Raw genomic sequence first — 144179 nt, forward strand, 5'->3', positions numbered from 1 at the left:
TGCATCACCTCTGCACTTGGCAGTGTTCCCTTTAAGCACTTTATCACTGCCTCCAGCCCCACAGCACTTACATATGTATCTTTACACTTTGCCATTTCCCCTATTTGTAGTTTATTTTGTAGTTTATTTTAATATTTGTCACCCCTACACACCCTTCCCTACCCTGGACTGTAAACTCCTTGTGGGTGGGGATCATTGTACTGAATTTTTTATGGTATTTGGTACGCATTTACTATGTGTCAAACACCGTTCTAAACACTGAGGTACCTAAAAGTGAATTAGGTTGGACACCGTCCCTGTCCCACAGGGCTCCCAGTCTAAGTAGGAATAATAATTTTACAAAGGTTTCATACAGTGCTCTGCACATAGTAAGCATTTAAAATACCATTGACTGGGAGAGAAGCACAGAAACTCATGAGGAGGGGTCTCTTGGAAGGCTCATTTTTCAAATACATTGTTCTGCGCACACTTCTGCACAACTCAGAAACTGTCCATGGTTACTCATTCCCCTCCACAACAAATCAATACTCCTGACCATTGCCTTCGAAACACTCCATCAGTTCTCTCCCTCTTATGCACTCCCTTCTCCCACCCCACCCCAACTCTCACTCTTCATTCCTCTCAAGCTAGCCTGAAGCCAGTGTCTTGCTCTCATCTCTTCCCTATCCTGGCTCCTGGCACACACCTTTCTTCTATCTCTCTCCCTCTTCAATAAAAATTGTGGCATTTGTTAGGTGCTTGCTGTGTGTCAAGCACTGTACTAAGCACTGGGGTGAATGCTCCTCTGGGTCATAAGCTCCTTGTGGTCAGGGAACATGTCTACCAACTCTATTCTAACTGTACTCTCCTAAGTGCTTAGTATATTGCTCCGCATACATTAAACTCTCGAAAAATAAATTATTTGACTGGAAAGATACAAGTTAAACAGATTAGATGCAGTCCTCCTGTTCCACATGAGACTCACAGTCTAGGGAAAAAAGAGAAGAGGTATTGACTGCTGTTTTTACAGGTAAGGAAACTGAGGCCCAGAGAAATTAAGTGATTTGCCCAAGATCACACGGCAGGCAAGTGACAGAGCCAGGATTGATTGATTAACATTTCACCCAAACAGGTCCTTTAAATGCAAGTGCTCAGGAAAGTTTTCCCTTTTGCCAAAGGAGCCTGCTTCATTTTGAGGTTCTACAACAGTCTGGGGAGAATTCCCAAGATTAACCAAAATCTCATAAATTGTTTTTTATGTTCACTTAGGACTGGTGGAGCTCATTTCCTCACTCTATTCATCCTTCCTTCTGTGTTAATTCTGCACTTAAGTCTGTATTCCATAAACTCTTCGATAGCCCACCTCCACTCCCACTCCAGCCCCAACCCCTAAAGCACTTACATACATGTCTTTATACTCTGCTCATTCCCCTATCTGTATTTTATTTTAATGTTTGTCTCCTCCACTACGTTGCAAGCTCCCTGAGGCCAGTGGCATTCTACTCTCCCAAGCTCTTTGTACAGTGCTCGGCAAACAGTAAGCGCTCAATAAATATCATTGATCGATTGATCGATCAACTGATCGATTACTCCTCACTACGAAAAACAGATTTTATTTTTCTTCCCCCTACAGGACAACACCTTTTTCAAGTGGATTGATTTGAGAAGCTGTGGGTAGGACTTATTTTGTCTTTTGGCCCTGATTTTGCTATGGTTTGCTATAATATGACATTGTTTAAACAAAACCACAATTATTCTTTATAGTCTGCTCTTCTCAATTTGAGGCGTCTGCCTTATGAGCCGTATAAGTTTAATTAGAAAAATGCAACTGCTTATAATCCACCAAAACTGCATAATCAAGGCCATCCGGTCCTGGATGTCTGCATGTTCCCGAGAAGTGTCTCAGCTGAAAATGGACTTGGGATTTGTTATTTGATTTTTAAGAGAAATTCAACAATTAAACTTCGTTAGATGTAGTTCACCAAGTTTACTAATCTTTAGTCTGAGTCTTTTTGACTCAAAGAGAATGCTTCTCTGCCTGAGCCAGTGAAGGGTGGCTATATGTGCCTGTCTGTATATGGTCAGCCCTAGACATCTGGAAATAGAAACTCTGATTTTCATTTCCAGAAGGGATGATGATGAATCAACCAAGCGAGTAAATTGCTCTTCAAAGTTATGTCTGCTGTTGGGCGGGGCAGGGTGGTGAAAGTATTTTCCAATGAAATCATCTCTATAGAACAGTAATCTTGAAATAATAATAATAGTAATAATAATAATAATGTTTGTTAAGAACTTATTTTTAATGATATTTTGTTAAGACAACAACAACAACAACAACTTATTATGTGTCAGACACTGTACTAAGCACTGGGGCCAATACAAGCTAATTAGGTTGGACACAGTTTAAGTCCCATATGGGGCTCATAGTCTTAACCCCTATTTTACAGATGAGGGAACTCAGACACAAAAAAGTTAAGTGACTTTCCCAGGGTCACACAGCAGATAAGTGGTGGAGCTAGGATTAGAACCCAAGTCATTCTGACTCCCATATATATCAAATGTATATATTTGATATATTTTGGCCACTTTGGTTGCAAATTTTTTTTGCATTTGTATTCACTGTTAGAATACAAGCTCCCTGTTGCCAGGGAACATTCACTTTGTTGTTCTGTACTTCCTAAGTGCCTAGTACAGTGTAAGGCACCAAGTGAGAATTCAGTAAATGCTACTACCAGAAAGGGCTAGGGTGGCTTCTTCTGTTACCTTCATCTGCCTTCATCTGTGAAATGGGGATTAAGAGTGTGAGCCCCGTGTGAGACGTGGACTGTGTCCAACCTTATAGCCTTGTATCTACCCCAGCGTTTAGAATAGTGCCTGGCACGTAGTAAATGCTTTAACAAATACCACTAAAGGGGGCTTGATTAGGTCAGGGAGAATTGCCCAGCTGTGTTAGTAATGATTACTATTAAGAGTGATTTTTTTATTCAACCTTTTGCAAAAGTTTTGCAAACTGGTCTTTGAGGCTGGTGCCTGGTCAGAGTTGCTGGCAATGGTCAACAGAGGCAAGTGCCAGAAACCCTGCTCGCTCTGGTTTGGGCTCAGCATCAACATGCCGAAGAAGCCAGGACTCTAACCAGCAAGGATTTCACTCGGATTATCCGACCAAGCATTCATGTCCCCAGAGAGCCATGTTTACAGGCCCAGCCGCAGAAACTATAAACGAATCATTAAAACATTAGAGAGGGGGCCTTATTTTGATTCCAGCAGTCTGAAGAAACATGAAAGAAAATGGTAGAAGAATGTATACTTTTGGAACATTTTAAGCGACGTTTTGGAGGAAGAAAAGGAAAGGATTACTGAGGAATGCCTGTTAAACCAGCACTAGATAAATCTAGCAGGCAGCGTGATTTATGTTGATTTGGGTCATGTTAATAACTCTGAAAACAACCTGACGAGCATATAAAATATTCCCTTTTCTTGCCATCTTAGAACCCCAGAATAAGGGGCTCCAAGACAAAGATGAGCCGTGTTCTCCATGAGAGATTCCGGGAAACTGAAAAATAACGTCTTTTAATATTTTGTGATATAACTGTTTTTCTTGGCTTCAGCGTAGGTTTTAAAAAATGGTGCTCATTGTTTTGCTTGTAGTTCTTTTATGCATGGACAATCGTGCTGATGATGCATTCACTTTAGGAGAATTTTCCAATTGAAAAAGTGTTCCAGAGAAGTTTAGAGGCCATGAATCACCCGAACCTCATCTAAGTCTCGTGAAAGCCTGGGCCGGGAAAGGCAGCCGCAGAGAGAAGACATATTGTGGACTGTAGCTGCACTGTCCGATTCCACCAAGGAGAAAAGGTTTTGTAAAGACACGAGCAATTTTTGTCAGTGACCCAAGTTAGAAGGATAAATGCCAGTCTGTCATGGGGGGACTGAATGCAGCTCAACGCTCCTCTTTGTTTCCTTCAGTGGGATGGCTCAGGAGACTTGAGAAGCAGTATGCCCTAATAAATAGAACATGGTCCTGGAAGCCAGAAGGAGCTGGGTTCGAATTCCGCTTCTGCCATCTAATCCTGGCTCCACCACATGTCTGCTGTGTGACCTTGGGCAAGTCATTTCACTTCTTTGGGCCTCAGTTTACCTCATCTGTAAAATGGGGATTAAGACTGTGAGCCCCACGTGGAACATGGACTGTGTCCAACCTGATTAGCTTGTATGGATCCAAGGGCTTAGTACAGTGGGGACACATAGTAAGCACTTAACAAATACCATTTAAAAAACACACAAAAAACCATGGTCTTCCACAAGGAGAATAGGCCCTAAACCTTTCTGGTCCTAGTCTGGAAAGTGGTGGCGATAATAATAATAACAATAATAACAATAATAATAATGTTGGTATTTGTTAAGCACTTACTATGTGCCAAGCACTGTTCTAAGCACTGGGGAGGTTACAAGGAGCTTCTCTATGTTGGAGTCTTTTCCCATCAGCCTCTCTAAGTGCTTCTTATTAATCTGGGAAATTTGTGACCCTCCTGTGGCCAGGGCCGGGGGAGCAGTGGTGGCGGTTAGCAAGAAGACTCTAGACTAAATTCTCTGTGGGCAGGGAACTTGTTTAATAATAATAATAATAATGACATTTATTAAATGCTTACTATGTGCAAAGCACTGTTCTAAGCACTGGGGAGGTTACAAGGTGACCAGGTTGTCCCACGTGGGGCTCACAGTCTTAATCCCCATTTTACAGATGAAGTAACCGAGGCCCAGAGAAGTTAAGTGACTTGCCCAAAGTCACACAGCTGACAATTGGCAGAGCCGGGATCTGAACCCATGACCTCTGACTCCAAAGCCTGTGCTCTTTCCACCGAGCCATGCTGCTTCTCATACCAACTCTGCTATATTATACTCTCCCAAGTGCTTAGTACAGCGCTCTGCACACAGTAAGTGCTCACTAAGTACCGTAAATAAGTAATAAATGACATGTTACCCAGCACCTACTTCTACAAGGAAGCCCATGAGATACTGTCACCCTCACGGTGCCAGGGTCCAGAGGTGGAGACGGAGAAGAGTCCAAATTGTGTGGTTGTCTGATTATCTCATCAGGTGAGCAGAACAATCACGTTAGAGTCACAGTGGCCAGCTTGCCCAGAAGATTTTGGACCAAATTTTCCCTAGTGGAAATTTCTCTTTTTTTTTTTTTATCAGAATCTGCCCAGGGCAAAGCAAGCAAACAACAATGGGATGCACCCCGAGAAGACCAACATAATATTTTCTGAGTCAGCCAACTCCCTTCATGACCCTACTTTAGGAACCCTAATCGACAGACTGGAATTGAGAAGTTTTCCACCCTCTCCCATCCCTTTAGGACACACTATTTTATTTTGTTAGTATGTTTGGCTTTGTTCTCTGTCTCCCCCTTTTAGACTGTGAGCCCACTGTTGGGTAGGGATTGTCTCTATATGTTGCCAACTTGTACTTCCCAAGCGCTTAGTACAGTGTTCTGCACACAGTAAGCACTCAATAAATACGACTGATGATGACACTGTTGTCCATGGTAATCCTGAGCAGTAAAGGGCTGGTGTTGTAAAGAGCCAGTGTGTGAGCAGTGTGAGGAACACAGAAAAAGTGGTGAGAAGCAGCGTGGCTCATTGGAAAGAGCACGGGCTTTGGAGTCAGAAGTCATGGGTTCGAATCCCGCCTCCACCACATGTCTGCTGTTTGACCTTGGGCAAGTCACTTAACTTCTCTGAGCCTCAGTTACCTCATCTGTAAAATGGGGATGAAGACTGTGAGCCCCCCGTAGGACAACCTGATCACCTTGTAGCTTCCCCAGCGCTTAGAATAGTGCTTTGCACATAGTAAGCGCTTAATAAATGCCATTATTATTATTATGAAGTGGAAACAAGTCAGTCTGGTGATATTTCACTGGGTGTCCGGTGGGGACATGGAATGAACCATTGGCCAAGTGCCTGGAGATCTGAAATATTGTTAGAACAAAGACCCGGGTGGGGCAGACCCCGGGGGGCGGAGGGAGGAAAGGGGGTGTTCAGGGTGTCAGGAAATGTTTCTGGGCATAAATTCCACCGAGGTGACATATGAGTCCCTTTTTTGAAAGTGGAATGGCTAGGGGGTCCAGAGCTTTGGCACGTTATGGGTAGAACTGTGAAGTGACCTGTTGAACTTTCCAAGCAGACGTGGGCTGGGGACCGGCAATGAAATCCTACCTTTTGTTCCCTCACAAGACTTGCCAGTTTAGGTAACCTTCAGATGCCAATAAGTGCTCCTAATCGAGTAGGCAATGATGGATTTCACAACTCCCTCTGAACAGATGCTCATAAAAGATGCAATATATTAGGTTCACATTTCAGTTTCACCAGGGCTTTTATGAGAACTTCTTTGGTTTCTCTGCTGAGATTTGGTTTCTAGTCTAGGTTTCTTAGGGTCCTAGACGCTGGCACTCCCCCCACCCCACCCCCCATTCTCCATCCTGCAGTTGGGGGATATTTTCCAAGATGATCCCCCTTGAAGCAGTGGCTCCTGTATAAATTATTGATACTAAGACTTGTTCCAGTGGGAAGGATCCTGCGCGTTTTGGTGGGTGTTTAAGGTAATCACAGAGGAAGGGCTGGAAAGTACTGTAGCCCAAAACGGGGTTAGGAAAGAGCCTGGAGGCCAGTTTCCTGGAACCTCCTCCAGAGAATCAGTTATTTGCCCTGTATTCGGAAGGTAACCCTTTGTGACCCATGGTCAGAACTCTAGAAGCCCCAGTCATTTTTGGAAAGGCACACCAATCAATCCATCAGTGGCATTTATTGATAGAGAAGCAGTGTGGCTCAGTGGAAAGAGCATGGGCTTTGGAGTCAGAGCTCATGGGTTCAAATCCTGACTCTGCCAATTGTCAGCTGTGTGACTTTGGGCAAGTCACTTAACTTCTCTGTGCCTCAGTTCCCTCATCTGTAAAATGGGGATTAAGACTGTGAGCTCCACGTGGGACAATCTGATCACCTTGTATCCCCCAGCGCTTAGAACAGTGCTTTGCACATAGTAAGCACTTAACAAATGCCATCATCATTATCATTATTATTATTGAGTGCTTACTGGGGGCAGATGTGCACCGCTAGGAAGAGTACAATATGACAAAGTTGGTAGACACATTCCTTGCCCACAAACAGCTTACAGTCTACAGACTTCACCCTTTTTATCCTAAGAATACCCTGTATATCCCCACATACAGGGTGGAAACTGAGGCACAGAGAAGTAAAGTGACCTGCCCATTTTTCTTTCTAGGGAGAAGTGGTCCTCCTTCACAGTTACAGTGCGTCTGCCATGGAGAGAGTCCACTAATCCATGCCCCTATCTTGCCATCTTAGAGCTGCCCCCCACCCCCCGACTCCCCTTTCCCCCCCACTGCACCCGAGACCTTGAAGGAGGCAAAGCTCAGAGGGTGCAGACTGTAGTGATCCAGGAACAGGATATAGAGCTAGCAAGTCCTTGTTTTGGGAGGGAGAAATAAGCATGTAAATGGGTTTCACTCATGAAAGCATTTTGGCATCCTAGAAAAAGGCTGCTTCTTGAATTGGCAGCTGGAAGACTATCTTAAAATCCCATCTCTAGGTGCTTGGGTGAACAGAAGTTAAATCAGGGTGAAGCAGCTTGGCCAAGTGGGTAGAACACGGGCCTGGGAATCCAAAGGACCTGTATTCTAATCCCAGCTCTGCCAGGTACCTGCTGTGTGACCTGGGGCAAGTCGCTTAACTTCTCCGTGCCTCAATTACCTCACCCGTAAAATGGGGATTAAGACTGTAAGCCCCATGTGGGACAGGAACTGGGTCCAACCTGATTAGCTTGTTCTACCCCAGTGCTTAGTACAGTGCCCGGTACATAGTAAGCACTTAACAAATACCACAAAAAAGCACTTAATACCATTTTAAAAAACTCAGCAGAATGTGCTTATGGCAAATCTAACTAAAGTTAGCTGAGGCTATTAAGATTTTCACTTATTCTTTCATTCATTCATTCAATTGCATTTATTGAGCACTTAATGTGTGGAGAACAGTGTATTAAGTGCTTGGGAGAATGAAATCAATTAATCAATCACATTTTTTGAATAATTACTGTATGCAGAACACTGCAAAGTACAGAGCACTGCAACAGAGTTGGTAGACATATACCCTGCCCACAAGGAGCTTACAGTCTAGAGGGGGGAGACAGAAATTACGGACATGTTCCTTAAGTGCTGTGGGGCTGAGGGTGGGGTGAATAAAGGGTACAAATCCAAGTGCAAGAGTGATGCAGAAGGGAGAGGGAGGGGGAAATAGGGAGTTGGTGAAGGCCTCATGAGAAGACTGATGTTTGAATTTCAAAAAATGTTTGAAATTGCTTTTAGATTTGCTCTGGGAAGACACGGTAAATATAAAGATAAATACAGTGCCCTGCACTTAGTAAGTGCTCAATAAATGTCATTGATTGATTGACTGATTGATAGTAGTAATAGTAGTAACAGTAGCAGTAGTAGTAATACAAAGCCTTAATGAAGTCACATCTCCTCCAAGAGGCCTTCCCTGAGTAAGCCCCCTCTTCATTTTTTCCAACTCCCTGCTGCATCACCCTGACTTGATCCCTTTTTTCTTCAAACCACCAAGTCCCTCAGCATTTGTGAACATATCTGTAATTTATTTATTTATATTAGTGCCTATTTCCCCCCGTCTAGACTGCAAGTTTGTTTTAGGGGAGGAATGTGTCCGTTTATTGTTGTATTGTACTCTCCAAGGCACTTAGTACAGTGCTCTACAGACAGTAAGCACTCAATAAATATGATCAAATGAACGATAGTCATAGTAGCATTTATAGAGCAGTCACTTGGTGCAGTGCACTATATTAGGCTCTTGGCATGTGCAAAATAAAGAAGTGACACATTCCCTGCCCACAGGGAGCTTGACCTTCTAACAGGAAAGATAGACACAAAATAAGCAATTCACATAACCTCTCTAGGACTCAGTAATCTAATCTGTAAAATGGAACCGACAATAGACGCTTCTCCCCACTTCACGAGGATGTTGTGAATATGAAATGATCACTGATGGGAATGTGTTGGAAAAAATAAAAGTGCTATATAGATTCAAGCTATAACTTTATTTATAATTGCCATTCTGATGATCATTAGGATGACTAGGAGAGAGAGAGAAAGAGGATTTAGGGTTTACTCTGAATTATTTGAAAATAAATTTGGATATACAAAAGAGAATGTATTGGCTAAATTGCAGTCTCTGAATTTCTCTTGTGTACTATGCCGGTATTTTGCAGTTTTCAAGGATGAGTCCTGAAAACCAGGCATATCAGGGCTTTTCCTTTAATGATTCCTGAGGGAAGTAGTAGAACCTTAGCATAGGTTTAAGGGAGTTTTCAGAAAAACACTTCTAACATCAGAAGCAAAGGCACCCAGCTAGAATTGGTTTATGAATCACAGGCATATTGTGAGATTGAAACCAGCCATGATAATTGGTTTTTAACTGTGTCCTTTTCTCTATTCCTATTTGATACTATTAACACAAAAATCTCTTTAAATGCCAATAATTTAATGTGATTTAATTACTCTACTGTAATTATTTAATAATTTGAAATTGTAAGAATAGCATCAGTCCACGAGGGTGAGGAAGCAGAGGCAATCAGCCTTGGAGGAGAGAGAGGTGCCTCCAGTCTCCAAGGTGACCCTCTCCCCTGGTTAGTGGATTTGGGGCTGAAAAGGAACAATTTCTCTGGAACCCGCCAAAACCAAATTCATTCAATTATTCAGTCGTATTTATTGAGCACTTACTGTCTGAAGAGCACTATACTAAGTGCTTGGGAAAGGACAATACAACAATAAACAGACACATCCCTGCCCACAACAAGATTACAGTGCAAGTACAGTGCTGCTGGGATAATGGGAGTGAAGTGATTTTTATAAAACCCTTACAAATAAGAGCAGTTGGAAAAGCCATGAGCTGTTACAATGAGCAGCATTTACTGATCACAGAATTACTGGTTAGAAACAACAATAATAATAATAATAATAACGGTATTTGTTAGTATGTTTGGTTTTGTTCTGTCTCCCCCTTTTAAACTGTGAGCCCAATGTTGGGTAGGGACTGTCTCTATATGTTGCCAATTTGTACTTCCCAAGTGCTTAGTACAGTGCTCTGCACATAGTAAGCGCTCAATAAATATGATTGATGATGATGATGATGTGCGATTGAATGAAATTTGACTGAATGAATGTGCCATATATTGTCAGATACAAACTAATCAGGTTGGACACACTCCTTGTGCCACACGGGGTTCACAGTCTTAATCCCCGTTTTACAGATGAGGTAACAGGCACAGAGAAGTGAAATGACTAGCCCAAGGTCACACAGCAGACATTTGGCAATGCCGGGATTAGAATTCACATCCTCCGACTCCCAGCCTGTGTTCTTTCCACTAGGTCACATTGCTTCCCTACAACGGGGTTACTGTTCTAATCCTGGCTCCACCACTTGTCAGCTGTGTGACCTTGGGCAAACCACTTCTCTAGGACTCAGTTTCTTCAATTACAAAATGGAGATTCAGTAACTGGTCTCCCTTTTATTTAGACTGTGAGCATCATTTGGGACGGGAACTGTGTCCGACTTAACATGTATCTACTAGTGCTTAGAAGAGTGCTTGACACACAGTAAGTGTTTAACAAATATCATAAAAACATTACTGCTAATAAAGAAAGGCTCTTCCATGTGCCCGCTGTGGAAAGTTGGATGGTCATACAGCATCGCTCTTTTTCGAGCATATCTACACACAAAGTTAAACACCACCAGACGCATCACCTTGCAGTATGAAGGAAATAGTGTGACCAAGCAGAAAGAGCATGGGTCTGGGCATCAGGAAATCAGGGTTCTAGTCCTGGCTTCACCACTTCTCTGTAGGGTGTATTGAGAGAGTACAATACAACAATATAGCAGACACATTCCCTGCCCATGGTGAGTTTATATTCTACAGATCAAGCTTACAAGGTGAAAATTGGTGACTTCAATAAATAATTGAATATACACACACATATTCATGAAAGGAGAAGTAGAATGGCAAATCACAACGACACCAGAAGGAAAAGGCAGCTCGCTGGGACTGAAATTTAATCGTGTGAAATGAGATGCAAGAAGGGTCAGTCAGTCATATTTATTGAGTCCTTACTGTGTGCAGAGCACTGTACTAAGCACTTGAGAGAGTACAATACAACAATAAACAGACTCATTCCCTGCCCACAACAAGCTTACAGTGTAGAGGTGGGTGTTTGAGATGGGTGTGTGAGTGTGAGGTGGGAGTGTGAGGTGGGTGGACTCTGGGCATCTGTCAGATGTTTGTGACAGGAGTGCCAAAGATGGAAAGCAGGAGAGCAGGCAATTTTAATGGGAATCCATCAGACAATCAATGGTATTGGTTGAGCGCTTACTGTGTGCAGAGCACTGTACTAAGCACTTGAGAGAATACAACAATATAGCTGACACATGCCCTGCCCACAGTGAGTTTACATTCTAGAGGATAAGCTTACGAGGTGAAAATTGGCGACTTGGCATTGTATGCCAGGGTAGTTGGAATGCTGCTTAGAAATGTGGTAGATGTAGAATCATTCAATCAGTCCTTCAATCAGTGATATTCATTCATTCATTCATTCAATCATATTTATTGAGCTCTTACTATGTGCAGAGCACTGTACTAAGTACTTGGGAGAGTATAACACAACAGAATTAGCAGACATGTTCCCTGCCCATTTTGTCTCCCCCTTTTAGATGGTTTTGTCTCCCCCTTTTAGACTGTGAGCCCACTGTTGGGTAGGGACTGTCTCTATACGTTGCCAATTTGTACTTCCCAAGCGCTTAGTACAGTGCTCTGCACATAGTAAGCGCTCAATAAATACGACTGATGATGATGATGATGATGCCCATAATGAGCTTAGAATTTAGAAGGAGCAGGGACATGTTGCCGACACATTGGAAGAAGGTCATAACGCCCAGCTTTTGAAATGTGACGATTCTATATATTGTAAAGATAGCCGCCAGAAAGGAATATTACGGAGGACACATCCTGACAGTAAGCTTCTGGCTAGGCTAAAGCCACCATTCCTATCATATTAGTATAATTTCTTGAAGGCTTCACTTTTCTAATCCCCAGGCCTCTATTTCACTGCCTGGTGCATTTTATTACTTAATATGGGATCTGAATCACCCAGTAAGTTCATCACTGCAACACCCAACTCAGCAGGAGAAGCGACGGCCAAAGGAGGCTTGGGGTGGCACCCACTTGTGCCACCTGTGCTGGTCACAGAGTGAGTAGTGATCCAGAGTGCTTGAGCGGATTCCGAACCCCACTAAGAGAAGCAGCATTGCTTAGTGGATAGAGCATGGGCCTAGAAATCAGAAGGACCTGAGTTCCAATCTCAGTTCCGCCACTTATCTGTTGTGTGACCTTTGGCAAGTCACTTCACTTCTCTGTGTTTCAGTTTCCTCATCTGTCAAATGGGGATTAAGACTGTGAACCTCCTGTGGGACATAGACTGCATCCAATATTACTAGCTTGTTTCTACCCCAGTGCTGAGTACAGTGCCTGGCAATGTAGTAAGTGCCTAAGAAATGCCACTAAAAAAAAAAAAAAGGAGAACATATACCAAGTATATACATATACTTCTTTGGGGTGGAGGGTTCGGCCAGAGAGAAGGATATTAGCTGGATGTTTCTGGTACAGTGATCAGCAATGAAATGATTAACAGTGTTGGCATTTAAGTGATCATAATTAGGTTTCCAAGTTAACAGCCCATTGAGATAAATAGGAGAAGTACACACCTCTCTCGGTGGTATTGTTTATCAGACTGTCAATTTGCAGACTCAGCAAGACAGACGCAGCGTGGCTCTGGAAGCCTTGAGTCTTCATTCTGGAGGGAGATGCTTCAAGGGGCTCAGCTGACCCTCTCACGAGGTACCAGGTTCATTTCTGTGGCTCAAATGAAACCCAGTCTCCTTAGCCTTTCTGGATTAAAGAGAGGAATGGTAAATGGAGAGACTTGGCTTAGAGTGCTTGAGGGAGATGGAGCCAGGGCATGTGATGAGGGAAATGATGGTGTCTGCAGGTGAAGAAGATGATTTTGAGCTGATTGGATGGAAACAAGTTGAAAGTAGCAAGACAGCTGAATAGGTGTCAAGCAGTGTGGCCTAGTGGAAAGAGCCTGGGCGTCAGAGGACTTCGGTTATAATCCCAGCTCTTCCCTTGGCCTCCTATATGATCATCTGGGTCTCAGTTTCCTCATCTATAAAATGTGGATTCAATGCCTGTCCTTTCTCCTACTTTGACTGTGATCCCCATGTGGGTGGAACAGACGCTGTGTCTGACCTGATTAACTTGCATCTACTCCAGTGCTTAGAACAGTGCTTGCCCCATAGCAAGTGCTTAAGAAGTATAATAAAAACAACAACAATAATAATAATTATACTTGTAGCTGTCCTTGTCTGCTGTGTGACCTTGGGCAAGTCACTTAACTTCTCTGTGCCTCAGTTACTTCATCTGTATAATGGGGATTACGACTGTGAGGCCCATGTGGGAAATGGGCTGTGTCTAACCTGATTAGCTAGTGCTTAGTACAGTGCCTGGCACATAGTAGTACTTAACAAATAGCTTAATAAAGAGGAATTCACCATAGAAATGAATGAGGAACTTTATCCTTACATGGAGGGTGGGCAGTATGCATGGATTTGTGCAGTTTTATTTTCCAACGAGCCTAAAGGAGATGCAAGTCTATCTGTATTCTGAGGTGCCCCCCGAGAAAAGGAACACATTTCGTCAATACCACAGAGTGAAGAATAAAATTAATTTTCACATACAGAACTGTGATTTCTTTCTTTTTTCTTTTTTTTGACAAAAGTAGGCCTGTACAACTGAATGCCCTTCATGCTCACTGGGGAATTGGGTAAATTTTAGTGTGCAAAACATCAATTACTCCTTCAAGAATTTCAATAACTAAACACAGAATGACAATTAAGAAACAAAAACCTTCCAAGGTGGAAACGGGGGCTGCCACTGAATGAAATCGAAATCCTCTGCAAGTAGGGAGTGGTTGGTTCCATTCCATCTTAGAAGAAACGGAAGGAAAACTGATGATTCAGAGACTTCTTATATACGGCTGTGCTCCCACTTTCTTCTCTCTCTTTTCTCTCTCTCAGCGCTTATCATGTAATAAGAATAATAATAATAATAATGTTGGTATTTGTTAAGCGCTTACTAGGTGCAAAGCACTCTTCTAAGCGCTGGAGTTGATACAAGGTAATCAGGTTGTCCCACGTGAGGAGGCAGGGTGGTCAGCAAGGAAGCAGATGCAGTAGTCAAGGTGGGATTAACATGGTAGTAGTTTGGATGGAGAGAACTCTAGATCGTAACCTAGACCCTCTAGACTGTAAGCTCCTGGTGAGCAGGGCATGTGTCTACAAACTCCGCTGTATTGCACTCTTCCAAGCACTTAGTACAGTGTCCTGCACACCATAAGGGATCAATAAATACCATTGATTGGTTCTAAGTCCCCAGACCTGAGCGCGAAAAAAAGCTCAGGCCTTGGCGCTCTCCGTGTCCCCAGTCCTCTCACCTGAGTCCACTGAGATGCATCACTGTTGTTTGGATGCAGCTAAGGTTTTCCTTCTAATGAAGAGTCCTGGTTAGGGACTGTGTTCTGAGAAGGTGGTGGAAAAATGACGGGTCCACCGATTTAACAGGACATTAGAACCGTATCACCCATCCCCGAGTTATCAGCCGCGCCAGTTCTGGCGTGATAAATGAGCTAAAAGTTCGCCCAAGACAAAGAGCAACAACCGTCCTTGCCCATCGGAGAGGTCTGTTTTGAAATCTGTGAAGTGCTTAGAGGCACAGTTGTTGTTATAATGCTGTTAATGGGCACCAGTATGCTAATTAGTCAGATTAACTAAGTGGCTGAGTCATGCAGTAACCCTTCTCGGAAAGGAAGTGCCCATTTTGAGATGCTAAATGAGAACATAAACGCAGCCAAGCAGAGCTCTCTTGAAAGATAAGAAGAGTGCAGACGTGGTTGTTAATGTAGCAAAGTGAATTAATTTTATTAATTTTTTTTCCTTCCAGTTGTTGGGGCGGGGAGGAGGGGGAGATTGTCACATCCGAGAACCAGACTGTTGGAAAAAGTTTTTTTTTTTTTCAAAACCTGGAGCCATTTAATCCCCTTGCATCTCTCATTTATAAGCAACAGTAATGGATTTCTGATGCAGAGGCTTCTGGTAAAGTGGCCACGCACTTAAAATGCTTTCCCCTTTATTCCAGGCAATCCAACTTAAAAAATGAAGATAAAACTTCAATGAAATAGAACGTCACAACCCTTCCCCCGATAAGCATTGACAATTTTAAGGGTTTTTCAGGAAAGTGCTCCAGGTTCTCGTGAATAACAAGCACGCAAGGATGGGTTCTAGACAGCTAAGGAAGGAGTTAAGCTCCCCCTCTAGACTGTAAGCTCACTGTGGGCAGGGAATGTGTCTATTTATTGTTATATTGTATTATTCCAAGCACTTAGTACAGTGCTCTGCACACAATAAGAGCTCAATAAAAATGACTGAATAATGACTCATAAACTTGTTATGGGCAGGGATTGTGTCTACCAACTCTGTTATTTTGTACTCTCCCAAGCACTTAGTACAGTGCTGTGCATGCAATACACTCTCAATAAATACGACTGATTGATTGATTTAATCAAGCCAATCAATTTATTCTGAAAGGGGCAAATATTGTGCTTATTTCCTCTGGGAATAGGAAGCAACACGAGGAAGTGAGAAGCGTGTATCTCATCAAAGAATTGTAGCCAGTGGTGGATGGATTCGAACCTGAGTTGGGGAGAGTGGGCCAGAGCTCGGGAGGGTGGGGCTGGGGCCTGCTGAGGGGGAGGAAAGACTCCAAGATCCCTGCTTTCTCCTGCTCAGGAAATAATAATAATAATAATAATAATAATAATAATAATAATAATAATAATATTGGTATTTGTTAAGCGCTTACTATGTGCAAAGCACTGTTCTAAGCACTGGGGTAGATACAAGGTAATCAGGTTGTCCCACGAGGGGCTCACAGTCTTCATCCCCATTTTACAGATGAGGGAACTGAGGTCCAGAGAAGTGAAGTGACTTACCCAATGTCACACAGCGGACAAGTGGCAGAGCCGGGATTTGAACCCACGACCTCTGACTCCAAAGCCCGTGCTCTTTCCACTGAGCCACGCTGCTTCTCTATGTTGATACGTTGATGCTGGAGTCTCTCAAGTGACCCGGTGTAGTAAGCACTTATGTATATATCTGTAATTTATTTACTTATATTAATGTTGGTCTCCCCCTCTATACTGTAAGCTCCCTGTAGGCAAGGAATGTGTCTGTTTACTGTTATATTGTACTTTCCCAAGAGCTAAGTACAGTGCTGTGCACACAGCAAGTGCTCAATAGGTATGATTGATTGACTGACTGACTGACTGGTGCCACCGCCGCAAGGATTTTGTCCATCTTGCCATTTCATCAGGGCTTTCTGAAACCAGGACCAGTGGTCCAACAGCAGCTATTTTGTCTGGACCCCAACTCATCCACCCAGTCCACCCTGAATCCTCTTCTCAATCAAGAGGTGATAATGTCTCCTTCTGTGTAGTTGAAGGGGTGAAGACAAGGAGGATCAAGGGATGGAAAGTCTAAGATCCACTGATTGAGTGAGAGTGGAATCAATAAACCGATCAATGGTATTTATTGAGCACTTACTGTGTGCAAAGACCTGTACTAAGCACTTAGGAGAGTGCAGTACAACGGAATAAGCAAACAAGTTCCCTGCCCATAATGTAGAGGCTGGACTTTGGCCCCCACAAATAGTAGGAGCCATTTTTGAACGGAGGACAGGTGACAGATTAAAGGGTTGGGAAAGTGTCCATCCATCCTGGAATCTTTAGGTTAGTTCTGCTGCAGAACTGAGGAGTTGTTTTCATTCTTTTCCAATTTCCCTTACTGGCTGCTTCTCCTGAGAGACAGGAACAGTTGGAAGGTGAACTTACAGAGGGAATTTCACTTCATCCTTCCACCGTCTTTCAAGTTAGAATCATCACAGGTCAGCGTCTCAGGGGAGGGATTTGGGAGCAGAACTGAAGTTAGGTGTTCTATTGCCAGGTCACTTCCATAATCCTCCTCTCAATCCTTTGTTATTTCCTCTAGGCCACACTCCCTCACTCCTCTAATAATGAAGGGCTACGTTCCTGACAGACCTCCCCATTTTAGACTGTGAGCCCACTGTTGGGTAGGGACTGTCTCTATATGTTGCCAATTTGTACTTCCCAAGCGCTTAGTACAGTGCTCTGCACACAGTAAGCGCTCAATAAATATGATTGATGATGATGATGATGATGATGATTAAGGAAACCTTGTGTTATACACCTGTATATATGTATATATGGTTGTACATATTTATTACTCTATTTATTTATTTTACTTGTACATTTCTATCCTACTTATTTTATTTTGTTGGTATGTTTGGTTCTGTTCTCTGTCTCCCCCTTTTAGACTGTGAGCCCACTGTTGGGTAGGGACTGTCTCTATGTGATGCCAATTTGTACTTCCCAAGCGCTTAGTACAGTGCTCTGCACATAGTAAGCGCTCAATAAATACGATTGATTGATTGATTGATTATACGTTTTGATCATTGCCACACAAACGCACATGACCGTTTCTTCCAACATCAGAGAGTTGCCTACTTCTGGGCATCATTCTCTCACTCCTCACGATAATTTGTTTTATCCAAAGCATATAGTAGTACCAGTATGCATTATAGGAGAACCGGCTGTATATCTATGAATTAGGCCTGGTTTGGGAAAATACTCTCTGGGAATCTCAGAATGAGTCCTGAGAAAGGAATGAACTCTTATTATTAGGTACTGGATAATGTCACTTGATATATAACTTTTTAAAAAATGGTATTTGTTAAGCGCTACCTATGTGCCAAGCACAGTACTAAGCGCTGAGGTAGATATAAGCTAATCAGGTTGGACACAGTCCCTGTCCCACATGGAGCTCACAGTCTCAATCCCCATTTTGTAGATGAGGTAACTGAGGCCCAGAGCAATGAAATGACTTGCCCAAGCAAAGTCACATAGCAGACAAGTGGTGGAGCTGGGATTAGAACCAAGGTCCTTCTGACGCCCAAGCCCATGCTTTATCCACTAGACCATGATGCTTCATTGTTTTGTACTCCCCCAAAAGCTCAGTACAATGCTCTGCAAACAGTAAGCTCTCAATAAACACAACTGATTGATGAGTTGATTGATTGGTGGATTCAGGTGAGTTGGGCAGAAACCTCCTGGTAAATGTAGCCCTGCCAGTTCTCCATCCGGTGGACGATCTGTCCTGGACTCTGACATCTCCCTCTGCCTTGAATCAGTCCAATTTTAAGGAGAATGTATGTTATTTATACAAAAACAAATACAAGCACTAGGAAGCATTTTCCCCTTGCATGCCATGACTACTAAGGAATTTACATTCTTCTAATTTGCCGGTTTACTGCATAACTTAGTGTCCCCCTGGGACAGGCCAAGAGGCCTCCTTGTAGGGATGGAGAGCGTTTACCCTCTTGGCGCTGGATCGCTTGTGCCTCCTTTCTAAGACACCCATGCTCCCTCCGTGTTTGAAAAATCCCTTTCCTTACTGCCTTGATTTTGCAGCACTCAGATGTTCCACCACGAAGGAGCACCCAATCCTGTGGTGAGAGGCTGGAGGGGTGGACAACTAGGGTGAGAAGCCCATGACAGCCCTTTCAATTTCCATTCCAAATGGCTTTTTTCCAAACAAGCATGGAGATGCGTGCTGTACCTGCAATGACAGGTGATAGCTGCGTGACCTTGGTCAAATCATTTCACTTCTCTGTGCCTCAGGTACCTCATCTGTAAAATGGAGATTCAGACTGTCAGCCCCGAGTGGGACATGGATGGTGTCCAATCCTATTAGCTTGTAGCTACTACAGTACTTAGTATAGTGCCTGGCACATAGTAAGTGCTTAACAAATACCATAGCAAAACAGAAGATGAATGGATAGGGACTCTGAAGGCAGTCAGAAAACGTGCCTATAGAAGTTGGCCCACTGAGTCAATGGGAGCAGTTGGAGACTGAGGCAGGAGACTACTCTTTCTAATAGGACATATTGTACTCTCCCAAGTGCTTAGTTCAGTGCTCTGCACACAGTAAGCATTCAATAAATACAATTGATTGATTGACATTTCAGAGTAATATCACAGGTTTCTGGCACCTGGAGTGAACCAGATAATCCTGGACTGTAACACAAAACACAACGGAAATGGCTAATTCAGAATCTTTGAAGAAAACTCAAAGATGGGGACTGGCCATTCGGGTTTAGAAAACGAGCATTCCCCCTGACCCCCACTGCACGTTACAATGCAAACACAGACTATGATGTCGTGTAAAAAGAAAGATAAAGCAACTTTGCCTCCGGTGTCACTGTGGAAATGGGATAAGAGAAGCAGTGGGGCTCAGTGGAAAAGAGCCCAGGCTTTGGAGTCAGAGGTCGTGGGTTCAAATCCTGGCTCTGCCACTTGTCAGCTGTGTGACTTTGGGCAAGTCACTTAACTTCTCTGGGCCTCAGTTACCTCATCTGTAAAATGGGGATGAAGACTATGAGCCCCCTGTGGGACAACCTGATCACCTTGTAACCTCCCCAGTGCTTAGAACAGTGCTTTGCACATAGTAGCAGTGTGAAGCAGTGAGAAGCAGTGTGGCTAGAGAAGCAGCATGGCTCAGTGGAAAGAGTGCAGGCTTGGGAGTCAGAGGTCATGGGTTCAAATCCTGCCTCCCCCACATGTCTGCTGTGTGACCTTGGGTAAGTCACTTAACTTCTCTGTGCCTCAGTTCCCTCATCTGTAAAATGGGGATTAAGACTGTGAGCCCCACATGGGACAACCTCATCTCCTTGTGTTCCTCCCAGCGCTTAGAACAGTGCTTTGCACATAGTAAGCGCTTAACAAATACCAACATTATTATTATTATTATTATTAGTAGTAAGCGCTTAATAAATGCCATTATTATTATTATTATTATTATTATAAGAGGGAGGACACCCTTTCATCTTACAAGGACAAGGAGGGTTCCTTGTGAAGGTGCTAATGGTTCTAGAAGTCCAAGTATTGTAATCATCATAGAGTAGGTTTTAGTACAGTGCCCAGCCCCACCCCCAGAATGCTATGTGCCTGGGGGTGGGCAGGCCCAGAATGTACAGCAAGGAGGTGGAAAGCTGAATAAAAAGGGAGAGCAGATCAAGAAGCCAAGAGGACAGTCAGGCCAAGGGGAGCCAGGCTCTATCTGGGCAATAGCAGGAGAGAAAAGAGCCGAGGGGCCTAAGGATAATAATAGTAAATAATAATAATAATAGTAATAATGGTACTTGTTAAGCACTTACTATGTGCCAAGCACTGTTCTAAGTACTGGGGTAGATACAAGTTAATCAGGTTGGACACAGTCCCTGTCCCAAGTAGGCACGCACTCTAAATCCCCATTTTACAGAGGTGGTAACTGAAGCACAGAGAAGTTAAGTGACTTGCCCAAGTTCACTCAGCAGACATGCGGTGGAGCCAGGATTAGGCCAGAGCACAAGAAGGAAGATGGAGAAAGATGGTCTAGAATCAGAGGGCATGAGTAGGAGCCGTGGGGATGGGAACGTTAATGAGGACCTGCCTGGAATTCCCCGCCTCTTCTCATCTGGCAAGACTTCACCTCCCTCCATCTTCAAGGCCCTTCTGAAATCACATCCCCTCCAGGAAGCCTTCTCTGATTAAGCATTCATCTCCTCACCCTTTTCCACTCCCTATTTCTCTTATTAAAGCAAGTGTTTCCATCGCACTGCTAAAGCTCATGATTTTCACTAATTAAAATGTGCATTAGCACACTTCATTGCAGCTAGAATACCAGGACCGATATTCTCGGCTCCTTACAGAAAGACAGCAGGTTGGGGGAGAATTTGGGGCCTCGTGGGAACTCGGAATTGGCTGTCATTTTGGTTCCAGTGAGCAATCCTCGGGCAAATGAGAAATTAAAAATACCTGAGGGAAGTCCAGGAGTGGCCGTCCGGGCCCAAAGGAGAACAAAGAAGACAAGATGCAGGACATAGAGAGTCTCTTTCTGTAGCAAAACAGAGGTTTGCAGGGGATTCCGGACTGGATTCCTTATGAGAGTGAAGACCACACCATTATCAGAAATCTAGAAACCAATCAATCCATCAATCAATCACATTTATGGAATGCTTATTGTGTGCAGGGCACTGTATCAAGAACTAGGGAGAGTACATTATAACAGAGTTGGTAGACACATTTTCTGCCCACAGTGAGTTTGTACTCTAGAAGGGGAAATAGATGTTAATATAACAAAATAAATTACAGATATGCACATAAGCATTTTTATCATTATTATTATTATTATTATCATTATTAAGCAAATGAGACTTTCCATTTGGAGAACAGGGTCCCAAACAGTACGGGGCATCTACTTACCCGCTGCACCATTGAGTCAGTTAGGTTAAATCTGGTTGCCGCAGATAGTGTTCGACTGGTTTCCGGGAAATCCGGACTCACCCAAACAAGGAAATGACAGTACATTCTAGAAGTGGGATTCTCACCTGGTTGTTCTAATGGCACAACTCTGCCTTAACTGGAGGCGGGGTTTCTCGGGCTGTGGCACAGATAATAATAATGATGGTATTTGTTAAGCGCTTACTATGTGCAAAGCACTGTTCTAAGCGCTGGGGGGGAATACAAGGTGATCAGGTTGTCCCACCTGGGGCTCACAGTCTTAATCTCCATTTTACAGATGAGGGAACTGAGGCACAGAGAAGTTAAGTGACTTGCCCAAAGTCACACAGCTGACAATTGGCGGAGCCGGGATTTGAACCCATGACCTCTGACTCCAAAGCCCGTGATCTTTCCATTGAGCCAAGCTGAGAGAGAACGCCGGGCAGCCGAGTTGGGGTGACTGGCTAGGTGACTGAATGATCACAGTGGACCGGCCTCCTGAGGCCTGCTCTGGACCAGGCCTGGATGGACCTTGGGCAAGCAAGGAGCCACTTGGAGTTTGAGCTACTCAGAAATCCTTTCCTGAAATTTCCAGCCTGAATGCTGAGTGTGGAGATTGGTAGAAGAGGGGCCTCCCCTTCTTCAACCCCACCCTCTCTTCTGCTTCTCCTTCAACTGTTCCTACTAGGAAATAAGAGGTAAAGATTCTGAGCAAAGAGACCAGCTCTGGGGCCAGGCCTATGAGCCTTGGTTTCAGGTGAGAGCAGAGCTCTGAGGCAGGGCTATGGAGAAGACCCTGCAAGGGGAAACATAGAGGCAGCGTTGCCTAGTGGAAAGAGTGTGGGCTTGGAGGACCTGAGGACCTGAGTTCTAATCCCTACTCTCCCACTTGCCTGCTGTGTGACCTTGGGCAAGCCACTTAACTTCCTTTTTGCCTCAGTCCCCCCCATTTGTAAAATGTGGATTCAATAGCTGTCCTCCCTCCTACTTACAATGTGAGACCCTTGTGGGACTTGATGATCACTTAGAAAGTGCCCTTCTCCCATTCCCTTCTGCGTCATCCTGACTTTCTCCCTTTATTCATCCTCCCTCCCAGCCCCATGGCACTTATTCACATATCTGTAACTTATTTCTATTCATGTCTGTCTCTCCCTCTAAACTCTAAGGTCATTATCAATCAATCAATCAATCGTATTTATTGAGCACTTACTGTGTGCAGAGCACTGTACTAAGCACTTGAGAGAGTACAAGTCGGCAACACATAGAGACAGTCCCTACCCAACAGCGGGCTCACAGTCTAGAAATGAGCAGGGAATGTGTCTGTTTGTTGTTATATTGTACTCTCTCAAGTGCTTAGTACAATTCTCGGCACACAGGAAGTGTTCAATAAATAAGATTGACCGGCTGACACAGTAAATGCTTAACAAATACCACAATTATTATTATGATTAGGCAAATGGTTAGGTAATCAGAATTCATGTTATGACAGTGTCTGACCAATATCCCAAAAGTGAGGCACTTCGTTGAATGCTAGTTATGTTAGTTTACAACATCACCCCTTTTTAGCAATTCCATTCTGCTCTTTGTGGAGGTTTCATTAAGCTCCCCAGGATGCTTTTGTTGAGCAGGGCTGCGGTGGATTAATCCCGAATAAGTAATTTGGAGATAGGTTTTTATTTTTCATTTCTCTGAACAAACCATCTATTTGGATTTTCATATATCAAGATCATAGAGATTTGCCCCAATCCAACTGTGATCTTAGTTACAGCTGTGCTGGCTTACATATTAGGGAGCATGGATTTGCTTGAAAGCCCCTTCTGAAATCCGTAATTGGTTTGGAACACTGACACTGACAGAAAATATTTTATGAGGTCGAGAGAGTTAGGTTCCTGCAGATTAGCTGAATCCGTCATGATGGGACAAACATTCTGAAATTCATTAATACTATTTGACCCTCCCATTATCTGCCCTCTCCACAGTTTTTTCCTCATCACCCTCCATTAGATTGTACTTGTTTTGAATTTGAAATGGCTAAAATCAGACAACAGCAGGCTGCCAGTTATGTTCACCCACTTGGGTTCGCTTTAAGGACCCTCTTTCACTTTTTTACCCGTAAACCTTATCTCCCATGGCCCGCTGACGGTGCTACTTTACTTTCATATCCTATCCCGATGGACACCAGCAAAGGGTGACCAGCTGTCCGATTTGATTCCTGGCTTCCACCTAGTCTGTCCCTTGCCAGGTAAGAATTCGGCACTAGTCACCTCTCTGTCTGCTGTTCATGTTTTTTAGTGCCAAGACATTCTCCACTGGCCTCATATCACCAAATTCCACAGCCTGGAAGTTGCAGTTGTGTTCATAGGGACCTGGAAGTGTGTGTGGGAGGTGGTGAAGAGAAGGGAGGGAGAGGCTACAGTACCCCAGAGAATAATAATTATGGTACTTGTTAACTGTTCTAAGTGCTGGAGTAGATACAATTAATCAGGTTGGACACAGTCCCTGTCTCACATAGGGCTCACACTCTTAAATTCCATTTTACAGATGAAGTAACTGAGGCACAGAGAAGTTAAGTGACTTGCCCAAGGTTGCACAGCAGACATGTGGCGGAGTCAGGTTTGAACCCAGGTCTTTCTTACTCCCAGGCCTGTGCTTCATCAGATAAGCAAGAGAAATGTTCTAGGTTTAAGAAGATTCGGGAGGAATTGGGCAGACTTTTGCAAAATGGTGGTATAACGCATATGACTTTAGGCGTGCTTGGGGAAGATGCTTTTGAGTGTTTCCGCGGGTCTCCCTATGCCGGCACCATCCCTTTCCCCCTCATATAACCAACCCCTTAGACTGTGAACCTCACGTGGGACAGGGACTGCGTCCAACATGATTATCTTGTATCCTCCCCAGCGCTTAGTACAATGCTTGGCGCACAGTGAGAATGTAACAAATACCACAATTATTATTATCATCTCAGTCCTACCCCATTTTACCTGAGTTCCTGGTTGTCCTGCCCCTTGGTGACCTCTTCTGCCCTGGGAATAGTTGAAGGATTTAGAGTCTTTGGTGGGGCTTGGCTCAGTAGACTGAATTTTGACCCGTTACTATCTTTCTTAGACTGTGAGTCTCCTGAGAACTAGATATCATGTCTCACTCCCACTTTTGTATACTTTCCCAGCACACCGTAAGCAGTTAATAAATACAATTACTACTACTATCTCACCATCAAAGGCATCATCTTAAAATACAATGGAAGCAACAAAAATATAGCTAGCAAGAATGCCGTCATTAATATAGAGAGTGATAGGTAAAATACCATTGAAACGTTGGGCCCTGTACAATTCAGAATCTCCTGTGGATGAATGATCCTCTTGACTGTAAGCTCTTTGTGGTCATTCATTCAATTGTATTTATTGAGCGCTTACTTTGTGCAGAGCACTGTACTAAGTGCTTGGAAAAAAAAAAGAACCACGTGGCTGATCAGGGAACATGTTTACCAACTCTTTTGTATTGTTCTCTCCCAAGCATTTAGTAGTAATAATAATAATAATAATAACAGTAATATTTGTTAAGCACTTACTATGTGACAGGCACTCTACTGAACACTGGGGTGGATACAAGCGTATGCAGTCCCTGTCCTGCATAGGGCTCACAGTCCTAATCCCTATTTTACAGATGAGGTAACTGAGGCCCAGAGAAGTTAAATGAAGTCAAGGCCACACAGCAGACAAGTCGTGGAGGCAGAATTAGAACCCATAACCTTCTGACTCTCAGGCCCGTGCTCTAACCGTGCTGCTGCTCTGTGACAGAAAGACAGGAGTACACATGCCCACAATGTTCATCAAGGTTTAAATATTAATAAGTGCATTTGTTAAGCACCTATTATGTGGCAAACATCATATTAAGCATTGAGACAGACACAAGATCCTCAGGCCAGACACAGTCCCTGTCCCACATGGGGCTTACAGTCTAAGTGGGAGGGAGAACAGGTATTTAATCCCCATTTTACAGATGAGGAAACTGAGGGACAGAAAAGTTGCGACTGTGCAAATCACAAAGCAGGCAGGTTCTCTGACTCCCAGGCTGATGCTCTTGGTCACACTTAAAGTCAAACTTAAAGACATGGGTTTTCCTTCGTGCAGAGTTCTGGAAGAACTCAACCCTCTCAGGCGTCTCTTCTAATCAGTAATCTTTACTGAACATCCGTGTGGAGAACACATATGCTTGGGAGAGCAAAATAGAATTTGTACCCTCAAGGAGTTTACAATCTAGTGGGGGAGACAGACACTAAAAGTAAACTGTAAATAGAAGGAGATAATAAGTGTACAGGATGTACACAATAAGCGCTATGGGGCAGGATGAGGATTGGGAGTCCAGGAGTGCTTAGGTAGTATGAATTTGCTGATGTGAGACTTGGGGGATAAAAAAGTGTGTGTGTGTGTGTGTGTGTGCGCGCGCGCGCGTGTGTGTAATTAGAAATTAATCAGGGAAGGCTTCCTGGAGAAGGTTTAATTTTTAGAAGATGGCTGAACCACCCATATCTCTTATTGAGGATTCATTTCCAGTCTGGATTCTCTACAACCTTTTGAAAAGGTGGTGATCCAAACGAGGCACGCTACTCTGCTAAGAGTCTGACAATACCACATAAGGGCAAAAGGCTTGAAATGGCAACATACTGTTTTCACTGGTCACATCTATACACACTGGCTAACAACGCCCATATGACCCCTCAAACAAACAATAGGAAACACTGAAGCACTGCACAGAATAAAAATGTTTATGCACTTACATGATAGAAAACTTTTAAAGAATTTAATGTAGATATTTTTACATAGGCTTCATATGTAGGAATATGGCAGACAGTTGAATTAGTACATAAAGTTTTATTTAAAGTTTTTTCCTTACAAGCAAGCTTCATTTACACATTCTAATACTGTACAATATTTACATTCTTTGTGACGTACTGAATTATATCACTTCCCCCTGGGTCACGCCTTTCTGAAATAACAGAAAGCTCTACATCCACTTCTCATAAATGCTTTGATTTATCTTGGTTTTTTTATTTAAAAAAAAACAGTTAAAGGACAACTAATGTCTCTTTAAAAGTAGACATGTGCATTTCAGAAAGAAACAGGTAAAGGTTGACTGTCGAGGTTTGAGGCTGATTACATACCCAGGGTAACATCAGTCAAGGTTTTCTCATTCAGCTTTGTGGCTGGTTTCTCTTTATATTTACTTCAAGAGAAAAGAAATGAAAGTTGATTGCACTGGATATATCTTTACAAGGTAACTTTCCGATTTGAACAATACAAATAAATACAAAACAACTAAGATTGCACTTTGACTACAGAGATGGCCGGGGCTCTCAGCACGCTCCATCTTTATGAGCCTGTCTGCCCTGCTTTCCGAGAGATTCTCGCCTAGGCTTTCTGTTTTGTGGCTTCAAAAGATTTCTGCTTCGAAACGACGTATTTATTGAGAGATTCACCCACCTCGCTGGCGATTCTTTTACTTCTATTTAACTTTCTGTCCTAAAAGTTTGACAATAACATCAATTTCCCCAGCCAGTTTGAACTCTTTTGATTGGAAAAACCCAGCTTCTCCCAGCCCTGGATTTCTGACGCAGCAGAAACTGACATAATTACTTCTTTCTCATCTGCATCACCAATGAGAACAACGGAAATGTGCTCTGCTTGGGAGATGATGGATGGGAAATCGGGGGCTGGCCCAGAGTTAGCAGAGGAAAAAGGACACAGATGCAGCTTCTGTGGGAAATGGATGGAAATTTCGGTGACTTTAGGTGAGTTGATTTTAGGCTTCTCAGTGCCAGAGAAATGACTAAATTTGTTACTTAACAGTGTCTCCCAGGCCTTGGGCTCCAGAGAAAAACCTGACATATTTTAAGATGGGTCTCAGTGCGGCAGCCCGTTCACTCCTGAATTTGCTTCTCCTGCCTTCTCAAGTCAGACAGGTGGGTTCGCTCCTTCACAGTCTTAAAACTGGGAAAACATTCTAACGAGCTGAGTGGAGTAACAGATTGGGCCTGGTTTTACCCTTTGAGAGAAAGAGCTCATGTCAGAGCCCCTAGAATGAGGACTTTTAGCTCCTGGCTCGGTTCCCCTTAGTCCTTCTCTGCTAGACTCCCTTGGGGCGCTTTGAAGGCAGAGAGGGTGGAGGAAGTGAGGGTGGGTAAAGATGGACTCACACTTCTTTGGCTCTTTTTGCTCTCTCCTAACACGACCATTGCCCGCAGAGTCTCTGTAGTAGCCGAGATTAGGATCGCAGACCCGGGGTCCGTTCTGCCATGTAGTGTGAGCGTGTCAGTGGGGGAAGGGGTGAACGTATGAAGCATTCATGAACACAACATCCCCAAAATTTCAACATAGATCACATGCAGGGAGGAAACGACGCACAATACTGCTCTTAGGTCTTTCTGGGAGGTCTTCAGAGGCTTAAGTTTCTCCTTCGGAATATTAAAATTGATGGGAGGAGCATCCCGGTAGCTGGAAAAAGTGAAAACCAGTCTGGAAGGGCCGAGTCGGTCAGCAGGTATGTTTGGTGAGATTTTTTTTTTTAATAGCTACTTGCTTCACAAGACACCAGAATCTGTCTAAGAACCGGAAACTCTTGGCTTGGATTTAAAGCATTGATAGGAAATAAAATGTGGGCTTTGGCAGTTGTGTCTTTTTCGGGGAATTGTTTTCCTATTAAAATATTTCTGTCTCCTGCCAATGCTTCTCAGAGCATCTGATGCAGCCCTTTGGGGGCCGTTATTTATTGTAGGGTACGCAGGCGGGTAGGATCACTGTGGCACAGGCTGGGCCTGCCAGGGGTTCCGCTACATCTCCTTCTAGTTCTGTCCAGGTCCCTTTCTCGGGGCAATAGCAAATGGTCGAAGATTTGTAAGCACCCTAAACACAACGAGAAGCCTTGAATGAGACACGCTTTGAACAAACACAAATGTATAGACTGCAAGCTCCTTGTGGGCAGGGTATTCATTCACTCATTCAATCGTATTTACTGAGCACTTACTGTGGGCAGAGCACTGTACTAAGCGCTTGGGAAGTACAAGTTGGCAACATATAGAGACGGTCCCTACCCAACAACGGGCTCACATTCTAGAAGACGGGCTCACACTGGCTCCATTATGGTGTACTCTCCCAAGTGCTTAGGACAGTGCCCTGCACATGGTAAGCACTCAATAAATACCAGCGACTGATTAGAGAGAACAACTTTTTCTCCACCCTTCTCTCCATCCTTCACCTGTCTATCTTTCCCCTCCAGTCTCTCCTTTCGCCCTCCATCCTATTCTTCTTGAAACATCTTGGTGAAAAGTAGACCCTATAGTTTTGGCTTCCGGGAAATGCCGCTGACCGAAGATGTCAAAAGCAAGGACTTGGGACTTATTCTAAAGGCCAGGTATCACTAGCAACAGAATACGGAGAATTTAGACAATTATCCAGATATTCACAGGCAAGAGGAAAACCATTTTGGTCTGAAACATCTGGATAATTGACTGTAGACTGTAAACTTGTTGTGTCTTCCAACTCTGTTCTACTGTACTCTCCCAAGTGCTTACAGTGCTCTTCCCCCATTAAGTGCTCAAAATATACGACTGAATGAGTGAAATGAATGAAATATGATTTACTGATTGAATAAGGTTCATTTGGGCTAATTTCCCCAGAACTCAGGGTTCTGACCACAAAAGAGCACAGGCCTGGAGTCAGAGGACCTGGGTTCTAATCCAGGTTCTGCCAAATACTTGCTGTGAGACCTTGGGCAGGTCGCTTAACTTCTCCATACCTCAGCTTAACAAATACCATTATTATTATTATTATTATCCTGTTCTTCTTCAGACTTAGCCTGTGAGCCCCATTCATTTGTATCTACCCCAGTGGTTATAACGGTGTTTGACACATCGTAAGCGCTTAACATATACCACAAAACATGGCAGCCAGTGGGTAGTATTGTTGACTGGCCCATAGAGAGACTCACTAAATACCATTTCCAAACCAGCATCTTCAGACCTTTAGACCATTTCCATCTCATATGGAACGTGAAAATGACCAAGAACCAGTAACTAGTGAGAACTGCCAGTGTGCGATGGTACAAGTGAATGGCAAATATCATCGAAGGTCTGGGGGGAAACGAGAGCCAAAGGACAAGCAAAATGAGGACTCTCACCATACTCCAGCTGTATCCTCCTACAAGGTAGATGCTGTCATCCAATACTGCACACCCAGGTCCACTTCGGCCTTCCAATATGGGAGTCTGCAGAATATTCCACTGGTCCCCTTTAGGGTCGTAGCATTCCACGAGCATGACGTCGAGGTGGGAGAATCCTGGGAGAACAAACAGAAAGGGAGTCCCAAGGGTCAGTTTTTAGCATACACAAAGACTTCAAAAAGCCAAGGGGGAGATATGAAAGAAATCATTTAAACAGTGTTTAGCCTTTCCTTCCGAATTTGCTTCAGACCCAACACACGCTCTTCATTAGATCAAGCTAGCAGGAGGCACATAAGCCTCGAGATGATTTCTTATCAGGAGATGACGTTCTTCATCAGAGTGAGGTCAAACAGCAGCTTACTTCCCAAGGCTGTTGGAATTAAGCCAAGGACTTTGTAAAGGTAAGGGTGGCAACTGCATTTCACATTCTTACAAAGAGGGGGGCTTTTCAGATTCCTCAAGGAAAGGTGACTTATCAGGGCCCAGAGAGAGCTAAGGAGCCACTCTACCTAAGGGATCGGAAGCCTCCAAATAAGGAACACCGACTAAGCTTGCAGGATTATCAGCCCAGATCAGAAATGAAGCGTGGCTAGGAAATCATTTCATAAAGTTGCAGAATTTTCAAAGGAAGAACAACATGGTAATCCTTGAATCTGTCAAACCACCTCCATAACCAACTCCAACACCACTTAATTCAAAATACGATTCAAGGGTTCCAGGTACATGGGAGAATGGCTTTAAACTTTACTGAGGAGGGCTCTGCACCGAGTCGCCTTGGAGCCACTCCTCTTCTGAGTCAGCTAGAGGGTGGAATATTCTATCCCCTGTTTCTTCCAATCCCCCAGTATTTCTCCATGTTCTCTCCCCTTGTTGGGCAAAGGGGAGACCTTTTGCAGGTCTGCTGCTCAGATTGGACAAGTTACTTGCAGACACAATTCTGCCAAATATTTCCCACTTTGGAGATCCACTGTTTGCTGCCTGAGATCTTCCAGACACACTACAGGGAGCTGCTTGGAGCACAGGGAGTGAAACAGAAATGGTCTCTGGGCACGCCATGGTCAATTAGCTTATATGCTTGATGGGGGGACAGGGTGGGGGCATTTAAAAAAAATTAATGGTGTTTGCTAAGCATTTACCATCTGCCAGGAACTGCACTAAGTGCTGGCAGGGGAATGTCCATGTCCCACATGGGACTCATACTATAAACCCCCATTTTACAGATGAGGTAACTGAAGCACAGAGAAGTGAAGTGCTTTGCCCAAGGTCACACAGCAGTCGAGTGGCCAAGTCAGGATTAGAATCCAGGTCCTTCTGAGTCCCAACCCGTGCTCCATCCACTAGGCCACACTGTAGTGGCGAGAACTACAGTGTAGTAGCGGCTAATATAGCTACAGTAGCAGGAGCCGGCTTCTGAGACCACTAGATTGTGTTGTTTTAGGACTAGTACAATGATACCTTCTGACTGACCCCATTCTGACTCCTTACCCCTCCTAATTCAATAATGCCCTCCCCTTCTTGTGCTCTTTCCCCCTCAACCAATGTCATATTTCTTGAGTGCGGACTGTATGCAGAGCACTGAACTAAGCACTTCGGAGAGTACAACTAAACAATCCAACAGGCACACTCCCTGCTTTCCTGTTCTTCTCCCCAACTTCCCTTCTGTCCCCTCTCCTTCACCACGGGAATCCATCTCTAATTATTGAATTCACTCCCGGAGAGAACTCCATGCCCTCTGAGGCATCCTTGTGGGAGGGCAGAAGAGTTTGTGTTAGCACGGGGGGGAAGGCAACCTAGGAGGGAAATGGAAGGCTGTCTCATTTCTACATCCACAACGCCTGCTTCCATTTGCCTGTTTCTGGACTTTTTTTTTTTTAAGTAGATGATCCATGAGCAAAGTCTGATTGATGAGGGAAAATCGTATATACTTGTGTAATCTATCTGCCTTCTGCTCTCCTCCAAGCATGTGTCTACCAGAAATGGGAGTTGCATGGGAGTATTGAACAGGGATATAAAAAATGAATTATGCCTCTAAATAGATGAAAGTAAAGCAATTTCTAAAAAGGAAGTTGTGAATCACAGATGGCATAATATAATCAGTAATAAAAAAAAGAGTTTTAAGTTTTGAGACCCAAAACTTGAACAGATTTATTCTTTTCAAGCACATCGAGTGTTCGGTTTGCTGTGGAACTAAGGCTTCTCTTGATTGCACCTTCCTGGAAAATGATTTCCAGAAGAAAATATTACTAGTACTTTGGGCTTCAAGAATAATCTATTTGTTTCACAGAATTCATGGTCATGACAAATTGTTCTTCCTTATGAGTTATGAACGCTCCCGTTTTTATTTTCCATAGACTTCATTATTCATTTCTTTAATGTGCACAGTATTATCGTAACTTTAAAATAATCCCATCCTGCAGAAGAGCCGAAATAAATGCTTGTTCAAGGGGACCGTTGATGTACTCAGAATGGATTTCCTTTGGTCAATGTGATTTTTAGTTAGTGATCACCACTGCCCCAGGTCCCTTTAGCCAGGGACCTGATACCGAGACAATACCGCCATTGAGAATATGACCTTTCAGATGGTTTCCTCCAATAGCATACAGCCGATCATTCATTACAGCCAAAGTGTGGATTGCTCTTTTTGTGTTCATATCTTGCTTCCTAGCCCAGACGTCCATGACGGGGTCGTAGCAGTAAAGCCAAGGGACGTATTCGCCGTTGTGGACGCCCCCTGTGGAATAAACACACACACATACAGATGTGAGCGCTTAGTACAGTGCTCTGCACATAGTAAGCGCTCAATAAATACGATTGATGATGTGAGGGGAGTCCTGGGTGAGTGATCCTGGTGGCAGAAGCAGGAGAAATGACTTGCCTGAGATGTATATTTTTCCACTGTGCACTGCTCCTGCGTGCGCTGCTAGAGGTTGCGGTAGAGAGGAGACATAGTGCCATTCGTTGCTTTCTAGGTTGTAGCGCTCCACACTGGACAGGTACCCTGTTTCGTTCCGTCCACCAATAACGTACAAGTGTTTCTCCAGGCGACAAGCATAGAAACTGGCTCTCCTACAGCAAGAGTAACAGCCCCAAAGTAAGTGTCTTAATACAACTGTTACAGCTCACTCTGCAGTTGGTATGCTAGCAGGTTTCAGCGGCAGGGGCACGTGTCACTCCAGAAATGTATCTGGGTGCTGCCAACTTTGGAAAAGCACAAACCAAGACCTTTCCTGCTCCCTCCCTCTCCCCACTGACACCCCCTTCTCCCCCCACATACACACACATTCTCTTCTGTATGGTTTCTGGTTTTATGGCTTGCTTAAATATTTTGTTTTTACGGCTAGCGCCAAGAAGAAATCCGCAACCTCTTTATTTAATTGGTTTTCGCCTTTTCTCATTTGGGAAGACATAAAGGTGTTCCTTAATATTCGGGGGATTCGATACCTTGTGAGGATATCATACCTTAGAAAAGACAAAGTAAAAAACGAGGTAGATAACGGAACAATTATAAATTATCTTGACATTCATTTTCTTTATGGTCCTTCAAGGGTCATTGTTTCCAATTTTCTAAGGGAACCACATCATCAAAATTTTTCTTCAATTATCATTTTTTCTGCTTTTTCTGTAGGTCTCCAAATAGAGCAACTTTTTATGGTATTTGTTATGCGCTTACTGTGAACTAAGCACTGAAGTAGATACAAGCTAATGAGATTGGACACAGTCCATGTCCCACATGGGGCTCACAGTCTTCATCCCTATTTTACAGATGAGAGAACTGAGTCACTGAGAACTGAGAAGTTGAGTGACTTGCCCAAGGCCACCCAGAAGAAAAGTGGTGGAACCCAGGGTTAGAACCCAGGTCCTTCTGATTCCCAGGCCTGTGCTCTTTCCAGTAGGCCAGCCTGTTTTTTCCTTAGTTGAACATAATTTTTGAGGTAATAATGGTCATTTTGGTATTTGTTAGGTGCCAGTATGCACCAAGCACTGTGTTCATTCATTCATTCAATCGTATTTATTGAGCGCTTACTGTGTGCAGAGCACTGTACTAAGTGCTTGGGAAGTACAATTTGGCAACATATGGAGACGGTCCCTGCCCAACAGTGGGCTCACAGTCTAGAGGGGGGAGACAGACAACAAAATAAAACATATTAACAAAATAAAATAAATAGAATAGTAAATATGTACAAGTAAAATAGAGTAATAAACCTGTACAAACATATATACAGGTGCTGTGGGGAGGGGAAGGAGGTAGGGTGGGGGGATGGGGAGGGGGAGAGGAAGGAGGGGGCTCAGTCTTGGAAGGCCTCCTGGAGGAGGTGAGCTCTAAGTAGGGCTTTGAAGGGAGGAAGAGAGCTAGCTTGGCAGATGTGCGGAGGGAGGGCATTCCAGGCCAGGGGGAGGACGTGGGCCAGGGGTCGATGGCGGGACAGGTGAGAACGAGGCACAGTGAGGAGGTTAGCGGCAGAGGAGCGGAGGGTGTGGGCTGGGCTGTAGAAGGAAAGAAGGGAGGTGAGGTAGGAGGGTGAGGTGATGGAGAACCTTGAAGCCAAGAGTGAGGAGCTTTTGCCTGATGCGTAAGTTGATTGGTAGCCACTGGAGATTTTTGAGGAGGGGAGTAACACGTCCAGAGCATTTCTGCAGAAAGATGATCCGGGCAGCAGCGTGAAGTATAGATTGAAGTACAGATGGTACTAAGGGCTGCAATATGCAAGGTAATCAGATACAGTCCCTTTCCCATCTGGGGCTTACTGTCTAAGCAGTAGGGAACAGGTCTACCAACTCTGTTGCATTTTCCCAAACACTTAGTTCAGTACTCTGAACACAGTATGTGCTCTGTAAATACCATTGATTAATTAAGGAGGAGGGAGAATAGGTACTGCATCCCCATTTTACAGATGGGGAAACTGAGGTGCAGAAAAGTTAAGTGAGTTGCCCAGGTTTACATAGGAGGCAAGTGATAGAGCAGGTTTTGGAACCTACATCATTTGTCTCCCAAACTCGTGCTCTTTCCACTAGATGATGCTACTATTACGCTCCCTCTAGACTGTAAGGTCACTGTGGGCAGGGAATGTGTCTGTTTATTGTTGTATTGTAATTTCCCAAGGGCTTAGTACAGTGCTCTGCACACAGAAAGTGCTCAATAAATATGACTGAATGAATGAAAGACTAATAACTGAAGATATTTGAAAAGCTACTCAAGCAGTCTTTTTTATTCATCTGGTCAGGACCTGAATGTACTGGAAAATTGAGGTGGAGAGAAGATCACCCAGGTAGCTTGAATTACGAAGGTCAAAACAATCCAAACACTGCATCAATTAATTGATGTTAATTATTGAGGATTGACTGTAAGCAGAGTGCTGTACCAAGGGCTCAAGAGAGTACAGCACAAGAGAGTAGGTAGACATGATCCCTGCCCACCAGGAGCTGTTTCAAACATGGATACATTAGACCCAGATTTTCTGGATACTTAACTCAATGCTTCACTTGAGTTTCCTAGTCTCAGGCTCTTGGAAGCACCCTATTACACTTACTAAGAAACTCCCAGATGGCTTGCAAGCAAGGAAGGAGGTCTTAAGTTAGTTAAGCTCGGCTGGCCTCAAATAAATCAGTAATTTCTTTGAATCGGGGAGCCTCATTGGCATCAAGATGGTAGAGTCTGGAAGGTCTGGGATCTACCGGGCTAATAACTCAGTTCTGTGGCCCTGAATTAACTTGCTGGCCTCGTTGTGAGTTTTTCATTAAACCAGGATGAACAGCACCATTGGACTATGTTAAATCAATTTGGGTTGCTGCTAGATGGGGAAGTAGGAGGTAGGTAAGGAAATGAAGAGGAAAACAGATTCTATTTCTGCTCCTGTACACCCAACTGGCTAGAATTCTTGGAAGGTTTGAAACCATAGCATTTTGAGCATTTTTTTGGTTGCAACTGTGAACATACTTCCCTTTGAAGGCATGAAAAAACAGTTGTGCTAAGTTTTGAGCTGGCAGTTGTCTAAAATTTCTTCCTTAGATCTCAGTCTGGGAAACTAAGTATGCTTTGTCAGACCTTGCGGTCTTTAGCCAGGGCTTTCTTAAATCAGAGGCTAGTGTATTCCTAGCTTCATCCACAGAGTGTCACTGTTAGGAGCTAAATGGAAAAAAAAAATTGGTATGTTTCCACTCTCTTGACTAAATGTGCATTTCTAGGCAGAAAGTCTTAACAGCAATGATTTCAGGTCTCTCTGACTGGAATATTATTCACTTGGGTTTCCAGAAGGGAAAATTTATCTGAGATGCAAGGTAGAAAGAAACAACACACACTTAATGGTCTGTCGGTGGCTGTAAAATTTGCTCCAGGCTAAAGATCTCACCTGGGAACATATTTTTCACAAAATTAGAAAGCTCTCCCTCGGTTTGGGTTATTAGGCTGCTGTAAAGTATCGTGGCTAAGAAATCCAGGAATTTCTCTACCGGATTAGAATGTTTATGCACCTTGTTTCATCTCTCCCACTGGCAGGGGATGAACTTTGGGCTTCATAGGAAAGTTTTAAAACAAATGCTGAAATGAACACACCATGAACCATGTCCATCAAACATGGCTATTCAAGGGGTAGAGGGTGGGAGTGAGAAGAAGGTGGGAATTCACTTAGGGCCCTGGCAGGTGATCAATATAAGTCCTGAAGCAGGAGATTGGATTTCTCATATCATTACCCCAGTTTGAAGAGTGACCTTTATTAGTGACCATAAACAATCTTTCCTTGCTTATTTGTTAGTCATAATACTGAAGGCAGCAGATTTTAATTAATAAAACAAAAAAATTCCCCCAGATTTCATTCACCCAGGCCAGGAAGAAAAGCTTGAGTGTTCTAGCTACTTTTCTCACCTTCCAAAGGGCCAAAATCTACCTAAGAAGATTTGTGTACACACTCGTTTTCACTGAAATCTGTCAGAATAATCTAAACCTCTCTCTGTTTTTGTTCTGAAGAAATCACTGGGAGCAAAGTGATTCCAAAGATTATTTTGCATTCAGACACTGTCTCTCTGTTGGGCTTCAAAGACAGTGAAAGTCAAAGGCATTGAGAAACAGCACATCCTAAGGGAAAGAGCAGCTCCTGGGAGTCAGAGGATCTGGATTCTAATCCCCGCCTCTGCCACTTATCTGCTGGGGGACCTTCATTCATTCTTTCAATTATATTTATTGAACACTTCCTGGGTACAGAGAACTATACTAAACACTTGGACAAGTTACTTAATTTCTCTGTGCCCCAGTTTCCTCATCTGCAAAATGGGAATTCAATACCTTTTCTCTCCTACTTGGACTGTGAATCTCGTGAGGGACAGGGATTGTAGCCAACCTGGTTATGGTGTATCTATCCCAGTGCTTAGTAAAGTACTCAACACACAATACACGTTTACCAAATACCACAAGTAAAGGCTGATAATTCGCATCCTTAAGCCTGTTTCCTTAAAGCAGGTCTGAGGCAAAGCTATACTGTGAGAATTCTGAACAGGCATTATTTTTCCTCCGAATGTGGATTCTTCAAATAGTGCAGAGAGCAATTCCAGTTCCCAAATGCCAACAAGCAACCCTGAGGAGGGGATTACTCTGTGCCTGAACTTAGAGTTTCTGGCTAGAAGGACTTGAGCTAAACATTTAGATGTCAGCACCTTGTGCTGACCTCCTTAAAGGCCATAGAGCTCAATCAATGATATTTATTAAGCACTTACTATGTGCAGGGTACTGTACTAAGCACTTGGGAGACGACAAAACAACCGATACAGCAGACACGTTCCCTGCCCACAAGAAGCTCCATCCTCAGGTGTAGTCTGTTACTGTCCTGCCACCAATTAGAAAACGGACAGGGCTGCTGGATAATGGATCTCCAGGGCTTATATGTTGCCAACTTGTACTTCCCAAGCGCTTAGTACAGTGCTCTGCACACATTAAGCGCTCAATAAATATGATTGATTGATTTCTCTCACCTTGTTATCATGGATCCCAGAACACGGGATTGTCTCAAGAAATCCACAAGGGAGTGGAGGGAGCTGGGGCAAGGGAGGAAAAAAAGGAGGAAAGGAGGAAGGACCTGCTCAACCAGGAGGAATTATGTTTGTGGGGGGTGTGGGTTAATGTAGTAGAAGAGACCGTACTTCTGGGGCAGGATTTGCCGCTGTTGCTCCTACAGTTTTGTCTCCTGTTGCAGAAAGGGGGCTGGGGGGTGGGCGGGGAAGTAGGGGGATGAGGATGGGGAAGGAACAGGAGGAAATGGCTGCTTCACCCCACCCCCCAACCCCTTCATCATCCTAAGTGACATGAAAAGGAAATTTAAGAAACTTTTCTGCCCTAAAAGATCATTTTTCACAGAAAAAAAACACCATCTTTGCAGGCAATTAATGTGCCGTGGGGAGTACTGTTGCTGGTTATTTTGAACAGAAATAATGACATGACAGCAAAATTTCAGTCAGAGCTCTGGATTGGTGCCTGGGCCAGTTTCCTCAAGGGAGAGGCAGGACTGAGAACTGACCAACCGCACACACACGTGCGCGCGTGTGTGTGTGTGTGTATGTGTGTGTGTGCGCGTTTGCACGTGACCTGCAGTTACCCAGTGCGTGTACAGAAAAGCTCTCTATTTGGTCTAATCGGGTTGGTTGTTTGGAATCCTAAAAAAAAACAAAAAAACTTCTCTTAGTAAGGGACCTGACATGATAGACCATAATGGCTTGGAAAGAAGCGTTAAACAGTCCATCCTGTCAACAGTGTCTGCCGGGTGCCGACAGACCATGGCAGCTCCTTTTATCAGGTCAATGAGCTGCTAAAAATTGTCTAAGTAGGACCCTGCCATGATAGGCCATAATGCCTCTGAGGAAGTCATTATGGACTATCAAGTAAACAATACACATTTTTTAAAAAATTACTAATTAGGTTTCACAATGATACTTCCCATCCTGAGGGGCTCCAGAGTGTGATAATTGACCGCGACGTGAGTTATGCGGCCCAAGCCTGAGGCGTGAAGGTTAATTATGTTGGTGTAGAGCCCCCAGTGAAGGGGCTCTATCGTGATGAGAGGATGACATTGTAAGACTGATGGAATGCTTGTTTTCCACCTTTTGTATTTGTGACAAAGAAACCTTATTCTAAACAGCTTGGGTTGTCAGGTGGAATGACGCCACGACAGTGGCAGAAGGGGCTGAGCCAAAGGCAGAGGCCGAATGGGAACTTTGGGAAAGATTTCTCGGGCTCTCTGTTTCACCTCAGAAGAGGCCAAGAAAATATAGTTGAGAGGCACGATTTCCCGGAGTGTCTGATTTAGTTGTCAGTGCAAAAACAACCCCAGGGTTTGTCCGTCACCTCTACAAGGTCCTTTTTGCTAGCTGGGGGTGACTTTGAACTTGTTTGAAAATTTGGATTTGAGATTTAGCATTTCTTCAGGGCTTGAATGACCCCAGTCATGCTACAATGATACACGCTACGGAACCAAGGGTCTCATCTAGGGGGACTTTCTCATTTTTTGAAAAGTCAGCTGTGAGGATCTCCCTGGCCCTTAAATGGAAATGGACTGCTGTGGATGTTCCTTTCTGACCAATGTGGAACAACATAGGAATCTCATGGGAAGCCAAAGGGGCCATAGAGGAAGGGGAAGAATGGGCAATTGTTCAACTTTTCCTGCTAAGGAGGAGAAAGACAGCGCAGTTTATCTTCCCCTTCATAGAGGCCAATTTGTCTTGAATTGCCCGGGGACACACCTCTCCTGTCATTTGGGGAAGAAACATGGGAAACGCTCTCCGCACTAAGTGGCAGACGAATATCAGCCTACTCCCCTGCCTCCTCTTTCTCACTGACTAATGGAGACTGTGGACTCATCCACTGCTACCATCCTGGGACCGAGATCAGGAAACCAACACCGAGACTGAACTTCCGTGGGCCTCTGACACCCCTGTTTAGGAACCAGATGGCCCACCTACAAGTCAGTGAGGACATTTGCAGGAAAATTGAATGGGGAATGAGGAACAAAAGGACATAAATGTTCAGTGGACCCTCAGGAAGTTGACTTGGTGGGGCAGGAGAGGAGTGAGAGAGAGCAGATTGGCAGGATTCAGGATTCAGTGTGGGCATCTGGGAGGTTGGTGGTTGAAAGCAGGGCAGAGGAATCTTTTCTTTAGAAAAACTGACAAAGGCCCAAAGTTCTTTAACAGCAACCACCAGGGAAGCGAACAAACATGAGACAGATATTTACCTTTCCTGCATGGGTGGAAGCTGTATCCAGCTGTTAAATCTGGGATCATATCGGCTGACAAAGTTTGTACTGTGTTTTCCTGCAAAAACATATTGGTGTGACACTTAACACAAACACAGTAAGGGAAAAATGATTGTATTATGCATTTGAATTACTTTTATAAAGGGGAAAGCACTACCTTAGTCAAGCACACATACCCATGTGCAAATCAATCAATCATATTTACTGAGTACTTCGTGCACAACACTGTACTAAGCGCTTGGGAGAGTACAATACAACAGAATTGGTAGATGCATTCCCTGCCCAAAATGAGCTCACAGTCTAGAGGGGGAAACAGGCATTAATATAAATAAAAACATTCTGGATTTGTACATAAGTGCTGTGAGGCTGAGGGAGGGGTGAAAAAAGGGAGCAAATTACAATGACACAGAAGAGAGTGATGATGATGATGATGATGGCATTTATTAAGCACTTACTATGTGCAAAGCACTGTTCTAAGCACTGGGGAGGTTACAAGGTGATCAGGTTGTCTCACGGGGGGCTCACAGTCTTCATCCCCATTTTACAGATGAGGGAACTGAGGCCCAGAGAAGTTAAGTGACTTGCCCAAAGTCACACAGCTGACAGTTGGCGGAGCTGGGATTTGAACCCATGACCTCTGATTCCAAAGCCTGGGCTCTTTCCACTGAGCCACGCTGCTTCTCATAGTGGGAAAAGAGGAAATGAGGGCTTAGTCAGGGAAGGCCTCTTGGAGAAGATGTGCCTTCAGTAAGGCTTTGAAGGTGGAGAGAATAATTGGCAGATATGAAGAGGGAGGGCATTCCAGGACAGAGGCAGAAAATGGGCGAGAGGTCAGCGGTGAGACAGATGAGATCAAGGTACAGTGAGTAGGTTGGCACGGACCAATCTAACCAGAACCCCTATGACCGTCAGCTTAAAAAAAGAAACAGTGCAAGTCCTCACCCCACACCGGCTCTGTAAACCCTGGCCCCATAATATTAAGAGCAGCTGGTTATGACTCTTAGGTTTCACGGACATCAAATTTTCATAATGACCATTATTTATTGTCAAAGGGATGGCTTTAAGGTCCTCGTCCAAAAATAGGTTTTGGTGAACAAATGGAAGGAGGCAGAGGGGAAACTGACTCGGCTTCCTTCCCTCTCAAAGATGGTTCGAAAACTTGTGTGGAAATGAGCAAGAGCCTCAGAAATTATTGGCATGAGTTTTGCAGTCAGTTTCACACTTCGAGATTCAATCTATTCTCTCCGTGCAGGTTGGTGGAAGTTATGTGGGTGCATCGAGGGGAGAATATACTCCGATGTGCTGGCTAGGATGGGAAACACGAGCAACATAAGCCGGTTAACTAGCTTATCCCTGCTGCCAAGCCCCAGAAGCATATTAATGCTTCCATGACATTAAAATGCACCTTATTTTACATACAGATTGACATCAAAGCAAGGAGTCTGGAGCAAAATGGTGTGTGACAATTTTCTGGGAGCACCTGAGACTTCAACCCCAAAAGGCTCTCTGAATTAAAGAAACCCCTGTAAACCAAAAACAGAAATAAGACTCCAGATGCCAAAATGTGCGTGTTTGTGCTAAACAGGAAGGCACATAGACACCTCACTCCCACACACACGTACACCAAATGTACAGCTAGAGAGAAACCTGGAATCCACAGGCCAGTTAAATAAACAGATTAGTGGTTATTATACTAAGTTTGTGTTTCTCATTATGAGAAGTACCGTCAGATCGCTCCCCTTGTCACGTCACATTATGGCATCATATGCAAACTCAAAATGAATTGATTAATACCAAGAGTGTAGGAAAAATAATGATCCAGCGATAATTTTTATCCATAATAATTAAAGTTCTCATTCTGCAAGAAGATGGAGGGGAGAGGAAGCAAGTTGGCTGCAGCTTCAGGAAGCAAAGGTCACCTTTCCTCCTGCACACAGCTTGTAGTGTGGAGAGTAGTGATGGCAGAAAAGTACAGTTTTGTTTTTTTCCCTCTCGGTTTCTGCCAAGCTTCTCAGAGTAGGGCATTATTGAGAATATATACTGTAATACGAAAAGAAAAAAATAAACCCAATTCCCTACATGATTTCATTCTGTGCAAACACATCCAGAGAGGGACACACAAACACACACACACCTTTTGTAAACAATTCCCAGGGCATTAAGGCCTGATTCTGCACTGTTCTTCATGAAACCCCTGGTTTTAGATCTAGGTCTTTCAAGCACACCAGAAGTACCTAGCTTAGACCCCCTTAGTCAAACTACTTCAGTGATTGCTTTGTTCGGGGAAAAAATGGGCAATTCACTTCCTTTAGCTCACTGTTGAGATTCTATCAAGTTACCAGGCTGTTTTCTGACAAAGCTTGCTAGGTTCTGGAAAACACTTTGTTTGTTCTCCATCTTCAGCCTATCAGCTGCTTTTCCCTCTACCCTGAAGGCTTCTGGTAGGGAAGGACAGGGGCTAAGAAGCCCTCAGAGTGGGTGGGAGAGGAAAGCCTTTATTAAGAGAGCAAGGAGAGGAAGATAGCTGCTTCTCTCTTGAACTGGTTTATCATTAAATACCAATTTAAAACACAGTGGGCACTGCAAAGGCAAGGACTATGGTTATGCAATATGGACAGATGACTTGAACAATATTTCTAGACTGTGAGCTCGTTGTGGATAGGGAATGTGTCTGCTGTTATGCTGTACTCTCCCAAGCACTTAGTATAGTGCTTAGCACATAGTTAGTGCTCAATAAATATGACTGACTGACTGAATGAATGAAAAAAATTACAGATATATACATAAATGCTGTCGGGCTGGGAGGAGGCATGAATAAAGGGAGCAAGTCAAGGTGACATAGAAGAAAGTGGGAGAAGAGGAAAGGAGGGCTTAGTTAGGGAAGGCCTCTTGGAGGAGTTGTGCCTTCAATAAGGGTTTGAAGGAGGGGAGAGTAATTGTCTGTCAGATATGAAGAAGGAGGGTGATCCAGGCTAGAGGCAGCAAGGGAAAAATAGAATGAGTTCACCAAATTGACTGCATAGGCAGACACAATCAAGGACTAGCCTGAGGTGGAGGCTAGGATCTCAGACTCAGTACCTTATTCTACCTTTAGATTCACACATCTTTTTTTCAGAGGAAAGACAGCAATAGATTCAAGAAGGGTTTGAATAAATTTATGGACGAGGGGTCCAGAGTGGGCTAGCTGAGGAAAAGCTGGAGATGGAGAAAGGCGAGATGGGATGTTAGATGGTTCAGACCTAACCATCAGAGTGAATTTCAAGGAAGACAGCCATGACTCGTTTTATTGTTGTTACTGTTGTTAATGGTATTTGTTAAGTATTTACTATGTGCACTGTTCTAATACACTGTTCTAATTGCTGGGACAGATGCACGCTAATGAGGTTGGACACAGTCCATGTCCCATGTGGGGCTAAAAGTCTTAATCCCCATTTTACAGATGAGGTAACTGAGGACTAGAGAAGTGAAGTGAATTGCCCAAGGTCATTCAGCAGAGAACTGGCAGACTGTGCCAGTCTTTTAGACTGTGAGCCCACTGTTGGGTAGGGACTGTCTCTATATGTTGCCAATTTGTACTTCCCAAGCGTTTAGTACAGTGCTCTGCACATAGTAAGCGCTCAATAAATACGATTGAAGATGATGATGATGATGGCAGAGAACTTTCCATTCATCTCATCCCTTCCCAAGTCCTTCCCTTCTGGTCTTGTCTTCTCTTTTGCTGTCAAGTCGTCTCCGCCCCATAGAGACACCATGGACACATCCATCCCAGAACGCCCCAACCTCTATCTGCAATTGTTCTGGTGGTGGTACATATCCCCAAAATGTGTCATTTACCAACATTTTCGGATCGATTTCTCTTCATTTGTGTTCTTGTTGTTTCTTTACATATCTTATTTTGAATCCAGACTACAAACGCCTACAGAGGCTTCAAGTCCAATCCACACAAGAAGCCACCTAAGAGTGTGCTCTAGTCAAGAAGTGCTCCATTCAGGCTAAATCAGTTCAAAGGAAGAACAGGATATGCAGTTAAGTGGAAAGCTTAATTATAGATCATATTAACGTTGGACTGTGCACATAATACTGCCAAAACATCATTATTAGGATAACTGAGTATAGAAACTATCCATATCAGCAGGGCATTAGTTTCAAATCTTTCCTGTTGAAAATGATATTTAACTGGTATTTTCAGAGCCAGGTCTCTTCCTTATGTTAGAAAAGATTTTGGCAATAAAGCCAAATGGAGTGTTTTTCCTCCAAAGATTTTTGGGTTTCACCCCCCCCGCGACTGACAGAAATGTTGGTAGGAAGCGGATTGGGTTGTTTCTCTTGAAGATACTTAGGAAGTGAACAGATGTAACCATTTTCTATAATTTGGTTTGGTGCAGATGCTGAAATTGAGCGTTCACAATAAAATATATGCAGGATATGTAATTTCAGCTGGATGTTCTGGTGTTCTAAAGTAAACCTGCAAGCTGTTTTATGGTTTCTCCGCCATAATTATCTCTATTTCACAGACTTCTACAACTGAAACAACTCCTTTCTCACAAGCAAGCCTTTTAACAATATCTTGATAGTTTTGTATATTTTGCAAGGCGGACTGTAGCCTGCTCAGGAGTGTGGTAATTGTTTAATTTATCTTTGTGGTAAACTGACAAAGTAATCAAATCAAAAAGGGCACCAGGAAATAATCCACAAGGGTGACACTACCACAAGACACAAAGCCTAGGAAAGGATGGTTTAGGAAAAGAAAGAATTTAGGTAATTAATGCCGCAGCGGCTTCGGCTGAACTATCTGGATCGGAACTGGAGAAAGCATTAATTTGCTGCAACCGCTTTGTTATACTAAGAGTGGAAGGAGAGGGATGGGGGGAGGGGGTTGTGGAAATGATGGTTAAAACTCGTAACAGCTGTTGCCTGATACCACAGACTCTCAGGAGTAAAGGTATTTCTTGTGGCATTCCTTGGGGGAGAGAGGAAAAAAAATTAGGGGCTGGTGCATCATGGGGAAGCAAAAATCCCTAGACAGTCAATATGTCATTGCCGTGATACATATGGCCTCAGCTAGTTTAGCGATTTGACCCTGGGCATCTTCAGTACAATTCACCGACTGCTGCATTCACCGAAGTGTCATCGAAAGCTACTTTAAGAGAGAAAGCAGGAAGGAAACACGGCTGGCGTTAAGATTGGAATCTGGGGATCATTACCATTAGGGTTCCACTGGTCTTCTCCTCCCAACACGAATAAGAAGTTTTCAACTTCCACGACACAGTGATGGGCACTATTGTACGGCATAACTGCAAATGAAAGAGAAGAGAGTGAGTGTCATTTTCTCCCTTAAAGCTCCCTAACTTGGCAATCCGGTGATTTGCTTTAACTGAGATATAAATATGGATCCGGGAAACAAGCACGAGGCAACAAAGCGAGGCGTGCATCAATCCACAGACGGGCCCACGGCTGATCGGTAGTGTGTTGACAGCCGCTTCAAATCCAACCCTTTTCGATTAATTTTACATAATGTTATTCCGCAACTTCTGCAAGAACGCCCCAGGTTACGCCGCTTGAGATTCTGAAGTCCCCCGCGCATCTGTCTGATGGGAACGGCTGGTGTTGTAACCCATCGCCCGGTACCCTGAGATGGTCAGCGATGGCCACCCAGACCCCACCTTTGATGTCAAATCCACCGAGATCCGATCGTATCCGCCGCCCAGCCTTGCTTTGTTGGCTCTGAAGCAGGACTTGGGGTGTTTGGTAGCTTTCTATTCCACAGCAGTGAACAAGCTGCATTTCCATACAGTTTTAAGTTTTTAAATTAAGGTCCTGCTGATTTAATGCCTTCTCCAAATGTCTATGCTTAATTTCCTGTACAATGTCATTAGCAGCACAATCAAACATTTCCTATCCATCTACTTAGGAGCTCTTCTGTAACAGAGATCTGAACTGTGGCAGGAAAGTTGCGACATCCATATCTGGTGGTGCTGAGGGAGGAGGTGGGGTGGGGGGGGAGAGGGGGCTGGCCTCTCAATCAATCCTATTTCTCAGGGAATCTGCTTCTCCATCCTCATTCTCATTTATGTTCCCGGGCCCCAACAGCAAATGAGACAGTCTCCGGGCTGGAGTGTGTGCTGGAGTGGTGCCGTTCGACCCTATCAGAGGATCATATGGTAAACGTCGGCCGCATCCGTTATCACAGCCTATGCGGCGGCTTTTGGCCCGGTGACACCGGTAGGAAAAATGATGTCCTTGTTCAGCGCATCATATGGGCACCTTAAATCTAGGTGAGGACAAATGGAGAGGTGGATGAGCCTGTTGAAGCAGGGAACTTATTGCTTGACACGGATCAGCAGAGCACTTAGGAAACCAGTGCAGTGGGAAATCAATATGACTCAGGGCCAGCTCCTGCTCTGTGCTCTTTTGCCAATGCCAAAAAAAAAAAAAGGCAGCCTATCTCACACTTGGATTATTTTGGGTGATATATCTCTCATTTCATTTTGTTTTATTATCTTCTATTTTTCTCAAAATGCAGTTATGCGGGAGAGCATATGCAAATACAAATAATAAGGAATAGGCATAGTTTGGTTACTCAGGACACAGATCCAGTCCATTCATTCGAGATTCTAATTCTAAAAGGTTTTATTTTGTGGTGGGGATTTTTGGTGCCTGTTGTTTTTTTGGAGCAGAACGGAGAGGGTGTTGGGAGGATCTGGTCAAGGCAGTAATGAATTAGCGTGGTAAACTTTTAGTTAACTGTAAATTTTAATCAGGGAAGATCTTAGAGATACCTGGAAGAAGTTCTTGGTGAACAATGGGCACCGACAGTGAGAATCTGCATACGAACTAGGACTCTGTATTGCTTTTTTGGGGGGCGGGGGGGGGGGCAAGAAGAGCTACCAATTTGTGCTAATATGGCTTCTGATTTGAAGGGTCATGTTGGAGCTGTTTCTCTGCCTCAATTTATCCCTCTGCACAATGACTCTAAAAGCACTGACCTTGTAGCTGGGATGTTTGTGTCAGGTGGGCTCACTTCATTATTGTCATCTCTTCCCCTCCCAGAGAGCCAAGGGTGGAATCCGCATTCCACTGTAGAATGCCTACCGCACCGAGTAACTGAGCCTAGACCTGTTTCCAATCTTTTTCTGCTAAAATAATCCGGCTCTTGTGAGCCGGTTCGAATGGAGAAAATCAGACTCTTTAGTGTGTTAATATTTAGCTTTGCTATCATGTTGTAAGCACCTCCATTAGATTGGAAAATCCTCAAGGGTAGGAATCATACATTTTACTTGTAATAATAATAATAATAATGATTGTGGTATTTTTTAAGTGCTTACTCTGTGCCAGGTAGTGTGCTAAGCGCTGGGATGTATACAAGGAAATTGGGTTGGACACAGTCCCTGTCCCACATGGGGTTTACAGTTTCAATCCTCATTTTACAGATGAGGTAACAGAGGCCCTGAGAAGACTGAGGTTTTTTTAAATTGAATTTTTTAAGTGCTTACCATGTGCCAGGGCACTGTCCTAAGCACTGGGGTAGATACTAGGCAGTCAGGTTAAATACAGTCCATGTTCCATATGGGGCTCACAGGCATAATCCCAATTTTACAGGTGAGGTAACTGAGGAATAGAAAAGTGATTCGGCCAAAGTCACAAAGCACACAAGAGGTGGACCTGGGATTAGAACCCAGATCTTTCTGACTCCCAGGACCGTGCTCTATCCACTACGCCATATTGCTTCTCAATATATGTACATTCCCCAGTGACTAACACAGGGCTCTGCACACAGTAGGTGTTCAATAAGTACTCCGGAGTATGATGTTTCCAATTCCCACTCCTCTTTTCTCCTATTCCCCCTTGTTACCTCTGTTTTTGCTACTTCATTCCTTTGAGTGGAGGAGGAGATCCAGGAAGATCAGGCCCTCTCAGGGCTCAGATGGAATTCTGTGTTACAGGAGGTATTTATTCTCCTAGTCAGATTTCTGCCACCACCTTCACCATGCATCCCCAACCCAACTCCAATTCTCACCTACTTCCAGGATTCTTCATATCTAGCGCTTTCCAAGTTCAGGCCAACCAAACAGCAATATGGCAGAAAGAACAGAAAGAACATGACTCATCCTTCCATCGTCTCCTAACCTAAGTACAACTTGAAGACCTCCCAATCAATCAATGGCACTTACTGAGTGCCTACTGTGTGCAGAGCACTGTACTAAGCTCTTGGGACAGTACAATATAACAGAGTTGGTAGACATGTTCCCTGCCTACAAGAGCCTCCCCTTCTACTTATCAGAAAGCTCAGTATGACGCAAGTATATCCACCAGTTAGTTGGTCATTTTTTTTCTTCACGGAATTCAGAGAACTCTAAAATCTGGAAAAATGAAACCAAAGTGTTGGGTGAAGACCTAATCTAACAGTTCCATGGATGGGATCTTGCATTCCTGTCACCTGAATCTCCCTATGTTTATGGCTGACAATCAGAACGGTGGGTGGAATAGCTGCTTGGATACATTGTGATAATAAAGAAAAATGGTGAGGAAATGCCTCGCTTTTAAACGGATGCTTCAGTTTTGCACGCAACTTAACTTTTTGAATGTCAGAACTTATATCAGGAAATCAAAAACTGACATCAGGAAACCAAAATCGGGGCCAGAGAGCCCCTCCCCTCCCCCCCTTTCATTCATTGTTAATTGATTACTTTTTAGGCAATACAAAAATATGCCTCTAGTCCTTTTCCACTTTCAGCAGAGGTGAACACCTGCCTCACCCTTACGAGAAAGGAATTGGAGGAGAAGTTTGTACTCCACGCTTAAATACAGCCCAGCGTGAGTTTTTAGCGTGTCAGTCAGTGAGTTAGAGGGAAAGGGTAAAGAGAAGCTAATCAGGATGAAATGAGATTAAAGGCTGTCTAATTTTACAGCAACTGTGATCCATCAGCCACTGTGAAAGTGACAGTGGAAATGAATGATGGAGACAGACAGGTGGGGCTGTACATTTCACTGATTTATCCTCAAATGCACTGGGCCTTATTTTATTGAGTGAACATGACCGCATTTATCATTACTGTCATCTAAACCCACTTCCCTCCATTTAAAAAGGTCACTTTGCTAGGAGGGAGTAGGAGAGAGGCACTTTCAAAATAGATTTAAAATCTAATAACACATGTTTATAAGGCCCTGTGCAAGAATCCTAAACTTTATTAAACAAACTAAAGGGAAGGAGAAAAGGATACTAAATAGAAACACAGGAAACATGTTGGTCTGGTGCAGGCACCATTTCATTTGGTCCCTAAATTTATCATGATAGGGACGCAGCATGGCCTATTGGAAAGACCATGGGCCTGTGTGTCACAGGAACTGGGTTCTAATCCCAGTTCTGCATCTTGACTGCTGTGTGACCTTGGGCAAGTTGTCTGACTTAATAATAATAATGTTGGTATTTGTTAAGCGCTTACTGTGTGCCAAGCACTGTTCTAAGTGCAGGGGTAGACAAGGTAATCAGGTTGACCCACGTGGGGCTCACAGTCTTCATCCCCGTTTCACAGATGAGGTAACTGAGGCACAGAGAAGTTATGTGACTTGCCCAAGGTCATACAGCTGACCAGCGGCAGATCTGGGATTAGAACCCATGACCTCTGACTCCCAAGCTCGGGCTCTTTCCACTAAGCCATGCTGCTTCTCTCTGCCTCAGTTTACTTTTCTATAAAATGGGGTTAAATATTTGTTCTCCCACCTAATTAGACTGTGAATCCCATGTATGATAGGGACTGTGCCTGATTTTGTATCTGCTCCAGTGCTTGGTACAAATTCCATTATTATTATTAATAATAATAATAATTATTATTATTATTATTGCCACCTTTCTTGACTTGGCTGGTACAATGACCAGAACTCCAATTTTGATCAAACGAGAAACATTCTTATCAAAATCTTCCATTATAAACAAAATAATAATAATAATAACAATAATAATATTTGTTAAGTGCTTACAATGTGCCAGGCACTGTTCTAAATGCTGGGGTAGATACAAGCTAAACGGGTTGGACACAGTCACTGTCCCACAAGGGCTCACAGTCTCAATCCCCATTTTACAGATGAGGGAATTGAGGCACAGAGAAGTTAAATGACTTGCCCAAGGTCACCCAGCAGACCAGTAGTGTACCCAGGATTGGAACTCAGGTCCTGAGTCCTAGGCCCATGCTCTATCCAGTAGGCTACGCTGCTTCTCTATCACCATGAACACTAAAGACCACTGTAATAAAGGCCACAAGAGGCTACTAATTCAGAATATTTAATATGCAAACCATAATGGAGCTTAAATGACTGTTACAAGATAAACCTCCATTGAAATGAACTCCTTTTAATTGTTTTTTGAGGTAATCAATTCAAGGTATTTATTGAGTGTTTACTGTGTGCACAGCACTATACTAAGTGCTGGGGGGGTACAATATAACAGAGTTGATAGACACATTCCCTGCCCACAAAGAGTTTACAGTCTTGAGGGTACGACTTTCAAATTGTACTAATGATGTCCTATAAAGAGGCCAATTTCCCACCCCTCCCTGTACATGTGCACAGACCTGAATGTAATGGGCTTCTAATGGCTATGGAAGGGAAAAATATCCAACCATTTGGGAAGGTGCAGGTGAGAAATCACTGAATAAAGCACCTGTTGGGCAGCATCGGGACTGAGTGGGGGTGGTTGAGTAAGTCCCAATTTTAGAGGTCCAAATTTGTTACCTCAACAAGATCCCACTTAGGAAGTGGGGCCTTGCATCCCACATCACCCCCGATTTTCTGATCCCAGAAATACTCAGAGCTCAGAGACCCCACTCCCATGGCTGCCCCAGCCCAATTTGTGATCAATCAATCCTATTTATTGAGTGCTTACTGTGTGCAAGGCACTCTACTAAGCATTCGGGAGAGAACAACACAACAATATATTAGACACATTCCCTGCCCACGATGAGTTACGGTCCAGAGGAGAGTTTACAGTCTAGAGGGAAAGAAGATTCCTGACAAAGGGAGAATCCCAGAATAAACCACTGGGCTGATTTAGGCCTGTTTATTAGAATCCAAATAGTTTCGGGCACCAGTCTGTAAAATTCACTTTGGCCGATATTCACCAACATTCCTTTCCCTCTCTCCCGGCTACTCCCTTACAATGCTCCCCCAAATCACTGGACTCCACTGATCTGCATTATAATTTCTTCCAAGAATGCTTTCGTTGGAAGATCTAATGTAAGAAACAGAGAGGAGAATTTCTTTCAGATCCACTTATCTCCCATCTCCCATCCTTTAGGATTTGAGCACAAATAAATTTTTCCAGACTGAAAGTTTTGTCCTTTGCTTCAAGCCAAGTGAAACAAAATGATATTGACTTTGGGAGGATTCTTTATCTAATAAGTGACCAGATTTTTTTTGTAATTATTTAATGGCCCTGATCCATGCCTTACACAAAACTGCAGTAGCATTTGCACTTCCAGTAGATTGTAAGCTCCTTGAAGGCAGGGATCAAGCATACTAATTCTACTGTACTCTCCCAAGTGCTTAGTCTGGCCCTCTGCACACAGTAGGAGCTCAGAAGTAGTCATGGTTGATTGGTTCCTTTGTGTTAAGGTTATAATCTCCTTTCTCTTCCCGCCATCCTCTCACTTCACAAAAAGATTTAAAACCCTCCAAATCCAGCTAAAGATCCCATGGCACTGCAATGCTGTTGTGGACATACTCTGAGTTTCTGGATGGACAATCGTCCTTTAAAATCCCATAGAGAGGAATCCCAGAAGTGTTTTTACTTCCCATTTGAATCTTGAGATCATACTGAGAACCACAATCAATACTCACCTGTACACCATAAAGCTAAAAATGTCATGCTTCAGAGCTATATGGGCACAGAGCATTGACCTCTTGCTCATGTCCTTCTTCTTGCCTGGAACTCCCTTTCATTCATTCATTCATTCAATCGTATTTATTGAGCGCTTACTGTGTGCAGAGCACTGTACTAAGCGCTTGGGAAGTACAAGTTGACAGTCCCTACTCTTCACGTCCTGCAGGCCACAACTCTCTCCATCTTCAAAGCCCTTCTGGAGTCACATCTCTCTAAGGAGGTCTTCCCTGATTAATCTTTTATCTCCCACCGTATTTCCTCCTCTTATAACCACTTTAGCATTTCTGCATCACCTAAACACTAGGGTTCTTTCTCCTCCACAACACTTATGGACATAGCTTTAAACTCTGTTGCTTCCCTCTTCCTGTTAATCCTTTTTTTTTTTGCATGCATGCGTGTATATGTGTGTGTGTGTGTGTGTGTGTGTGCGCACGTGCACGCATGCGCACACCTTTCTGGCTAGATTTTAAGCTCCTTGAAGGCAGAGATCATATCTTCTCACTCTACAGCACTCTCCCAAGTGCTTAATACAGTGCTCTGCACAGAATATGCTTTCAGTAAATATTATTGATTGATCCATTTTAACCACGGGTTGAAATGAAGTGTCATTCTCCCATTTCACAGAGAAACCAAGTCATGAAAATGTACCCAGACGAACTGAGATGTAACACATGGGTTTCACCCTGACTCTACATTTTGGAAGCAAACAGGCTGGCCAGGCTGTGGCAAACTTCCTGAGGAGCCACCCAAAACAGATGAAGTCTCTTTCAAATGGGCCCTTCTCCATCTAATCCTGATTAACCCCTCACACAAACTACGAAACTCTTGAAATCTGAAAATGGATTTTAAAGAATCCAGATGCACGGCGCCTGAGCCAGTCTCAGCATTAGAGAATCACTTCGTATCTTGATTTAGAGGCTGGCTCAAGAAGGACTCTTAGATCATGCATGAGAAATAATATTTTGACAGTGAGCTTGGTTAAATACTGGCATGAGTTACTTAGGGAGGCTGTGGGACTTCTCTATCTAGAGGCCTCTGAAATAGGATTCATGCCGAGTATTATCTACCCCATATCCTTATTCATTCATTCATTCAATCATATTTATTGGGCGCTTGCTGTGTGCAGAGCACTCTACTAAGTGCTTGAAAAGTACAAGTCCACAATATATAGAGATGGTCCCTACCCAACAACAGGCTCACAGTCTAGAAGTGGGAGACAGACAACAAAACATGTAGACAGATGTCAAAACCATCAGAATAAATAGAATTATAGCTATATGCACATCATTAATAAAATAGAGTAGTAAATATGTACAAGTAAAATAGAGTAATAAATATGTACAAATATATACAAGTGCTGCAGGGCAGAGGGAGGGGGGAAATGGAGAGGGGAGGAGGAGAGGATAAAGGGGCTTAGTCTGGGAAGGCCTCCTAGAAGAGGTGAGCTCTCAGTAGGGCCTTGAAGGGAGGAAGAGAGCTAGTTTGGCAGATGTGTGGAGAAAGGGCATTCCAGGCCAGGGGAAGGACGTGGGCCAGGGGTTGACGGCGGGACAGGAGAGAACAAAGCACAGCGAGGAGGTTAGCAGCAGAGGTCTACTACCTTCTACCAGCATGGCCAAGCTCACCTGAACACCAACAGATTTCCTGCTTCCCAAGTTAGAAAACTCCCACCATTCTGCCTGGCAGGAGGGACCAACATCAACAAGCCAAAAAGACTTGGTGGATGAGAGCAGAGCAGCCCTGTGCTACTGAGGAAGGAGTCTCCTTTGAGCTCCTGGGCTGCGTATCATTGGGCAACCAGGGACAGGGTGAGAGGATGGTTAACTCAAAACACCCATCACCACAACAGGAAAAACTACTCAGGGGTGCTTCCTTCTAGCACAGAGATTCCCCAAACCAAAGCCTACATAACTATGCAGCCCAAGATATTGCTGGAGAATTTGGCAGCATCCTGGAATTCCACAGAGGAATTATATGGAACTATAGGAATGTATTTCTCCTTCTGAAAAAGGGACTAGAAATGATGAACTAAAGAGGAGCCGTCTCATTACAAATGAAGGATCGAGACTGGAAGGCTTGACTTTTCTCGTGCAAAGATTATTAGAAAATTATGAAAAACTAGAAAAAATAATTGCTGTTCTCTGGAATATCAGGATGCTATGAGACAATTATTACAAGTGTGGAAGTTTGAAAGTCAGAAAATCCGTATCCTAGTCCTGGCTTTGCTACTTCTCTGCTGTGTGACTTCGGATGACTCACTTTATTTCTCTGCACCTGATTTAAATAATGGAGACAAAAATACCTGTTCTACTTCACTTAGATTGTGGACCCCATATTGTTTGACTCCCCCCACTAGATTGTAAGATTCCTGAAGGTAGGGATTATGTCTACTAACTCTCTGTACTCTTTCAAGCACTTTCCCCAGAGTGCTCAAATACCACTGACCAATTGATATTGAAGAAAGAAGACTACGGAAGCAGTATTGCCTAATGGAAACAGCATGGACATAGAAGTCAGAAGATCTGTGTGCTAAACCCAGCTCCACTATTTGTCTGTTCTATGACCTTGGGCAAGTCACTTAACTTCTCTGTGTCAATTTCTTCATCTGTAAAATGGGGATTAAATATTACTCCCTCTACTTAGATTGTGAGCCCTATGTGGGATGAGGACTGCACCCATCCTGTATATCTTGTATCTCCCAGGACTTAATACAGTGCTTGACACATAGTAAGCAATAAACAAATATTAAGATGATGAAGATTATTATTATTAATAACAATAATAACAATAACAAATACCATAAAAAGAATGTGGTGCTTATAATCTGGCAAGAACTGACACCACAGAGGTACAGCTGCAAACATCTTTGCCAGACCAGTGTATTGGGGTTTTGGTTCATAATCAGACAACTGTTCAATCTCAGGCCCCAAAATTTGCTCAAAGGTGTTAATGACCAGCAGAGACCCTTCATCTACCTCTAGTAAAAAAGCAACTTCTTAGATCTACAAGCAGGGCCTGAGATAACTTGTGCTGTGGTATACAACCTAAACATATGTTTGAATCACACAAACAAATGATATGATGAGTAGCAGATTGCTGGGACATACCATAACAAGAGCAAATAGACCAGTTTAGCATGCAGAAATCATAAGAGAGGTTGTTCTCCCCAAGCAGAGAGACATTGGGAAGACCATGCCTTGGTGAGGAAGAACTGAAATCATCAGCCCTGCAATTGGTTAGTGATGCTGCTCAGCTAAAGATGATCCTCCCATGGCACGGTGTGGTAAGGAGTCCAAACCACCATTATTGAGGAATATAGCCTGATACCTGGAGGGGAAAAAAGGAAGCATTCTCCTCCTTGTCAGAAGGCTATGCAAGCACCCTTAGTTGCCCTTAGAGCAGCTATTTCTTCCAGGTCTGGGGAAAATCACCATCATTATCTAAATCACTTCCATAACACCTCAAGGAGGCAGTTACAAGGAAAGAGATGGAGGTTTTATTACTAATAAGATATCCAATTATCCTCCTGAACATAAGATGAGCAAAGGGTTTGGGGAACCTGCTCTCACCTTGAGCACTCTCACCCTCCCCAAAAGGGCAAGGGGGAGAAGATCACCCACCCACGATGGGGCACATCCACCCTGGTGCATGCTGACCTTTGAAGGGGAAAGAAAGCTTCTGGCCTCAGGGCCCTCTGAGTTGGGACAGAGAGGATCCAGCAGCGAGGCATAGTTGGAAGTCAGAAGGTCATGGGTTCTAATCCCGGCTCTGCCATTTGTTATTTTGTTAATGATGTGCATCTAGCTTTACTTCTATTTATTCTGATGACTTGACACCTGCCCACATGTTTTGTTTTGTTGTCTGTCTCCCCCTTCTAGACTGTGAGCCCATTGTTGGGTAGGGACCGTCTCTATATGTTGCCAACTTGTACTTCCCAAGTGCTTAGTCCAGTGCTCTGCACACAGTAAGCACTCAATAAATACGACTGAATGAATGAATGAATGCTGTGTGACCTTGGGCAAGTCGCTTCACTTCCCTGGGAATCAGTTTCCTCATCCTGGAAAATTGGGATTGAGACTGTGAGCCCCACGTGGGACAGGGACCGTGTCCAACCCGATTTGCTTGTATCCACCCCAGTGCTTAGTACAGTACCTGGATTAACAAATACCATTATTATTATAAAATTATGGCTATTTTCCCATATCAAGGCTCCACGGCCCAGCGGTTCATGCTCCGAGGAAAGGCCATTATCCCTCAGCTGATTCCCGCACCTTTCTCCCTGGGACAACAGCTGAACTGAGCACCTCAGCATTTCTCCCTTCCAGCCAGGCACAAGTCTGATCAAAGGGCAGGATACTAGAAGAAGAAGAAGAAGAAGAAGAATTGTGGTATTTCTTCAGCATTTAGTATGTGTCAGGCACTCTACTAATTGCTGAGGGTAGATACAGGATAATCAGGTCAGACCCAGTTCCTGTCCCAAGTGGGACTTACAGTCTAAAGGGGAGGGAGAACAGGTATTTTGTCCCCATTTTACAGATGAGGAAACTGAGACACACAGAAGTTAAGTGACTTGCTCAAGGTGGCCAAGCAGGCAAGTGGCAGAGCCAGGATTACAACCCAAGGGGGCAATGGGAAGGGAGGAAGAGGAGGAGCTGTAAGCTGCTTCTAGACTGTAAGCTCGTTGTGGGCAGGGAGTATGTCTAATATTGTTGTATTGTACTCTCCCAAGTGTTTCTCGGGAAAGCGCGCGGGCTATTGTGAAAGCTTGTACCTCCTGTGTTACTACATTACCTGCGGCCTCTGAATGGACCAGCAGATAAACGTGCATGGAAGGGAGAGTTGGAGAGGGCTTTGGGTGAACTGGGTTAAGAGGAAATGGGTAGGAAATGTGTAAGGGAGGGGAAAAGGGAAAAATCAAGGCAACCCCGGGAGGACGGTAAGCATGGCATGGGAAAAGCTCTCCTGTGGCCAAATGTTGGCACTCCCTCTCCCAGCTGAAGATTCGCTTTCTTGATATAACTGTCTTGGTAAAAGTGACTGTTCTTGGACTAAAGGCTTCCTTCCAGAGAAAGAGGAACACATGGACCAAAGTATGGGGTATTCATACTAACTTTTTCACGTTGGGCATTATTTTTTTACACTTTATTTGCCGTAAAGGATTTCTCTGACACTTGGATAAATGCTCAAAGAACAGCTAAGTTCGCTGAGAGGCTTGCAGTAGCCACAGTAGCCGCCTGCCGCATTCTGTTGCGGGGAGCCTTTCTTCACCGATCGCAATTTTGAGCTAAACCACTAGATGGTGGACGTTCTTCTTGGCTTTTTTCCCCCCAGAAAATCCCTTTCAAGGACACTTTAGCAGGAGAAGCTCCACTGGAAACAAAAACCACGAGGAGGACTACAGTAGAGAAGAGCAGGGCCACAGTCTCCTCAGCCACAGCCTTCTGGCCCTCATTCTTCTTCTGAACTAACAAAACCCATCCCAGTCTTCAGAAAAGTGGATATCAATAATCTCTCTTTTCCTCCCCATGACTCATTTCCAGGAACACAAACTGCAACAGGATCAGTCAAGGATGGCCAGCTGTCCAAAACAGGTGATTCGACTTCACCCACCAGGTTGCCTCGCAGAGATGTATAGTGATAGAAAAGGGTACAGAGAGAGGCAAGAGACATGTGGGGGTGAAGAGAGAGAGAGAGAGGACACACAGAGAGAGAACAAGAGTGAGAATGAGAGAGGATGAGAAACAGACAAAGAGAGAAAGCAAGACAGAGAGCGAAAAAGTGAAAGAGAAAGAGAGGGTTATGTGGGAGGGAAACAGACACGAGGGAAGGGGAGAGAAACACACACAAGGGAGAGAGACAGACACGAGGGAGGGAGAGACACGGGTGGAGTGGGAGACATTGGTGGAGAGGGAGGAGACACCCAGAAAGAGAGAAAAAGAGCTGAGGGGAAAGGAAAGGAAAGGAACAGAGCTATAGACAGAGAAAAGGTTGGAGACAGGGAGAAGGAGAGCACATCCCTACTGTCTTTCAGAATTCCAAGGTAGCATAATTGATAGTGGAACTCTTTGTGAGACACCCAGAAAGAGAGAAAAAGAGCTGAGGGGAAAGGAAAGGAACAGAGCTCTAGACAGAGAAAAGATTGGAGACAGGGAGAAGGAGAGCACATCCCTACTGTCTTTCAGAATTCCAAGGTAGCATAATTGATAGTGGAACTCTTTGTGAGTCCTAGTGCTGCTGACAAGACTGGTGGTTGATTGATAAACTCTTCAACAACACTGCTCCTTGCTGCACTTTCACATTTGCTACCCCAATGCCTGGTACCCACTTAGTTTCTCCCTCTTGATGTAAAAATTTCCTCAAAGCACTGAGAGATACTCTATTTCTAATTGCTGCACCCCAGGCTGATCTGTGCATTTTCGTGACAGAATCAGGGCAACGATAGGGTTATCTTTGCTTACTACAATTCTTCTACTTAAAAATCAGCACTCTTTCCTTTCACCCTAAAATGCTTAAAATGGGAAAGAAAAAAAAAAACCAAAGTGATATGGAGGGGAGGGAGATGATAGGATGGGGCCCTTTGTTTTGCAGCTAATGGTCTCATCCTCTGAAGAAGAGGAAGAGGTACCGCAAACACCTCAGGACTTCATTTTTGCTTAATTTCTATGTGCCGGAACAGGGAGGAGACCGTGGTCTAGTCAGGTGGGGCTCTCTGGGACACCATTACAGAATTTTACATTGGCGGGGTGGAGGAGGGGAGTGGGGCTCTTTCCTTATATCGACAGGCACAGAGCCCCCACGCTGTTGGGTTGCGTTCATGCCAGGCCTCGAGTGCTCTGCCTTGGTGAGGGATCCCACCCTGGACAGAGGCGGTGTTGGGTGTGGACTGTGGTTTTGCAGCTTGCCTCCCTAAAGGAGCTTTGTGATAGCATCAGAGCCTTTCTGGATGTGGTGGATCTGCTTTCCTAAGTGGTAAGATGAACAGGCAGGTAATGTTAGAAGCAGCGTGGTCTAGTGGAGAGATCATAGCCTGGGAGTAATTTTCTCCTATGATGATCTTGACAAAAGGAGCATAAGATAGAACAAGTGCAAGGCTTTTCCTAATTTAGACTACCCAAAGCTAAGCTTCAGTAGCCCCTGAGCTATTTCCTCAAAGGCCCCACTCTGATTCAAGCTATCTCCAGCATAGCAGTCTCTCTCTCTCTCTCTCTCTATGAAGTGCACCCTGGCTTTTATTAATGGTTTTTCTTAAGATCTTGCCATATGCCAGGTACAGAACTAAGCACTGGAGTAGATACAAAATAATTGGGTTGGACACAGTCCCTGTCCCACACAGGACTTAGAGTCTTAATCCCCATTTTACAGGTGAGGAAACTGAGGTACAGAGAAGTGACTTGCCCAAGGTCACACAGACAAGTGGTGGAGCCAGGATTAGAACCCAGGTCTTCTGACTCCTAGGCCAGTGCTCTTTCCCTAGGTCATGCTGCTTTTCAGAGCTGGCTTCCCGGGCTCTTCAAGGCAAATATCCTTCCCTTCTGAGAAACCCCATTAAGTTTGTCTTGCTTGCCCAGTTCCGGACCGACCCTGATGGGCTAAATTCAGCCTCTCGGAAGATCAAGATGAAGATGAAGGACATGTACTTTCCTGGTGGTATTGTTTCATTTTCCTTCATATTCAGAGAAGAATATGGGAATATGGGAAGCAGCATGGCTCAGTGGAAAGAGCTTGGGCTTTGGAGTCAGAGGTCATGGGTTCAAATCCCGGCTCCGCCACTTGTCAGCTGTGTGATTTTGGGCAAGTCACTTAACTTCTCTAGGCCTCAGTTACCTCATCTGTAAAATGGGGATTGACTGTGAGCCCCTCGTGGGACAACCTGAGCACATTGTAAACTCCCCAGCGCTTAGAACAGTGCTTTGCACATAGTAAGTGCTTAATAAATGCTATTACTATTATTGTTAAGACACCACTGAGAACGAAGTTCACCTACAAGTGCATGGGTGGCTGAAATCGCCAATGTGGAACCCACATTCTTGGCCACATCAGCCAACAAAAAAGTTGTCCTCTGTTGTGTCGTGCCTAATGTTGGTATTTCCTAGTGCCATTTCCTCTCTCCGCCATTTGTCTGCTGTGTGACCCTGGGCAAGTCACTTCACTTCTCTGTGCCTCAGTTACCTCATCTGTAAAATGGGGATTAAGACTGTGAGCCCCATATGGGACAGGGACTGCGTCCAACCTGATTTGCTTGTATCCACCCCAGTGCTTAGCACAGTGTCGGGCACATAGTAAGCACTTAAAAATGTCACAATTATTACTATTATTGCGCTATTATTGTTTTCTCTTTTGCCTCATTGTCTCTACTAATAGCAACACTAGCAGTAGAAGTACCTTAAGAGCTTCATTGGGAAACTGCAATTCCCCCCACACCCCCAACTTCTCAAGTAACATATCTTTCTCTTTGGATCTGCTTCACTCCAGGGAACGCTCTCTCTCAGCCCATTTAGGAAAACCCCAACATTTAAGATCAATGGGTGCCTCACAGAAGTTCGAAAGAAAGCATTTAATCACTAATACTGTTTGCCAAAAGGTCATTTTGTTCATGTACTGCAAGCATCAAGCTTTTGGATCAGAAGAATTTAATATGTTATAAGCAATTTACTAAATCCAACATCATCCATTTAGAGGCAAAGAAAGGCTTACATGTGTTAATCAAAGAAATCCAAATTTCTAAGCAAGTTTCCTCCAGGGGACTCGTAAGTACAAATCTTCACCAGCCAGTAGCTCTTACCTTTGACATTCTTAATTAACGTAGGATAAGTGTTTGCTCCCTACAGCCTGGAATCTAAATCACCCTTTTTCAACAGGCAAAGTTTTCCCTTATTTTTTTTTTTTTTTGTGTGTGTGTGTGTGTATGTTGATCAAATCTTTGAATCCAGGCCTTCGTCTCCCCAGGCAAATTAAAGGTGAGAGTTGAGTAATTACCCAAATAATCCGGTCAAAATCTTTTTGCTTCCCCATCATCCATCAATCAATCAATTATATTTATTGAGTGCTTACTTTGTTCAGAGCACTGTACTATGCACTTGGGAGAATACAATATAAAAATATAACTGACACATTCTCTGCTTCACGACATATCTAGGTTGGATGAACGATCCTATTCAACTGCTCAACCCTCTGGCCCGTGAAGACACTCACTCCAAGGTATGATTATTAATAACAATAATGAAACGGTGGTATTTGTTAAACACATATTATGTGCCAAGCACTGTACTAAGTGCCAGGATAGATACAAGATAATGAAGTCAGACACAATCCCTGTCCGACTAACAATCTAAGTGGAAGGAAGACAGGTTTTGAGTCCCCACTTTACAGATGAGGAAACCGAGACACGGAGAAGTTTTGCCCAAGGTCACGCTGCAGGCAAGAGCCAGGGCTGGGGATAGAACCCAAATTCTCTGACTCTCAGGACCAGGTTATGCAGTTTCTCTGTGTCGGGCCTTCAGTGTATTAGTGCTGTGCACAATTAGGCAGATTTACTATTTAGGCAAACATAGTACAAAACCAAGGCCAGCTCATCATATACTTCCTTGTGTAGCGCATGCCAAGCTAGTTATAAGGAAGTCTTCTACATAACAAACAGCATCTGATACTCCATCTTCCTACATGAGAATTCCTGATACCTCATTTTGTCTTCTATGAGACAAAGTCTATGACAGAAGCAGTGTGGCCTCGTGGATAGAGCACAGGCCTGGGAATAGAAAGGACCTGGGTTCTAATTCTGGATCCATCGTTTGGCTGCTGTGTGGCCTGGGGCAAGACACTTCACTTCTCTGGGCCTCAGTCACCTCTTCTATGAAATGGCGATTGAGAGTGTGGGCCCGGTGTGGAAGGGGACTGAATCCAACCTGATTTGCTTGTATCCACCCCAGCATTTAGTACAGTGCCTGGCACATAGTAAGCACCTAACACATACCACTATTATAATTATTATTAGGTTGGAAAGGACCTACAGTAGAGCCAAGGCCTTTTGTTTTTCCTCACTTGACCAAGAAGTGCTGCTAAGAGGTTTGCTGCCGTGATCCACTTGAAATCTGCAATCAAACAACAATAATGTACTGTTCCTTGGGCATGGCATCACAACCACAGTGTTGGGTACCAAAGGTGGGACTGGACTGATCTTGGACCAACTGTGGAAGAAGCTGATTGGACCCACTGCTGGGATTGTTCGTCCAGAGCGCCACATTTTATGGACAAAAATGATTTCTGGATAAGTTTCCACCAACATATACTACTATTCCTGTGCCAAAAATAGTCTAACAAACCTACTGAATGCCAGGCCTTCAGGCCTATGAGAAAGACCTTAGTTATTGAATAACTGCAATCTGGAGCCCAGGCAGATAAACTCTGAATTTTCCCTTAAGAGCCATCATCCCTGGACTGTGAATTTTTTTCCCTGATTCAAAACAGCATAACCTTCTACTGAATCATTTTAGCCAGTTCTTTACAAAGGAAAAAAGCTTTCCTTTTCCCAAAGCCTTGCATGCAATTTTGGAATATGAAAGATAAAATAAACTGTGAATCTTTGCCTTTTCTAGATGAAGCTTCGGAGTAAAACTTTACAGTAGGGATACTGCCTTGCTTTTGCATACAGCCTTTCCTCTAGAAAACTCTAAGAGGTCACTCATGCCACGTTGGGCCATAATTATAATAATAATAATGATAGTATTTGTTAGGAGCCTACTATATGAGGGGCAGTAGGGCAGAGGAGAGAGGCACCATCTATGTCACCATACATTTTCCTCTTTAAATAGGCCTATTATTGTAATTTTTATAATTATTACTGATACTATGGAATTTGTTAAGCACTTACTATGTTGGGTTTTTTGTTGTTTTTTTAATGGTACTTGTTAGGTGCTTATTATGTGCCAAGCACTGTTCTAAGCACTGGAGTAGATACAAGCTAATCAGGTTGGATGCAGTCCCTGTTCCAAATAGGGTTCACAGTTTCAATTCCCATTGTACACATGAGTTAACTGAGGCACAGAGAAGTTGAGTGACTTGACTCACAGCAGACAAGGTCACACAGCAGACAAGTGGCAAAACCGGGATTAGAACCCGTGAACTTCTGACTCCCAGGCTTGTGCTCTATCCATAATGTTTTCCACCTTGACACCCATCCTCATGGTTAGGGACAAACTGATACATTCCTATAGACTGTAAGCTCTGCTATAAACCGAAAGCTCCTTGTGGGCAGGAATCATATCTATCAACTCTGTTGTATTGTACTTTCCCAAGCACTTAGTACAGTGTTCTGCACACAGTAAGTGCTCAATGAATATCATTGATGGATTAATTGATACACTAGCTGGCGTCAATAACTCTGCCCTCTCCTAACCTAACTTTCCCTGTAATAATCCAATATGATCTTTTCTCATTAGTTCTGAAGCAGGGAGGGGAGGCTCGGGAGTTGAGTACATATTCCAGAGGACTTTAAATATGACTTTGTTCCCCTTCACTCTCCCAAAGATCCACTCCCATTGCATGGGAATGTGAGCTGGAAGCTACAATTATCTAATCAGTCAGTTAATCAATTAATGGTACTTATTGAGCACGTGCTTGATGCAATAGTGATGTGATATTGATGTGATCATTTCTCTGAGAATGAATATATGCAAGGTGATTCTCTCATCAGACCAATGGACCAATATGCCTTTGACAGTGGCCCCAAGATAGCAGAACAGGGTTATACTTGCTTTGTCCAACATTCAAGAATGACACTGAGCATTTACTCACCTATACTTTGAGCCCTGAATTTCACCAAAGGCTCCTCAACCAAAAGCCCAGAACCAGGTAAGCCTGCGGTGCTTTGGGACTGATATCCTGGGGAGTCCAACATACAATTTGCCTCAGATTTTTCTCAGGGTCAATTTATATTCTGGACAAAACCTGTGACCAGATGGGTCTGGTGAGAGTGGGGCCCTGAAGCCGGCCTTTTAATGCTGAATTGTGGATAGAATTCCTAAGCACGGAGAAAGTTGGCTCAACGTAAATGAGCCCCCACGTCTGACAAAAGAAACGATGGGTTGCCTTTTCTTCTTGATTTTCTCTGCCAAAACTGAAGGCAGCTTCTGCTAGTGGGAAGTTGTTGTTTTCACACTTTAATGCTTGAAAAGTGAAAATTAGTGGTTTGTCTCTGCTTTGCTGGAAGTACAGGTGGTGCTTGGGGTGAGAGGTGTACACAGCACTGATCCCTCATCTCTCTTGTTCTGATCAGTTGATATTCCCGTTGGGCTCTGATGGTTCTTCATTTGTGTCACTGAGTTCAGTTGATTTTCTCACTGCTCTCAGTTTCCCAGGTTCCCTTTGGTAAGGTTTCAAGCTTTTTTTCCCCTCAATTCCCATTTAGGTTCCGGGTTTCTGCCTCTAGTACTGCATTTTTTGTTGTTGCTGTTATTCTTTCTCACATTAGAATGGAAAAGTGTCTGTACACCAGGTTCCCTTAGTTCACTAGAGACCAAAACCAAACCCCTTCTCAGATGAGATCTGAGCCACGGAACCAGGAGAATAGCCATAGCTCGTTATACTAAAACCTAGGGCTATTTAAAGGGGGCTGCCACACTCAGCAGTCTATATGAATCTTCTATGAGAAGCAGTGTGGCTATGGGAAGCACTGTTGCTTAGCAGAAAGAGCACAGGAGTGGGAGTCAGAAGTCATGGGTTCTAATCCTGGCTCTGCCACTTGTCAGCTGTGTGACTTTGGGTGAGTCACTTAGCTTCTCTGTGCCTCAGTTACCATAATCCCCTTAAAATGGGGATTAAGACTGTGAGCCCCACATGGGACAACCTGATAATCTTGTATTTAGCCTAGCACTTAGAACAGTGCTTGGCACATAGTAAGCGCTTAAACACCATCACTATTATTATTATTATTATTATTGTTATTACTAGTCAAATAAGACTAGAGTCCCTGAACCTTTCATCATCATCGTCATAAGCATAAGCACAATAAATTGATTGATTCATCATAACCATCATCATCATAGTAAGCACTCAATAAATAAAATTGATTGATTCATTATTATCATAGTAAGCACTCAGTAAATATCATTGATTGATTCATCATTACCACCATCATCAATGGTAGTTATTGAGCACTTACTGTGTGCAGAGCACTGTACTAAGTGCTGGGGAGAGTGTAATACAACAGAATTTGTAGGTGCATTCCCTGCCCACAACAAGATTTCAAATAAGGAAGAAAAGTTGATGTTCTTAGCAAAGAGGATATAATCAAAGTCACTATTTAGAAGCTTGCTGCTAGTCTCTGGGTTTATATTGGTTCGTCTTCCCCACTAGACCGTAAGCTATTATTAAAAATAATAGACGTTGCTTTTGTTTGTCTTATGCTGTCGAGTCGTTTCTGACCCATAGCTACTCCATGGACACGTCTCTCCCAGAATGCCCTACCTCCATCTGCAATCATTCTGGTAGTATATCCAGGGTTTTCTTGGTAAAAACACGAAAGCCTTCTTGCACGGGTAAACTTGAGTCTCCACCCTAGCTCTCTCCTATGCCACTGCTGCCCAGCACAGTGAGTTTCGACTTGTAGTAGATTGCCTTCCACTCACTGGCCACTGCCCAAGCTAGGAAAGGAATGGGTATGCACCTGGTTGACTCTCTCTACCATAGCTGAGGCTGGTAAAATACTGGCAACTCTCCAGGTGTGATCCTGAGAGGAGAATAATAGATGTATGGATGTATGGGTCAGAGAAGCAGCGTGGCTCAGTGGAAAGAGCCTGGGCTTGGGAGTCAGAGGTCATGGGTTCGAATCCCGGCTCCTCCACTTGTGAGCTGTGTGACCTTGGGCAAGTCACAACTTCCCTGGGCCTCAGTTCCCCCATCTGTAAAATGGGGACTAAGACTGTGAGCCCCATGTGGGACAACCTTGATCACCCTGTGTCCCCCCCCCCCAGCGCTCAGAACAGTGCTTGGCACATAGTAAGCACTTAACAAATACCATTATTATTATTATTATTAAGAGCATACAGTCTAGTAAGCTCCTTGTGGGCAGAGTAATAACTACCAACCCTATTGTACTGTACTTTCCCAAGTGCTTAATACAGCGTACTACACACAGTAAGTGTTCAATAAATTCCATTGTTTGGTTGATAAAAAATAAATTACGGTTATTACTATTAATAAAAAAAATAGTAATAATAGCAATGGTATTTGTTAAGCCCTTACTATGTGCTAGGCACTGTACTAAGCGCTGGGGTGGAAACAAGCAAATCAATGTGAACACAATCCCTGTTCCACGTGGAGCTCACAGTCTCAATCCCCATTTTAAGATGAGGGAACCGAGGCACAGAGACATGAAGTGACTTGCCCAACGTCACACTGCAGACAAGAGGCAGAGCCAGGATTAGAACCCATGACCTTCTAACACCCAGGCCCGTGCTCTACACATTATCATACTGCTTCTTTATGTGACAAGCACTGTGCTAAGTGCAGGATAGATAAAACCAGATCCACAGTCCATCTTTTACAGGGGGTTCACAATGTAAGGGGGATGGAAAAGGGTATTTACTACACATTTTACAGATGAAGAAACTGAAGCACAGATAAGTTAAGTGATTTGCCCAAGGTCTCACAGAAATAAGCAATCAGTCAATGGTATTTATTAAGCACTTTCTGTGTGCAGAGCACTGTAATGAGGGCTTGGAGGAGCAAAATACCTGCCCTCAAGGACTACAGCAGACAAGTGGCAAAGCTGGGTATTAGAACCCAGGCCTCTTAATTCCCATCCCCAGGTTCTTTCCACTAGGCCACACTGCTTCTCTTTGTGGGCAAGGACGGCATATTATACTGCTATGTGTCCCCCAAACTCCTAGCCCTGGGTTGAGTACATAACAGGTTTTCATGATGAGGTTGAAGTTTCTGTCTACCACACAAACCCCTATCACATGATGACACATTTCTCACAGCTGCTTCACCACTGGAATCCATCTGATTCCCACAAGAAAGCAGCTCTAGATGAATCGTAATACGTCCACTTCTCTCCTAGGTACATAGCAGGGAGGGTAATGATTTACTATGGGAACAGTCACAGTTTCTTGTTAAATGACAGACATTTTTGGTGGAACTGAAGAGTCCTGGGTCCGTGTTACTCTGTCCCCTCCCCTTCCTAGGGTCCAGACCAAGGAAATATTTCTAGATGTCTTCTGGACTCTTCCTTATACAAAGAGTGTATGTGTCATTTTAAATACGTCAGCCTGAGAGGTATTTCTTAAGGGATTACTATGTGCCCAGTGCAGTGCAGGGCCAAAAGGTGTGCCAGACCATGGCACAAAAGATGGAGCTCCCCAGCTTGAGAAATGCTCTGGGCATGTCATTCCCCTCCTCAAAAGTCTCCAGTGGTTGCCTATCAACCTTCATATCAAGAAAAAACTCCTCACTATTGGCTTCAAAGCTCTCCATCACCTTGCCCGCTCCTACCTCACCTCCCTTCTCTCCTTCTATAGCTCAACCCACACGCCCCACTCCTCTGGTGCTAACCTTCTTGCTGTCCCGCCATCGACCCCTGGCCCATGTCTTACCTCTGGCCTGGAATCCCCTCCCTCCCACATCCACCAAACTAGCTCACTTACCCCCTTCAAAGCCCTACTGAAAGCTCACCTCCTCCAGGAGGCCTTCCCAGACTGAGCCCTCTGTTTCCTCTGCTCTTCCTCCCCTCCCCATCGCCCCGACTCCCTCCCTCTGCTCTACCCTCCTCCCCACCCCACAGCACTTGTGTATATATGTACATATTTATTATTCTATTTATTTTATTAATGATATGTACATATCTATAATTCTATTCATTTATTTTGATGCCATTGATGCCTACTTGTTTTGTTGTCTGTCTCCCCCCCTTCTAGTCTGTGAGCCCATTGTTGGGTAGGGATTGTCTCTATCTGTTGCCGAATTGTACTTTCCAAGCACTTAGTACAGTGCTCTGCACACAGTAAATGCTCAATAAATATGATTGAATGAATTACCAGATGACAGGGATATTAGAGCTAGTTATCAGTTATGAGGAGCATGAAGAATTGCTATCCAGACCACCAGGAAACACACAATGTCACAACCTTAACCAATTTAATGATGAAACTGTAAAAAAAGAAAACAACTTGCCCTACATATATTTCCTAAGGACCATTCAAGAGAAAAAGCCCTCTGATTTTGATGAGAATAAAGAGTGAAAGGGCCTCTCAACAAATATGACTGAACTGAATGATTACTGTTACTACTACCACCAACATTACTACTTTTCTCCCCCAAATTCCAAAGACCTTATTTATCTTTTAAGAATAGTCCCTTCCCCACCTCTGTTCTTTGCCTTCCTTTCCTCATTGTAGTTTAGACATGTCTCATCACAGAGAATGTATACTTAGATTTAATATAAATAGGAAATCTGTACACTGTACGTAGCATATATAGAAAGACAAAGGGAAATGAGAATGCTAGAAAAAGAAAGACAAATCAATACTGTGTTTAATGTCAAAGAGGAAACCTGAAGAACGTGGTTTTGATCAATATTTACAAAGTGCTATAGAAAATTGAGGAAAGAATGCCATGCTGAGTTTAGTGAGTGGGGAGGTCTTAATTAATGCTCCAGAAAAGCTTGCAAACTGGACAAGAACACAGAGAATGACTTTGGTCTTGGAGGGTTAGGAAGAGTTTTGCTGGCTAGTTTGCATCAGATGATCAAATCCTATCATCCTATTCTGGCAATTCTGGTATAGTGTGGGGTAAAAATTGAAGAGCAAAATGGAACCGAGAAGCAGAAAGTCATACCAGGCGCTGCTCAATAGTGAGGTAAGGGCCATGAATTCCCACCAGAGTTGGACTACTTTCATCAGAGAAGGTGAGAGAATACACAGAATGCCACACCACTGGGTGGAACTTCCAGTGGTGGGGCTTCTGGAAAAGGATGAATCTGGAAGATATCACTAAGGGACAGGTGTTGGACAGGTGGTTCAAACTACTTTTTCATTTCCCAAGTCACCAGGCAAACACCATCTGTTGTAGCCCAAACGTGACTAGCACTATTGTCCCAGTAAGAAGCAGCAGCATGGCCTAGTGGAGAGAGCACAGGCTTGAGAGTCAGAGGACCTGGGTTCTAATCCCAGCTCATCACTTGTCTGCTGTGTGACCTTAGGCAAGTCACTTCACTTCTGTTTACCTCAGTTCCCTCATCTGTAAATGGCAATTAAGTCTATGAGCTCTCTCTGGGACAGGTGCTGTGTCCAACAGGATTACTTTGTAACTACCCCAGTGTGTAGTATACTGTCTGGGGTGAAGTAAGTGCTTAACAAATATCAATAAAAAACAGAATTATAGACTCTGTTTCCTGATTCCTACTGACTAGACTTAAGCTTGTGAAGTGCTGAACAATCTCTGATGCAGAGAGAGTTGAAGGGACCCAAATCCTCCTCGAGTGCAATAAAAAGGCCCAAAGGTATGACTGCTTGATCTGAAGTGAGGGACATCGCAGTGAGGCATTTGTGGTGGGGGGCACCAAATAGAGTGCACCATAGAATGCCTCATACTGGGCTAGACACTATGGAGTTAACATTTCAAAGTTAAACATGCACTCTGACTTCTGGAATCTTAAAACGTTGAACGGAAGAGAAGAGCTAGGAATCACTATAAGGTGACATTAGTAATTATAGAATTATTATTTTTAATAATAATACTAATTGAGATATTTTTTAAGTGCTTACTAAGTGCCAAGCACTGAACTAAGTGCTGGAGTAGACTCAATATAATCAGGTAGGACATAGTCCCTGTCCCACATGGAGTTCACATTCCAAGTAGACTGTGAGGTCATTATGAGCAGGGAATGAGTCTACCAACTCTGTTTTATTGTACTCTCCCAAGAATTTAGCAGAGTGCTCTGCACACATTAAGTGCTCAATTAATATCATTGATTGAGGGGGAACAGGCATAGCATCCCATTTTATATGAGGAAACTGAGGCACAGAGAAGTGAAGTCACACTGAAAACAAGGGGCTCACACTACAGGCAAGGGGTAGAGTTAAGATTGGAACCCAGGTCTCTCACACCCAGATCTTGTGTTTTTTCCATTAGGCCACATGGGTTATTGGAAGCAGGGAGGGAAGGAATCTAGTTTAAATAGTAACCTACAATAAAGAGTGAAAAGAAAACAAGAAAGCTGAGTGCTCTGTTACAAAATCAATGCCTTTGCAGGTCTTCTCAACGACTCTCCAGCCATCTCCCACTTGTTGAATATCCCATTCCTACCTTCTTCTATGCCACTTACAGTACTGCTTTCTGTAATTTGGACAAAGGATGTAGAACTTGATGATTCTCAGCTAAAAACTGATATAGTCATTGGTTAAATGCTTTGCTTCCAACAGATTTGTCACCATTTCTTTCAGGGTTTATCTTCTTTCCCCTCTGTCTTTACTTGTAAGCTATGTTCTTAGTTGAAGAGGTTGATCTAAGCTTCCATTAGCATGTGATTAAAGGAAGAAGAGTTGAGGCAAAAAGATAACCTGCCTTAGTTTAATCTAGTATGATGTATGCCCTTTAAACCTCCAGGGAATTGGCTAATATTTGAGATTTTTCATGCTGTGAAGAAAAATTCTGCAATAAAACCAAGGATTCACAATATCAAGAAAGCTGAAAGATACAATCTCCTCCTCCTCGTCACTTCTAATCATACAGATGAATAAATTGCTATAAAAGAAATACCAAAAATAAAACTAAAAACAATGACTGAATCATTTTTTTTAATCTCATGTACTCTGTGTTCAGGTAGCAAGAAATTTAATTCCAGCTGGACCAGTCTCCTGTGATTTTTTTTGCTTTCATCTAGGGTTTTTTTTTTAATGCTTAGAGGTATTATAATAGGATAGCATGTATTTGTGCCCTGGTTTATACCCATCATCCTTACCATTACAACAAGACAAAAGCATTAAAGCAAAATTAATCATGTCAAAAGATTTTAGCAAAAACAAGTGAGCCCATGCATAAAGCATCGCTTTGTCTAGTGTGAAGTCACGCTCTGATTAAAAACATATAATGAAAGTGAAAGTGATACATCATTGCCTTAGCAGTAGGGTTTTTTGGAAGTGCTATGCAGTTCTCAACCAAAAAAGAAAAAATAAAACAGAATCCGGCTTTTGAAACTTACAATGATCACAGTTACTTTCGAACAAATGAAACAGCAATTTTATTAATGTTTTTAAAGGTGCAATTGTTAAAGCTACCGCTTTAAAAATTAAGGACTTAATGTTACTGCCAGGGGAGGTTGATTTGCAATTAAAATCTCCCGGAAGCAGTAGGTTCTGGTCTCGATATCCCAAATATGGATGGGAGGGATCCACTCTTGGCCTCAGAATGGCCCTGACATCCCAAACCATCGTGCCACCCGTATTGGGGTTCTAACCTTTGTAGACATCGGGGCAGATGGTGAGCAGAGTGAGGGAGGGATGGGTGGGTGGATGGATGGTTGGGTGAGAGTGGATGGGTGGGTGGGTGGATGGATGGGTGGGTGGGTGAGTGGATCTGTGATCTTGTGGCTGGGAGAAAGCCCTGCTTGGTGGTAACCCCATGGCTGAGAGAAGCAGACCCAAGCAGCTCAGAAGAGGACAGCATTAAAAGTGAAAATGGATGAAAAGACAGGAAGTGCTGAGAAGTAGAAAGGGGATGGAAGTTCCTATTTTACCACTTGACCATCAAAGGCTGAAGGGTGTGGGGGACAGGCTGTGACATAGTCCCAGCAACAGGCCCTGAATATTGAAGCACTGTAACACCAGAGACTCAGAAGGACAGAGAAGGAGATGGCGAGGCATCAGAGCTCACCTCAACAGAAAAATTTTAGGAATATTTTTCTTCCATAAAACCCATCTATACAGCACTAAGTAATTTTTTTAAGGCAGATGGGACCATTAGTGGTTTTGCAACAGAGGAGTGTTAAAGATGAATCAGTGCCTCAGGAGAGTTAACCTCTCTTGGAGGGCCAGATCTCCTCACTCTGAAGAGAAACTTTTCTGCCTGGGGACAATGTGCCCCTCAAGCCATCTCTGAAACTGAGAAGCTCAGAGGGCATAACTCGGGACCATTCCCAGGCTGATAGTGGAGCCCTCACTTGCAGGATGGCATTGATGCCTGTCTACATGTTTCGTTTTGTTTTGCTGTCTGTCTCCCCCTTCTAGACTGTGAGCCCGTTGTTGGGTAGGGATTGTCTCTATCTGTTGTTGAACTGTACTTTCCAAGCACTTAGTACAGTGCTCTGCACATAGTAAGGGCTCAATAAATATGATTGAATGGATATCAACCAACCGTACTTATTGAGCGCTTACTGTGACATTCTTATCAGCCTCCCCAACCCCCCGACTGGATTGTAAGTTTCTCAAGGGCAAGGACCGTGGAAACTACTTTCATTGGATGCTTCTAAGTGCTTAGCACAGTGCTCTGCACACTGTGGGTGTTCAACAGACTGTGAGCCCCATGTGAGACTGGGACCGTGTCCAGCCTGACAAACTTGCATCTACTTTAGTGCTGAGAACAGTGCCTGACACATAGTAAGTGCTAAGCAAATACCATTAAAAAAACCCCAAGAAGGATAATGAGCCTCATCATCATCATCATCAATCATATTTGAGTGCTTACTGTGTGCACAGCACTGTACTAAGCGCTTGGGAAGTACAAGTTGGCAACAGCAGCAGCAGGGAGACAGGGACTGATCACCTCAGCTTCTTCGTCCCTGATGAATGACACCCCCCGCCACTCTCCCACCCTTCAGTTTCTGGTGGGTCACTCTACCCTTCAGGTTCTGCCTGGGTGCAAAGTTGCTTGAGCAAGTTAATGTGTCTGCAACTGGATCATTAGAGGAATCATCAGACTCTGACACATTTCTAACGAATCTTCAAGATGCATCCTACTAGGACTCATCCCTCACAGTGTGGGGACGCGTCAAGTCCTGTTTCCTGATTCCACCTTGGACCTGTGGGATGAACTGGGGACTATGGTTCCCATCAATGTCCACTTCTATCCTGGGGTGCAGGCAGCCAGCAAAGAAGCAAGCTAAGCCAGCCCAGGGAAGAGTGAGAAAGGAGACGGGCAGGAGGGCTGGGCAAGCGATCTGACCACAGAGGAGAGCTCCACCCTGCCAGCCTCTCTCTAGCTCTTCTACCGACATAAATCAGTCCCCCCCAACTAGATTGTTAAGCTCCTTGAGGGCAGGTATCAGGTCTACCAACTCTACCGTATCAGATTCTCCCAAGTGCTTAGTACAGTGCTCTGTACCCATTAAGCACTCAATAAATACCATTAATTGATTAAGAATAATAATTATTATTATGGTATTTGTTAAGCACTTACTATGTGCCAGGCATCGTACTTAGCGCTGGGGTAATAATCGTAATAATAAAGCTCATTTATTGAGTGCTTACTATGTGCAAAGCACTGTTCTAAGCACTGGGGGGATACAAGGTGATCAGGTTGTCCCACGTGGGGCTCACAGTCTGAATCCCCATTTTACAGATGAGGTAACTGAGGCACAGAGAAGTTAAGTGACTTGCCCAAAGTCACCCGGCTGACAATTGGCAGAGCCAGGACTTGAACCCATGACCTCTGACTCCAAAACCCGGGCTCTTTCCACTGAGCCACGCTGCTTCTCTAGATACAAGGTAGATACAAGGTAATCGGGTTGGACACAGTCCCTGTCCCACAGAGGGCTTAATCCCCATTTTACGGATGAGGGAACTGAGGCACAGAGAAGTGAAGTGACTTCCCCAAGGTCAAATAGCAGACAAGTGGCGGAGGCAGGATTAGAACCCAGGTCCTTCTAACGCCCAGGCCCATGCTCTATCCACTAGGCCATGCTGCTCCTCCGATTTGAATGGAGCTGGTAAATAGCCTTCAAAACCAGTTGGGTGAGGGGAGAGGGGTGACTTGGACTTTCTGTTCTTCCTGCTATTCCCCTTGGCCAGTTCCCTCCAAAGCTCTTCTGCTGGTTTTACGGGAAGTGGAAGGGCGGATGCTGATTGGACAGAATCTCCTGAAGTCAGCATCTGCATCTGATAATAATGTTAATAATAATGTTGGTATTTGTTAAGCGCTTACTATGTGCAAAGCACTGTTCTAAGCGCTGGGGGGAACACAGGGAGATGAGGTTGTCCCATGTGGGGCTCACAGTCTTAATCCCCATTTTACAGATGAGGGAACTGAGGCACAGAGAAGTGAAGTGCCTTGCCCAAGGTCACACAGCAGACATGTGGGGGAGGTGGGATTCGAACCCATGACCTGTGACTCCCAAGCCCGTGCTCTTTCCACTGAGCCACGCTGCTTCTCAATAATAATGGCATTTGTTAAGCGCTTACTATGTGCAAAGCACTGTTCTAAGCGCTGGGGGGATACAAGGTGATCAGGTTGTCCCACGTGGGGCTTACAGTCATCACCCCCATTTTACAGATGAGGTCACTGAGGCTCCGAGAAGTTAAGTGACTTGCCCAAGGTCACACAGCAGACATATGGCAGAGCCGGGACTCGAACCCATGACCTCTGACTCCAAAGCCCGGGCTCTTTCCACTGAGCCACGCTGCTTCTCAGCACCTTGACTGCACTCAGAGTAAATCTGGAAATAACTGGGTTGCCTCTATAGATCCACTTTTTGAGAAGACAATTTGCCATTATTTCAATGAGGTGAGAAGCTGGAAGGAAAGGGGGACTGCTAACAGACAGTGGGCTCTAATTCCTAGTCTTGCTTCTTTCTGGAGAGTTAGCATTTGGGGACACTCCCAGACGTATTTTGAAAATAATCCATGAAAAAAAAATCCACTAATGCTCTCTCTGGCGCATGAATGCACAGTAGCACATATTTCAAGATACAGTATATAACAATGTGCAGCCATGTGTCTCAAATTAGAATTGAGCCTGCTGAAGGTAAAATTAGATGGTCCGCATTGAAAAAGAAATCCAAATGCAATTCTCTTCCTTTTCTTTGTTGGGAAATAATCATTCTGGGAGCCAAACCTACAGAGCAAGTAGCAGGGCTCAGTGGCCTGCTATTTTATTGAATCTCACAAGCTGACAGTGAGAATCTTGCCCATCGCCGCTCCCACCCCTCCTCACCCCCCTGCCTTGATGAACAATTCAAATCATTTTCTTTCGGGACACCTTCAGAGTTTACTCCTGTGGGCGCCGATGGCTTTCTTAAATGAGATTTTCAGCTGGCTCTAGTAAGGAGCAATCTATGGAGACAGGGGTAGAGTGGATAGGGGAAATCCCCAGATAAACCCCTTCCTACACTATAAATCATTACTGGAATCATTAAGAAGCCACAATATTTCACTGGTTTAAGTTTCTTCACCGTGCCTATTCTCCAAGGGTTCCCACTTCTCTACAAACAGCTCTCTGAAAGAACCCACTAAGAGGAACACAACTCCCCTCGCTCTCTGAACATGGAATGATGCACCAACTATGGGAAGGGTTTCCTAATAATAATAATAATAAAGGTACTTTTTAGGTGCTTACTATGTGCCACAGGGTCACAGTCCCTGTCCCATATGGGGCTCACAGTCTTAATCCCCATTTTTCAGATGAGGGAACTCAGGCCCAGCAAAGTTAAGTGACTTGCCCAAGGTCACACAACAGACACGTGGCAAAGTAAGCGGCATAGGAAGACTAGAGCAGAATGGCCCATGTTGTCATTGGCCCATGAGTGGATGATACCTAGTCGATTTCTAAATGCCCACCAGCCTCCTTCTGCTCTCTTTCCCTGTTGGGGCAACTGAAATCTAAATCAGTAGCTCTCTGTCCGCTCCACTGACCAGGGGCCGTCTGGCCTTAGCCACTCATCTGTATTTCCTGCAGCCGTCTTCCTCTTCTTTGGCATGTGTAATCATGAATTGAGTAACTTTACTGGCAACATAAAGTCAAAATTAAACAATTGGGGCCAGTATCTAGGAACATATATGCATTTTGAATTGCTAGATTCGACTCAATATAGACATAATATATCCCGTTATTACCCATAGTAACAGCCAAATAGAAAGTAGCTTCTCCTAATTGCAACAGTAAAAGAGGGAAGGGAACGGAGAGAAAGAACAATCAGGAACCAAAGAGAATTCAATAAATGGAAGTGGACAGTTAGGTCTGCCCCATCGTGTGCACCAGGACATGATGAGGCTAAGTGGTACAACGACTCAGGAGAAACGCTGGAGCTTTGCCAGGACTTTGCGTTTGGTAAGCCGGTGACCCCTGGACTCTATTCTGTGACAATGTAGCTCTCCGAGGATGAGTGACACTGCATCACGGACTTTTTCGATTGGATTTGGCCAGAGGCACAGTTTATTCTGACCACTTGTCTCCTGGATGGCTTTCTGATTAACTGAGGAAGGGACAGAATGGGAAGGGAGGGAGTCAAGGAAAATATTACAATGGAAAAAAATGAAGGCACATTTTAGCATCTCTTTCGAAGGTGGATTATTAACAACTCAAGAGAAAGCTGCTACTGGTTTTATTATTGTTCCTCAGCACTTCAGATTGGCAAACGTCTTTTTCATTTGTATCTTCCCAATAACGTGGTAGAGGTTGATGAGGGATATTAATATTACTGACATTTTTCCTGCAGGGTGAAACAGCTGCCAAGGGAGAAGATGGTAAAACCAGGATAACAGTTTAGGATCTGAGTCAAAATTCCAATCAGCCCAATAGCTCAACTCAATTCAGTTCAGTAACTCTTTTTCCACTGAACTCCTCAAAACTGTCCTAAACTTCTCCCATGCAGTGTGAGAACATAAATATGCAGTTCTGACCCTGAAGAAGTTATAATTCACGGTGGTGCTTCTCGTCTCTCCGACCACAGAGTCATATGTGAGAGTGATGGGGCGGGGGGAAATATATATATATATATATATATTGTGTGTGTGTGTGTGTGTGTGTGTGTGTGTGTGTGTGTGTGTGTGTGTGTTGGGAGACAAAGAGAAGGGCAAGCATAAAGCACGTGGGCTTTCAAAATGGGAGCACCACACTCTGAGATTGTTAATCTCATTTGGGGCAGGAAATGTGTCTGTTATATTGTACTCTGCCAAGCACTTGGTAAAGTGCTCTGCACACAGTAAGTGCCCAATCAATATGACTGATTGACTGATAACAAAATCCCCCAACATGCTCCTGGCTACTTTGCTGGTCTGCACAGCCCATGTAGCAAGGAGCAGTGAAGCCACGATAGAAAGAGAGGCAAGACTTGGCTCTGGGCTGTTTGAGGTGGGTGTGTGGGGAGCAAGGGGCTTCCACTAAGATGGGTGCAGTTTTCAGCCTCAGAGATACCTTTCTGGAGAGCTTGGGGGAGATCTTCTCCCATCTCATGCTATTTTGAAAAGCAACATGGCCTGGTGGATAGAGCACAGGCCTGAGAGTCAGAAGGACCTGGGTTCTAATCCCAGCTCTGCCATTTGTCTACTTTGTGACCTTGGGCAAGTTACTTAACTTCTCTGTGCCTAATTTCCCTCAACTGTAAATTAGGGATTAAGTCTGAGAGCCTCCTGTGGGACATGGACTATATCTAAACCGATTTGCTTGTATTCATTACCCCAGTGCTTAATATAGTGCCTGGCCACATAATATGCACTTAACAAATACCACATTTATTATCACTATTATTATTATTATTGTTTTAGCTCACATTCACAAGATGGGGAGTAGCTGCTTCCTGGACCAGATGATTCTCCCTGTCAGCTTGGCATAGCTGAGCCTGTTTCTCCATCCAAACCGCTACCCTGCTAATTCAAGCTCTCATCCTATCCCGTCTGGACTACTGCACTAGCCTTCTCTCTGATCTCCCATCCTCGTGTCTCTCTCCACTTCAATCCATACTTCATGCTGCTGCCCGGATTATCTTTGTCCAGAAACGCTCTGGACATATTACTCCCCTCCTCAAAAACCTCCAACGGCTACCGATCAATCTGCGCATCAGGCAGAAACTCCTCACCCTCGGCTTCAAGGCTCTCCATCACCTCGCCCCCTCCTACCTCACCTCCCTTCTCTCCTTCTACTGCCCAGCCCGCACCCTCCGCTCCTCCACCACTAATCTCCTCACTGTACCTCGCTCTCGCCTGTCCCGCCATCGACCCCCGGCCCACGTCATCCCCCGGGCCTGGAATGCCCTCCCTCTGCCCATCCGCCAAGATAGCTCTCTTCCTCCCTTCAAGGCCCTGCTGAGAGCTCACCTCCTCCAGGAGGCCTTCCCAGACTGAGCCCCTTCATTCCTGTCCCCCTCGTCCCCCTCTCCATCCCCCCATCTTGCCTCCTTCCCTTCCCCACAGCACCTGTATATATGTATATATGGTTGTACATATTTATTACTCTATTTATTTATTTATTTATTTATTTTACTTGTACATTTCTAGCCTACTTATTTTATTTTGTTGGTATGTTTGGTTCTGTTCTCTGTCTCCCCCTTTTAGACTGTGAGCCCACTGTTGGGCAGGGACTGTCTCTATGTGATGCCAATTTGTACTTCCCAAGCGCTTAGTACAGTGCTCTGCACATAGTAAGCACTCAATAAATACGATTGATTGATTGATTGATTGATTGTGAGGAACTGACACCGACAAATGACACTCATTTTACCTGGGGGCTTAGGAGGGTGGTAGGAAGTGTTTGGCCCCTGAGTCACTCTGTGGGTTTGCCTTTTCACTATTAGCCTTTTTTAAAGAAAAACTTAAAAAAAACAAACCCTTCTTATTTAACTGAATTTGTTAAGAGTTAAAGATGTGCCAGGCACCATACTAAGCCCTGGGGTAGATACAAGCTAATCAGGCTGGACACAATTCATGTCCCACGTGAGGCTCACAATCTTAATCCCCATTTTACAGATGAGGGAAAGGAGACACAGAGAAGTTAACTTGCCCAAGGTCACACAGTACACAAGCAGCAGAGCCGGGATTAGAAATGAGGTCCTTCGGACTCCCAGGCCTGTTCTCTATCCATTAGGCCACACTGTTCTCTTTTCTGTTTCTACCCACCTGACTCTAAGAATAATGATGATGGAAATTATTAAACACTTATCAGGTGATAAGCCCCGGGGAAGACACAAAAAAGTTTAAGAGAAACTGAGAGTAGGTATCTTATCCCCATTTTATGGACAAGGAAACTGAGGCCCAGAGAAGCTAAATGACATGCCCAAGATCACACAGCAGGCCAAAAGCAGAGCCAGGTCTTCAATCTGCATCTCCTGACTCCCGATCCCATGTTCTTTCCACAAAGCCACACTTCTTCCCATCTCTGTCTGCCCATTGTTACCTACCACCCTTAACTAATCATTCATTCATTCATTCATATTTACGGAGCACTTACTGTGTGCAGAGCACTGTGCTAAGCACTCAGGAGAGTATAATACAACAATAAACAGACACATCAGGAGCAGCAGCAGCAGCATCAGAAGCAGCGTGGCTCAATAGAAAGAGCCCGGGCTTGGGAGTCAGAGGTCATGGGTTCTAATCCCATCTCCGCCACATGTCTGCTGTGTGATCTTGGGCAAGTCACTTGACTTCTCTGAGCCTCAGTTACCTCCTCTGTAAAATGGGGATGAAGACTGTGAGCCCACGTGGGACAACCTGATCACCTTGTATCCCCCCAGCGCTAAGAACCGTGCTTCGCACAGAGTAAACGCTTAATACCACCATCAATATTATCCAATGCTTAGAACAGTGCTTTGCACATAGTAAGTGCTTAATAAATGCCATTATTATTATTATTATTATTATTATTATTATTATTATTACTATCTGTGAACCAAAGGGCAGGTCCACGCCCCTTTCCTGCCCGACTGTCTCTGGCCCTGTCTCAGACTCTTTTTCTGCTGCTCTACGTTCTTTTTGATCCAGAATCAGAAGAACTGGACAGTCGGCAATATTACCTCCCCAAGATTATGGTTGGGTATCCAAGAACACAAGGTGGTGGCGGTGGTGGTTGGGGGAAGCAGAGAGCTAAGCCAGGGCAGCTGAAAGGGCAAAGAGAAGGCCAGCAGAGGCCGATTCTCACAGCTCTTGCCTGTCCTACTGCCAGTTCCTCTCAGTCAGCTCTCTCCAGCTGCTCCTTCCACCTTCATGGCTTCCTCATCCTTTTCCCTTCCTCCTCACGGCCCCTGTCTCCCATCACTTTTCTGGGCCTTTAGCCTCATTCTCCTTATATTACTTCTGATGACCTTAAAGACCACCCGACTTCTGAAAATGCAGTCATTTAGCGAAGCAGCGTGGCCTAGTGGATACAGCTTGGGCCTGGGAATCAAGAGGACCTGGGTTCTAATCCTGGCTTCTCCACTTGTCTGCTGGGTGACTCTGGGCAAGTCACTTCACTTCTCTGGGCCTCAGTTACCCCATCTGTAAAATGGGCATTAAGACTGTGAGCCCCATGTGGGACAAGGACTGTATCCAACCTGCTTAGCTCGTATCTACCCCACCATTTAGTACAGTGCCTGGTACACAGTAAGCACTCAACAAATACCATAAAAAAGGGGGCATGCATTTAGTTGTTCATTCTTCCCTTAGCAAGATCTTAACTAAACGGGGAAGGTCTATGTATACCATAGTGCTTTGTTTCTTTCCCTTCTTGCTGCTTGCTGTTATCCAATATTACTACTACTATTGTTAAAACTGTAAGATCCTTGTGGGCAGGGATCATGTCTACCAACTCTAATATATTGTATTTTCTCAAATGCTCAGTACAGTGCTCTGCACACACTCAGTGCACAATAAATACATTGATTGATACTATTCCTACAGTGGCCAGGGAATATTCTTGCAACCATGCTTAGATGATGCCACTATGCATGTCAGAGGAGTAATCCAGCTCAGAATAACATAATTTCATGCCCCATGTCTACTGGACTTTACTCCTCTCTGTCCTGAAGAACGAAACGCTCTCCTGCCTCCCTCCTCTCAGAGGGCTTTGGGGGAATGGAAATACAACTATTTCATGCAAGTGAAATGCAAGACCATTTCACTGGTAGAAAATGGATTCTAGAAGAAAATCCAAGTTGACCGGTTGTCCAGTTTGGGAAAGATATTTTTGATTTATGGATCCAAATGGCTCATTTATTATTTTATCTCAATTGATTTGGACCATTTTGACAGTTAAAATGTAATTTTATTGACCAAAGCAGTCAGTCCAGCCACTCAAGGGCCCAGTGCTCACAGGCCCTTGGGAAAACGATGGTCCGATTCCGTGGCTGAATTAACTTGGGAATCACAGCCAAAATAGCAATAAGTTCAAGATCTCAATGCCCAAGGCAAAAGGCTTACTGGAAAGCAATTCTCCTTTTCAGATGGGAGGGGAGGGGATGGGAGGGAAGGAGAGGAAATCCCCAGGCAGAAACTTCCAAAGGCTACAGTTCATTTACTACAGTCCAGTCTTGCTGGATGGTCATAGAAAGAAGAGTCATAATACCCAGTTAGATGGAGGGTCAGTAATAATAATAATGTTATTTGTTGGGCACTTAGTCTGTGCCAAGCACTGTACTAAGTGATGGGTAATTATTATTGTTATTACTATTATAATTATTGTATTAAGGATTTTACTATGTGTCAAACACTAAGCTCTTGGGTGGATACAAGATAACTAGGTTGGACCTACCCCTGTCCCATATGGGGCTCACAGTCTAAGAGGGAAGGATAAACCCCGAGAGAAGGATCTGGCCCATCTCATCACAATCTCAAGTTGAAAAGAATTTGATTTCAAGCCAAATTTCTTTTTTGGCCCAAAGTGCTGGCATTTGGGAGGGAGCAGGAGGGAGGATGGGATGGGAAGCCATATCACATTTCTCTAAGTTTGCTTTTAAAACACTAGTGCCATGACTGAAGACCAGCTTTAGACTGTGAGCCCCGAGGGAGACAGGGTCTGTATCTGATCTGTTGGGAGTGTGCATCTACGGTAGCACTTAACCCAGTGCTTGGCACATAGTAAGTGCTTAACAAATAATACTATTATCATCATCTACATTATCATCTTGAATTTAGGCAGACTGGCAATGTCTGCCACCCCAATCCCTTCAGTTATTGTGAAGTCCCCTGTGCCCCATAAACAAATCTCCTCAAGGGAGCAAATCAATAAAATATCTAATTTGATTAGCCGTGTTTTCAAATTCCTCAAGACACCCCTAGTGCAAAATGAAATAAATTAGCACAGAGAGACAAATGGGCGCGCATGCATACACACAGACACACACTATCCACTTACTTGTCAGGATTTTCCACGTCTTCTTTTCATCATCATAATACTGGACCAAGTTGCTTGGTAGTCGATCTGGGCCAGGAGGAAGGCCTCCAACCAATAACAGCATTTTCTTATTGGAGCGAATTCTTCACCCAAAACAAGAAAGGAGATGAAGAACCACATTATTGTAGAATATTTTTAGGAGCAACAAAATCATAACCATGAGAAGAATATTCCCTGCTTGAAGATTTCTATCTTTTTTGAGCTTCTTCCCCCAGTCCTATCTGCACAATTCTTTTGAACCAAGCAGATAAATGATCAGAAAAGCTGCCTATCCCTCTACTCGTGGAATAATAAGCTTCCTTTATGCAATTTGTTAGAGGTTCACTCTAGAACGACCTTTTTCTTATATTATCCCTTTAAATCATCACTCTTTACAGCTGAATACACTTGAAATGCTCTGGAGTTGTACTAAGGTTAAGCATTAAAGTTGCATGTCAAAAATCGTATTAGTCAAAATCATTATTATAAGCCATTCTACACTCGAAGAACCTTGAAAAAATTAAGGTTAGGCAGAGAGTTTGTGAGCCAACTCTTTAATCACCCCCTGAACTTCAAATACCAGTTTGGTACAATTAGTAGCACCCGGCTAATGGGTGTGAGTTGAGCACATTTTACCAGGTGCTCTTTGTTCATTTAATTTAGCTCAGGCTCTTGCTTTTCTTCTCCTCCCAGCCCCACCTCCTCACCCTCTTTCCCCAGCCCCTCTGTCCCCCTCTCCATCCTCCTCTGCTCTCCCCTGTGCACCACTGACTAGAGGAACACCAACTGGTAAAAATGAGACTGTGATGTTGTTGTGCGTGTCCCTAGAGCAGAGGCCTGTCAATGCCTGCCACGGCTCCAGCGGCATGAACCTGCTCAACTGTGCAAAGTCACTCTAATTCCCTCTCTCTGTTTTTCTACCTTCTCCCCTTGGGGGCAACCACTGAAAGGAGTGACTACCCACCCATCAAGAGCTGGCAATTGGCCGCTATTAACCGTAGCTGTGATTCCCAATCTGCTCGGCTGTTCCGAGGAGCGGGACCACCATGTGCCCTATGCAGTAAAACTGTAATCTGCACCCTGGCCTCCACCTTTCTACCTGATGAATGTCCACACCTTTGGAGCATTAATGGATTTAACACACTTGCGATTGGAAGGGGGAAGAGAGGCTCCCATCCCCACAGGCCCTGCAGCTTTAACTGTCACTTTACATATCATTGACCTTCTCGGTGACGCCGAGGCCCGGAAGTGATGAAGCTGAAGGGTGATAACAGAAATGATTCACTCTCTAGCAAGTGGCCACGACCACATCTTTCCTCCTTCCATCCTCTGGCTTATCTGGCTATCGTGAAGTGGACTGTAGCACTGGTGGACACCGCTATGGTTGGGGTGCTTTAACATCTGAGGAGTGAATAGGGTTTACAAAGACTCCCTGCAAAGGAAGCAGCATGGCCTAATGGATACAGCCCGGGCCTGGGGGGTCAGAAGGTCCTGGGTTCTAATCCTGACTCTACCACTTATCTGCTGTGCGAGTTTAGGCAAGTCACTTCCTTCTCTGGGCCTTAGTTACCTTATCTGTAAAATGGGGATTAAGAATATGGGACAGGGACCGTGTCCAAGCTGGTTAGCTTGTATCCACCCCAGTACTTAGTACAGTGCCTACCGCATAGTAAGCGCTTAACAAATGCCACAATTATTATTATTACTATTTATTGTTAATAAAAAAATCGGAACTCTTTAAATTAAGCTCCACTGCTACTGTGTAGGGGATTGTGACTAAGCAGAGAAGCAGTGTGGCCTAGTGGAAAGAGCATGACCCTGGGAGTCAGAGGACCTAGGTTCTAATCCCATCCCACACTTGCCTGCTGTATGACCTTGGGCAAGTCACTGATCTCTCTGTGTCTCAGTTCCCTCATCTGTAAAATGGGGATTAAGACCGTGAGCTGCTGTGTGACCTTGGACAAGTCACTTCACATTTCTGTGCTGCAGTTTCCTCCTCTGCAAAAATGGGGATTAAATCCTCCCCCCAGTTTAAACTGGAGCCCCGTGTGGGACAGGGACTGTGCCCAACCTGATGATTTGTATCTACTTCAGTGCTTAGAACAGTGCCTGGGATATAGTAAGTGCTTAACAAATACTATTGTATAAAGGGGCAAGAAAAATCTTCCAAGGAAACTCCATTGGTAGTCACCTACACAGTTACACGGACTTTATCTCTTTTAAACGCAGAGCACATTCCCCACTGACCCTATGTTGGGATTAGTGAGGCGACTCGGTCTTCAGAGACAGAACAAATGAACCCTGACTATCTGGGATATTGAGTCAATTTGCCCTGTCACCGGGTCACGCCCAACGAAACCAGCCATTTTGACAGAAAATAGCAACAGAAGCTGCCTTCACTGAAGTTCTGAAAAGCCTCGGCTGTTTCTGTGCAAGCTACGTCTAGGGCCATAATTGCAGTGAGGATTAAGGCTCAACTACCCGCTAGTCAGAGTTGGGGGGAAGACATAAATGTAAAATAATGGTGGTATTTAAGTGCTTGGTTTGTGCCAAACACTTTTTAAGCTCGGTGATTCATACAGTGTACACAGATTGGACTGAGTCCTTGACCTATATGGGGCCCCCAGTCTAAGAGTGAGGGAGAACCAAGTGTTGAACCCTATGAACCCCACAAAGCAGCATGGCGTGGTGGACAGAGCACGGGCTTGGGAGTCAGAGGTCATGGGTTCTAATCCCCGCTCCTCCACTTGTCTGCTGTGTGACCTTGGGCAAGTCACTTCACTTCTCTGGCTTTCAGTTCCCTTATCTGTAAAATGGGGATTAAGACTGTGAGCTCTATGTGGGACAGGGACTGTGAACAACCTATCTTCCATTTACCCCAGCACTTAGAACAGTGCCTGACACATAGTAAGCACTTAACAAGTACCGTAATTATCATTATTTTAGAGACCAGGGAACTGAGGATAGAAAAGTTAAGTGACTTGCCCAAGATCATACAGCAGGTGAGGGGCAGAACCTAGGACTTCTACCAGGTCAACAGTCTTTCCACTTGTCCAAACTGACTAACAGTAACAGTAGCAATGGAAAAAAAAAAAATGAACGAAGTGGTTTCTGATGGAAGATCCTGTGGAAACAAACCCAGAATGTAGTGATGAGACAAGTGCCACACAGGAAATATCAGGGCAGTTCCTCCGTGACAGATACACAAATACTCTTAGCGGCCGGGGGTAGAAGTCACATCTCTGTGCCCAATCTTTAGCCCCTCACTGATGAAACTGCCAGTGCTTGCCATCTGCCCACTAAAAACTGGACTGAAACAACCATCTCGTTTCACATAAGCCACTGAACAGCTGGCAAACAGTAACAACTTTCAGTCACTGCCAACTAGAACTGGTTTCAAACTGATAACAAAACGGTGAAAGACTCATTTCCCCATTTACAATCCCCTGGACCTACTTGTCCTCCACAGAGAACCCTATAATGAGGGCAGGGCACATAGCAAATACACAACATGAGGGTAAGAGAAACATTTTTTATCTCGTTAGGGATGACTGCATTGTCTAACAAGTGGCAGGGCTAAATGGAGCTATGAGCTGGTTATGCATGGTCATCCTTGATGCGTGGAAAATGAATGGTTTATTCCAAACCTTTGTATCTTTATATCACAATTCACAATTCCTTCAGTCAAAATTTTGATTTTTCTTCCACGTTCCAGTTTGTGAAGATGCTATTTAAATTTTGCTCTCTAGGCAGTTTGTTTACATTTTACTTGATTCTGGGTAGAAGATAAAAATTCTACTTCCTGAACCTAAATAGAACCAATAGCCAAATGAAATGTCGGACTTACTTTAAATCATAATTTCTAGGAGTCAATTCTATGTAACATAGCCTTAATCTTCTTTAAGGATTATTTCTCGATTATGAATCTGAGGACGACCGAGCCAGATTCCAAAAGATTTCCAAAATCACAAAGGATATCAAACCGCCATTCACGAAATCCCCAGGAAGCAGGCCTAAGGAGGACCCACTGAAGTTTGAAGATGGTAGGTTGCGAAGAAACTACATTTTTTTCCCAACAGCAGGTTGTGAGTTTATAGCCCAGGAAGTTGGACAAGAAAGAGATAGATAAATTCACAGAGGAGAGGTAGCTAACTGATTTGAGAGAGGGAAAATGTTTAAGATGATAGGGAACTCAGGAAGGATTGATAGATATTAGGGATGTTAGTTGGGTGCCTACTCTGTGCAGAGCACTGTACTAAGCACTTGGGAGAGTACAATATAACAATAGACATATTCCCTGCCCACAGTGAGTTTACAGTCTAGAGGGGTGGGGGAGACATATGTTAATATAAGTAAATAAATTACAGATATGTATATAAGTGCTATGGGGCTAGAACGGGGGAGGAATAAAGGGACCTAGTCAGGGCAATGCAGAAGGGAATGGGAGAAGGGGAAAGGGGGCACTTAGTGAATGAAGGCCTCATCGAGGAGATATGCCCTCAATGAAGCTTTGAAGGGGGGCAGAGTAATTGTCAGATTTGTGGAGTGAGTGCATTCCAGGCCAGAGACAGGATGTGGGCGAGTGTTCGGCGTTAAGCCAAGCACTGTACTAAGTGCTGGGGTATATATAAACTAATCAGATTGGACACAGTCCATGTCTCACATGGGGCAAACAGTCTTCATCCCTGTTCTACAGATGAGGCAACTGAGGCCCAGAGAAGTTAAATGTCCTGTCCAGAGTCACACAGCAGACAAGTGATGGAGCCAGATTAGAACTCCTAGGCCCTTGCACTACCCACTAGGCCACACTGCTTCTGCATTAAATAGGAGATACCTAATCACTAATCTGAATTCAAGAAGCTTTTCTGATCTTTGGAATAAACGGATACTGTAGAGGTGGCTTTTTGGTAATAACCAGTTGGAAAGAAAACAATTCTGAATTCATGTTCTGGCAAGCATTTAGAGTACCCTTGGAAAAACTATTCCTCCGTAACTGCTAAGAAGTGACCTGTGTAGAAGAAGCCATTCTAGAAGGGACCCTCCATTAGTTTTACAATATTCTTTCTTTATTTGACAAATCACAGTCAATGTGTATTGGATGTAGAATCAATAGAGAGAGCACTGGTCATTATGATACAGACATGAAGAGGGTTTCTTATTTGAAGAAACGATGAGAAAAATCAGTAAATAGAGTAGCAGAACTGGAAGTCATAGCCTGTCCTCCTTGTACCGTTGCTTGCTTTATGACAACGGGTAAGTCATCGGTCTCCATTCTTCTGTTGAAATTCTAACCAAGGCTGCTCAAGCTGAAAGTCCAGAATGGAAGAAATCCATATCCCTTTGAACTCCGTGGCTGTGGCTCTGGTTGTGCCTTGCACTGTAGGCCAGGAGGAGCTTGAAACTCTGCTTCTCTAACCACAGCACCATACTGTGCTTTACTTTTTTTATTTTGCGCATTTGTCTTTGTGGTGTTTTCATGTTTCATCATTCCGGATGTGTCTGTCTCCATCCCATTCTCCAGTCCCTTGTGAGCCCCCGGAGGGACAGGGACCATATCTAGACTGTAAACTTATTGTGGGTAGGGAACGTGTCTGCTAACTCTGTTGTAGCGAACTCTCCCAAGCACCTAGTTATGCACACTGTAAGCACTCAATAAATGTAATTGAATGAATGAATGAATGAATCCGTAATTTACTTATATTGAAGTTGGTCTCCCCCTTTAGACTGTAAGCTTGTTAGGGGCAGGGGAAGTGTCTACCAACTATGTTATACTGTATTCTATCAAGCACTTAGTAATAATAATAATAATAATAATGGTATTTGTTAAGTGCTTACTATGTGCAAAGCACTGTTCTAAGAGCTGAGGGGATACATGGTGAACAGGTTGTCCCACGTGGGGCTCACACTCTTAATCGCCATTTTACAGATGAGGTAACTGAGGCACAGAGAAGTTAAGTGACTTGCCCAAAGTCACACAGCCAATAAGTGGCAGAGCCGGGATTAGAACCCATGACCTCTGATTCCCAAGCCTGTGCTCTTTCCACTGAGCCACGCTGCTTCTCAATGCTCAGCACACAGTAAGAGCTCAATAAATATGACATTGATTACAGTGGCATGCTTACAGTAAGAGCTCAATAAATTCCATTTATTGATTGATTGATTGATCGATGCTGGACCTACTTAGTGAGCCACAGCATGTGATAAGCCCATACCCTGGGCTGCAGAATAGCTCATCCAGGCTCTCCTAATCAGCGAGTCTCCCATTTCCTCAGGAACATAATTCAGCCAAAATGAATACAGAAATGCATTGCTGCTCGGTTGATTTCCTCTATTCGTAGAGATACTTCAGGCTGTAAGCTCACTGTGGGCAGGGAACATGTCAACCATCTCTGTTGTAGTCTCCCAAGCATTTTAGAATGGTGCTCTGCATCCATTAAGTGCTCAATAAACACCACTGATGATGATGATGATACTCCCTTATCCAAGCATATGGTGGCTGAGCCTATCAGGGAGAAATTATCATTATTATTATTACTTTCTCACCTGGATAAATGTGTCAAAATCCAAGTAGAGCGAGTCCAATATTCACATTCACTTACTAGAAACCTTTGATCTGGCTCTTCTGCAGATGAAACCTTGAGAAGATTTATTTGATTCCTAGTGGCAATACGGTAGCTAACTGAAGCATTGTCTGCTTGCCACATTACCAAGTTCTGGTTGGAAACGCTCAGTGTGAGATGTCTTCTTACTAACCCAGAAAACAAACTAGGCCTACAGCACCATTTGCCATGGATTCTGGCTCCATAAACATTTGCTCCTGGACAATGCAAGTGGAAGCCTTGGGCTTCCCGAGCCACCGGGGGCCTGCAAGCAGGCCTGGGAGGAGTGGAATGGCTGTGAGGAAATGGGAAAGTAGAAAAGCAGAGTGTGGTCAGAAAGCCGGGCATCCTGCTGACCCACTGTGTCCAACACACACGTGAGCCTTAGTCCAGGTCAGTCCACTGATGGGATAGTTCACGGAGCAGATTTGATTTAATTGTCATATTTATTGAGCACTTACTGTGTGTAAAGCACTGTACTAAGCACTTGGGAGAGTTCAATAGAACAATTAACAGACATATTCTCTGCCCACAATAGCCTAATGGGGGAGATGGACATTCATTCATCCATCCATTCAATCATATTTATTGAGTGCTTACTGTGTGAAGAGCACTGTACTAAGTGCTTAGGAATATCAATACATAAATTATTAATTTATTTGAAATATTTATTCATTAAAATAAGCCAGATGAGTAGAGAAGGAAAGGGATGGGGGGGAGAGGGACATGGTGGAAAGTGGAAAAAGGGGAAAAACAAGAGGGAAGGAGAGGAGACTGAACAGGGGAGGGAGAGAATTGAAAACAAGAGGGAAAAGGAGACAGAAAGGGAGCAGGAGACAGAGAAATACGGAAGAGGAGGGATTTGTGGGGCAGAAAACAATGGAAAGGCAGGTAGAGGCATTTGGGGAGGATGAAGGACAAGAGACAGGCAGAAGATATTGATGAGTTTGTCATCGACAAAGGGAAGAGCATAGTAAGTGCTTAACAAATACCACAGTTATCATTGTGCCACCACATTAATCACCTCAACTTCTGATGGGGCATCTCAGAACCATGAGCTTCCAGACCAGTGGGATTTTACTGGGGCTCTAATTACACCAAAACCCTTCTATTTCACTGCCTTCAGGTAGAGTTCTGCCGGAGTCCTGCCCTAGAGAACTTGGAGCCTTCTAATGGGGGTAAAAGAGACCATCGCTGAAAAGACGACAATTACTACACAGGCTGAAGCAGGCGTGCATCCTGGGAATGGGAATCGGAATAAGACGGGAAGGGGAGAGGGAGGAAGGGAAGCTGACTGGGGAGCTCATGGATTTTAGGACCTGTCTATGGAAAAGGCAATGATAATGAACTGGTTCTTGGCAGAGAGTATTACTTGAGGTTTTATGGGAGTAGCTGTAACCACAGGAAGCCAGAGTACTTATCTGTTCCTTGACCAAAGTGAAAAGTGCTTTCCCTGCACACCTTGTGGCAGGGCTCTAAGTGGCACAGGGTGAGCTTGCTGTCCTTGTGGGTTGCTATTCCGGGGAAAACCGGCAAGAACTGCAATATATATTCAAGTTACTAACTAACTTTTCTCACTGTCTTCCTGCATGGCCACTCCCGCGGTGACTTGTCAAGTGGAAAATGCTGCTGGCAGAAATCTGGCTCCAGGCCTTCAGAGAAGCCTCTGTAGTTTCCCCATAAGGGATCTCTACCCCGAGCAGCTCTAATGGAAGAAAGCTTGGCTTAGTGTCTAGAAGCAGAATTTGGTGGCTGTTGTCTCTCTCTCTGTGCCCCATCTTCGAGGGCAGAGGTCTTGAATGTTCCCCTTCCCCATGGCTGGGGAAGAGATGCCACTCTTCCTGCCAGGCCAATGACTGAGTTAGAAAGAAATGTCTCTGAAGTAGCCCAGCATCTGGATTTGAGATAGCTCAGGGCAAACCACTCTGGCTCCAGGAGTGTGAGTTCCAATTGGTCCAGCCATGAATTCCCTTTGCATCTGGCCAGTTCCCGTTACCACAGGCTCTCAGTCCAGAGGGATTTTTACTGGGGCTCTAATTGCACCACAACTCCAACTCTGTTATACTGTACTCTCCCAAGCACTTGGTAGAGTGCTCGGCACACAGTAAGTGCTCAATAGATATGGTAGATCGACTATTTCCTGGCCTTTGGATCTGGGTCTGCCAGAGTCCTGTTCAAAAGAACTCACGGGGACTTGAGACAGAGCTGGTGGGTGGAGCCCGGTAGTGGGGGCAAAAGGGACCATTGCTGGAAAGATGACAGAATTACCACACAGGCTGAAGCAGGGGTGCATCCTAGGAATGGCAATAGGAATAGAATGAGGAGGGGAGAGGGGGGATGGGGAGCTGATTGGGTAGCTCATGGATTTTAGGACTGGTCTATGTAAAAGGAAATGATAATGAACTCGTTATTGCCACAGTACATTACTTAAGTTCTTGTGGAGGTAAATGTCACCACAGGAAGCTAGAGTACCTATGGGCTCCTTGACCAAAGTGAAAATTGTTTTCCCCACATGATTTGAAGCAGGGTTCTGATGGAGAATTTGGGGGTCCAGGGCCATGGCTCCACACACTGCACCCTATAGACAGTCTCCCCTCTCAACCTGAGTCCAGAAGTGGGTTCTCCTACAGGATTTGGCAGGGAGGGCTCCATGACTGAGATTACTCAGTAGTAGTAGTAGTGGCAATAGTAGAAATAGTAGTAGTAGTTTGTAGTCATAGTACTAGTAGTAGCATTTACTGAACGCCCTCTTGTTGCACTGTACTAGACCCTTGGGAAGTCCTTTTAGTCACTCTCAGCCTAGGCTCAGCTGGGCCCGCCAGGCCTTTCTTGAGGTGGTGACTTCAGCCCCGACCTGAGACCTGAGCCACCAAGTTCCTCAAACCTGCCAACAGTGTCCCAGCCTCTGGGAAGCCTCAAAGCTCAGCCCCCTCCTCCACCATTGGACAAATATTCCTCTTTTTTGGCATTTGAGAGTGTATTTTTATCAGTCAGTCAATCAATCAATCAATGGTATTATGGAGTGCTGACTATTTGCAGAGCACTGCACTTAGCCCTTGGGAGAGTACAATACAGTTTGAAGGGTGAATGGGTGTGGGAAGGGGGATGAAAGATTAGCTTGGGAAGACTTCCTGAAACAGTTCTGATTTTAATAGGGCGTTCAAGATGTAGAGAGCAGTAGTTTGTCAGATACTAGGGGGAGGGAGTTCCAGGCAAGAGGGAGGACATGAGCAAGGGGTTGAAAGTGAGAGGTATGTGACAGAGGTACTGTAAGTAGGTTGGCATTAGAGGAATGAAGTGTGCGGGCTGGGTTGCAGTGGGAGAGGAATGAGGATATGGAGGAGGGAGAGAGCTGGTTGAGTGCCTTAAGGCCAATGGGGAGGAGTTTCTATTTGATGCAGAGATGGATGGGCAATCACTGGAGGTTTTTTGATGAGTGGAGAGACATGCACAGAATGATGTTTTAGAAAAATGATCCAGGCAGCAGAGTGAAGTAGGGACTGGAGTAGGGAGAGACAGTAGACAGGGAGGTCAGCAAGGAGGCTGCTGCAGTAGTCGTGGCGCTCATTACGGGAAGGGAATATGTCTGTTTATTGTTGTATTGTACTCTCCCAAGTGCTTAGTACAATGCTCTGCACACTGTAAGCACTCAATAAATATGACTAAATGAATAAATGAATGAAGCAGGATGTGATAAGTTCTTGGGTCAGCATGTTAATTAGGATGGGGAGGAAGGGGAGGATTCCCTGTCTCCTTCCACTTGCCCGGAGCAGATTCATGGATTATTCTCCTTTGCCGTTTCCTCATCTCCAATAGGCTCAGTCGCGGTGATTTCTGAGTGTCTGGAAACAGGGCCCCACCTCGGGCTGCTGTTTCTGGAAACAAGCTCTGCCGATGTGTTGGTTTCATTATCTTTTCTGTCCCCACCCGCTGCCCCCTTCTCCCTCCCTGCCCCCGGGCCCCCCCAACAAAATAATTCCTCTCTCAGCTCCACCATGTGGCTTGCAACTCATCCAAGCGTGGCGTGTTCAGAAACAAAAACAGTGGCCTGGTTGGTAAAAATATCCTGTCAGCCAATGCAAAAAAATGTAGAAGATAAAGCCAGCTTCCTTCGCGCTTCAGTTTTGCTTCAGGCATAAGTGCACCCCGCTTCGTGGATGACTCCCAATGTTCAAACACCCTTCCCCGCTCTGCCATTCAAACCGCCCTTGGTGCCCGGCCCCGGAGAGTGAGGTGTCCCTCCCATAGGTAGGGCCCGGCCTGTCTTCCTTGGCACCTGAAGACATAGAAGCAGGGAAGTGAAACCAACCATGATGCTTTAGCTCACTTTTCTACAGCCTCTATTGAGTCAGCCTCCTTACCGCGGTGCAGCTGAGCTCTTACTCAACTCAGAGAGTCCTCTGGCCGGTGTGGGTTTCGAACACTACTGCTGCCCCTCAGGGAGCAGCTCCCTGGAAAAGCACCAGTAATAAAGTCTTTAATCCTCAGTCTGAGGAACTGGAGAGGCCCTCGAGGCTCCAGATTCACCCTGTTACATCAATCGATCATATTTATTGAGCGCTTACTGAATGCAGAGCACTTTACTGAGCACTTGTGAGAGAAGATGCATTACATCCCCTCCCTCATGCTAATCCACCAGCTTGGAACTCCCTCCCTCCCCACATCAGATGGACTCCAACTGTCCCTACATTCAAAACCATCCTAAAGTCTCACCTCCTCCAACATGCTTTCTCCGGTTCATTTCCCAACACCCTGAACAACATCATCCTTTCTATCTAGCACCTTCCTTAGCTCTCATGCATATATGTCTGTTTAATTTTGTTGATAGTATTGTAAATATGCTTGTGTTTTTTCACAAAACACGAGGTAGCCATTAAGAGTGTAAGCTCTTATGAGCAGGGAATGAGCCCTTTTGTTATTCTGTACTTACCAAGTGCCTTATACAGTGCAATAAATGCTACTACTATTACTAGTATCCTGTTTCAAGTTTTTCTGCTCTTTTTCATTCATTCAATCCTATTTATCAAGCACTACTGTGTGCAGAGCACTGTACTTGTGAGAAGCAACATGGTTTAGTGGCAAGAGCACGGGCTTGGGAATCAGAGGTTGTGGGTTCAAATCCCACCTCTGTCACTTGTCAGCTGTGTGACCTTGGGCAAGTTACTTAATTTATCTGTGCCTCAGTTACCTCATCTGTCAAATGGGGTTGAAGACTGTGAGCCCCACGAGGGACAACCTGATTACCTTGTATCTCCCCCAGTGCTTACAACAGTGTTTGGCATATAGTAAGCGCTTAACAAGTACCAACATTATAGAGAAACAGCCTGGCTCAGTGGAAAGAGCATGCGCTTGCGAGTCAGAGGTCATGAGTTCTAATCCCGGCTCCACCACTAATAGGCTGTGTGACTTTGGGCAAGTCATTTCACTTCTCTTTGCCTCACTTACCTCATCTGTAAAATGGGGATTAAGATTGTGAGCCCCACGTGGGACAACCTGATCACCTTGTATCCCCCCAGCACTTAGAACATTGCTTTGCACATAGTAAGCGCTTAATAAATACCATCATTATTATTATTATTATTACTAAGCACTTGGAAAGTACAATTCAGCAACAGTTCCCCCTAGATTGTAAACTCCTTGTGGAAATGAAAATGTCTACCAAATCCGTTATGCTGTACTCTGGATGTTTAGAACAGTGATCTGCATACAGTAAGAGTTCAGTAAATACAACTGATTGATTCTGTCCCCCTTTATACCTTAGTTTTCTTTTATGTTCTCCTGCTCTCTGTCCCTCCATCTCTCTGTCCCTCTGTGTCTCCTCTACCTCCTTCCCAACTTCCTTTCTCCTTTCCCCCCATTCTATAACTCTCGGATCCTTCTCTGGCAATAATAACAATAATATTTGTTAAGTTCTTCCTATGTGCCACATATTGTACTAAGCACTGTGGTAGATGCAAGACAATCATAATGGACACAGTCCCCGTCCCTCATGGGGCTCACAGTCAAAGTGCTTTTATCCTCTAGCCCAGACTTTTGCTTCTCTGCCTCCTGTCAGCTCTTTTCCCTTTCCCAACACCATTTCTTTGCTCTTTCTTTCTTATGTCACAAATCAATGTTTTCTTCACTTTCCTCCCAAACCAGATTATTCCCCTTGTACTGCTCCAAAGGTTTAACCATAGTTTTTCCTCACATTGTCTCCGAACAAGAAATTGTCCCATGACAATGGGCATTTTGGGGAAACAAAACAGCATCCCAGATTCTAGATCAGTGGGGGATCTCTACCTCACTTATTCCATCCTCCTGAATGGATCTTGTCTCACTTTTATTCCTGTTTTTAAAAAACACACATATTATATTTATATTTACCTTAGAAGAAATTGGAAGGGCATTGAAAATGCACTGTGTGTGTTTTCTGAAAATTTCAAAAGAGAAGCAGAAGACATAAAACACCTTTTTTTTGACATAACCTATTGTTGCTAATATGATTTTCTTGGAACATGGAATATATCAGAATGCCTTTCAACTAGAAACAATCTTACCTTATACTACTAAAATCTGTACTACTGTACCTGGACGAAATGCCACTGTAGGGTTCTGATGACAAACTAGGGAAGTCTTAGTTTTCAAGTTATTTTTTTTTTTTAATTTCCCTATTTCATCCCTAGGCACCTACTTTAGAATCCTTGCTCTTACCTCCTGCATTTACTACCTGGAAGTATTTGTTGAGAGGCCCTTCCTTGGTATTCCTTTCTTCACGAAATGAAGCTATCTCTGATATCTCATCATTTTGAAACCAGGAAGGTCACCTGTCATCTTGGGTTCAGCTATAAATTTCAAGACTTTCAGGCCTGGGCAGGAAACCGGTCTATCAACTCTGTTGCACTGTACTCTCCCAAACGTTTAGTACAGTGCTCTGCACATGAGAAGCTCTCAATAAATACAATTGATTAACTGATTCTCTCACCTAGCTGGACAGATCTTCCTGTTTCTGTTTTTTAATGGTATTTGTTAAGTGTTACAACGTTCCAGGCACTGTACTAAGTGCTGGGGTACATACAAGATCGTTGGGTTGAACGTGGTTTCACTCTGATTCCATCTCTAATCTCCAGTATAACTGGCCTAGGTTATAGTGGCTGAACCCAGCCGTCTACTGGTGGTTACTGGCTTGTGTGTCTCTTAAAGCCAGTGCAATGAGGTAAGGAGGGCCAACGGGAAAGAATGTTGATTTTTATGTATTTTCTGTTTTGGGAATTTCAGGCTGAAGAGCTTGGAGGAGTACTGGGAGTCAGGGAGCATGGTTTCTGATCATAAAGTGGGGAGGAGGAAATGGTGGCACATTCAGGAGGCTAGTATAGTGCTCTGCACACAGTAAGTGTTCAATAAATACATTTGATTGATTGATTACTATTGGGGCAAATCTTTTGTATGATAAGATAAAAATCTGACAATCATGCTTCTAGGAGAGACAATGCTTTTTAACAGTGTTTTTTGATGTCCCGGTTAACTTTCACATCCATCTTTATCGGAGTTGGGTGGTGGTGGGGAGGGGGCGGGTGGGAGAAGACATTAAGGTCAGGAAGTATCACCTGCACTTTTCCAACAAAGAGATGGAGGAACAGTCATCAGATATGTAACTGGGAGGAAAGTGATGAGCGGTCACTAGCCTCCAGGCAAATGTTAAAGGAAAAACAAAAATGCCCAAATGCCCTGAAATTGTGAGGAAGAAGCATGGCCTTATGGAAAGAACAAAAACTTGAAGTCAGGATACCCAGATTCCAGTCCTAGTTCCATCACCGGCCTACTGTGTGACCTTGGGCAAGTCATTTAACTTTCCTATGCCTCCGTTTCCTCATCTGTAAAATGGGGACAAGGTACACCATGAGCCCTTTGCAGGACAGGGACTGTGTCTGACCTCATAACCTTGTCCCTACCTCCGCATTTCATCGTAATTGCTTGAAAAATGTCCTAGAAAAAATTGTGGTTCCAGGTTAGTCCTGCTTTTCCCCATCCAATTATCTCAGTGCAATTACCACAGTAAAGCAGGGTTGTCTATTATCTATTCCCATTTTCTTTTGACATGGGGTTCTAGCAGTAGGACGTAATGAATTGGCATTCCCCACCTGTGATATAATTTCCCACCAATAAGATTTTTCCCACACTACACAAACTGTATTTGGAATGACTGATAGCAACATCTCATCACCTCACAATTCCCCCTTCCATAAGAGATCAAGCTCAGTATAAAAGAGACTGGCAAATTAGAGAATGACAGATACCAGGTAATGTTAAAGTATTTGCTAGGTTCATTTAAAGAGAATCAAGTGGGAAATTTTGTATTTGAATTTTAAATGAATCAGCCCGCTGCTTTTCTTCTTTTAAAACACACAAAACCCAACATCCCTGAATACGGATTGTTCCATATTTCAGGATGGCATCTGGTGACGGGGTAACACTGGTGTATCATCCTAGCAGTTACGATTACTCTGCTATTTCAGCACCCCTGATGTTGTGGTTGTAGTGATAGCATTTATTAAGCGCTTACTGTGTGAAGAGCACTGTACTAAGCACCGAGAGAGAGTGTGCACAGGTGGGAATTAAATATGGTCTGTGTCTCTCTGGGGGCTCACAATTTTAAAAGCATGTGACATGACATGCCTCAGAGAATAGCCCAACAAACCATCTTGTTTTTCCCCTAGAGGAGGGTGAGCACAGAGACGACACACCACATATGGCAAAACCTTCCTAGGAGATGATCCACTGCCTTGACAGTTTGCAGACTGGCATTTCATGACAAGAAATGGGAGAAGCAGCACAGCCTAGAGGAAAGGGCATTTTGTAGCTTGGGTGTCAGAAGACCCGGGTTCAAATCCTGGCTCCGCCACTGCTTGCTGTGTGACCTTGGGCAAGTCACTTAACTTCTCTGTGCCTCAGTTCTCTTGTCCTCCCTCCAACTTAGACTGTGAGCAGGACAGGGACTGTGTCCAACCTAATTAATTCATCTCTATCCCAGCGGTTAGAACACCGTTTGACACAGAGTATGTGTTTAGCTAATACCATAAAAAAAGAAAGAAAGTGTGGCCCTACGGACAGCAGTCCTTGCAACGGTAGTGATCTTTTAGACTTGTTTCACTGGGCTACTGTGCACCATCATGGTAAAAAAAATCTTAGTTGAATGGACATCAACTGTTTCCTTACGAATCTGTCTACCAACTCTGTTATACTGTAGTCTCCCAAGTGCTTAGTTCAGTGCTCTGCATGTGGAAAGCGCACGATAAATACGATTGATTATTTTGCTTTCCTACTTGTCTTGGAGAGAATTTAAGCACTTGGCCGGCCCCAAAACCATCAAATAGTTTGGGTGCCATCTTTTCTGAGGATAAGCTATTCGGAAAAAAAAAAATCCTACTGTTTTTGGTAAAGAAGAAACTTTTCAGGAGTGTTCAAAATGGGTTTAGAATATAAAATTTGCAATTGTCTACTTAATACACTTTGCAGTTGTCTACGAGAAAAGTTCTCAACCATGTTCTTAACAAGGGGATAATTACTGTCAGAATTTCTTGGCCAAGAGATTAATACTTTCAGACAGGCTTTATGAATGATGTTTTTGAGAGTTTTATGGAGGTTCTGATTCCTTCGGGGCTTTGTTTTCACGTTAAGGCTTTGGAAAGAAAGTGTTCAGACAGTTTTAATTTCTGTCCCACCACCTTTTTCTCTTCAGTAAGAGCTCTAAATTTGGTTCTGAATGAACGGCTTTCTTAATGTTGCTGCTTTTAGACTAGTCTGGATTCATAAATAAATGGAAATCATGTGTCTAAAGTAAAAATGATTCTGGATAAGAAACTATTTGTTTGTCAGACTTTTGAAGTGTGACTTTAAATTGCTCATTTTTTTTGAAAGGGCTCTGCATTACTATCAGCCACGCAAATTATGAATCGTGAATAACGTTTAATGGTCAATTCACCTTTTACCATGTACACTTTTCATTTACTTTATGCACTTTTTTCCCAAGTTGGGCAGGGAAAACAGACGGGCCAGTTTCACTCTTCCAATTCACCCTCTGGATTTCATGGACTATAGAAAGCCTATGGTATACAGGCTGTAAATACTACAGCATTAACAGTTAATTCCATTGCAAGGATTTAAAGAAAGGGAATTTGAGATAGGATTAGCTTTTACAGAAAATTGCTTATAAACATTTTTTTCACTAAAAACGGGAATTTAGGACCTACCAAATACGCTAAGGTCCAACAAAGATTCTCAAAGACCAGTACCAACAGCTGCAACTTCTAAGCCTACATTAAAGCTGAAAACTTTAGAGTGGAAAAAAAAATTAAAATTCTCATCCAATATTTAGGAACACCGAAAATGAAAAATGGTCCAGCTACTCGAAGGTAATGACGTTGACTTGGGGTAGGATCACCACTGGCTTACTTTCAAGTGTGATCTTTTCTCCCCCCCGAGACTTCCTACTCGCAGGAAAGCGGCAGTATACTTCCAACAGCAGGAATATCAGATAGTTTCAGCATCCATGACATTTGTAAGCATTCATTGGTCAGAACAGCACTACATATCCTTCAAATGACATGGACCACTGAAGCTGGAAGGTATCATCACCGAACCGGGCAGCCACTGGTATCTTAGCTCTCGGCCAGGGCACAAGTCCCAGCCTACCCCAGGAGGTGTGTGGAATTTGGACCAAATCGGGCACTGGATTTGGCGTTTTCAAAGTCACCGCTCCTAAATGCTGAATCCTGGTGTATATTTATTAGAAAAAGTGCTCCAAAGACCCTTGAAATACTTTTTAATGCATAATTTCTTATAATGCTCATTTTTCAGAGGTACTGCAGTTCTGAGCAGTGAAATGCTAGGAGGCTTTTTCAGTATCTCCAGAGTTAAGTCATTGGACTGCATTCCAAATTTAAAAAGTTTGTTGTTTTTTTTTAATGGTTCTTCAGTTTAGGCATCGGAATAAAAAACTATGTTGTCTACAGCCTTGAATATTAATACACTATTCTCGCAGAGTGTATTCCCTGTAAGTATTAAGTAGAATAACTCAGTGCCGAGAGAACTCAGAATAAAAAGATGGTCAAATGGGCTTAATAGTATGCTACCCCCTAACCACATCCAGTGCTTGTGTCTAGTTTTAAGACAAAATAATAAACATTTAACACTGGTTAGACCAAATAATAAACAATAATAAACTCCTTCTCTTTTGTTTTGGACCTCATCTATTCCCTATTTAGGACACTAAGTGCTACACGTCTGGCTCCCCCCCCCCCCCACCCAATTTTCATCCTTTGACATTACAACTTATTAACTCATTACCCACTGGAAGACAAGATACAGAGATGGCCACGTTCACTCGTTCACACGTCTGGGGCCTCACCGGGGATTCCAGAGCAATGGTGAAAAATGCCTTTTTAATTTCTCACTACACTAGTTAACGAGTTCAGGAGGCCAGCATTCACAACTTCCAAAAAATCCCCATTCAAGCGTATGATAACGTTCAAGGAGAGAGAGAGAGAGAGAGAGAGAGAGAGAGAGAGAGAGAGAGAGAGAAAGAAAGAGAGAGAGAGAGAGAGAGACTCCTTGCAGCAGCCCCCTGGAAATAAAGAACACCACGATGGTTTTCAAGCCTCAAACTTGAGCGAATTTAACTCCGGTGGCAGAGGCAGCCGGGGATAGCATTCTGTCTGGCCCTCCTGGATTTGTATCTACCCCAGCGCTGAGGCACAAATAAGTAACGGCCCCGTTAGAATAATTCGTAGTCTAGCGATAGTGATAATAATCAATCGATCAAGGGTATTCCTCGAGCGCCTACCGTGTGTAGAGCACTGTACTCAGCGCTAAGGAGAGTGCAACGTATCACATTTGGAAGACAGGTTCCCCGCCACTCACGATTCTGTTTTCTCCAAAAAACACCTTTCACTAGGGTTGGACTGTGAGCCCACTGTTGGGTAGGGACTGTCTCTCTATGTTGCCATCTTGTACTTCCCAAGCGCTTAGTACAGTGCTCTGCACACAGTAAGCGCTCAATAAATACGATTGACTGATTGATTAGGGTTCGGCCTGGGGCAAGCCAGGGGTTTGCAGCTGTGTGCCCGGGCAAAACTCTAGCCCGGTCCGCTGCTTTGGTCGGGAATTGGTCCCGGCCTCACCTGCAGGGTGGTCTTGGGCGGGGGGGGGACCCATTAACCCCTTCCTCCCCGGGCCGGCTGCCAGCGGGCCTCGCCTGAAATGATGGGGGTGGGGGGGGGGAGGAGTTGTCGCTGTCCACATCCCCGACTCTCCCCCGCCTCGGTGCCCGCATCCCACTTCTTTGTGCCTCAGTGACTTCACCTGTCAAATGGGGATGAAGACTGTGAACCCTCCCCCCTCCGTGGGACAACCTGCTCGCCTTGTACCTTCCCCAGCGCTTCGAACAGCGCTTGGCACATAGTAAGCGCTTAACAAATTATTACTTGTTAACAATAACATTATTATTATTATTATTATTGTGAGCCCCTGTGGGACAACCTGATCTCCTCGTAACCTCCCCAGCGCTTAGAGCAGTGCTTTGCACATAGTAAGCGCTTAACAAATTATTACTTGGTAACAATAACATTCTTCTTCTTATTGTGAGCCCCCTGTGGGCCAACCTGATCACCTCGTAACCTCCCCAGCGCTTAGAGCAGTGCTTTGCACATAGTAAGCGCTTAACAAATTATTACTTGGTAACAATAACATTCTTCTTATTATTATTATTGTGAGCCCCCTGCGGGCCAACCTGATCACCTCGTAACCTCCCCAGCGCTTACAGCAGTGCTTTGCACATAGTAAGCGCTTAATAAATTATTACTTGTTAACAATAACATTCTTCTTCTTATTGTGAGCCCCCTGTGGGCCAACCTGATCACCTCGTAACCTCCCCAGCAACAAATTATTACTTGTTAACAATAACATTCTTCTTCTTATTGTGAGCCCCCTGTGGGCCAACCTGATCACCTCGTAACCTCCCCAGCGCTTGGAGCAGTGCTTTGCACATAGTAAGCGCTTAACAAATTATTACTTGTTAATAATAACATTCTTCTTCTTATTGTGAGCCCCCTGTGGGCCAACCTGATCACCTCGTAACCTCCCCAGCGCTTAGAACAGTGCTTTGCACATAGTAAGCGCTTAACAAATTATTACTTAACAATAACTTCTATTATTGTGAGCCCCCTGTGGGCCAACCTGACCACCTAGTAACCTCCCCAGTGCTTAGAGTAGTGCTTTGCACACAGTAAGCGCTTAACAAATTATTACTTAACAATAACATTCTTCTTCTTAGAAGTGCTTAGAGCCGTGCTTTGCACATAGTAAGCGCTTAACAAATTATTACTTGTTACCAATAACATTCTTCTTCTTATTATTATTAGTGTGAGCCCCCTGTGGGCCAACCTGACCACCTCGTAACCTCCCCAGCTCTTAGAGCAGTGCTTTGCACACAGTAAGCTCTTAACAAATTATTACTTACCAATAACATTCTTCTTATTATTATTAGTGTGAGCCCCCTGCGGGCCAACCTGATCACCTCGTGACCTCCCCAGCGCTTAGAGCAGTGCTTTGCACATGGTAAGCGCTTAATGAATGCTATCCTTTCTATTGTTATTTTCCCAAGCAAGGACCGGGCCGGACTTGGCGGTGGGGCCTTTAGGGAACGGCGCTTGGTGATGGGGGTCTGCGTGGGTGTTGGAGGGGGGGGGGGGGGGGTCCCTCCTTCTTCCTTCTGCTTCCTCCTCCCTGGGGGGGTCCCCGCCGCCCCCCCCCCGAGTCGAGCAGGGTACCTGCTGGCCTGGCTCTGGCGGCAGTGCTGCCTGAAGGGCATCAAGTGGTAGTTCATGGCGTCGAGGAGCAGCTTCTGGCAGACGGGGTCGGTGCGCATGAAGTCGACGGACTGGACCCTCTCGACCAGCTCGGGGGCCGGGATGAGGGCGAAGCGGAGCCGCCTCATGAGGTCGGGGGCGTGCTGCATGCGGGTCTCCCGGTCGTGCTCCAGCCAGAGCACGGCCATCTGGAAGAGCGCCAGCTCCGACTCCACGGGGGGCGGCAGCGCGTCCAGCAGGGCGCGCGTCTCCTCCAGGTTCAGCAGCAGCACGTCCTCCACCAGGTATTTGTTGGCCAGCTTCTTGGTCTCCTCCAGGCCGTGCAGCGCCGCGATCTTGCACACCTGCTTGTAGTTCTGCACCGAGATCTGGTCGTTGAGGAACTGGACGCACAGCCTGGTGACCTGCGGGATGTGCAGGATCTTGCTGACCGACAGCACCTCCTCCACCGTGTCCAGGGACAGGGTCACGTTGGCCGTGTAGAGGTACTCGAGGACCAGGCGCAGCCCGATGGACGAGCAGCCCTGCAGGACCAGGTTGTTGATGGCCCGGGGGCTGGCCAGGGGCTTGTCGTCGGGGGACGAGGCGGGGGTGCCCGGTTCCTCCTGCGGGGCCTGCTGCTGCTGCTGCTGCTGCGGTGGTTGGGCCTGCTGAGGCTGCTGAGGCTGCTGCTGCTGTTGATGCAACTGCTGCAGCTGCTGCAGCTGCTGGGCCTGCGGCTGGTCCTTGGGGCCGCCCAGCCCGTCCTGGGGGGGGCCCCACGGGGGGGGTGGCTGGAGAAGAGGGATCGGAAGTACTGCGAGCAGGAGGCCAGCACGGCCTTGTGGCAGTGGAAGTGCTGGCCCTGGGCGGTGAGCGTGACGTCGCAGAACAGCTGCTTCCTCCACAGCAGGTTCAGCCCGTGCAGCAGGTTGTCGCTGTGGCTCGGGTCGAAGGTGGAGGTCCTGTCCCCGGATCTGGACATGGCGCCCCTGGCTTTAAACCCTCCTCCGACCTGGCAAGGACCGGCGGGAGGGGGGGAGGAGGGAGGGGGACACACTCACAGACACACACACACACATACACAGAGACACACACACGGGGTGGGGTGGGGGGCAGAACAACGGTGACCACGCACAGCCTGGTGACCCCGGGCCTGCGCCGCCCCCGCCACCAGGGTGCCAGGGAAGGTGCCACCGCCGCTCCGCTGGGCACGGTCGGACTCCTCGCTCTCCGCCCCCTCCCCCCTGCAGCAGGCCGAGGGGAGGGGGCAGGGCCAGGGGAAGCCCCGGACCCCTCGCCCCCTCTGGGCCTCGCCCGGACTGGGGGGTGGAGGGGGCCACACTCCACCGGCCCGACTCGGGCTGGCCTGCTTTTTCGCAGTTCTGAGCCTTTCGGGGCTGGGGGGGAGGCGGGTGAGAGATTAGCTTTAAAAAAAAAAAAGAATCCCCCCACCCCTCCGAGATGCCCCAACAAACTACTACTAATCGGCCAATCAATCAATCAATCCGTCAATCGCATTTATTGGGCGCTTACTGTGTGCAGAGCACTGTAGTAAGCGCTTGGGAAGTACAAGTTGGACAGTCCCTACCCAACAGTCTGAAAGGGGGCGTCTAAAAGGAGAGGAAAACGAATAAAAAGGCCTCCTCCCGAGGGCAGCGGAGCGCGGCCGTGTCCGGCCGGGTGCAAGGACCCCCGAGGGGCAGGCGCTCTTCGGGTGCCCGGTTGGCACCCCCCCCCACACACACCGCCCCCCGCCCTGGTCCAGCCTGCCACGATGATGCTCCTTGCCCTCCCTGGATTTCTGAGCGCTCAAGTTCCCGGGCTCGGGTGGGAGGGGGACTTTGCCCCCGCGGAGGGGAGGGGAAGAAGGGGGAGGCGAGGAGGGGGAATCCCGGGGGTCTCGGGGAGTCCTGTCCTGCCCAATTTCTTCCTCCGGGGCCGAAGGCGCCCGTCGCCGCCGCTTTAACTCCGGCAACTGAGAGAAGTTCAAGTTGGAAAGGGGTGGGGGGGGGGGCAGTGCCCTCCCCGCCGGCTTCCCCCCCCCATACCCACCCCACAACGAGTGGGCAAAAGTCAGAGCCCCCCCGCCCTCCTCCCTCCCCGGACGGTGGGTTGGAGGGGAGGAGGAGGAGGAGGAAGGGGAGGAGGGGGGGAGGAATCGGTCCCACCCCGGATTTGCCCCTCTCCCCGGCTGGGCAGAGGCCCCCACCCCAGTTTCCCAGCCGGATCCCGCGGCCCCGCCACCAACGACCCTCCGCGGGAAAGCTCCCCCCGTCCCTCCGGACCCTCCTCCCGGCCCACCGCTGACCTGTGCCCGCTCCAGCCGGCCTCTGCCTCCAAGTGGAGCCGGCCCCCCCCTCCATGCCCCCTCCTCCCCTATCCCCCCCGTTGGCACCTCGCCCCTCTCCTTCCCTGCCCCTCGCTCCCCTCCCCGTCGGCTCCTCCGGGCCACGGGACACAGCCCCCCTCCCCATCTCCACCCCCACCGCCCCCCCATCCCCAACCCCCAGCCCCCCGCCGACAGCCCAACAGACACCACAAAAATCCCACAAGGGGATCCACAAGGCCGGAAACTTACCTGCTCTCCGCCAGCTGACAAAGTAAAGATTCACTAAGCTTCCCCCCCCAAAAAAAATCAATCGTCCTTCCTTTTTAAAGGTTTGCTCGCTCCTTGGGAAGGGGGAGGAAGAAAAAAACAAAAAAAAAAACCCAAAAACCTTCTGCTTCCCAACTCCAGGCAGTCACTCTTTACAATTTATTTTGCCGTACATCATTTGATCACCATGAATTAGCAACAGCGAGAAAATGTACGAGAGAGGTGGAAAAGAGAGAGAAAGAGGGTGAGGGAGAGAAAGAGAGAGAGTGAGAGAGAGAGAGAGGGAGCAGAGCTTTCTGCAAGAGAAGAAGAAGAAAAAATGTACGTGTGACAAATTATGCTACCAAGAAACAACACATCATTATCCTTGGGCCTGGGGCTCAGTGAGTCGTAACGAGAGTAATAGGAAATCCACGGTTGGGGAGAGAAACGGTCGTGCATGGCCAGTGGAGAGAGACCATACAGGGGGATGGATGCTGGAGAGACTCGCAAAATTATGGCTCAAGGCTATTGTAAAAATTGTCGAGCGTAAATGACTGCGATTTCAAACATCTTTGGAAGAAAGAAGGGGAAAAAGCGAGGGCCCCCCCTCCCTCTCCCTCTCTCCCTCTCTCTTCTCTCTCTCTCTCTCTCTATAAAGAACCGTCAAGTTTTAGTGCGCATTGCTAATTAGTCAATTTCTCTCTGCCTTCACAGCCTGGCGACTTTGCTGCTGAGCTGAAACTGCTAATTTCTGTGACCAGCTTTTTTCTTAGCTGTGATCTGGATGAATGAGTAGCTGTCTCACAGAGATGACAAAAATAAACTCTAATCCCCCCCAAAAATTTCCACTACATCTTTCTCCTGCACAGGTTTATGATCTTCAAGCGCTCTGTGCAATATGCAAACTTTTGTGTGTGTGTGTGTGTGTGTGTGGTGGGGGGGGGGTCTGTTGTGTTCTGATTTCACTCCATTTGTTTTTCTGCTCTCCCTCCCTTCTCCCCGGATGCGATGGAAATAACGTCTGATCTCCAAACCCTCCGTCCCCTTCGATATCTGCCCGATGGAGGAGGCCGCGGGGCAGATGTTAAGCTCAGTGCTTCAGTGAGAGGTGTGATGGGTGGTTTGGAGGTGGGAGGGGCGGGCTGGGTTGGCATCAGTGGCAAACCGTGCTTCCCCTCCACAAGGGTCCCCCCGCACGAGTCGAGATTTATGATCTTGTTGGAAGGCATATTTTCTCTATCGTTTTGTCTGGTTAGACAACCGCCTCTGAACTTCCCTGTCAGCTCTTCAACAGATAAGGGTTCGGGAGTCACATTTCTTTTCTTTTCAAAGTTATGTATTGGAAGATTAGCATATCGCCAGATTGGTCTGGCTGTTTCCAGTCTTGACATTGCAGGAAAACCTGCCGCTCCTTCGCAAACATAACCTTTCAACTTTATGCCACCAGCCCACGCCTTTGGGCTCCTCTTTGCCAGAACCGCTGCCTGTACGTTGCTGGCATTTAAGCTCTGGCAGGGGTGGCGGTGGAGTTCGGTAGAGGGCATGTTCCCTAGGCTTTGCCCCATGATGTATGGCTCCCTCGCATTTATAGCCCTGTACTTCTGTTGTCAAGAAAAAAAAAAGAAAAGAAAGAAAAAAAAAGACAAGCTATGCCCTTGAATGAAATACTCAGGAAGAGGAGAGTGGGAGGCAGTTAAATGAAGTTTTAGAAGCTGTCGAATATGGGGATGTGGCTCTTTTCAACTTCATACTCCACCAGAATAACATACTTTGCATTAAAATATATTCCAAGGACTCACCACGTAGTTTCATTCATAAAGTAGGTATGACAACAAATGACTGAATGAAAAATAAAACAAAAAACACTGGAAATTCTGAGTTTCTGAGGCGGAGGGTCCCCCTCGGTGTAGCCAGGAAGCAACGAGATTCGATGGTTTACACATTAATCGCCTACTCTCATTCGAAGAGCAGGAAAAATAACCTACTCAATGGACATCTCAGAACGTCTTCCTCTTTCCTCGCCCTTTCCCCAGGGACCTAACATCTAGATCTTGCCTCCCTCCTGTTTTCAGTCCTTCGTCTCCCAGTCCATCAGAGGTACTTATTGAGCGCTGTATTAAGGGCACAGTACTAAGCGCTTGGGAGGATACAGTGTAAACAGAGTGGGGAGACACGTTCCCTACCCACAAGGTCTACCCAGAGGAGGAGCTTACGTCCTGACGAGTCATCATTTGTACTAGAAGTGCCTCAAACCACAGAGAGCGAAGACTGTGACTAACACCAGGGTTTCGACAGCTCCCGTTCCACAGTTTACTTTTAGTTCTTCATTTTTATTCGCCACCATCTTATTCAGTTATTTGGGCTACTGGAAGCTGGGGAAGATGCCATTTGCAAGGCACCTTTCGTGGTTCGTTCTGTCTCATTAGCAGATAGAGCTGCCGAGTAGCCAGAGTGTCACCTAACTGTGACACCTGGGGAAAAGCGATTTTGAGATCGTGCTTGTGGAGCTGAACTCTTTGAGACTGTCAATATGATGCAACACCTGTAATCAACCCTGGAGCCTTCTGGAATTATTACGAAGAGCAAAAGGTTGCAGGCAAGTGTCCCTTTCTTACAGACTTCGAGTCAGCACGAATGGGAAGTGTCAGCGTAAGACCTTGTAACATCAAAAACGGAATTCACCTTCAATTTTTGCTAAGGGATCTCCAAAGCAGTACTTAATGAATAGCATGGGAGGAAGTGAATATAGTGTACTACAGCATCTTGGAGAAAAGAGATAAATCAGAGATTCCCTCTTTGCCTTGAAAAGTTGCCTAATCTTTCCATTTCTACTGAAAATATCAGCAAAGAAGCAGTCCAAATCATTGAATAATAATAACTGTGGTATTTGTTAAGCACTTACTAGTTGCCAAGCAATGTGCTAAATGCTGGGATAGATATATGATAATCTGGTCCCACATCCCGTCTGGGGTTTAAAGTCTAAGCAGGAGGGAGAACAGGTATTAAATCCCCATTTTGCAGATGACAGAACTAAGGCACACAAAAGTTAAGCGACTCTCCAAGGTCACACAGTAGGTATGTGGTGGAGGTTAGTATCCAGGTCCTCTGAATCCCAGGCCCAGGCTCTTTCCACCCTGCTTCACCGAGGTGAAATTCTTCTCCACGAGCAGAGCGATATCAAATTTCTATGTAACTAGATAGGCACTGTATCAATGCAATAGATGTAAAATCAACTTTTTGCAATTTAACTTTCCAGTATACATTTACCATGACAGAAATCACCATAGAACTTGACTGATTTCCAATCGGAAGGGGTCCCATTTATCCCCCCCCCACACACACACCTTTTTTTAAACAAGTGAAATACCCATCAGCCGCACCCATCTAGGAGCTGTCCGGGCTGCTGTCAGTGTTTGAATTTCAGCCTGCCTGTTCATCTCCCCATAGCCCGAAATCGCCCGTATCTGCTCTGTCCTGCTGAGCTGTAACAGCAACGCACATCTCAGCCACTCTTGCTTTTAAAATGGCAGGAGAGACGCGTCTAGTTAGGGGATCTCAGCAGGATGGACCTCACCAGGTGAGATTTCTGAACATGACCAAATTGCTAAAACAAAGCTCTAGTCATTCTCTATTTTTACAGAATTTAGACTGCAGAGGGAACAGTACCAGAATGATCCATCACTAAGTGACACTTGACCTTCTAGATTCCCTAACTTCTTTCTCTAGGATTTCAGAGCTAGTCCCTAACTTGTAAAAGTTTTTCAGACTCCCTACCACCACCCATCCATTGTACGACAGTGAATGTGGGTGGGGGGGTGGAGGGGTGATGGGGAGGGTTAGGGAGTGTGGCCAATCTGTTTGCCTTGACTCTAACCCAGCTTTAGTAAGAGCCGAACCCGGCGTTCTTTCTCACCCTTACTTCTTAATGTTTCTGTAGTATTTGGGAGTGTGGCCTAGTGGAAAGAGCACAAGCTGGAGAGTCAGAGGACCTGGGTTTTAATTCTGACTCTCCCACTCCCCTGGTGTGTGCCCATGGGCAAGACACTTCTCTGTGTCTCAGCTTCCCCATCTGTAAAATGGGAATGAAACACCTGTGCTTCCTTCTACTTAGACAAAGAGCACCATGTGAGACAGGGACTGTGATTGACCTCATTATCTTGTATCTGCCCCTGTGCACGGCACATAATAACCACTTAACAACTACCATAGTTATAAATAGTTCAGTTAGTGAAGCAGTATACAATGATTGTCCTGTTTAATAATAGTGGCATTTGTTAAGCACTTACTATGTGCCAAGCTAGAAAATAGCAGGACAAAAATTGCATCGTGCTGTTTTACAGATAGGAAAACTTTACTCCCAGAGAGATCAAGCTTCTTATCCAAAGCCTTACAGCAGGAAGTCTTCTGTTATGGGACTCGATTTTGTAGACAAACCCCCCCTTCCCCTTGCTGTTTTTCAGCTAGGGGCGGAGACATAGCCAGCTGTGCTGACCGTTGAACTCCATGGAAGTCAATCTGGAAGTGTCCTCTAATAACCAAAAGATTCTGATTGCAAATTTTTTAAAATGAATAGAATTCTTACCTCTAAAAAAATAATGCTATACTGCAACGAACCCAATCATCATACCTAGTCTCTTCTCAGGCTGGGCTTATCCTGACAAATTATCTGGATGATGCATGCTAATGACTAACTCAAACTCAGTTATTTGGATATTTCAGCCAAAAGTGAGAGTTTGTGGGGACAGAATCACTTGGATAATTGCCTTAATTAATCAGTCAAGCAGTGGAATTTATTGAGCACCTACTCTGTGCAGACCACTGTACCTTAGCACTTGGGAAAATACAACAGAGTTGGTAGGTGAATTCCGTGCCCACAAGGAGCTTACAATCTTCAGGGGGAGAAAGAAATTAAAGAAGATTAGGGATAGGGGTAATAGAGTATAAAATTATAAGTATTGTGGAGTTGGAGTGACTATCAAGGTGCTGAAGGGGTACACACTTAGAACAGTGCTCAGCACATAGTAAGAGCTTAACAAATACCATTATTATTATTATTATTATTATTATTATTATTATTGTTATTACACGGCAAATGCAGAGAAGGGGGAGGATAGGGGAAATTAAGGGCTTGGTCTGGGAAGGTTTCTTGGATTTTAGAAGGGATTTGAAGGTGGGGACTGTTGCAATGCTATACACTGCTATTCTCTAAAGAATATATAGTATGTAACAGGAACTACAATTTACCCCAAGATAGGATTCTTTTCTCTGCTACAGACATAGAAAATAATCTTTTGATTCACAGTGGTTTTTCCCTTTATCAGGGGTGCATAACTACCAGGGTTGTGGCTGGCAGGTACTTGGCAGGTACTCGACCAATAAGTCAATTCTGTGCACTGCCTCGTGCTTTAAAGCCATAATTTGCTCCTGAACCTTGGTTTTTACACTAGGGAAATTGCATAAACCACTGACTCCTAGCACTTTCTTTGAACTCTTCCAGAAGCTGATCTCCAGTGAAGAGGTACAGGACACACTGTCTACGATTCCGGGGATGAGGCGATTGGGAGGGAGATGGGGCTGCCTTAGAACAGGTTTGCAAATACTAGGCAGCACAGAATTCAGATTAGGAACTAGGAGATGAGGTGTCTGGTCTTGGTTCTGTCCCTGGTGCAGCGTGTAACTTTGAACAGGTCAGTTAACTCTCCTGGGCTTCAGTTTTTTTAACTGGAAAATGGGCATAGCAATAGCTGTCCCTGGCTCTTTGCAGGGCTGTTGTGAAGACAAATTGGTCTATATATGAGAAAATATTTGAGGCTCTGGGGAAAAAAGTGGGATATAATTAGAAAGTATTTATTTTATTGACAAAGCAGAATTCCCCCAGGGTTAGCATTTGAGGGAGGAATGATGCTTTAAGGATGGCATCTTATGGATCATAATCACTTGGGAACTCGGGTGAGAGCAGAACTTTGATTCCTTGTCATTGAACATTGCTTTTCACTCCTAATCGCTAACTTCTTTCTTGAAGATGTAGACAGTTTAGTTCCAATGGACTGCTCTATCAGGGAATACCCACTGTATTGTATTGTACTATCCCAAGCACTTAGTACAGTGCTTTGCACCCAGTAGGTGCACCAGAAATACCATTGATTGATCAATCAGTTCTCCAACCAGCTAGTCAGTCCTTCCTTTACAAGTACCGAGTGAGTTAACACTTTAGCCAATACCTGCACAGCACCTTACCAATCAATCATATTTATTGAGCGCTAACTATTGCAACACAATAGTATAACAGACACATTCCCTGCACACATCGAGCTTATAGTCTAGAGGATGAGCTTACCTGGACACATTAGAATCCAAGTTTACAAAGGACCAAAGAAAACAGAAAATTCCATGGTCAAAATTTTCAGTCTGAGCTTAACCATTAAATTTTAGTCACCTGAGTGCAGTGACTGTCTACCAATTATGTCAAGTTCAGGATTTATGGGGATCTCTAAGCTTATATTTCCTTAGAGGATTAAATGTTGAGAAGCAGCATGGCCTAGTGGATAGCACAAGGGCCTGCCAGTCAGGAGGACCTGGGTTCTAGTCCCAGCTCTGCCACTTCTCTGTTGTATGACCTTGGGCAAGTCACTTCATTTTTCTGTGCCTCAGTTATCTTTCTGTCAAATGAGGATTAAGACTGTGAGCCCCCGGTGGGACAGGGACTGTGTCCAACCCAATTTACTTGTATCGATCCCAGGAACAAGCACATAACAAATATTATTATTATTATTATTATTATCAAGGCCTATCTTCCTTCTCTTCTGCCAAGCTCCTTGATTTCCTGTCCCTTTGTCTTTGGGCATCTGGGGAGTTTTTGGGTCTCCTGATACAACACCATACCAGCTCTGCAAACCTACTCCTGTGCTCTTCATGCTTCCTCAACTCACACTCTTGGAGTCTGATCCAGGGCCCAAGGTTTCAAGGCTACACTCTGTTCTGCGGCTCTGCCTCATCTTTCTGTCTTTTTTCAGGCCTCAGTGGCAGCATTCCCTCCTCCTTCTCCTGCTACTGATTCTCATTTACCTCAGGAGTTTGTTTCACAATGGACATACTGGGAGAGTGTACACATTATGAAGTAAAACCCATGAAACCCGAGTTAATATAACACTTGGGCTGCAGACTGTAAGCTCATTTTGGGTCGGGAATGTGTCTGTTGTATGGTACTCTCCCAAGCTCTTAGTACAGTGCTCTGCACACAGAAAGTGATCAATAAATACCACTGATGACGATTTAGAATCCAAGTTTACAAAGGACAAAAGAGAATAGAAAATTCCATGGTCAAAATTTTCAGTCTGTGCTTAAACAGGTTTTAGTCATCTGAGTGCCTTGACTGGTTACCACTAAGTGTCAACTTCAGGATTGATGGGGATCTCTAAGTTTAGATTTCCTTAGAGGTTTAAATCAAACCTTTAAGATTACTTTTCCATACTTGGCACATGGATTAATTTTCTTAGCTTTCAAACAGTGGTTAAAAGAGTTCAAACGCTCCCAAAGGAAGTGTATAAAACACACTAACTGATATACAGCTCATTAATGTGACTGCTCATAAAGGTCTCTGAGAACAGCTGTTGTCAGTGGAACCTGGAATCTGTGCACTGTGGAAGTGAAAAACTGTTACGGCTCTGAAGTAGGTAGAAAGAGGTAGTGGGATTTTAAATATTTACAAACAACTCACTGTCACATTCTTATGGTGGACACATGCAGTACAAGGAAATGAAGAAAAAAATGGCATGGTAATATGAGCACATTAGTTAATATGAGCATTATTTAATTTAAAAAGTGACAATCCCATATCAGGATTTCACAGCATATATTACAATTTCTATTTTAAAGGCTCAAGGATGTACCTGGAAAATCTAAGGAAAAGCAATGAATAAGGAAAATCAATCTAAGGGAAAGCTCAATAATGATCCCAAATGGTACAGCATGCATTGCTATAAATTACCAGAGGCCACAGAACGCACTGACCTCTCTCACAGGACAGAATCAAGTAATCCAGTGGAGGCATAAAATACAGCCTTCAGTGACAATTTCCAGAATTGCCTTTTAATAGGGCTACCCTTAAACTTCACAATCTTGTCTTGTTGGCAGAGGGAAGAGATCTATTAATGGAGATTACAAATCATTACCTTCTGAGCAGCCAATAGCCAAGCAGTGTTCCCTAACATTTGGTGGCCATCTGAAGGGATGTTTCTCATTATGCTTTTGGACCAACGTACACACGCTTGCTCCCCGAGGGAAGGGGACCATGCCTAATTCCCAAAGGTGTATTCTTTCCCAGTGCTTAGTACAGAGCTATGCTATCTCAAGCAGAGAAAGCAGTTAATAAATGCTATTATTACCACTACTAGTACTGATACTAATCATGAGCTTAATTCACCTGGGCACAGGAGTTGGATGGGGGAAATCCTGAAAGTGGGGCTAGGACGGACAGCAGTCATTTTGTTGGATTTTTTTTTATACTGGTGGGAAAAAAAATAATTCAATCATATTTATTGAGTGCTTACTCTATGCAAAGCACTGTACTAAGCACTTGGAAGAATACATGTCATCACTGTGTTTTGTTTTGTTTTCATGGCACTTGTTAAACACTCACTATGTGCCAGGCACTGTACTAAGCACTGGGGTAGATACAAGGTAATCAGGTTGGACACAGTCCAGGTTCCACCTGGTGCTCAAAATATTAATTCCTATTTGGCAGGTGAAGTAACGGAGGCCCAGAGAAGTTAAATGACCTGCCCGTGGTCACACAGCAGACAAGTGGTGAAGCCGGGATTAGAACCCAGGTCCTTCTGACTCCCAAGCCCTTGCTCTATCCCCTAGGCCAGTCAGTTAGTTAATTGTATTTATTAAGCACATACGGGGTGCAGAGCAGTGTACCAAGTGCTTGGGAGAGTACAGTACAACAATAAACAGACACATTCCCTGCCCACGCTAACCAAGGTTAGGGTGCTCCTCAAGGAACCAAAGGCTTGGGACCCCTGGAGTGAGCACAGACCTGTCCGCCCTCAGAAAGGCTCCAGTCTGACCCCATTTCCAAGCCACCCAATCCTTTAAAGGGCCTGTCAAAAACCAGCAGTCCAGCGGTCAGCCTGAATTCCCGGAACTTTCCTTCCATCAGCCTCAGCAGAGAGGGTCGAGGGAGTGATGGGTTGTCCAATCAATCAATTGGTCAACCAATCAAATCAATGTATTGAACACTTATGGTATTAAGCGCTTGGGAGAGTATAATGAAGTGGGTAGACATGATCCCGGCCCTTAAGGAGTTTACAATCTATTCATCCTAGAGGATCACCCGCTTTGCTCGTCTTGGGAGATTGGATGGGGCGAAGGACTGAGCTTAGCTAGGGCAGCAAGAGTTTGGAGTCCTCTCAATTCCTAAATAGGACATTGTGGTGTCCTATAGTGAGGAAAAGCATCCTGCACAGCAGGATAATTCAGTAGGGCTGTTGCCAGCACTGAGGAACCAATCAATCAATGGTATTTATTGAGCACTTACTCTGTGCAGAGCACTGTACTAAGCACTTGAAAGAGTACAATACATCAGAAGTAGCAGACATGTTCCTTGCCCATAATGGGCTTACAATCTAGAGGAAGAGATGGACATTAAAAAAATAAATAATGTAGAATATATAATTTAAATATTCAATTGTATTTATTGAGCACTTACTGCATGCCAAGCACTGTATTAAGCGCTTGGAAAGTACAATTCAGCAACAAATACAGACAATCCCTACCCAACAACAGTACATAAGTGCTGTGGGGTTGGGGAGGACTGAATAGCAAATGTCCGAACAACACAGATTCAAGTCCATGATGATGCAGAAGGGAGAGCGAGCCGGGGAAAAGAGGGCTTTATCAGGGAAGACCTTTTGGAGAAGATGTGACCTAATAATGCTTTGAAAGTGGAGAGAGTAGTAGTCTGGCATATTGGAGGGGGAGGGAATTACAGGCTAGGGGAAGGATAGAGGATAAAGGAAGAGGGTTGGCAGCGAGATGGATGAGACTGGGGCACAGTGAGTAAGTTGGTGAGAAAGCCAGCAGGATACCCCAGGCTGCTTGCACATCCATGCAGAGTCCCCGCAGAGGCTCAGGGAGTCTGGTTAAGCCACCTTGTCATCCAGGAGGGAAATACTTCCCAGCCCAGCCATTCCACCCCTCTACTCTCCACCACGTCCTCTATACAGGTAACTTGGCCACAATTGAGCATAGAACCACCGCCATTGGATAGTGGCTTCATGCCAGAGAGGAGAGTGGGAGCTGCTCTCTCCCCACTCCCCTTCCCTCACCCCATGATCCTCAGTGTTCTCCGGTGTACTGTGACAGATGAGACCTGACTTCTGCCCAAACCACTTCATAGCACAAATTCCAGATCTGTTCTGGGGGCTGAACACCACAGCTTGGCTTCACATTTCCCCAATCTGCCCTGCAATGAGAAACACTACCTGACTCCGGAGCAACGCGATCCATGCCTAGTCCACTGTCAGAAGGACCTCTCCCAGGTCACAGCCCTCTGGGCTTTCCTGCTAATGACTGTCGAGGTTCCCTTCCCTCCTCCTCCTCTGTGTTGCCTGCGCCATCTAAAAGCAGCCTGGATGAGCATCTGTAAAGTCCCCCAGGAAATTCTCAAAATACTTAACACACATGACAGATAAGGCTCAGATTAGAAAGTGATTAGTAAAAACACCAAATAATTGATGACTCAAATGGGTATCCCCATCTCAAAGAACTCTGATGCACCCAATCACCTCTTGAAGCCATTCAATCACCTTGCCGCCTCCTATCTCACCTTGCTACCCTCCTACTACAACCCAGCCCACACATTTCACTCCTCTAATGCTAACCTTCTCACTATACTTCGATTTCGTCCATCTCACCACTGACCCCTCACCCACATCATCCCTCTGACCTCCCTTCCTCCCTCCTCAAATCCTATAGACAATTACTCTCTCCTTCCTTCAAAGCCTTATTGAAGGCACATCTCCTCCAAGAGGCCTTCCCTGATTAGGCCCCCTTTTTCACCCACTCCCTTTTACATCTCCCTGGCTTGCTCCTTTTATTCATCCCCCTTCCCAGCCCCACAGCACTTATGTACATATCTGTAATTTATTTATTTGTATTAATGTCTGTCTCCCCCCTAGACTGTGAAGCTGCTGTGGGCAGGGAATGGGTCTATTTATTGTTATAATGCTCTCTCTATAACACTTAGTACAGTGCTCTGCATACAGTAAGTGCTCAATAAATATGATTGAATGAATGAATTCAATGAATGAATGAATGAATGAATAAGGAGTGGGGCAAGCATGGATCTGGAGGGGTCAAGTGAGCTAGGATTTAGTCCCAGCACTGCCACTTGTCAGCTGTGTGACCTTGGACAAGTCACTTAACTTTCCTGTACCTCAGTTTCCTCATGCGGCAAATGGGACTAGTGATACCTGATTCTCCCTACCACACAGGGACTGTGTCTACCAACTTCGTTGTATAGTATTCCCCGAGTGCTTAGTATAGTGCTCTGTACATAGTAAGCACTCAATAAATACCATACTTAATTGATGTCCAAGTGCTGTGGAAAATTCAAGTGCTCCACAAATTTAAGGCATTATTGTTACTGTTATCATTCAAGGCATCAGTTGTCATTGATGGGAGAGAATCCCGTGGAGGACTCTAAACTGGGAATATGCTCAACCCAGCCCAGATCCCCAGGGCACTGGTGGCCAATCTAAGCTATTTATTGAGTTGCTTACTGTGTGCCATGCACTGTACTAAATGCTTGGGAGAGTACAATACAACAGAGTTGGTATACATGTTCTCTGCCCAAAATTACATTACACCCCAAACTGCCATGGGGTTCAGGCACTAGACAGACACTCTTGGAGACAGGAGAACATTGGTGGGCCACCAAGATACCAGTTGAGTTCATCACCTAGACTGTAAATGGCACCTCAAAGAGCTGAAGTCCTGCCTTGCTCTGTTCTTGCGGTCAGAAGGTGACTGCATTTGGACATTACCTTATGAATGTAGGGTCCCGAATTCTCAAAAATTTCTACTAGATTGTTAGGTCCTTGAGGGTAAAGATCGTGACTCTTGTATTGTACAACACTATTGCATTGTACTCTCCCAAAAGAGACAGGGAAAGTGACAGAGTATAAGGATATAGATATAAGTGCCCCATCATGCTTATGTACATATACATCTCCCTGTCTAGACTGTAAACTTATTGTGGGAAGGGAAGATGCCTACTACATCTGTTATACTGTACTATCCCAAGCACTTAGTACAGTGCTGTACATGTAGTAAGTGCTCAATAAATACAATTGATTGAATGTGATTGCTTGATTGGGTAGGGTAAGCATCAAAGTACTTAAATCCTGAAGACTAGGGATCGTGTCTACTTTATTGCACTCTCCCACATGCTAGTGCAGTGCTCTGCATTTAGAAAGCACTCAATACATTTCACAGATTGATTTGGACTTCATTTGAGGGTAATCTGGCAACATTGTCTAGTGGATAGAACATGGGCCTGGGACTTAGCAGGATCTGTGTTCTAATCCAGCCTTTGCCGCTTGTCTGCTGTGTGACCTTGGGCAAGTCACTCAACTTCTCTGTGTCTTAGTTCCCTCACCTGTAAAATTAGTGTTAAGATTGTGAGACCCATGTAGGATGTGAGCTGTGTCCAACTTGATTAGCTCATATCTACCCCAACGCTTAGTACAGTGCCTGGCACATGGTAATTGATTAACAAATACCATTTTGAAAAAGAGGGGAAGCTGCGGGGAGGAGGAGGTTAAGCAAAGAGAAAGTGGAGTCCCACGCCTCCTTTGTAGACTGCCGGTTTGGACTCAAGCCTGATGTCATGTCGGCACTATACTTTCTCAGTCTCTCAAAGGATATACTGAGCTTTGTGAGTCCGATTTCTATTCCTCTGTTTGTTTGTGGTTCACTGGGCAGTGTGCTGCTGGGAATTCAGTGGCAGCTTGCAGCTCTGCCTCTCCGATGAAAATATCTGTCTAGAGTTTCCCCCCATGTATACATGCAGGTACATAATCTTGGTCTTCTTCAGAATTCTTGTAAGCCTACAGCCCACCTGCTGATTTTGCAATGTGGTTCAAAATCATCTCTATGCCTTCTTGTGTGTGGATGGCTAATTTCAGGACTTTCCTTGATGCTTTTAGCCTGTTGGGTTGGAGGACTCTCCCAGAGGAATGAAAGTGAGTTCTGACACCAGTTTGCAGATATCTGGTTGTGCCCTCAGGCATGATGGCTTAGAACGAGATGAATACACTAGAACCTATTATAAAATCCTGCTTTACTCCACTGGTGATGAGGAAAGAGTTGGACAAAGCACCTTCGACTCTGACACGACTGACCAGATCTTAGGATCTTGCTACATATTGCGGGACCTTCCAAACTGATTTTAATAGCCACTAGAGTTCTAGTGCTGACAGGTGGTGTCAAATGTTTTTTAAAGGTTATGAATTCCATATGAGTTCCTGATCACGAATCCCAAACTTCTTCTAATGTCCAGCAAAGACCTATCTGCTTTCTCATATGGGAGGGCGTAGGAGGGAGAGGGCAAAGTTCACAGTGGGTGTGCCTGGTGATAGAGCTTTTGAGTAGCCAGTCCAGACGGTCTCTAGCTATGATTTTGCTGGCAATGATATGCCGAAATTGTGTTATCAGTCAGCTTTCTCACCTTCCTCCTTAAAGAGGGTAATAATGACTATATCTGAAACCCTGTGGCATTTTTCCTCCGTACCATATGTTGAGGGAAATCCCATGTGGATGACTGAGTAATTTATCCCCTCCCTACTTGTGGGCTGTGGCAGTGTCTTTTTCCACACAGCTCCGACTGCAGACAGGTGTTAGCGCGTACTTTGGTCTTCAGAGGCCCTCGTCCTTGGGGGTGGAAGGGGTGTTCGTTACATCAGCCAGGTTTTTTTAAAATGTTATTCGTTAAGCACTTACTATGTGCCAGGCACTGAACTAAGTGCTGGGGCAGATACAAGATAATCAGGTTGGACACACAGCCCATGTCCCACATAGGGCTCACAGTCTTAATCCCCATTTCCCAGATGAGGTACCTGAGATCCAGAGAAGTGAAGTGACTTGTCCAAGGTCACCCAGCAGAGAAGTAGGAGAGCTGGGATTAGAACCCAGGTCCTTCAGACTCCCAGTCCCGGGCTCTATCCACTAGGTCATACGGCGTGGATCACTGTGATGGGTGACAAGTCATTGACTCTCTCGGGCTGTGCTCCGGTGGAGGGTACACATTCCATCAGTCCTTTCTAGGTCAAACCGAAGTTCTTGGCTTCTTGTCTGTGGGCAAAACCTTGGACAAGCCCGGTCTGGACACCCGACCCAACTCAAATACGGGATACCCCGCTCCTTGGTTTGGTCTGGATTTTGCTCAAGGGCTTCAGGATGCCTCGCTTGGCAATGTCATGAGGAGCAGGAAGGTGCTGGGGTTGCCTCTCTTGTCTTTCTGCCTCTATCACCTTGATCTCAGTATCCCTCTCCTCCAGTCTCTCTTGGACCAGTGGGATTTCAGAGGCTTCAGTGTGAATGGTCGCTGGGCAGACTGCCTCTTGCTAAGACACCCATTCGCTGGTTCACGTTTGGAGTGGCAGATGGGATTTCTTGCTCCAACAGAGCAGCTGTGATATGGTCACAAACCTCCTCGCAGGTGTCTTCCTCCTCCAGGTTTTTGATGTTAAGCCGTCTGGATGGTTTGAATGCCATTTTACGATACATTACTTATCGCTAGCAGAAGTTTGGATCGTATCAAGCAGTGGCTTGTTCAGCAACTGGCTTCATGCAATGCAGCAGCCAAGTGAACAACTTCCAGGTTGCACTGCCTAACAAGGCTAGCGCTGATCGTAACCATCTCCATGATGTCTCTCTTTTATTTCCTAAGCAGGTGATAAAACTAGAGATTGCCAAGTGGAGTCAGGTTCACGTCCTGTAGTGGGGTAGATTTTGCTGCTGAGCTTTCTAGATTTGTGTATTCCGATCAAATCGATCGATGATATTTATTGAGCTCCTACTGTGTGCAGGGCACCGTATCAAAAGTAATTGTGGTTTTGTTAAGCCCTTACTATGTGCCAAGTACTGGGGTAGATACAAGATAATTAGGCCGGACACAGTCCCCATCCCGTTTGGGGCTTGTAGTCTAAGTGGTGGAACGCAGGATTTAATCTCCATTTCACAGATGAGGAAAAGGAGGCACAGAACCGTTCAGTGACATGACCAAGGTCACATAACAGGCAAGTGGCAGAGCCAGGATTAGAATCCAGGTCCTCTGACCCTTAGGTCCATGCTCTTTCCACTAGGTCATGATGAGCTTGGGAGTATTTTCCGAAATTTTCTATCCAGGTCGGAGCATATGTGCCCAGGTAACAGAGAACGTTTCCTTCAGTGGGCGTGCTCTGACACTGCTGGGCAAGATTGGAAGATGTGAGTCAAGTGACCATTTTATTGAAGTTCCAGAAGTCGCTTCAAGTGAGACCTATTCAGGAGATGGAGAATTTGGCATCATCTCTCTCTTTGACCTGCCTCTCACCGGGAAGCCTCATTTTCTTCAGGATTCTAAATTTGGCTCATTTGCTTGTAAGGAATGCCAAGTTTCTTTCTGAGCCACTGCTTTATTTATGGAAAACCATCATCCTCCTCTGTATCTGTTGTGTTCCTCCTGTGGGCTAAGTGCTGTACTATATGCTGGGGACCATACAAGAAAAGCATAAGTGGCCTGGGAGTCAGATGTCCTGGGTTCTAGTTCTGGCTTCGCCACTTGTCTGCTGTATGATTTTGGGCAAATCACTTCACTGCTCTGTGCCTCAGTTACCTCATCTGCAAAATGGGGATTAAGACTGTGAGTTCCACATGGGACATGGACTGTGTCCAACCTGATTTCCTTGTATCTACACCAGGGCTTAGTAGAGTGCCTGCGACATAACAAGTGCTTAACAAATGTTTGTGAACAAACATAAAAAAATGTTGAAGACACCGTGCTTGCCTTTGATAAGTCCTCTAGATTGTAAGCTCATTGTGGGCAGGGAATGTGTCAGTTTATTGTTGTATTGTATTATCCCAAGCGCTCAGTACAGTGCTCGGCACATAGTAAGTGCTCAATAAATACGACTGACTAATACCTAATAGAGGAAACAGGCAAGCCCAGATTGAACACACATTGAAAACGAGAGGGAAGGTATGGAAACAAGTGGAAGTCACTTGTTGGCTTACTTTGGTAAGCTAAAAAAGAATAAAAAATAAATCAGTAAGTGGAATAAATCAATCTACAACCATACCCTATTAATCAATGGTATACATTGAGCTGTTCCTGTGTACAGAGCACTGTACTAAGCACTTGGGAAAGTACATAGAGTTGGTAGACATAATCCTTGCCCTCATTCATTCAATCGTATTTATTGAGCGCTTACTGTGTGCAGAGCACTGTACTAAGTGCTTAAAGCACTCGATCATCTTATTATCTAGTAGAGTTTACAATAACTTCTGCAATGTTGTTCTTTTAGCATTATAAAATAGGGATAGCACTATTCAATTTTAATGCTGGCATATCTTCCAACGCTCTCTGAAATAGCGCTGTAAAGTTTTCTTTAGCCTAGACACCTCCATTTCTGGCTGCTCGATGTTTGAAGTGTTTTGCCTGATTTGAAAGGCCCATTTCTATTTAGTGTTAGATAAAGGCAGATCTATTTAGGCTGCACAATGACAAGTTTCTGGTATGTTAGCACAAGATGCATGTTTGTTGAATACAGTGTGAGAGGTAGGACTTTGAAAATTAAGTCCTTACAAGTATACATGTAAAATATCTAATTCAAATTACTGGTAAATAGATGTCTATTGGTGCAGATGAATAAAACATTGTTAGAGGATCATGTAACTTTATTGTGTTTTTTATTATCTTTAAATTTTTTTGTCAATTCTTTGGATCTTAGGAACACATTAATACACTTTATATTATTTCTTATGGGAAACTAGACTTCATTTAGTATTCTTTTGCTTATCACTTTATTTTCATGGAACCAATTAAGAGCCTTAGCTAGGGTAGAGCACTACACATAAGTCCTAAGGGTGGTTAATGGGTTGATATAAGGGTGTTAATGGGAAATAGCATGGTCATGGCCTACTGGATAAAGCAAAGGCCTAGGAGCCAGAGGACCTGCGTTCTAATCCTGGCTCCACCACTGGTTTGCTGTATGGGCAAGTCACTTAAATTCTCTATGCCTCAGTTACCTCATCTGCAAAATGGTGATTCAATACCAGTTCTCCCTCCAACTTAGACTGTGAGCCCCGTGTGGGACAGGGACTTAACTTGTATCTACACCAGCACTTAGAACAGGACTTGACATATAGTAAGCACTTAACAAATACCATTTATTTTAATTAGCCACAAAGATAGGAATCAATCAGCAAATGCCTCCTGGAGCAGGTTTGTTTTTAGGAAGGCTTTGAAAGTGGCGTGGGCTATGATTTAGTAGATTCTAGAGGGGAGGGAGTTCCATGCAGAAGGAGGAGAGAAAGTGATAGGATGAAGTCATGAGAATAGAGAAAAGTGTCGATGGTAGATAACTTGGGAGAGGTGAAGAGTACAAGCTCTTGAGAAGCTGCTTGGCTTAACCGATAGACCACAGACCTGGGAGTCAGCAGGATTTGAGTTCTAATCCGTCTCCACAATGTGTCTGCTGTGTGACATTGAGTAAGTCACTTAACTTCTCTGGGCCTGTTACCTCATCTGTAAATTGGGGATTAAGAGTGTGAGCTCCATGTGGGACAGGGACTGAGTCCAACCTAATTAACTTGCATGAATCCCAGCACTTAGAACAGTGCTTGGCACATAGTAAGCACTTAAGAAGTACCATAATAATAATTACTAATATTATTACAAGCTGAGGGGTATAGTGGAAGAAGAGAGAAGGAGCCAGTTGGTTGAGTGTCTTGAAGCCAATCTCCAGAATTTTTGTTTGATGTGGAAAGAAATGAGTATATAATTGGAAGCTTCTTTGGCTCTTCTGAACAGCATTATAGAAAGATGATTCAGGCAGCAGAGGGGAGAGGTAGGAAGCAGGGAGACCAGAAATGAGGCTGACACAGTAGTCCAACTGAGGAGGATTTGGGCAGGGTGGTTGCCTAAAGGGCGGGATCGGAAGGGGCAAGTCTGGGAAATATTGTGGGGGGAATAACAACAGGATTTAAAGAGACTGTAATGTGGGTGCTGAATGACAGAGAGAAGTCAAAGGCGACATCAAGGCTGTAAGCTTCCAGTTCAGGGGAGAAGGCACAGCAGAGGAGCTGGTGTCCAGCTGAGATGGGGAAGGGTTTAAAGTACTGCATTTAAAGTATGAGTAGGTGACACATGTGATGTTCTGGAGTCCAGGAAAAATGCAAGATTGTTAGACAAGAGGGGTCAGGGCTGGGGAGGTAGACCTGGGAATCACCAGCAGAGGGGTAATAGGTGAAGCCATATAAAGGGGATGCGTTCTCCAGAAGAATGAATGTAGAGCAAGAAAATGGAGATTCAAATATAAGCTCTAAGAGACAGTCACAATTTAAGCAGTATCCTGAAGTTGTTCTGTTTTCCACTGGAAGGTTAAGTTCCTCAGATGTGGCCACCCCTCAAATGCCTTGCATGGCTATGAAGGTGATTTTTAGGGGACCATTTCTAGCATCCTCCACTTTTCCAAGAGCTGGGTGCTGCCAATTGTACTGTTTCCTCTTCAGTGTTAGTACCCAGAATCCTGTGCCACTTCAATCAATAAATCAATCATATTTATTGAGCACTGACCATGTGTAGAGCACTGTACTAAGCGCTAGGTAGAGTACAATATAACAGACACGGTCCCACTCTCTCATGAAGGATTTTGTTTCTGACATCCCTGTGTCAGCATGTTGTGTGCCTCATTTCTTGCAGCATGAAGTGCTGCTCTGGATCATTCACACTGTCCCAAACCTCCAACTCCCAAATGACCAGGAACACATATTACAAGACTTTGGGTGGGAAAGGGATATAGGATATAGTCCAAGACCTGAATATTCTTGGCCACCCTCCCTACCAAGAGACACCACTGGGCCTTCCTTCACTTCATATGCTACTGTATTGAGGGATACATATCTGCAAAATGGGAATTCAATACCTGTTCTCCCTCCTACTTAGACCTGCCCTATGTGGGACAGGGACCGTGTCTAACCTGATTTGCTTGTATCCACCCCAGTGCTTAGTACAGTGCCTGGCACATAGTAAGTGCTTAACAAATACCACAATTATTATTATTATTATTATTATTATTATTATTATTACCATTATTATCTAAGCAGTGTAGCCTGGGACACCCAGTTAAGAGGAGAGGGGAGAAACCAGCTCAGCTTTCCAGCTTCTACAACATGGCAACCTCCAAAATCAGCCAGTCACGGACACTTAGGAGTGTACTTTCTGCTCCAGCCTCGTTTTTTTTTCCTTACAGTATTTGCTAAACACTTACTATGTACTGAGCACTGTACTAAGCCCGGGGACAGAAACAAGATAACCAGGTTGGACACAGTCCCTGCACCACATAGAGCTCACAGACTTAATCCTCATTTTACAGATAAGGAAACTAAGGCACAAAGAAGTGAAGTGACTTGTCACACAGCAGAAAAGTGGTAGAGCTGGGATTAGAACCCAGGTCCTCTATCTCTCAGGGCTGTGCTCTTTCCATTAGGCTATGATGCTTCTCCTCCCCCATGTCAGGCTGAAGCTTATTGAGTGGACAGACAGGAGGGAAGGGAGAGACTAAAATTCTTTCCTCCCCAAAGAGGCTTAGCTGGAAGAAAAGCTGGAGCCCAATACATATAATGTATATTTTAAGTGATTTATGAAGTTACATCTTCCTGTTAGGATTTTTTTGCAGCTACTCCAGTGAGTAAAATGAATTTACCACAAGAAATAGCACAATTTGAAAATAAACTTGGGTCACCTACACACACACACACACACACACACACTCACACACACAATACATAATGAGCATTAACAGCAGTTATAGACACTGATCTATTAAGTCGTTTTCCTACAGTATCTACAGACCTTTTGTATGAAGCAGGAAAAAAACCCCATCATTAAAGCTATGGTTTGCCAGACAATTACTTTGTCAAATCTCAAGAAATTGCTTAATAAATTGTATACATGCATCAAACATGAACAGCAGAGGGGTATAACAAGCTATGCATTTCCAGTCCACTTGCTCTTTCATCTAAACAGTAGCTTTTGTTTTTGAAAGCAATCCTATATTCTCTCTGAAGGCTTGCGTAAAATGTGGGTATACATTTATCTATCAAACTAAGTAGAAATAATTGAAACACTTAATATGCACAGTAATAAGGAAATGCACGAACAACTTCATTATTAATGTCTATTGATTATTTATGTTTTCAAAGAGGCAAATGCAGCTACAGATATTTTATCATGTAAGTCTATATGTGCATTTTGGTTTTACCTGTTTATCGGCAAATTTACAATCCACATTATGGGTGTTTTTATTGCCATACACTCATTTGCTATGTGCATAACTGAGGTCAGTTTACGAACTGACTAGTGTTTACTCAATTTGATTACTATGTTACATTGCTGAGACCATTTCCCTTTTGGAAAATTAACTGTACGAGGAAGCCCAGTAAATCTTTACTTAAAAATTCTAAACTTTAGATTGATTTCAGCAGCGGGTTGGTATTGATCTAAAGAGCTTTGCGTTCCTAACTAAAAACTAATCTTGATTTCACCCTTTAGTGACTGCAGCCATAAATATGCTCCCTCCTACCAGAGTTTAGTGGATTAATGGTTATTGGAGATTGCGGCTTCCAACTGAGGTTGGCAAACTTTAACCTTTGGAGGACAACAGGAAACCATTCACCCCTTGTCAGTTCTGCTCCCCAGGCCCATTTTTGACAGTTACCTGAGTTCCGGGTAAGTCAGGGGAGGAGAGAGGGGAGCAGATAAAGTGCCAGGAATTCTGCTCGCTATTAATCACTCATTAGTCTGTGCCCAGGATTGGACTAGAACTGTTTTGCAGCTGCAGAATCACTGAAAAGTACCTGCTTCTTGTTTTTCTCTGGGACCAAACCATTTCCACAAAGGGAGTCATCTCACAACGAACTCAAGGCTTTCTGCCTCTCCCTCACTTTGCACGTTTCCCTAGCCGGGGCCGGGGGTGGGGAGTAGCTCAGATTGCTCAAGCCCCTCTGGATAAGGGTGACCCACAAACTAGAAACACAATATCCCATGACAAGATGCTAGTTAGAATAATATCGTGATTACGGGTTTTGTGGAATTTGCCAGATCGGTCCTGTAACTAACAATCGGCAATCAAACAACAAATGGTTAAGCATCAATCCATCCAATCAATGCATGCTAAGCCATTGATATACCAAACAAATCATAAATCACTCATCACACCTCACCAAAGCCTCACAATTATGCAGAATTCACCCCATCTCCTCCAAAGTCATTTCAAGGGCTTTGGTTCTTCCATTATGCTACAAGGGCCCAGTTTGGGCATGTGAGATTGCAGAGCCTCTGTTCTATCTATCGTTGGGGCAGAACTTGCAAGCCCATCCCATAGTAGAATACTCAAGCTCTATGGTTCTCATATGAAACATATTTTTATAGCACCTCACAGGGGTTCAGAGCTGACTGAGGAGTGCTTGTTCTTTTGAGAAGGAAAGATAAGCAGTGTGCTCTTCCTTATCCCAGATTCCTATTCCCATTTTTGAAAATTCAAGAACTGCCCCTAATCCAACCTGGAACCAAAGCTGGAAATCACCCATCCTCATGTCAAAATTACACTGAGGTCCTCTTTTGATGTGCCTAGGATTTGCTTTTCAAACAATCTCCCTATCTCTTTTCCCCTAGCTTCCACCTTTCTGGTGTCATTGACCTTTCCTGAACTATTAACTTAACTAAGTACTTACTGTCTATTTCTGCTTCCTTGTATTACTGCCATTCTTCTAGTTCCCAAATGGTTACTTCAATGACTACTATCTTCAAAACATTCCATAGTATGTTAATTCTTCCCTGAAAGGCTCCAGAAAGGAGTTACTAAAGTCTATAGTTTTTATTGTTCCACAGAATGGAATTCTCTTCAGTTCTTACCTGTTGGCTACTGTCCAGTTTAATTAGGCCACCAAATAATCACATGATTAATAAAACACCTGGGTAATTCAACCAGTATTTATGTCACTGATCCAGATATCTCATTTGCATCCATGTGCGGGGCGATTCAGACTCAAAAAGATCAATAATCATCCAGGCATTTAAATGGGAGTTGCAAATGAATGAGATAAATCCACCGAGATGGAGGCCAAATCGGTTCCATAACGAATCATCAGCAATCAAACAACAAATGGTTAAGCATCGATCCATCCAATCAATGCACGCTAAGTCACTGATACACCAAACAACATCATAAACCACTCACCAAACCCTTTCCTTAACCTTGATCTTAAACACTAACCTGAACCTTAGCTCTAACCCTCACTCCAGCCCCAACTCCAACAATGGTTATGTACCAGTTGATTTCTGCCAACGACTGAACTTCATTTTTGGCATTAGTTGATGAAATATGTTCTGTCAATGCACAACCCCCAGTTGCCATTGGTTGACAATTTGTCACATATTGGGCCAAATCCATTTGTTGAGAAGAAGACCATCTGTGGAAGGTGCTGTACTGTTGAAAAAACCTTTTCAGCCTGGTTCACCAGTTTTGAAAATCTGTTTGGGCAGGCAAGCCTCAGTGGACAGGCCCACATTTCAAGGTGTTTGGTTCAGCATGGCATGAAACACTCATCACGATACAGCGGCTGTAGTCTTAACACTGTGCTTGCCTTCCTCTTCTGGGGCTGGCCTCCCATGGGGGATTTGGAGGATTTTCTGGAAGCAGGCCAGAAGAGACAGAAAAGTTGCCATGTGGATTTGTAGTTTTAATAATAGCGGTATTTCTAAAGTGCTTCCTGTGTACCATGCGCTGTGCTAAGCATTTGGATAGATGCAAGACAGTCAGATCCCTGCCCTGCAAGAGGCTCACAGTCTAATAGGAAGGGAGAACTGCTATTTTAACCCCAATTTACAGATGAGAAAACTGAGCCCCAATGAGGTTAAGTGACTTGCCCAAGCTCACACAGCTGGTAAGCAATGATAATAATAATAATAGTATTTCTTGAACACTTACTATGTTCCAGGGATTGTACTAAGTGCTGGGGTAGAAACAGTCCCTGTACCATATGGGGTTCAAAGTCTTAACTCCCATTTTACAGATGAAGTAACTGAGGCCCAGAGAAGTTAAGTGACATACCCAAGGTCACACAGCAGACAATTGGCAGTGCCGGGATTAGAACCCTCATCCTTCTCACTCCTAGGCCCATGCTCTATCCACTAGGTCATGCTCCTTTTAAGTGGTAGAGCTGGGGCTACAACACAAGTCTCAGACTCCCAATCCCACGCTCTTTCTCCTAGGCCATTTTGCCCACTTTCCTAAATGTGCCTTAACCAAGTGAAAGAGGTAACAGCTTCACTTGCTCCATAATGAAATATAATACTTTGAAGCATGCACACACATATGCACACATATACAAGACTGTGAACAATTAAGTCCAAAGGACTGGGGATGAAAATATAATAAAGATTGAGGTGCCATACCCGCCTTCACCAAGTAGCAGCTAGAGTGAAAGCTTCTTGAGGGCAGGGATCATGTCTACTAACTCTAATGTAGTCTCCCAAGTGCAGTGTTCTGCCGAGAGGAAGTGATGGATTAACTGTAGCCAAATATTTTCATTGGCAATGCAGCACCGAATGGTTTTCATCAAGCCCTTCTTTCTGAGCCAACTGTAGACAATTTGTGGTAGTTTATAGTTGTGGCCATAGAAAACCAAGTCAAGAAGACACATGCCTTTCAAGTGGTTGATCAATCAATCGATCAACCGATCAATCAGTGGCCATTTTTGAGCACTTCCTGGGTGGTCCACAGTTAGAATGGGGCACCGATATGGCGTCATTCATTCATTCATTCAGTCGTATTTATTGAGCACTTACTGTGTGTGGAGCACTGTATTAAGCACTTGGGAGAGTACAATACAACAATAAACAGCCACATTCCCTGCCCACAGTGAGCTTACAGTCTAGAGATGAGCTTACCTGCTCCAACCCATTCTAACTGAGGAGAGGGAGGGCAAAGGACCCAACCTCATACAAGATGTCTGGGCTTGAAACTACCGCCTCTTTCCTTTCAGCATTTGGACATCTCATCCTTCCAGCTGTCCGGGATCATCCCAAGGACCCTGTAACAAGGTTTAGAGGACCGAGCACAGGACTGGTTTCTAATCCCAGCTCCAACACATGTCTGCTGTCTGACTCTGGCCAAGTCACTTAAACTTCTCTGGGCCTCAGTTCCCTCATCTGTAAAATGGGAATTAAGAGTGTGAGCCCAATGTGGGACAGGGATTGTGTCCAACCTGATTAACTTGTGCCTACCCCAGTGCTCATGACAGTGCTTGGCACATGGTAAGTGCTTAACAAGTATCATAATTATTCAGTGGTGTTCAGGGGAACAGGCTAAATTACTGCAGGGTCATGCCATGGTGGTGGAATTGTGAGGATTGCAGATAGGATGGTCATTGATTCATTCATATTTATTGAGCGCTGTGTGCAGAGCACTGTACTAAGCGCTTGGGAAGTACAAGTCAGCAACATATAGAGACGGTCCCTACCCAACAACAGGCTCACAGTCTAGAAGGGGGAGGTCCTATATTAGACTCTCCCAAGCACCTAGTCCAATGTTCTGCACTCAGTGGACTGTATGCTCTTTGAGGGCAGTGATTGATTCTACCAACTCTACTGTACTGTACTCTTCTGAGTGCCCAGTGCAGGAATCAACATACAATAAGCACGCAATAAATGCCAGTGATTGGTTGATCATTTGAAAGAAACTTGTCTTCAAATAATGCTGCCCAACAGTTGCAAACAGTAACAGAAAAGCAGCGAGAGACGCCACAATTGGAAACAGGGCAGCTCATCTTAAGAGAACGGGAGTGCAGGTAAGTCAGTGTCAATGATGAATACGATAAGAGGCCTTCCAAGCAACACAGCAGTCACAAAACAAGAATATGGTATTCACCTAAAATGCTGCTTTAACCTCCTAAAGCACAGAAATGGTGAGGTGGAACGACGCATCACTTGACATAGAGCTGGTTTTAGGGGTGACTGCCACTTGTTTTAAAGGGACATGTTTTCTGGGCCCCCTCCCTCCACGCAGCCCCCAGATCCAAGGTGACCCAGATCTATGACAGGCATGTGAAAATCATGTCTCCCACTCCCTAGAGATTCTGAGATACTTGTTTAAATAGGGAATCTGAGACTCTGCCAGTAGCATCCCTGGATTTAGAAACAATTTTCCCAGTGTTGGTCTACAAAATAATCCAAATAATCCCATCTGAGCTTTTCCTTTAGCTCCTGCCACTCTCTCTTATATGCTCTCTCCAAATCGGGTCTTATGTTTTATAGTTGGAAGTCTTATTGAAACCCCAAGGTCATCTAGCTTGTCGGGGGAAGGACTAAATTCTTACTACACACTACTGCATGTACACACATATGTGCACACACAAACACATGTACTCATGCAGATGTATACTACATACATGTATATGACCATAAAGTTCAGCTTTCAGACCTGTAGTCATTCAGATTTCATCTTTTGTGCCCTTACTGAATAATCACTGGATGCTTTTTTCAAAGACTACCTAAAAATTTGGCCCTGAGATGAGTTAACCTGTTTTTAAAACTTAAAAAATTCTCCACTGAGGAACACCATCCCAAGCTCTCGTAAAAAAAAAAAAGTTAGATCAAAGAATAGAGTGTTCACTATATCCTCTTGTCTTCACGGTCAGTTGTATCTTCCAAAAATTCCAAGAAGTTAGTGAGGCATGACCTTCTTTTTCTCTCAGCATGCCAGCTATCTTTAATCAAGTTGTGATTTTCTAAATGCACCCAGGTTTGCCCCTGAAATAGTTGCAAACAAAGACTTCTCCCACAGCAGCACATAAATGACTGGTCTGTAATTTCCAGATAGTTCTGAGAGCAGTATGATTCCTCTGATAAAGTTATCAGTTTTCTCCTTGTTCTGTGTCTCTACATCCATTTCCTTCAGGCCAAGGAAACTGGGCAGGGACGGGTGGTTCTTTTGGAAGGGAGGTAGGTTACGGGTTTTTGTTTTCTTTTTTTTTTTTAAATATACTGCCCACATAATGATTCACAATGCTCCAAAGAGATTTGCTTTTCCCTTGACCCAGGCCCGAAGGAATAAGTTCTGCTCAAAGAAAACAGTGTCTCAAGGAATCGGGCCTGATAAAGGACATGGAGCTTGGATGAGAGCAGTGTACTGGGATACTGCATCTTCCTCAGTTGCTCTCCAAAACTCACTAGATGGCCAGGGCCACAAGCTACAGAAAATCAGGAAAACCCAAGATGAAGAGCCAGAGAAGGCAAGAACATAGCCTCCTCACCCCATCGAGAGACAAGTTCTCCAGCTTCTTATAGAGAGAAGGTGCAGAGCAGGATGGAGAGACAGTGGGAAATTCCCACAGGAACAGGGTCTCTGCAATCTGAGCCTTAAGAAATCACATCAGGGTGAAAAAAATGAAAGTTTTGTGGCAGAAGTGGCAAAAGCCATCTGCATCCCTCAGAGTGGTGAGGAATGATGGAAGGGCAGAACAGAAGAGGAGACTTGGGGTATCCATTCCTGCTCATTTCTCTCCCTGCCTCTGAGCCTTAAGGCAGCGGGGCTGGAACACAGAAAGGGGGTCCTAGAGGCCCAGAACCAGCTCAAAGGTCAGAGTACCCCCCACCCGTGACCCCCTCAAAGCAACACAAATACCGTAAGCCCAGAGAGGTTCTGGAACACAGGACAGATGTCAAAAGACCCACACCTCCAGACTCCTTGATTTCTGGCTGTCCGTCCACTGCCTTCGTTAGCCCATACGTCCTTAAACCGGGGAGATGATGAGGCTTCCGCAGATGAACCCTTGACTGTGAGATCCAGAGATGGCTGACTCCCCTTGCATTACACCCCCTTCCCCACCTGCTCGATGATCAGATGAAAATGTTGGAGTCGGTCCCAGAATGACTTCCCCGAGCAGAGAGGCACCTGTGACGTGAGCTTAGTGAGAGAGGACTGGCGGGCAGAGCGAGGCTCAGGATTGGAAGCCCTTGGGCCGCGGGGCCCAGTCCGGGTCAGCCTCTCTGCATGGTTCCTCTGCTGACCCTTGTCCCGGCCGCCTGAGTCCGTCCTGGGTGGGTCTGCCCCAAGCAGTGGAAATCTTCCTGGAGCATCTCTCCTTGGGGCGGTGGGTGAGCGTCACCCTGAGGGAGACGGATGGGGCCTTTGAGGAAAGAGGCTCGATCTGTTGCAGGAAGGTGCTTTGGCGATTTATTTCACTTCATTCAAGGGTCCCCTTCATCACGGCTGATGGGCTGTTTGCAAAATGCATCGCCACTGCATCATCTGTCACCCCACGTTGCTCTCGCGTCGCCCCACGCTTTTTTTTCTTCCCTGCTCTGAGCAAATGAGAATGATGACCTAGCTGAGATCATAATCATCGCTGCTCAGTACATGGCCTCCTGCAGAGAGGTCCACGCTAGAACCCCGGCTTTCTTTCCGACGCCACGGAGCACATATCAGATAGAAAGGGCTCCCTCCCCCATCACCCTCCCGCATCACCGGGAAGCTTAATAATGCCGTATTGTTCGGAAAGTCATTCAAGCAAACAGAGAGTGGAATTCCTCCTGGCCGAAGAGGCTGGATGGTCTCACCTGAGCTGCTGCAGCTATTACTACTCCACATTTAGGTAGAGAGATCTGCTGGGCAGGAAAAGCAGAGGTTGGACTGTGACGAGTGTTTTCTCCCCTCCTGAGCTCATCTGAACTCACCCCGGCCCAGCAGGGAAGGGAGCAAAACAACATGAAAATAAGTTCCTCTTTAGTACCACGTGCTAAACGACTTTCCCCATGATCAAGGGAGTGAGACAAAGCTAATGGGGAAAGGGGGAAATGGAGAAAGGGGGAAATCAGGAAAGGGTCTTTAAAAAAAAAAAGGTCGCACGCACGTTTTTAAAACATTTGCTCTAATTCCGTCCAGGCATCATGAGCCAGTGAACCATTCAAAGTGATCCAGCTCGCTGAACCGGACTAAGATGAACAGATGGAATTCCACCCTCTCACTGCTCGAAAGACTTCAGTGAACAATACAAAGTCTTCTTATCGGGCCCCTCCTTGCTGCATCTGAAACTACTCAGGCCTATGTCTGGGCTTTCTCTCATCAGAAATCTTCCTGCTGCCTCCTTTGTTTGCTTGTGTGGGGTCGCCTAGAGAAGAAAAGCAGACCCTCAGATATGGCCTTTGGGGGTCCTGCCATTTTGGAATTTCCTGGGGTCTTTTCTTCCTTTGGGCCTCAAATGAGTGTAGAGGATGGTTTCTGCTCTACCCCACATCAAGCTCCAGCCCATTTTCATTTCCTCCAATTTTCCCTTTCTTTGGGAAAAGTTTTCCTATTATGGGCTGAAATCTCCAGTCCGCCCCCCACCCCCAGTTCAAGGTTTGGGGGACCTCATAATAATAATTATAATAATGATATTTTTTAAGTTCTTATTATGTCCCAGGCACCGTACTAGGCGCTGGGGTGGATACAAGCTAATCGAGTTGGACACAGTCCCTGTCCCACGTGGGGCTCACAGTCTCAATCCCCATTTTACAGATGAGGTAACTGAGGCCCAGAGCAGTGAAATGAAGTGACTTGCCCAAGGTCGCACAGCAAACAAATGGAGGAGCCAGGATTTGAACCCATGACCTTCTAACTCCCAGACCCATGCTCTATTCATTATGCCATGTTGCTTCTCACACAATATCCCATGACAAGTTAATCGGGTTGTACACAGTCTCTGTCCCAAATGGGGCTCACAGTCTTAACCCCCATTTTACAGATGAGGTAAATGAGGCATGGAGAAGTTAAGTGGCTTGGCCAAGGTCACACATCGGACAAGTGGCAGACCTGGGATTAAAACCAAGGTTCTTACAACATCCAGGCCCATGCAGCAGCGTGGCTCAGTGGAAAGAGCATGGGCTTTGGAGTCAGAGGTCATGGGTTCAAATCCCAGCTCCGCCACTTGTCAGCTGTGTGACTGTGTGACTTTGGGCAAGTCACTTAACTTCTCTGGGCCTCAGTTACCTCATCTGGAAAATGGGGATTAAGACTGTGAGCCCCACGTGGGACAACCTGATCACCTTGTAACCGTCCCAGTGCTTAGAACAGTGCTTTGCACATGGTAAGCACTTAATAAATGTCATTATTACTATTATTATTACTAGGTCATGCTGCTGCTCATATGTTATACATGTTATGCATGTATTTCTTTTCTTGGTGTTTAGTACAGTGCTTTGCACATAGTAAGCATGAAATAAATACTACTATTACTAGAACTAAGACTTATACTACTACTACCACCTCTGGGGAGCCCCTCCCACGCATGTTTTCCAGTTTGGCCGAGAGTGCAGCCAAGTGCAGAGGCAGTTCAAAATAAGTCTGGGGACAGAAAAGTGACACACATCCAAGAATGGCCTGGAACTGACTCATTGAGGTCTCCAGACCACCTCTCCCCTATCTCCCTGGCATCTCCTCACTCTCTCCTCTCCCTCTCTCACTTTTTCTGTCATTCAGAACATTATGGTTCAATCCCTAAGCCACCTCAGTGGTAAACTGATTGATTCCATCTGCTTTTCATCCTTTTTGCCCTCTTTACTGTGGTCTCCCTTCCCATTGAGCAAAATTTCATTCATTCATTCATTTAATCATATTTATTGAACACTGTACTAAGCACTCAAGAGAGTACAATATAACAAGGTATAGACACATTCCCCACTCACAACAACCTTTCAGTCTAGAGGGGGAGACAAATTATACTTCTCTCACTGCTCGAAAGACTCTGTGGACAATACAAAGTCTTCTTATCAGGCCCCTCCTCACTGCATCTGAACTCACTGAGGCCTACACATCTGGGCTTAATCTAGGCAGAAATATTCCTGCCGCCTGGACTCTCTGAGTGCTGCAATTTCAAATTTTGGGATGTTTGGGAATGGACACCTTTTGCATAGAACACAGATGTGGCAAGATCAAATGACTCCCAGATCACCTAATGGTCAAGGCATCTTCTGTCCTTCCTTATAACTCAGTGACCTCTCACTGCACCAAGCCACTAAAGAGACTTACATCTCTTGGTTCACAACGCCCAACCAATGTCTCCTGCCTTAATTGAACACAGGAACCTCCACCAGCCTATGTCAGGATTCATCCCTTAATGATCATCTTGACAACTCCAACAGCCTCTACTCCATCCTAATCCTCCTTGACCCCATCCTAATCCTCCTCGACCCTCAGCTGCCTTTGTCACTCTCGACCACTCCCTTTCTCCGGAAATATTATCCAACCTCACCTTCACTGACACTGTCCTCCTCTGGTTCTCCTTCTACCTCTCTGGCCACTCATTCTCAGACTCTTTTGTGGCTCCTCTTTTGCCTCCCATCCTCTAACTGTATGAGTCCCTCATTGCTCAATTCTGGGTCACCTTCTATTCCCCATCTATACCTGCTCCCTTGGAGAATTCATTCACTCCCAAGGCTTCAACTATCATCTCTATATAGATGATTCTTAAATCTACATCTCCAGCCCTTCTTTCTCACCCTCTCTGCAGTCTCGCAATTCTTCCTGCCTTCAAGACATCTCTATGTGGATGTCCTAACAATCCCTCTAAGTTAACATGTCCAAAATAGAACTCCTTATCTTCCCACACAAACCTTGACCTCCATGTGATTTTCCCATAATCGTAAGACAGCACCATCATCCTTCCTGTCTCACAAGCCCGGAACCTTGGCATTATCCTTGACTCATCCCTCTCATTCAACCCACATATTCAATCTATCACTAAATCCTGCTGGTCAACCTTCACAACATCACTAAAATCTGCCCTTTCCTCTCCACCCAAACTGCTACCGCGTTAATCCGTGCATGGATCCGTTCCCACCTTGATGACTGTATCAGCCTCCTTACTGACCTCCCTGCCTCCTGTCTCTGCCCACTCCAGTCCACACGTCACTCTGCTGCCCGGATCATTTCTCGACAAAAATGTTTAGTCCATGTTTCTCCTCTCCTTAAGAACCTCCAGTGGTTGCCCATCCACTTCTGCATCAAACAGAAAATCCTTAACATTCGCTTTAAATCACTGAACCACCTTGCCCCCTCCTACATCACCTCGCTACTCTCTTAGTAAAACCTAACTCAAAATGTGTTTGAGGAGTTTGGACAGGAATGGGAGGAGAAGGTTCAAGGCCAAGAGATGCTTTTTTCATCATAGGAGATATATGGCCTAGCCTTGGTTTCTTTGAAGACATACCAATGACAGAGGTCATCATCTCAGGGCATCCTTTTTTTTTCTGTATTTGTTAAGTTCTTAATATGTGCCAGGCACTGAACTAAGCACTAGGGTAGATATAATCTAATCAGATTGGACACAGTCCATGTCCCACCTGAGACTCACAGTCTTAATCCCTATTTTATAGATGAGGGAACTGAGGCCCAGAGAAGTGAAGTGACTTGGCCTGACTCCACCACTTGTCTGCTGTGTGACCGTGGGCAAGTCACTTCACTTCTCTGGGTCTCAGTCCCCTCATCTGTAAAATGGGGATTGAGACTGAGAACCCCATGAGGGGCAGGAACTGTGTCCAACTGGATTTACTTGTAACCACCCCAGCACTTAATACAGTGCCTGGCACATAGTAAGTGCTCAACAAATACCACAAGTATTATTATTATTATTAGTAGTAGTATTGTTCTACTTCCCAGGCCCATGCTCTATCTACTAGGCCATGCTGCTTCTCTTCAGGAGAACTAAAGGAGCTCTCAGCCTGGAAGCTCTTCATGTCTTCAGGGTACGCATGTCTTGGAGTGAAACAAGCTCTAGGTTTGCCCAGGAGCTCACCTGTATGAGAGCAGTAAACTCAAACTTGGCAGCCTGAAGAATTGCTGAGGCATAACTCATAAGATGGGGCACCTGGCAGCTCTTATTCTAATAATAATAATGATAATGGTACCTGTTAAGCACTTACTATGTGCCAGGCACTGTATTAAGTGCTGGGGTGGATACAGGCAGATCATGCTGGACATAGTCCCTGTCCTATGTGGGGCTCACCATCCCACTCCCAATATTATAGATGAGGTAACTGAGGCACAGAGAAGTGAAGTGACTTGCCCATGGATACACAGCAGACAAGTGGCAGAGCTTATAATACAGTTACTCTGTTTGGAAGCCAAGTGACTTATGAGGTGTCAGTTTTGTCACCCCCCAAAAATATGTATGTACATATATAAATGTATATATGCATATTTATTTTTGAACCACTCCTGTGTGATATTATACAATGCAGCAGTGGTTTGCGACTGACTCTGTATGACGCTGGAAAAACTGGAGAAGTACTATGACCTGGTGGACAGAGCACCAGGCTGGGAGTCAAAAAGACTTGGTTCTAATACTGGTTCTACCACTTGTCTGCTGTGTGACCTTGGGCAAGTCACTTCAGTTCTCTGTGTTTCAGTTACCTCATCTGTAAGATAGGGATTTAGACTGTGAGCCTCATGTGGGACATGGACTGTGTCCAATCTGATTAGTTCGCATCTACCTCAGCACTTAGTATAGTCCCTGATACATCTAACAAATTCCATAAAAAACCCCCAACCCCCCTTTAGTCTCAAAGTATCTCTCTCTTCACCTGGTTTAAAGAAAAGAGAAATGCTAACTCTACTCATGGAGTTCTAGTGACAATGAGGATAATGAGCCAAATGAAAGCCAGCCCCTCTCAGCCACCAACCACCCCCATTTATAAATGAGGAAACTGAGATGTGGAGATGCTGAATAATTTGCTCAAGGTCACAGCGTTTATGGCAGAGCGCAAATTGGAATTCAGGCCTCAGTCCCTTCCAGCTCATTGCTTCAGCCACCGACCCATGCTGCATTCCCCGGGAGTATTTCTCAGCGGGTGAACTTTCAGGTGTTTGATAGGAAAGGGCTTAAGACTTTAGGTAAGAGAAGCAAGAATCTTAGCTCATAAATGTCAGCTGTTCTTATTTCTTGAATTTGCTCTGCCACTTGAATTCTGAACCTGGTGAGGAGAGTGGACCAGACAGCTTGCCTCATCAGGAGAGAGGAAGCTAAATGGCTGTCCTTCCCAATTCTTCATCCTTCACCTACTAACCCTGGGCTTTTATATCTCATGTTTATCAGCCATTCTCAGATTCCAGGGTTTGCTGAATGTGGTGGCCTGCTCACTGCTGAGGAGGGAGGATTGAGATAGAGGGCTAGCTAGCCCTCTAATCTCCTCATCTCCTGCCTGCTTCCACCCAAGGGGACTTATTTTCTCTACATTCCCACCTCTTTTTACATTCCACATGCAGTCAGCAGTGGGTATGTGAACCCTGACATTAGTTGGGGAGAGGGGAAGGGTGTGAGCTACCTCAGTGGGAGCTGCAAGTCAAGATTTCCAAGGGGCTTCCTGGTCAGTAGCTAATTTGAGGTATTAGCATCTAGCTGGGTTTTCTTCCAATGGTCATCTTTTGAGTCCCGCCTGGGCCATTTCTCTTAAATCTATAGTGTCTTCTCACTTAACAAAGCTTATTGTATTTTTAATTAAGTATATTATTTTGATTTTTCATTATGACATCTTTAAGAGACACTGTTCTCTCATCAGAACTGGATTTCACACTGTCATGGGTGAGCTCTCTCTCTTTCTCTCTCTCTCCATCTTTATCTCTCCATCTTTCTCCCTCTTAACTGTCAAACACTGAATACTTTTCTATTATGGTACACAACAGTTGATTCCAATCAACTTTCTTCAACTCATTCCACATTCCCAATATTTTTTTGCTTCCATTACCATTCACAAATATTCTCAGAATGTTTCCAATCTGGAAATGTTATAATAACTTTCCCCTAGGGGTTTATTAGCTTCCAAGTTATAGTATTCATTTCACCTACTTTCATTTCCTTGAACTAAGTCCAGAACAGCCCCTGGCCTGGTTGATTGCTTCACAATCTGGGTGAGGATAGAGAAGCAGCGTGGCTCAGTGGAAAGAGCATGGGCTTGGGAGTCAGAGATCATGGGTTCGAATCCCAGATCCGCCACTTGTCAGCTGTGTGACCAAGCAACTTAACTTTTCTGTGCCTCAGTTACCTCATTTGTAAAATGGAGATTAAGACTGTGAGCCCTGTGTAGGACAACCTGATCACCTTGTATCCCCCCAGCGCTTAGAAAAGTACTTGGCATATAGTAATCAATCAATCAATCAATCGTATTTATTGAGCGCTTACTATGTGCAGAGCACTGTACTAAGCGCTTGGGAAGTACAAATTGGCATCACATAGAGACAGTCCCTACCCAACAGTGGGCTCACAGTAAGCGCTTAACAAATACCTTCATTATTATTATTATTCTGCACTCCACTTTGAGACATACCTGGACCCTGAAACAATTCCCCTTTTGTGACATCGGTCCATGTCAGGGTGATTGAAGTTCACCTGCTACTTCTTTTGTTTCTCTTCAATCATGCTTTCGGAAGTTTTCCTTCTCTGAACTTTTAGGGACACAACAGGCATTAGGGGCCTCGAAGGGACCACAGCTAATGCACAATGATACTAATACCTTCTGTGGTTCGAGTACAACTCCAAAACACCTTTGCACTGACTGGCTTATTTCATCATCACAGAATCTCCTCGAGGTACCTTGATTTCATCTATCTCACCACCGACCCCTCACCTACGGCTTGCCTCTGTCCTGGAATGCCCTCTCTCTTCATATCCAACAGACAATCACTCTTCCCACCTTCAAAGCCTTACTGAAGGCACATCTTTTTATTGCCACATTTATTGAGCCCCCTTTTCTTCAGCTCCCCCTGCATGTGTCGTCTCAACTCCCTCCTTTTGCTCTACCCGCATCTCCCCGCCCGACAGCACATATGTATATGTGTACATGTCTATATTTCTATTTATTTAAATTGATGCCTGTTTACTTGTTTTGATGTCTGTCTCCCCCCTTCTAGACCGTGAGCCCGGTATGGGCAAGGATTGTCTCTATTGCTGAACTGTACTTTCCAAACGCGAAGTACAGTGCTCTGTACACAGTATGTACTCAATAAATACGATTGAATAAATGAATTGAGCACTTACTGTTTACAGAACACTGTACTGACTTGGGAGAGTACAACAGACAATAAACAGACACATTCCCTGCTCACAGTAAGCTGAGGCCTTCCCTGGCTTCCTCATTTCTAATTCCTCCCTCATTTCCTCTTCTCTCACATTCTTCTGTGTCACCCTGAATTGCTCCCTTTTTTCCTCCCTCTGTCAGCCCCACAGCACATATCCATTAGGTATTTATTTACATTGAAGTCTGCCTCCCTCTCTAGACTGTAAGCTCAGTGTTGGCAGGGAATGTGTCTACCACTTCAGTTATATTATACTCTCCCAAGAGCTTAGTACAATGCTCTGCACACAGTAAGCACTCAATAAATACCAGTGATTGATTGATGTGGATGGGGGATTATAGCTTCATCTCACTGGAGAGATGAGGAAACTTAAGCCATGTTAGGGTTCTGAACAGATTGGTTCACATCCTCAGAGAAGCAGTGTTGGAGAGATAAATAGGAGCTAGGTCTGCTGAACATGGTCTCTCTTCCCATTGGGCCACACTGTGGTATCTGTTAAGTGCTTACTTTGTGCCAAGCACTGTACTACACACTGGGGGAGATACCAAATAATCAGGTCAAATAAAGGCCCTGTCTCACATGGGACACTTCTCTTTTGTATTGAATTCTCCCAAGTGCTACTTACAGTACTTTGCATGCAATATGCACTCAATAAATGCCACTGATTGATTGATTAATCGTTCCCCTCTCTGCATTCATTTTCCTAAGCCTGCTGGGTGGTAGAAAAAGTCCTCATCAGCCTTTACTCAAGATTCATCAGGGGCTAAGTTTTGAGAAACAAACAAAAAATCTCAGTGCACACTTCTCCCAGGCTTCCTACAGGCTGTTCTGCTGGAATCAATGGGCCTACTCTGGCCACCACCAAAAATGCACCAGAAAACCTCTCAGAATAATAAAACCTTCGACTCAAAGGGCTCAAAAGCACTTTCACGCATGTTGAACCTGATTCTCCAGTTGTAGAAATTCAGCTCTAAGGGGTTGCCTGGGGCAAATGTGCCATAAACATTCACAAATCACACTTCTCTCCACTTTTTGACACCCTTGCCCCATGTGACTCATTGTGGTTGACCTTACTTGCCTTTGGGCCAAACCAGCTCATGCATCCCCATAGATTTTCATTTTTATGATTTTTCTGTGTGTGTGGGTGTCATCTGAGTCAAAATTAACAAAATCAACAACACTACTTAAAAAAGAGATTCAGGTATTGCAGTTTTTTCCAGTGGATACTTCATTTAATATATTTTCCATATTTTTAACCCTCAACATTTCCAAAATTACCATGGAAACTACAGAAGGTTAAACTATTGCAATTAGCAGTGAGGTCAAGGGGAAAGAGACCTAGAGTCTAATCCCAGCTTCACCACTTGACTACTGTGTGTTGGCAAGTATGTTGTTTAACTTCTCTGTGCCTCCACTTCTTCATCTGTAAAATGGGGATTCAATATCTGTTCTCCCTCCTCTTTAAACTGTGCGCTCCATTAAGGGAAGGGACTAAATCTGATCTTATTATCTTGTATCTATCTGATCACTTAATACAATGCCTGGCATATAACAAATACCGCAGTTATTATTACTATTATTTTTATTATTATTATTTGAAAATATTCATAACTGCCACCTTGCAGCATCCTTATAAAGTAGGAATGAAAATAAAATGTCAATGCATAACGTTAGAATGGTGAAGTCAGAGGGCAAGTTACCTTGTATTGATAAATTTTCTGCAATAAAGCAATTTGTCAAAATTTATGCAAAGAAGTTAATATTTTATTGTGGTCCTTGTAGTCCTTTAACACACTCATTTTTGAATATGAAAAATAGGAGTCAGTTGGAAATAAAAGATACTACTGTTTTAATTTCTAGTTGCTGGAAAAGAGTGTGATGAAATAGATCAAACCCTGTATTAGGGGCCAGTTGAGATGTATAGGGACTTTCCAAAGGACATCAACTCCTTTAGGCTCTTAGAGGAATTACTTCATAATTACAGTCCCACAGTAATGGACCAGTGAGATGGTGTGGATAATCAAACTCCATAGATAACCCAACGATGTAATTTTAGCAAACAATTTCAACCTTCTCCTCCATCAAAACTTGGGGCACAACTGCTTGGAAGTGCTGTAATGCAAGTGACTGGTTTGAAGATCACTCAGTAGGATTTACTGAGCGCTTATGTACACACAGGACTGTATTAAACAGTTGGAGAGCGCAAATGAGTTGCAGAAATGATTCCTGACCTCCAGATTTACAATCTAGTGGAGATTATATTTGAATAGTGAAATTGCCTAAAAGAAAGCAGAAAAGGGAGAATGGGGTGAATGAGGAGGAACAAAAATCTTTGTATGGTGTTTATTAAGTGCTTACTATATGCCAGGCACTGAATTATGTGCTGGGGAACCCGGTTTACCTTAATAATGGGAACAAATTATATTAGTTCATTTCCTTTTTGATAAAGTGTTGCACAGAGCAATGAAAAACTTACAAAGGGCTTTGAGGTACTTAAATACTAAACCTAAGAATGAAAGATTATCATTAGGGTAATAATAATAATAATAATAATGGTGGTATTTGTTAAGCATTTACTATGTGCCAAGCACTGTTCTAAGCACTGGGGTAGATACAGGATAATCAGGTTGTCCCACATGGGGCTGACCCTTTTAATCCCCATTTTACAGATGAGGTAACTGAGGCACAGAGAAGTTAAGTGACTTGCCCAAGGTCACACAGCTGACAAGTGGTGACAAGTAGTTTGTTTAGGAAGTTGGAGCTTCACAACTTACTCTCCTTTCCTCTTCTCCCACTCCCTTCTGTATCACCCTAGCTAGCTAACTTTATTCATCCCCCCTCCCAGCCCTGCAGTACTTATGTACATATCTGTAATCTATTTTATTTATGGTCATTCTGTCTCCTCCTCTAGATTGAAAGCTTATTGTTGGTAGGAAATGTACCTGCTTACTATTACATTATACTCTCCCAAGTGTTTAGTACAGTGCTCTGCACACAGTAAGCTCTCAATAAATATGATTGACTGACTGACTGACTAGCCTCAAAGACTCCTGTTAGGATTTCAATGCTGAATGTTTCCGGCTGCATGACCAGGCCGACTGCAGGGCTGAACCCCACAGTTTGAGACTGAACATCTGGAGAGGGTCGCATTGTGGGGAAGGACAGGAAGCTGTGTGAGGTCAGGAACAGACTAGGGTCAGCGGTGGAGGGAGAGAGGAGCAGGAGCTGCGAAGATATTGATGGAGGGAGGGATTCGTGGCTGAGTCAGCAAGCACTGCCAGAAAGCGGTACAAGTCTCAGTGAAGGATTAAATAGAGCAAAGACAATCGGTGCTCCCGTTCCATGTTCCACTCGTAAAACAACGTGGGGTAGGTCAGGGGTCAGTGATTGGAAGGAACTTCGCTTCCAACAGGTCCCAGAGTTTTGTATATTACGATCAGTGGTATTTATTGAGCACTTACCTACGCACAGCACTGTCGACAGAGCCCCTGTCCCACATGATGGACGGAAAGCAGAATTCAAGCAGAGCTGCCCTCCCTCTTTCCTGTTGTTCAGGGATCTGCATAGGGGAACCAATCGGTTTGTTTATGTCGTTGCCACTGAAAGTCACCTAAAATTTCTACCTCAGTCTATCTGCCTGTCCCCAAG

The 144179-nt window shown here is 44.5% G+C and overlaps 1 protein-coding gene across 1 annotated transcript; it reads right to left on the reverse strand.

Moving 5' to 3' along the window:
* Window positions 1-26392: 26392 nt before the first annotated feature.
* Window positions 26393-103557, reverse strand: KLHL14 (kelch like family member 14). Its single transcript, XM_038766780.1, is given in 9 exon segments — window positions 26393-28464; window positions 29738-29895; window positions 32352-32510; window positions 32655-32845; window positions 39991-40069; window positions 45216-45305; window positions 82133-82254; window positions 102555-103360; window positions 103363-103557. Coding segments are annotated over 9 exon segments (1941 nt in total). The 3' UTR covers window positions 26393-28323.
* Window positions 103558-144179: the final 40622 nt, after the last annotated feature.

The sequence above is a fragment of the Tachyglossus aculeatus genome, chromosome 25 (assembly GCF_015852505.1).
Source record: "Tachyglossus aculeatus isolate mTacAcu1 chromosome 25, mTacAcu1.pri, whole genome shotgun sequence".
Classification (NCBI taxonomy): Eukaryota; Metazoa; Chordata; class Mammalia; order Monotremata; family Tachyglossidae; genus Tachyglossus; species Tachyglossus aculeatus.